General features: G+C 41.1%; 14 protein-coding genes, 2 long non-coding RNA genes and 2 pseudogenes across 22 annotated transcripts; 7 read left to right on the top strand and 11 right to left on the bottom strand.

Annotated features, from left to right (window-relative positions):
• The first annotated feature begins 8704 nt into the window (after positions 1 to 8704).
• On the top strand, positions 8705 to 12016 carry LOC115749563. The gene is made up of 8 exons (XM_030686434.2): positions 8705 to 9407; positions 9861 to 10066; positions 10560 to 10640; positions 10758 to 10844; positions 10950 to 11082; positions 11163 to 11234; positions 11333 to 11482; positions 11628 to 12016. Exons 2-8 carry the CDS (start codon positions 9872 to 9874, stop codon positions 11732 to 11734), a joined length of 825 nt encoding a protein of 274 aa, XP_030542294.1. The 5' UTR covers positions 8705 to 9407; positions 9861 to 9871; the 3' UTR covers positions 11735 to 12016.
• A 1718-nt stretch (positions 12017 to 13734) lies between these two features.
• LOC115749562 lies at positions 13735 to 15079 on the bottom strand. Its single transcript, XM_030686433.2, has 2 exons — positions 14912 to 15079; positions 13735 to 14786 (listed from the first exon to the last, which is right to left on the bottom strand). The coding sequence occupies exon 2, from the start codon at positions 14735 to 14737 to the stop codon at positions 13781 to 13783; it is 957 nt and encodes a 318-aa protein (XP_030542293.1). The 5' UTR covers positions 14738 to 14786; positions 14912 to 15079; the 3' UTR covers positions 13735 to 13780.
• A 4969-nt stretch (positions 15080 to 20048) lies between these two features.
• Positions 20049 to 22376, top strand: LOC115749506 (elongation factor Tu, chloroplastic). Its single transcript, XM_030686338.2, has 2 exons — positions 20049 to 20603; positions 21125 to 22376. The coding sequence occupies exons 1-2, from the start codon at positions 20204 to 20206 to the stop codon at positions 22174 to 22176; spliced, it is 1452 nt and encodes a 483-aa protein (XP_030542198.1). The 5' UTR covers positions 20049 to 20203; the 3' UTR covers positions 22177 to 22376.
• A 186-nt stretch (positions 22377 to 22562) lies between these two features.
• Positions 22563 to 26210, bottom strand: LOC115749507 (protein DEHYDRATION-INDUCED 19 homolog 6-like). Of its 3 annotated transcripts, XM_030686339.2 has the most exons (6): positions 25792 to 26210; positions 24746 to 24888; positions 24458 to 24535; positions 24103 to 24344; positions 23302 to 23380; positions 22563 to 23263 (listed from the first exon to the last, which is right to left on the bottom strand). In XM_030686339.2, the coding sequence occupies exons 1-6, from the start codon at positions 26156 to 26158 to the stop codon at positions 23183 to 23185; spliced, it is 990 nt and encodes a 329-aa protein (XP_030542199.2). In that variant the 5' UTR covers positions 26159 to 26210; the 3' UTR covers positions 22563 to 23182. The 3 variants fall into 3 exon arrangements, with proteins under 3 accessions (XP_030542199.2, XP_030542200.2, XP_030542201.2); XM_030686340.2 differs by having other exon boundaries at positions 22563 to 23380; positions 25792 to 26204; XM_030686341.2 differs by lacking the exons at positions 22563 to 23263; positions 23302 to 23380 and adding an exon at positions 23387 to 23595.
• An 8748-nt stretch (positions 26211 to 34958) lies between these two features.
• LOC115749566 (pentatricopeptide repeat-containing protein At3g48250, chloroplastic) lies at positions 34959 to 36927 on the top strand. The gene has a single exon (XM_030686441.2). The coding sequence runs from the start codon at positions 35022 to 35024 to the stop codon at positions 36867 to 36869; it is 1848 nt and encodes a 615-aa protein (XP_030542301.1). The 5' UTR covers positions 34959 to 35021; the 3' UTR covers positions 36870 to 36927.
• A 1569-nt stretch (positions 36928 to 38496) lies between these two features.
• Positions 38497 to 41910, bottom strand: LOC125316011 (annotated as a pseudogene).
• Positions 41911 to 43413: 1503 nt separating this feature from the next.
• LOC125316010 lies at positions 43414 to 44481 on the bottom strand (annotated as a pseudogene).
• A 2335-nt stretch (positions 44482 to 46816) lies between these two features.
• Positions 46817 to 51208, bottom strand: LOC115749567 (beta-hexosaminidase 2). The gene is made up of 3 exons (XM_030686442.2): positions 50819 to 51208; positions 49470 to 50333; positions 46817 to 47904 (listed from the first exon to the last, which is right to left on the bottom strand). The coding sequence occupies exons 2-3, from the start codon at positions 50308 to 50310 to the stop codon at positions 46952 to 46954; spliced, it is 1794 nt and encodes a 597-aa protein (XP_030542302.1). The 5' UTR covers positions 50311 to 50333; positions 50819 to 51208; the 3' UTR covers positions 46817 to 46951.
• Positions 51209 to 53567: 2359 nt separating this feature from the next.
• LOC125315909 lies at positions 53568 to 58524 on the bottom strand. Its single transcript, XR_007199188.1, has 3 exons — positions 58391 to 58524; positions 57576 to 57637; positions 53568 to 54326 (listed from the first exon to the last, which is right to left on the bottom strand). It is a non-coding gene; the product is annotated as an uncharacterized LOC125315909 (long non-coding RNA).
• A 1821-nt stretch (positions 58525 to 60345) lies between these two features.
• Positions 60346 to 64981, bottom strand: LOC115749565 (protein NBR1 homolog). The gene is made up of 7 exons (XM_030686440.2): positions 64634 to 64981; positions 62303 to 63792; positions 62071 to 62203; positions 61727 to 61981; positions 61397 to 61546; positions 60737 to 61315; positions 60346 to 60646 (listed from the first exon to the last, which is right to left on the bottom strand). Exons 1-7 carry the CDS (start codon positions 64655 to 64657, stop codon positions 60548 to 60550), a joined length of 2730 nt encoding a protein of 909 aa, XP_030542300.1. The 5' UTR covers positions 64658 to 64981; the 3' UTR covers positions 60346 to 60547.
• A 9847-nt stretch (positions 64982 to 74828) lies between these two features.
• Positions 74829 to 93184, bottom strand: LOC115749527 (ferric reduction oxidase 8, mitochondrial). 3 transcript variants are annotated; one of them, XR_007199186.1, is made up of 10 exons: positions 92635 to 93184; positions 92305 to 92398; positions 92027 to 92215; positions 91711 to 91948; positions 91284 to 91611; positions 90926 to 91184; positions 90117 to 90823; positions 89707 to 89985; positions 75028 to 75030; positions 74829 to 74845 (listed from the first exon to the last, which is right to left on the bottom strand). XR_007199186.1 is itself a non-coding variant. In XM_030686382.2 (8 exons), the coding sequence occupies exons 1-8, from the start codon at positions 92798 to 92800 to the stop codon at positions 89813 to 89815; spliced, it is 2154 nt and encodes a 717-aa protein (XP_030542242.1). In that variant the 5' UTR covers positions 92801 to 93184; the 3' UTR covers positions 89654 to 89812. The 3 variants fall into 3 exon arrangements, 2 of the variants coding, with proteins under 2 accessions (XP_030542242.1, XP_048138174.1); XM_030686382.2 differs by lacking the exons at positions 74829 to 74845; positions 75028 to 75030 and having other exon boundaries at positions 89654 to 89985; XM_048282217.1 differs by lacking the exons at positions 74829 to 74845; positions 75028 to 75030 and having other exon boundaries at positions 89654 to 89985; positions 92027 to 92212.
• LOC115749530 lies at positions 76037 to 78478 on the top strand. The gene is made up of 3 exons (XM_030686385.2): positions 76037 to 76315; positions 77807 to 77958; positions 78094 to 78478. Exons 1-3 carry the CDS (start codon positions 76172 to 76174, stop codon positions 78107 to 78109), a joined length of 312 nt encoding a protein of 103 aa, XP_030542245.1. The 5' UTR covers positions 76037 to 76171; the 3' UTR covers positions 78110 to 78478.
• LOC115749531 lies at positions 77839 to 93732 on the bottom strand. Its single transcript, XR_007199187.1, has 3 exons — positions 93719 to 93732; positions 83357 to 83369; positions 77839 to 77977 (listed from the first exon to the last, which is right to left on the bottom strand). It is a non-coding gene; the product is annotated as an uncharacterized LOC115749531 (long non-coding RNA).
• LOC115749528 lies at positions 85875 to 86828 on the bottom strand. Its single transcript, XM_030686384.2, has 2 exons — positions 86558 to 86828; positions 85875 to 86442 (listed from the first exon to the last, which is right to left on the bottom strand). The coding sequence occupies exons 1-2, from the start codon at positions 86715 to 86717 to the stop codon at positions 86030 to 86032; spliced, it is 573 nt and encodes a 190-aa protein (XP_030542244.1). The 5' UTR covers positions 86718 to 86828; the 3' UTR covers positions 85875 to 86029.
• Positions 93733 to 100922: 7190 nt separating the features above from the next.
• On the top strand, positions 100923 to 103953 carry LOC115749551 (U-box domain-containing protein 52-like). 3 transcript variants are annotated; one of them, XM_048283057.1, is made up of 6 exons: positions 100923 to 101433; positions 102206 to 102324; positions 102415 to 102533; positions 102650 to 102837; positions 103190 to 103254; positions 103336 to 103953. In XM_048283057.1, the coding sequence occupies exons 1-6, from the start codon at positions 101169 to 101171 to the stop codon at positions 103531 to 103533; spliced, it is 954 nt and encodes a 317-aa protein (XP_048139014.1). In that variant the 5' UTR covers positions 100923 to 101168; the 3' UTR covers positions 103534 to 103953. The 3 variants fall into 3 exon arrangements, with proteins under 3 accessions (XP_048139014.1, XP_030542276.1, XP_048139015.1); XM_030686416.2 differs by lacking the exon at positions 103190 to 103254 and having other exon boundaries at positions 100926 to 101433; XM_048283058.1 differs by lacking the exon at positions 103336 to 103953 and having other exon boundaries at positions 100927 to 101433; positions 103144 to 103252.
• Positions 103954 to 104447: 494 nt separating this feature from the next.
• On the top strand, positions 104448 to 105185 carry LOC115749573 (60S ribosomal protein L27a-3). Its single transcript, XM_030686450.2, has one exon. It carries the CDS (start codon positions 104526 to 104528, stop codon positions 104964 to 104966), a length of 441 nt encoding a protein of 146 aa, XP_030542310.1. The 5' UTR covers positions 104448 to 104525; the 3' UTR covers positions 104967 to 105185.
• Positions 105186 to 108933: 3748 nt separating this feature from the next.
• On the bottom strand, positions 108934 to 110532 carry LOC115749615 (transcription factor MYB53-like). The gene is made up of 3 exons (XM_030686506.2): positions 110261 to 110532; positions 110042 to 110171; positions 108934 to 109949 (listed from the first exon to the last, which is right to left on the bottom strand). The coding sequence occupies exons 1-3, from the start codon at positions 110385 to 110387 to the stop codon at positions 109142 to 109144; spliced, it is 1065 nt and encodes a 354-aa protein (XP_030542366.1). The 5' UTR covers positions 110388 to 110532; the 3' UTR covers positions 108934 to 109141.
• A 9750-nt stretch (positions 110533 to 120282) lies between these two features.
• LOC125316077 (small cysteine and glycine repeat-containing protein 2-like) lies at positions 120283 to 125366 on the top strand. Its single transcript, XM_048283117.1, has 2 exons — positions 120283 to 120350; positions 125050 to 125366. Exons 1-2 carry the CDS (start codon positions 120329 to 120331, stop codon positions 125322 to 125324), a joined length of 297 nt encoding a protein of 98 aa, XP_048139074.1. The 5' UTR covers positions 120283 to 120328; the 3' UTR covers positions 125325 to 125366.
• The last annotated feature ends 14822 nt before the right edge of the window (positions 125367 to 140188 follow it).

Genomic DNA, 140188 nt, shown 5'->3' with positions numbered 1-140188 from the left:
TCATCGCTAATGTTAATTTTTTCTTTGTTATTTTTATTCATAGTGCTGATTTTGGATGAAATTTGAATTTCGTCGCTAATATTTTAAAAAACAATTTGCGACAAAAAAAGAGTTTTGTCTCTAATTAGCGATGAAATGTTTCTCTTCGTCGCTAATTGGCCACGATATAGATTTTCGTCGCAAAGGATATAGCGACAAATGACATTTTCATGGCTGTTTGCGTTGCTAATTAGCAACAAATTATTTGTGGACATTTTCGTCGGAAATTAGCCACGAAATACTGTTTTGTGGCTATTTGCGTTGCAAATTGGCGACGAAAATTGTTTCGTGGCTAGATTTGTCGCTAATTAGTGACGAAATGAGTTTCCGTAGCTATATTCATCACTAATTAGCGACGAATTATGTTGTCGGTAATTTCGTTGCAAATAGTGATGAATGTTTGTTTTGTAGCTATTTTTGTCGGAAATTTGCGACGAATTTTTTTCGTCGCAAATTTTTCGTGGCTAAATCCTTGTTTTTTCGTAGTGGAATGTGCTTGAAGGGACCATACTTGCCCAAACTATTACTTGATAGTAGTTCCAAAAGTGTTACAAATAATATAGTCATCAAGAGATGAGTCTTTGATTGTGTAGTAATTTAGCTCAATTAGTAGAAGATTGCAGGCATTTCATGGAAGAGGGAAATGAAGAAGTTTGTTCAATTTATTAACTTAATATTGATTTACTTCAAATCCACCTAACAAATTTGAAATTGTCAATCAAAGTTTTGACTTGTATCTTATCTGGTATATGAGTTTAGAATCTATCCACTTAAGATGAACTTCCTCGTCGCTAATAGCAAAATCCCACGATTGGACAACCTAGCTAGTCGAATTCATCTAGGACGTCCATGTGGTACACTTAAAAGGGTATTTGGTGTAATTTCTTTGCAGCAGCCGTCGCCGTGAGAAAATTGGAAAACGCCTCAAATTATGCAGCACCCCTCAACTGTAAACACACAGAAAGAAATTTCCACAGCCGAAAGCGAAAATTAAGTCCATATGGGAGGAATTAGCAAGATCATGACGGGCAGCTTCTTCTTGCTAGGGCTATTCCTCGTAGTCCCGGGAACTGCTGCACAAACCAACACCACAAACGCGACCTGCACCACAGTGCCTGCCAACTTATCCGCCTGTGACGCTCTCTTCGGTGTCAGGGGTATGCCACCCAGAGGTTGCTGCCGCAGCCTGCAGCAGATCGAAGCCATCCAGAGGCCGAGCTTGGGGGCCTGCCGACTTGCCGATGCCTCCAAGGGAGCGAAATCTTCAGCAATCCTCTGAACATCAGAGTCAATGTAGCGATCCTGGAAGGTCTCCTAGCTAGTAGCGCTGTTGTGGTGGGTGCCAATATCTCTATCGATCTCAGCTGTCTTCACAACTGAAGAAGAGGAGCCATCCATATAGCTGAATATATATAGACACACACACCACAATAATGCAAGCATCGTAATATCTTGTTTTCAGGAGTAAATAAAAGAGAATGATACAGCTGGTTTGGATGATGCAAACCAACCGGCTGCAGAACGCATGAAATGATGCTTGAAACGTAACAATCGCATACGATATATAAGAAGGATAATTGGGTGCTCTTGAGGATGTTTGGTTTAAGTCGCGTACTTTCGTGTTGATCAGCTCACGCCCTGTCTGCTTGAAGAGCTCTATATAATCAGAACATAATTGTTACGATACTTCCTCAATAAAGATGAAGAAATGGTTTTCCTGGTTTATTTGGCTCGACAGCTTGATACAGCCTTCCTACAATATAGAGAAGACAGCAAATTAGAAGCGAATTACTCAATATCGAGGTTGTTCATTACTGAACTATTCTTGCAAGTTCTAAACTAGTTTTATTTAAATAATGAATTCCCTAAGCTAAACTTGAAGCAATTTTGGTGGGACGCTATGTAATGTATCATGATCTTTCACGTATGGAAAATTACCATAACAGTCCTAAACCTATTGTAATTGTGTCGATTCAGTCATGAACTTTTTTTTTTGGCCAATTGAGTCCTAAACATTTTGTACTTGTGCCGGTTTAGTCCATTAGGCTAATTTTGATTGAAAATCTTTGAAGAGGCTTGAAATTTTTTAATAATATTTTAATATTTTTTCGATTCTTATTAAATTTTTTCTCTTTTCCTTCTTTCTTTTTTATTTTTTATTTTGTGGAGATATGGCCAGCAAGGGTCGCTAGAGCTCGCTAGCCGTGGGTGAAGGCAGCCTAGCTTGTGGCTGGCGAGGCCATGGCCGTCATGCCTGCGACCAACGAGGCCCCGGCGAGGCCATGGCCTTGCCACCGCGGGCTAGGCCCCTTCGCTCGCGGCCGGTGAGGCCATGGCGAGGTTGTCCTCCCCCACGGTCGAGATGGCCTCGCCCACTTTTAGGCGAGCCCATGCAAGGGTTTTGCGGCCCATGCCTAGTCGTCAGCATGCTTTTGCGACCCTCATCAGCCACATTCTCTCCACAAAAAAAAAAAAAAAAAGGAAGGTAAGGACAAAAAAAGGAAAAATAATAGATTATTTTAATTTGTCCATGTTTGCGCCTGCCGTACTACGTTATCGATTTTCGGTTTGGATGGACTAAATTGGCATAAGCACAAAATGTTTGTGACTCAATTTACAACCCAAAAAAAAAAAAAGATTCATGAATGAATTGTCACAATTGCAATATGTTTATGACTTTTTTGATGATTTTCCCCTTTCATATATAGTCAGCAATAAAAATTGAGGGTCAAGGGTCCCCTCTACGTACCCCTATTTATGTGTGATGCCAAATAACGTGCGATTCTTTGAAAAGTTTTCATAATCCAGCTCCTAAGCCTAAGCTACAACATACTCGAAATGTCCATACTTTTTTTTTTGGGTCGAAGAAAGGTCCATACTTGCCCTAACTATTAATTGATAGTAAAATGAAGTCATCAAGCGATGAGTCTTTAATAGTTATTCCGAGATTTTCTCCATTTATTGACTCTTAAATCGGGTGAAAGTATTTGAAAATGAAGGAAGTTGAGTCATAATGTAAAACGTGCCTTATTTTCACAATCTTTTAGTAATTCAAAACACATGAATACAAATCATTCATGTAATTAAATCAAATTGGCTCGAACTGATCGGGAAAAGTTCCAAAAAAGTCCTAAACGTATTGCATTGGTACTAATTTAGTCTCAATCCTTTCAATTGGATCAATTGAGTCCTAAATATTTTCACTTTGTTACCAATTTTGTCAACCCAGCCAATTTTAGCCGAAAATCGCTAATGTGGATGTCGACCGTCCTATGTGGACTTTTAAATATTTTTTTTATCATTTCTTATAATTTATCTCTATTTTTTCATTTTTTTCCTTCCCCATTTTATTTTTTTACCGTGACTGGTAAAAAGGAAAAGGGGAAGACAAAATGAAAAAAAAAAAAGGAAAAAAAAAAAAAATATCAAATGATATTAAGAAAATGTCCATGTTAGCACCAACCGTGCCATTTAGGGCAGCTGACGTCCATGTCAATATTTCCGGCTAAAATTGGTTTGATAGATTGAATCGATACCAATTTTAAAAAGTTTAAGACTATATTGATTCAATTGAAAGGCTTATGGCAATTGGTACGAATTGACTCCATCGACTGATTTTGTGACTTAAGGAATGATGTGTTTATGGAGTGATTGCCCCATATAAGCTGTCACACATATTTTTTTTAGTACAACTAGATTGATTTCTCTGGGACGTCCATGTCGTACACTTAAAAGGGTACTTGGCATAAGTTCTTTGCAATAGCCATAGCCGTCAGAAAGTTTGGAAAACATCTCAAATCATATAACACCATCGTGATTACAACGCCCTGCGGTTACATTTGGGAAGTCGTTGCACTAAGTTCTAAGATGCTGAAACTATAAGTTGTCTGATATCGACACTCATACGTACAATAACAAATCATACTATGTGATTCGTTAATATGTACAATATAATTGCAAACGTAACGAATCTACATTCGAGCAATGCTAGATATACTAATTGTCAATTTACAACAATCTCCCCCTCATACATCGAGCCTTGGATCGGAGGCAGCGACAACCCAGACTTGTTGGTAACCTGTCTTTGATAGAAGTGTTAGGTGGTCTTAAACCTCTCTCATCCCAAAAGCTAGCTCAAATGATAAAGCTTTCCCTCACACTTATAAACTGACCACCATCCCCTTTCATAACCGATGTGGGATAACCCCAATGATTGGAATACATGAAATTAATCATGTTCAATGATGGACCCTTGAAATGTAAGAGTCGCATACGGCATGTACGAGAATAATGAGGTGCTCTTGAGGATGTTTGATTTAAGTCACGTATTTTCGTCTTCATCAGCTCATGCCGTGTCTGCTTGAAGACGGCGAGTGCATGCATGCATGCGTCTGTTCGAACGTTCGCCGATACTTGAATTCTTAGTGAAATGGTTTTCCTGGTTTGCTTGGTCGATACAGGCTTCATACAATACAAAGAAGAACTGTAATTAGAAGCGGATTACTCAATATCGAGGTTGATCATGGAAGAGTATTGCGCAACTAAACCATTCTTGAAAGTGAAATTATTTAACAGCTAAACAAAACATGCATTGAAATGGCCCTATCAAAACTCACTCGGTGCAAACTTGCACGAGAACTAATTTAAACAACTTTTCGTGTGAACTTTCCATTGTAATTGGTGCGAACATTCTAAAAAACCAATTAACAAAGCTTTTGGTGCGAACTTTTTCAAGTGCCTATAAAAAACCACTTGGCGCAAACTTGCACTAGAACTAATTTAAACAACTTTTCGTGTGAACTTTTCCTTGCAATTGGTGCGAACATTCCAAAAGACCAATTCACGAAGCTTTTGGGGGAGCTTTGTGCGAACTTTCCTAAGTACCTATAAAAAATACTTGGTGCAAACTTGCATGAGAATTGATTCAAACAACTTTTCATGCGAACATTCCAAATATGAAGAAAATATGACTTTGTAAAAAAAATTTAAATTAACGTGGGTAACTAATTCAAATAAACACACACAAAAAGCAGATAATAGAATCGAAAAAAGGGACGTAAAGTTTGTAAGCGGCTCAAATGAGGGCTAGTGACCCAAAACTAGCTGCTTGGTACCTTGATTTGAGAAAAGTTAGTAAGTCACACAAAAAGGGTTGTTTATTTTATAAAATAGTTGGTGACGTTACGACATTGATAAACGAAAAGATAACTAAAACCCGGTAAATAAGAGAATTTCTTTATTAGAGATAACAAAAGCAATAATCTAGAAAAGGAGGAGAAAGTACCCAAAAGTCCTAAATCTATTTCTTGTGTCAATTCTGTCCTATACCTTTTAATTTGGCAAATTTAGTCCTAAACTTTTTTTACGATTTTTCAATACAGTTCATCCGGACAACTTTGGCCGGAAATAGCTTATGTGAAAATTCTTAGCAATTTTTTTTAACAAGGAAAGCAAAACACGCTAAAAGAATTGAATGGATCCGCACCCAAAAATAATTGGAGAGTCGCTGAAATGAAAGTTTGTAAGTTCATATAATAGTTAGCAAATTTAGGGTGTTGATAAGAAAGGTAAATAAAAGTTGGCTAATAATAAATAAAAATATGGTTTTTTTTTGTATCAGAGATAGGAGAAATTGTTAATTTGAAAGGAAAAAAAAAACGACATCAGCATTGGTAATAAACTCAACCAGTAGTTAATAACACAAAATTTGTGGATAAATTAATCATAAAAAGGATTGGTAAGTTAGTGAGCAATTCAAATGAAGGTCGGTAAATAACATAGCTAGCCAGTAACATAGTCAAACAAAAATAGTTAGTCACATATAAAAAGGTTGTTAACTTCGTAAATTAATTGGAAATATTAATGCATTGATAGAAAAAGATAATTAGAAGTTGGCAAAATAATATAAGTTTCTTTGTTAGAGATAAGAAATCTTGATAATTGAAAAAAAAAAAAAACAGAGGTAAATGGACGTCGGCAACTGGTTCACTAAGAGTTGGTGACGCAAAACTAGTTGTTAACTTAATCGAAGAAAAATTGATAATTACTCTTATTGAAGTTGGCTATTTCCAATAAGGGTTGGCAAATTAATAAAGCTGGTAAAAAGAAAGGCAAATGAAAACAATGGTAACTCAATAAAAAGTTAGTAAATTTAAAAGGAAAAAAAAGTTTGGTAAGTAACTGAAATGAGAGTTGGTAACTTGAATAGATAACTTAATCGGAGAAAAGCTAGTAAATCACGCAAGTGAAGTTCGGTAATTCATACGATAGTAGAAAAATCAAAGCCGTGTTAAGTTGGTAACTAAAATGTGCTAAACGATAAAAAGAAGTTCCCCTCTTCTTGTGCCATAGACAAAGAAGTTGATGGTTTGAAAACAGAAATCAAATGAATATTGATAATTAACTAAAATAAGAGTTGATAACGCAAAAATCAGTTGGTAATTTACTCAAAAGAAATGTCAGTAATCACCTTAATCAAGAATAATAAACTTTTACGGAGAAAAGTAGGTGATTAAACAATAACACAAATAGTTTCTCACTCGAAAGTACATTCCCCATGTGAGACACGCATGCATAATTTGCTATTAGAATACGTCTAAATGTTAAATATTACTATAAATTGCTGCAACAAAACAGCTGATATCAACTATTCAAAACTGAAGGACTGTACAAGTGCCCTCCGTGTACATCCACGAGGAGACGCCGTCCCTAAATCTAAAACGAGCCGGCCATTATTGTGTTTCACTACGCGGTCTCTTCCCTCTGTTCTGTCCTTTGCTTGATATTACCAATGTCCCATGTCCCTTAAGCCGCATTACCCTCTCGTGTCCTCAGCCAGAACACAATCTCTCTCTCTCTCTCTCTCTGGGTTTGCGTTTGTCTGCGAAGTCCTTTTCTTGATCATGATGGAGAGAAGAGTAACGAGCAGAGAGTTTGCAAGAGATCAGAACAAACTAAGCTCCTCCTTGATCCTGCAAAAGAAACTGACTGACAGCAGGCGACCAGCTGCGATCGCCAAGCCTGAGCCAGCCCCCGACCTCACGGACTTCATGAATGACATGTTCTACGGCACTGTCAGCACCGAGAGGAAGGCGTATAATCTGAGTGGGAACCTGGGGAAGGATCGAGATTACGAGGAGGATGATTTCGACAGCAGCACCAGGAGCAACAGCAGCAGGTTGACGCAGGCATGGCTAGAAGAGGCCAGGCAGATGGTAGCTACTTCCCCGGGGAGGAGTGAGTCGCCCTCTCGGCTCGTGGGGTCGCCGAGGTTTGCAGCGGCGGCTCAGGGCAGGCTCTCTTTGTCTTCCAAGATTGAAACAAGAGACCCCCTCTCTAGATCTGCTAGGAGGTAGGTGTGTTTGAAACTTCGAAAAATGACGAACCCTCCATGTTCCAGTTTTCATGCATGGTCATACTCAAACCATGAAATTTACATCATCTACGAGCCTATAAACTATAAAGTAAAATAGAAGTCAACACTCTCAAGGCCATTTGATCAATGATCGTTAGGTATAAATATTAAGATCTTCTGTTGAAATCTACCGACAAAGAATCAATGTGATCAGTGTCCATTTGGCATGGGAACATGTGAGACCTCTGCAGAATAAGCTTCTTAGTTTGGACATCCAATTGACTTTCTCAAAATTTGATTGTGATTATCTTAACTTTTAATAGTACTCAATTTATACATAATTCGTGCAAACATGATGGGTTGGCAATTGTAATTTGTTACTGTACATCCAAGGGTAAATAGCCGGGCCAATCTCCAAAAAACAGATTCAGTAAAAACAATTCTAAATTATTTATAAAACGATTCCATAGACTTATGTTTACATTTTAAAATGAACAATATTATATATGATGCAAATCAGTATATAATATTAGTTTGCGCGTTATTAATTTAGTGGATGACGCAATGTGATTTCATTGGATGGATATTTTAAGGCAATAATTTAGTGGTAGGAGATTACATCTGAAACATGTTACAGTACTAGAATTTAACCAAAAAAGAAAAAAAAAAAACCAAAGAATTGCTCTTGACAAGTATAGTACATTGAATTGACATTTTCAAGTTATTTATAGATCGAACATGCTACCACAAAAATGAAAGTTTTTTCCATATGTGATCTTTTAAAATGTACTAAATGAGCAGCAGAATGGTTATAAAATGTCAATATGATATATAGAACCATTTTTATTCTTTTAGCTAATCGAATCATTATCGATATTCGAATTGTGTGGTTTTTAAAAAAAAAGAGTACATGCGGTATATGTTCTCGTCACCTAATTACTTTTAAAAAGAAGATAAAAATATAAAGTTGCCGCAAAAAAAAAAAGAAATAATTATAGCATTTATTTCTAATTAAATCAAACCGCGTGGTAGCCGTGCAGTCTTCATTTGTGGTAGAAATGTTTAGTTTAGTGTGGAAAATCATAATTTTTGACAAAAATATGTTGAACTTACTCTTTGCATATAGAGTTTTGCTAAGCTTGAAATATGTAAATAGAATTTGTTGTAATTGTAAGGCGTAAACTCTATTTGAATATTAATTTTTTTTATTAGACTGTCACGAGGTCGCATGTTTCAGTAGTTCTTACGTGACCCCGGGGGGGGCGGTTAACTGTCAACTGTAAACACACGACGGACAGTGAGTCCGACTGATCCTCGCTCTTCTCCGCGAGCAGGCACAGAGCCGTGGACAGCTTCAGCGGCGAAATTCTCTCCAAATCCGTCAGGCACGGCCGTAATCGATCGGAGACGCTTGATACTCCGCCGGACTCTCCGACGGAGCCATCCTCTTCCGCTGAATCCGTCCACAAGTGGTTCTCCAACATCGTCAAACAACCCCCCAACGCGGATGACGATTCATCTCAATTGCGACTCTCCATCAGCTCCGAACAACCGCCTCAGCTTCTTCCGCCGAGGCAGTCGACGCACCGGAGGTCCAGATTCCATAACGACGCCTCTGCGACCCAGGCACAGGTGATTCCCGCTCCTCCTCGGCGCTTTCGAGCCCCAGTGCCGTCGCAGGACACGCAGCTGCTGTCTCCGCCGGAGAACTTGGTCGAGTCTGCTCACCGGAGGTCGATTTCTTCCTCGACGTGCTCTGCGCTGGATGATCGGGTCCTTTCGCCTCCAAGGAGCCTAGTGGAGTCGGCTCACCGGAGGTCAGTGTCATCGTCCACTTGTTCCCTCGATAAGATCGCGCCAAAGGTGACCAGTAACGGGTGGTTGAAGGAAGGCAATGGAGCGAGGGAAGTTGGGGTTAATGGATTTCTCAAAGAGCAGAGAAGCAAGATTGGGAAGATCTTGAGTGGCGAGCTCAATGCCAGGGCGAAGATTGTTCTCTCAGGACCTTCAAACAGTTAAGTACCTTTCTCTGCCTTTTCTATTTTTATTTTTATGGCATTTTTCCCCTATAGTTCCATGACCGATAGTTTTCCTGGACAATGATTTTTCTTGTGAATAGCGTTTTCATGGCATTACTTTTCTTAATCCGATTGTAGAATTCACTGATCTATATAGGAAGTTACATTTACAGATACGAGATCACAATGCAAATTGACTAACACTAATGCTAACAGTCCACTCGAGAATAGCTAGAGGTTAACAACACATCGCATACACTAAGCACTCGGGTGATGTGATACTACTTATTACACCCACGGGACAGTTCGAAAGCATCGACGGACTGTGGGAGCATGACAAGATCGATTGATGGTCTTTGGTTCCTTCACTCCTGGCCTGACTAGGATTTTCATTTTGGAACTTCGCTTAGATTCGAATTGTGTTAATCTGAAATTCTTTGGGGCTGCAGGTACAAGTTCTATGATAGCTGCAATATGTTCTGCATGGCTGTTGGAGAGTAGGATGAACAAGAACAAGGGAGAAGGCAATGGAGGAGGGTCCATTGCGGTGCCCGTGATGAACGTCAGGAGAGCGAGGATGTGGAAGCAACGCCAGGCTGCTTGGCTCTTTCACCATGTTGGTCTTGATGCCACCTCCTTACTATTTGCCGATGAGGTAAATGCTTTTCTATTGCACCACATGTTTGCTTCAAATGAAAAAAGAAAAAGAAAAAAAGGGTCTCGTTACCAGAGGAACATTAGTGTTTACAGTAAATCCTTTCCCAGAGTTTGGTGCTTGCTCAGATGCTTTCTTGGGGGTGACTCTTCTTTTTGATCCGGCACCCAAGCACACTGCTAGATAGACAAAACAGAGAACAGATAGATAACAGAAAACTTTTACTAGCCCAATACAAGCAATGTGGTTGGAGATGAGATGATTTCTCTTTCAAGTGGAGAAGTTGGTTACTGTGTACAAGCGGTTCTAGTTATCGCCAAATTTTTTCTAGTATTTTTGTCTTTAGATGTGATGACTTTGCTTGGAATTTTGACACGGTCAATTATGATAATTCTGCATCCAACCTGTATGCTCGATATCCATTGTATACCATTCCATCTGCTTTGTGGATTGCTTAAACAAAGAAAGAGTTTGTTTCTTCCACTTGGTTTAGGTGGATTTGGAAAGTCTAATGATGGCTGGAAAATTAAGCATTCTTGTGGTTGGGCAAGATGTCCTCAAAACAAATGGTGAGGTCAGTGCATATCAATCACTGTGAATCATCATTAGGCACCGAATAATTGCCATATTCATTAAGTGCACAGCAGAAGATGAAGATTTTTACTCACTCTCGAAGTCATTGAATGTCTAGGTTGGATCTCAATGCACAGTTCTTACAGATAATTACTGTGAAGAAGCTTATGATCTGCTCGAAACTAAAGTGCTCAACAGACTTTTGGTGAGTAAACTTTTGCCCGTTTCTGTAGAAACCTGTCTAGTCATTGCACAAGAGTCACGGGTTAAAGCTTTTCTCCAGAATTCTTACCGTCTTCCCATGTTACAGCTGGCGGGAGTACTGCTAGACACTCAAAACCTAACTGCAACTGGTAAATTGTCTACCGCAAGAGATGCTGAAGCTGTACAGCTGCTATTAGTTGGGTCAGCCCCCAGTTACAGAACTACTCTCTTTGATCAACGTAAGCCAAATGTACTATCGGATCTTTTGAGCTTGTATATGAAATGTGTTCTCATACTTGGTTTCGTGGCTCCTCATTAGTGATGCAGGATCCACAAGATGACACCTTTACTGAGGCCTTGCAGCAAAATTATGGGAAGCCTCCAAATGACAGTAAGGAATATATGCGTCTTTGTACTGATATGGTGGTAAATGGACTTTCGCACGAAATTAGCACCAACATTCTTTGCTTTCGTGGTAAAACACCACAGGTGGTTCCATTGCTGGATCTAGGATGGACCAAAGGGTTCCTGAAAGAAAGTCTACCTCTGTCCATTCCAAAGAAAGCATTAAGAAAGGTCCCGAGACAAATCAGCATGATACTAAAACTGCAAAAACCGACAGGGTTTCCCCAAAACCAGGTGAGACTTTTCATAATTTTTTTTTTCACATCATGAAAGAGCGAAATTTCTGTTGGAATCTCGTAATTTTCGGCTGTCTGTGGTCCTCATATTGTACCAGTCCATTACTCCAAAGGTTTTGATAGGTGTCATCCCATTCGTGCAGATAAGCAAAGTTCAAATCCTGTACAACCTCCAAAAAAAGAATCCGATGCTGGTCGAGGAAAGAATACGTTCTTCCTGGCCAGGTGGTTTGGTTTTGGTTCAAAATGAAGACTGAATACTGGGATGGCCTGTGAAGTACTCTGACTGAATTGGAACCCAAGATCGATCTCCCAGATTGCTGATGAGCAAAATGGGGAATAAAGTTGGTCCCTCCAACATATTCCATTATTCTTGCTTTAGGTGTCATTATGGCATGAAAGCGTACTTACATAAGCGATTGAAGCAGTGGTAAAGGAGTTTTTTCGCAGACTAAAGATTGCTGTGGTATGCCATCATCTGTAACATCAGTTATTCCTCCTATTGTAGCGATTTTCAGTTTGCCACTGGAAACAAAACTTGTCTTTTGTGGCTGTTGCTTTGTCTTCACTCTTTGAGTAGCTTCAGTTGATCTCAGTTCATTGTTATGTTCTTGTCTGTGGAAGAGGAGATCGTACCAGATGAACTTTTGTTTGCAAATCAACTGCCATAATTCCCGAGAAATGTGTTGACATCCGGTGCATCGCCTTGCTGTCTGTTGCTACAGAACGGGAAGATGTATATTTACAGAGGATACCTTTATCAATTTCTTTAAAACACATGAAAATGCATTGGTGTAGCTTTTTAATTTTTTTAAATAATAGGTGTTTGTTTCATTTCCAACGGTGGTTTTCATTTTTTATTCTTTGCTGCGCACATGTTACTGGGAAAAAATTGCATCTTTTCTGCCTTCTTCAATTATCTTTGTTCATCCCGTCACAGCAGGCTATAGGAAACCCATCATGCCATTGACATTTACTGATATTTACTTAGTTAAGTTATAGCTACTCACCAGTCTTCATTCCATCTAGGCATTCTTATACTGAAAGTGACTTCCATCTTTAACTGTTAAAATAAGCAGCTGATCCTCTCGGAGCTTGGATAAGGTAGTGACTGCTCTTTTTTATTCTGATTTAGGAGAAGACTTAAAAGGCTTCGACGTGATGCCGGTCAAAAAGTTCAAGCCGAGATCATTACAAGTACCAATCATTATGGCGGTCAATGTTGCGTACAGGGCTTCGCCAATTAAGTTGGCACTATTGACAGGGCCAAAGGAAATTCAACAAAAAGACTAAGACAAACAAAATATAACAGTGAATTTTTTCATGGATGAAGATGGGGTCGAGTTTGTGTTGGCCGTGGGGTGGTTTGCCATGTTAAAAGTCATATTCGCCTATTGCTCCTGGTTATCTTTTTTGGGACCGGCTAGGACTTAATGTTCCATTTGGAGTAGATTTCTCCACATGTTCTGTCCTTGAATGCTTACCAGATGTACCAGCTTCCGTGTTGTTTAATCAACAAAAGAAAGCAGAAGTAGTTGCCTTGGGCCCTCTTATATTCCTAATCCTAACCAGTAAAACTTAATATGCTGAGAAGACCGAACCAAGAAATTAGACAGATCCTATACAGATGCGGGTGGATGGCCTCAGCAGAGTGCAAAAAACAGGGGATTAAATGAAAGATGCGACACCGCATAGGAAGAGCACATGCGCATGCATGCTCTTTGCAACGTTTTAGGCTGCTTCGCCATCATCCAGAGGAGAGAAGCAGCTTGCTTTGCCCAGTCACATGCACTAGCATTGTTTTCCAGATAGGGACATTCAGTAAGTTATTGAACCTATTTCCAAATCTTGTGTATAGAAAAAAAAAATATATATATGGTTACAGGAGGGCATACCCATATTGGGAGACAGAATCTTTTGGAACCCAAAAAGAAGAAAAGGAAATATTTGCTCGCTTATCAAGATCAGATCAAAGAGTAGAAAGAGAGGGAGACAGGCTCCTCTAGCTGGGGCATTATTGGGGATGTAATTGATCCAATCTTTCTTGTCCAATTATGCCCACTTGTTCCTTCCCAGCTGTAAGTAACCTCCAAGCTCTCTTCTCTGGGCCCCCTCCACACCTAATCCTCTCTCTCTCTCTCTCTCTCTCTCTCTCTCTCTCTGAATCCGATCTGTATTCTCACCACTCCATGTTGTTGGCCCATAACATGCCTGAAGACCCATACAAATTCTTGGCAATCTAGCTTTTTCCTAGGGATCTTGACAATACACTCAAGTTTGGCCTAATATGATCCCTCTACTCAAACTTCCAAGCATAGAGAAACAAGCAAAACTCTGTGGACCCACTTGCGGAAATCCCATCCACAGAACCGGAGCTCTCCGTCTGCGATGACAATGGCGTTGATGCGTACGGCGAAGATGCCGAGGAGACGGATATTGATGACAAAATCGGCTTGAATATGAACAATGCATGCCTTAGGCCAGGACTAAAAAGCCAGTCATGGACATCCCAATAGACTTCCACTCTAAGCTTGTTAACATAGATGGACTCATTACCTCTGAATTTCCACTGGAGGTGTTTCACATGGATTGCCAATTGCCCGTCGATCCTTATCTCCATTTCTGGTTCGATCCCGTTTAGCGAACTGCCATTGCCGATGCTCCCACTGCTGAAATTCCTGTTCTTACATTCGATCGATATCTCGTGGCATCCGTCCTTCTCGTAAAACTTAGCCCTTGTGGAGAACTTCTTTTTACTGAATATATGCTCTTTCTTCGAAACTAAAATTGGATCGATAAGAGCCGGCCTACAACCAGTCTTCCTATAAGCATCCTTCTTCAGATCCCCAACAAGCAGAACAACTTCCTCGTCGCAGACGACGGCAACATAGTACTCAGAGTTCGGCTCAGTTTCGCCGTTAAATTTCGCCGCTTTGAGGTCCCAGAAAATGTCGACAACTTTACCCTCAACCGTGAAGTGCTTAGACCCTTGTTTCCTCCAAAAGTACCACGGTTTGAGCTCCACTTTGCAGTTGTACTGGTTCTCTCCTTGGGGGCCTTCGACAGACACCGAGAGGCCACGAAGCATCAAATTCTTGCACCATGTGATGGTGATCAATCTGCACTGATCGGCAATCTTCGTACGGTAAATGGACATGAAAACGCTCTGGCCGGACCTCATCACAGCAGCCTGATCATCGCTCAGCTTCTCACCGGATGAAAAGCAAGCCGGAATCCCAATCTGGTCTTGCATTCTTTTGCTTGAATCTTGATTGATCAACTTGATTTTGGACAAAGTTCGGCTAAAATCAAGAAGCAGCAGCTCAAGAGATGAGAAAATGATATGGGTGCGAGAGGCAGGATGAATGGCCTATGAATATCAGCATAGAGAGAGAGAGAGAGAGAGAGAGAGAGAGAGAGATCTTACTTGCTAAAATATATTCAATCAGAGATGCTGCCAGAGGAGTACTTCTTGGCAGCATTTACTTCACAGAAAAGAAAAAAGATTATTGCTGTCCAAAACTGTCATAGAGATGGCAGTGACTGAGAGTTGGTGAAGACGCTCTTTTTATATGCTTCAATGATCTGTTGCCTTGCCTAATTTCCTCTTTAACTGTACTTTATAGCTCTCCGATTTAATTGATTTTCTTTCTCGAACCACTTAAGCTAGAGACAGCTTTTGTAAAACCAAGGTGTTTTCTTTTGCTTCTGTTGCACTTAAATTACTCTTTCCCGTGCATGGTGAGAAAGCAGAGACGCCATTCTTTCACCGGATTTAAGAACCAATACAACTCTGCTATGCATGCCAGGCACATGACATGTTTAGAAAGAGAAAATAAGAAATATGACCAGTCATCACCTATTCATATATTAAAAAAATTGGATTAGAGGGAAAGGCGGAGAGAAAAACTTTGTCATTTCAACTTGGGTCTTCATGAGTTTCTATGATTTGAGTTGAACACCAACTACAACAACGTGGAAATGCACTTTTAGCCTCTTTTTTTTCCTTCGAAAATGTTGTCTGAGTGAGGAATCTAGGCGCTAGATAAAGAGTAGCAGCAGTTGCAGAAAGTGAGAAGTCATGCTTCTATGGCTGTGCAGGTCATAGATTGGGCCCAATCTCAGTTCTTTCTCTGCATTCTCCCAGCTCAGAGATAAAGATAGGGCAAGTGATCAAAAGGACGAACTCACTACTCCATCTTGAATAATGCAGGTTTGTGAAGGTCCCCATCTGGCAATTATTCAAAAAGTTCCATCGTGGGACTGAACAAACAAAAAAAAAAAAAAGAGGTGGCATCTTTAAAGGGTCTCTGTTTTCTTTTCCTTCTCAGCCAGTTTTCTAGTTTCTGAGATGAGTATTTTCCCAGATGACTTGATCAAGAGCAATTTCCACACAGGAAGTTGCACGCCCTTCTCCATACAAGAGTAAACTCCGCAATCAGAAGCCAATGATTGCTGCTCCAAGACCGGCCATTTCATGCAAATCTTTAATGATGATGTAAGATAGAATCTAATTTCATGCAGAGAATCACAAGAAAAGAGAGAGATGGAGATAAAATGGTATTTGTCGTTATGAGAGAGGGAAGGAGAAGAAGTGGGCATGTTGGATCAATTTATTAACCAGTTGTCATAGATTACCCAACTGAGAAACACTTGTGCTAGATTGGGTGAGAGAAAAGGTGATTTCTTTCACCTTAGTTGATTAGTTTGACATGGAAAGATTTGACTTCATTTATTGCCAAAGTAGAATCCTATGCGACCTTTCTTGGACTTCGGTTGTTACGTGTAAGTCCTATCATGACATTTTTATTAAAAAGGACACAACTTTAATTATCTTTGTGTAATAACAGTTGTTTAAGAAAGACCTTTTCCCTTCCCTATCAAGAAAATCAAGAAATAGAGGAAATTAGGGGGCTTACCAAAAGGAACGAAAACCTTTTGACAATACAAGCGGGTGTTCTCTTGGGCCTCTGAATTTGATGTACTTTTACAGCCTCTCAGGAAAAAGAACAAAAACCTTCGACGTTATTTCAGTTGATTCGTGAGCTGTCTGAAATCCTTCTTTTGGCGGGAACTCTCAAGTGTCGTCCACGAACTTGAGCGGATCAAAAACCACATCGAATTCATCTCTGGTTCTTAATCTTGTCGCCGTCGTTGATCCGGAAAGTTCCTAACTTTGCATGACACTGCAATTCTCCTCTCGCTTGTCATTCAAAGAGTCAAAATTACGTGAACTTCGGCTTCTGAGTTCGAGCCAGGATGTCACCGAGAGTTTGAGGTATGTTCTCAATTCGAAACAGTCGACAGTTTCTGCATGCGTTTTATGTTGTCTTTGGAAGTCTTATTGGCGAAAGCCGCGCAAGATGTTTCAGCTTTCTGCTCTAACTGGAGCAACAATACTTGCCCGGAAGCATGGAAAAGAAAGGAAACTAGCAGCTTGTACTGGAAAGAGTAAAAAAGCTGCATTTTGTTATCAGTTTGGATTGGACCAAGTAGTCTTGCGCGTTTGCTTGATTAGCTGATGTTAACATCGTCATGCATCTCGATGACCAAATTGAACATCTCTGTGATATTAGTTTATCTCCACGGGGATCTTTGTTGGTCCCTAAATAGATATAGATTGTCCGTTGAGCGGCTGAATTGGGATTTATGGTTCGACCAATTGCAGAAACTTTCACCATTCTTTTCCCTGAATTGAATGATCAATTCGGCAAATCATTCTTTGGATGAGAGGACCATATGGGATGGGAAACCCTCAGGTTCTAACTGCAGTAATGCAAATTTTGTAAGGCATCAATGCATGGAAAGGAGGGGACCGAGATAAGTATTTGCGGGACACCATAGCTGTTCTTTCGAGTTGATTCTACTTATTTATCAACTCTATGAAGTTGCTCGTTTGTGTACACTGAGCAGGAATGGCTGAACAGAGAAGAGGAAACGTGATTTTGCGAGCAAGGAGGATAGTGGTAGACACGGGTGTTAGCTAGGTACGTCCTTCAGAAGTAAGGCATGACAATCTTTCCTGATTCCTTGGATCTCACTCCATGTCATTGCTAGGCTCTGCTTATAGTTAGGACAAGCAAGTCCTGTGCTTATAGTTAGGACAAGCAAGTCCTGTGCTGATACATGAAACTCGCAACCTTCCCGAGTCACAGAACGAGGCAAGGTGGAAAATCGACAAGAAGTGCAGACAAAGCTGGCTGCTAGTGGATTTTCCCGGAGAATCCTTTATGATACCAAAATAATTTTAGTGCATTCTTGCCCCCCCTCTTAAACATTGGCATCATCTATTGTACAGCCCCTAGCCGTAGCTCATGATTCTCGGACAGCATAAGCATCAAGAATACTAGCAAAAAGGGAACGGTTTACCATTCTTTTTGTCATGATCGGTGATTGCTACATCAGCTGCTCTTGATTACGCATTACACATGTTTCTCCCTTTTGTGGTGCTTTCTGATGGATTCAGTCTCGTGCTGAAGTTTTCCCAAACGCCAGATTCAGCTAGAATCACTTAGGATGTTTCTCTTCAGCAGGACTCATCGAAGCTGACTTCCATAAAAATTGCAAAGATTTTCAAGTGAATCTCAGTGACCATAGGATTTGACACTTTGTAGGACATAAGTGAATTTTCATTCTGTCATGCATCATATATGTTATTGTAATTGGCTCTAGTAACCTCTGTTTCTTCGCCATGTCCTCCGAAGCACGAAAACAAAATGGAATCCCCAGGTACTCGATTAAGGCCATGTTATAACACACTGAAGCTGATTTGTATGCGATACACAATCAAACGCCCGACGTGTAGTGAAATACTGGGCCACATTCAAGATTTAGAAGGCATTCTTCTTTCAAATTCTGCTGATCCGGTCAATTATGCTACACAATTTGTATCCGTGGTAGTTCACTAGCGGGAAAAACACTCTGAGACTGATTTTATACTTAGATATTGAGATGTTTTGCTCCATCTTCTTCTAAGCATTTGAACCGGGGATTCACTGTAGTGCTAGTCAGGGTGTCTTTAGGATTGTATAATGATAATCTTCCTAAAGAGAAGCTAAACTTACATGGTCATACTCATGTCTGTACTATCTCTAACATTCTGCAAGCTAGGAGCGATATGTCATGGGTGGAGGTAATGCAAAGAACTAAGCTCTTGAATAATATCCAGGCAAGGACATTCCAACTTCAATCTTCTGATCGAGCTGTTACGAAGTCCTATTGATCAACATGATCTTCTTAACGTACTGATCAAGCTGTTGTGATGACTACTTGTTTCAATGGAAGAATTCATTTCTCTCTGCTTTGCAAGTATGATGTCTTTTTGATCTGGCAAATTCTGGGGCTAAAGAAACCCCTCAACAGACACTTCAGGCTAGCATGACACAGCTGAGGTGGGCTTTGAGCCCAACAAGCCATCGTAAGCTACACAAAGTAGTTTTTCTTAGGCTTGCTGTCATCAAGGAGATGATATCCCTCTTCATGTAAGTACATGAACATTCAGCAAAGTCGCGTTCGTGGTTATATGTAAGTATCTCGATCCCTATCAGGTGAATTTTGATCCGGGCATGCTTTGCGGCATCGAATTTGTGTAACTGAGGTCACACACAGAGACCATTCTCGGTGCTTGTTGGTTTGTGTTGCCGAGGAAAACTCGGGGGCATCCAGGGCTTTTGCTGACACGCTGTACAGACATGTCATCCTCTTAAGCCTACACTGGAAGTCAGTCGTTGGTTGGCGATGCTTGAGCTTGAGAAGCATTGTTTCCGCCATCTGCGCATGCCCTTCTTTCACAATCTGCAGAATTCTAATGGCAATCCTTGGCTCTTTGGGCTCCATAATCTTCTGTCCACAAGGCAAACTCCCCTGGAGAGAAAACTTGGTGAGCCTTTGTGATCTCGTGAAGCAAAACATGTGTACCGGAGTCGAATTACGTGGCGCCAATGGAGGAGGGCTCAATCGTTTTTGGGTTGGTGGGGTACCAGCAGACCATCATCAGTCATTTCAATCACCGCAATGATGGTGATCTGTTGCACCACGCGAGCCTCAAAAGTGAAAATGTTCAATTTCATAAGCTAGAGAAAATCAACATTAAAAGATCAGGTTTAACAAAATTTATCTTTGGTTAGATCAGGGGATGAAAATGAGAATGAAAATATACTGTTGAGGAAGGTTTTTTTTTTTTTTTTATCCTTTTTGGTATGATTCACCGTTGCAAATTATTGAATAATTATAATCGAATCGAATCAAACCGATAGGACGAAACTATTTCGATGAGATTTTTTTTTTCTTTTCGAATTTAATAAATCGACTCAAAACACGCAACCAGATCGACAACTATTAATGAGTTGACGTGCAACCTGATCCAATCTAAATGTTCTTTGATAGAAATGAGATGTTGTTCCGAATCCCAGCCGCGGATGTTACCTGTGAAGGGAGAGGAGGGTAAAAGGGCAAGGGGATGTGTACACGTGTCGCATTTTCAGACAAGTTGCACAGAAACTGGGTGCAACTTGTTCCACCCCATACATCCCCCCTCCCCCACCAAAAGAACGAAGAGGAGGAACGGATAGAAGCCAGTCCGCTATCGAGAGGCCCTCTTTGTTCTTGCAGAGATAACCCTTTCACTCTATCCTTCCTTACTCCCTTCTTCTTCTTCTTCAACCCAATTTCAAACTCTCTCTGTCTCTTGCGAAGAGATTTCCAATTCACAGAGCCGAAAATGGCGATTTCTACCTCGGCCTCGTCGAAGCTCATCTACCCATGTCCCGCCTCATCCTCCGCGGCCGGCCCAACTCGCGCTCTCCCCTCCACCACCGCCATCTTCCGCACCAAGCTCACGCCGGCCCAGCTGTCCTCCTCCTTCATCACCCCCTTCGCTCCTACTTCCAACGCCTCCGCCACCGCCCCCGCCCGCCGGCGCCGCGGAGCCTTCACCGTGCGCGCGGCTCGCGGGAAGTTCGAGAGGAAGAAGCCCCACGTCAACATCGGCACCATCGGGCACGTCGACCACGGGAAGACCACGCTCACCGCCGCTCTGACCATGGCCTTGGCGTCCATGGGGGGCAGCGCGCCCAAGAAGTACGACGAAATCGATGCCGCTCCTGAGGAGCGCGCCAGAGGTATCAATCTTTCGTCCTTGTTGTTCCTGTGGCGCTCGTTGTCGGGATTGCCTATTTATGCCGGTCTTTCGGATTAATTCCGAAAATTTGTTCTTACGAATTGCTCCTGTGAGGGTATGAAATTGTTTGGACTTGTCTCTGGTAGTCGAACATTTCGATTCCACTTTTGTAACTATCTTGCGTGCTGTGCATTAGAGCGTGCTTTGGTGCAGAATTGAGCTGTATTGTAATCTGGGACATGGTTTTGAAGAGCTAAATAATCAAAACACATTCAGTTGTAGGTTTAGTTTGAGGGGCACAATTTTAACTGAAGTTGCTTAAGAAAGCTAGGTAAAAATGATTGGGGTCATTGTTTACATAGTGGTCAGTGATGTCAAGCCGCTGTTTAAAAGTGCCTTAGATTGTTTCTTGTTGAAAACTGCAAGTACCCGTACACATCTTTCCTTAACATGCCTATATTACTTGATTATTGACTTTGATCTTCGATAGATGAAAAGGTTGAAACTTTGTCTGTGGAATAGGTATCACCATCAACACAGCCACTGTGGAATACGAGACTGAGAACCGCCACTATGCCCACGTCGACTGCCCCGGACATGCCGACTACGTGAAGAATATGATCACTGGTGCTGCCCAGATGGACGGTGCTATTCTTGTCGTTTCTGGTGCCGATGGCCCAATGCCACAGACCAAGGAGCACATACTGTTGGCTAAGCAAGTTGGTGTGCCTAACATGGTGGTTTTCCTGAACAAGCAGGACCAGGTTGATGATGAGGAGCTTTTGCAGCTTGTAGAGTTGGAAGTCAGGGAGTTGCTCTCTTCCTATGAATTTCCTGGTGATGATATCCCCATCATCTCTGGTTCTGCCTTGTTAGCTTTGGAGGCTTTGATGGCAAATCCCAGCATCAAACGCGGGGAGAACCAATGGGTCGACAAAATCTATGAACTGATGGATTCTGTGGATAGTTACATCCCCATTCCACAAAGGCAAACTGATCTCCCCTTTTTGCTGGCCATTGAAGATGTGTTCTCAATCACTGGTCGTGGTACTGTGGCTACTGGCCGTGTTGAGAGAGGTACTGTCAGAGTCGGAGAAACGGTGGACCTTGTTGGTTTGAGAGAGACGAGGAATACAACAGTTACTGGAGTAGAAATGTTCCAGAAGACGCTTGACGAGGCAATGGCAGGGGATAACGTGGGTTTGTTGCTCAGAGGTATTCAGAAGATCGATATCCAAAGAGGGATGGTTTTGGCCAAGCCCGGAACTATTACCCCGCACACTAAGTTTGAGGCCATCGTGTACGTGTTGAAAAAGGAGGAGGGGGGTAGGCACTCGCCGTTCTTCGCCGGCTACCGTCCCCAATTCTACATGAGGACTACTGATGTCACCGGAAGGGTGACTTCAATCATGAATGATAAAGATGAGGAGTCCAAGATGGTTATGCCCGGCGACCGTGTTAAGATGGTGGTCGAGCTAATTATGCCCGTGGCTTGTGAGCAGGGAATGAGGTTTGCTATCAGAGAAGGTGGAAAGACAGTGGGAGCGGGTGTTATTCAGTCCATCATTGAGTGACAGTGGAGTATGCTTTGGCTTCGCCGCTTGGTTCTCGACTCTCTGAGTTGATTCAATCATTATACCGTCAAGTTGTGGAACCAGTCAGAATTTACATGTCATATATTTTGCGGTTTTGCCTCGTCTTTGCTTTTTGAGGAGGTTTAGTGTAGTTGGACAATTAGTTTTCTGATAATCCAGAACTTTAATGCTTTCTGCTGTGTCTGTCATCTTAGCTGCTGCCGATTTTCTTCAGCCATTCCGAAATATTCCCTTGTTTATGGAGTAGATCCGTACCGTTTCAGCTCAGCCCATTATTGTTATCAGTTGGTACTATCCTTGCCTTGTTAGCTGAAGAAACCCGGTGACGATTGTTCACCTTACATTTTTTTTTTTTTTTTTTTGGGGGGTTGAATGTTCACCATACATTTGAATGCCTATGCTCATTGGTTCTGGTGCATCATGCATTTTGATGGGGGATAGAGATCCTTCTGTCTGTTATCTTAGCAACTTCAAGCTCTTATAAAATTAGTGCCTTGGATGCTTGGTTCTACGTGTTCGGGACGAGGAATTCTCAGTATTGCTGTTACAAGGATGTGCTCTTGCTACAAGGAATATATTGACCTTAAGCTCTCATACATATAACATTCTTATGTTCAAGGTGAAACCCACAGGTTCCTCTGTAATTTGCTTAATTTTTGTTGAATCGTTTGAGAGCAAATGTTATACACATACTTCAATCACTGATTGTTATGTGGAGAAGTGACTAATCTAGTATTTGGTTAGAGTCGTACCTGGCACTGGAGAAAGTTCCTCCACAGCACGACAAAGGTTAAAACTTTTAACTGGAGAATGGCTATTTAGTTTAGAATAGTTTTGGAGCTGGACAAGTTTTCTAAGAGGCTTTTCACACGAATGAAATCTATGTACTTGCCTTTTGCTGAAGAAATAGTTACTAACGTGTGCCATTGCCAATTAGCACGAGTAGATGTCATGTGATACATAATTGATAAGTTACTTTCAACTATCAAGCACCAGGATCAGCACCCACAGCTCGTCTGCTTGGTAAAGGATGCACAAATGCTAGCACCTGACAATAAGTGGGGGAAAAACCCACGAGAAGAATAAGTCTTAGAAAATGGTCGAGGCCATCAACTCTTGAACAAATGCTGCTCTCTGCATTCTTGTTCCATAGTCTTGTCCCTCACCCTCGTCCAATGAAGCGCTGCACGGAGAGCATCAGTTAGTCACTTTGGTCTTATTCCGGGCAATGCAGATGGAATACATAATCCTTAACGGCACTATTGTCAGTCTCTGCTCAGATTATCCTTGTCAGCCAATGATCTCTTACTAAAGATTTGGCGGGAACAAGATGACAGACTCAGTCATTAGTTCGTCCGGGAAATTCTTTATTTACACCATACCAACGCTTCCACAATACTAGGGATGGAGCAACAATGGCAAGGAAGTTTCAGTTAACCATCAAAAAGAAAAGGATGCATCAGATGGTCTACGGCACCGACGACTGCAATTGTGCTAAAAAATCAACTTAAAGAGATTTGCCTTGTGGAGTTATGCCTATTTCTCTTAAGCTTCCACTTCCCCGTTCTAACTATACAGAGGCTGCAAATTACCAATTCACGAGAACTTCTGTTCATATGCACATTTAAATTCCCGCGCTTCTTAGTTAAATGCGTCCTACAATCATCGCGCAAGTACACGTCCAGCAAGTCCAATTAATTGTCATACACCAAAACTGATACACAAGCACCATTTCTGCGTTCTGGTAATTTGAAAATGCCGATTCTATGATATCAATTTTTATTATGAAGAAAGGTTTAACAAAACTTTTAACTCCGTGATTAGGTTCTTTTACTCCGTAACGAGTGTTTTCATCATATCCCCATGCAGAACAGACAGTTCACACTATTCTGTGGAAAACCGTACCTTTTTCCATCAGAAGTTGCTGGTGAATCCGTAGAGGAAGCATCCTCAACTTCCTCTTGTTGAGCTTGATCGGGATCTAAGAATGGAAAATTGTGTAGGAAAGGTGTGAGGAGCGGCTCAGGTGTCGTCTCAGATACATTTCCCTTAACATGCGCTGAAGACCCAAGAAACGAGCTAAGCTCCCTGCTGAGAGATGCTGAGCTAGCAGTCCAGAATCCAGACTTATTGGATCGTTTCCTCCTCTGCAGAGTCCACGACAATATGTTACTTGATAAAACTTAAAGAGGATCAGAGCACTTAATTACCTAGTGCATGTACTGAATACCATAATAAGAAGACGTGCAGAAGATGATACCTTAAACGAACTAGTATGGTGTTCTATGAAATGCCTGGTGGCATCTTTTCCTAAATTTGCGGCACAGAGAGGGCAGACCTGAAATAGCAGGCATCGAAGCAATGTGTCAAAATGCAAATTCTACATACACTTGGACTGCATTAAGCACCATGACATGATGAGTTTCTGTGTAGCTACTTCAGAACTGCCAAGTTTGCGTGTATGTATCGTTTAAAACAAAGGTAAGATGAATGAAGTACGCATATGGCAGGCCCACAAATCCAGAGTAGCAAAAAAAAGAGGAATTACCGCATTTTTCAAGTCGAAGCAGTGTTCATTCTGCAAGTGTTTGCAGAGAATATTTACATCGATTTCCATGTAACAGAAGGGGCAGGGAAAAAAAGCCCTGAAGTCATCATCTCCTTCTGAATCATCTAATACTATGTGATTATCTGTCACAAAAAGATGAACAGGAAAACAAGAAAACAATGCTACACGAATTAAGTATGGAAGGCAGACACAAATGGATCGACAAAACAGAGGAATTCATGAGGATGCTGAAAGACAGGATGAAGATATATCATAACTTGGAACAGGATTGCTGTATTTAATGCAAATGAGGGGCAAATCGATTCCTCGTGATGGTTTATCATAAATTAGATTCTCATGTTTCTCATCTGTCACCCAAGATTCGAGACCAAGATTTCGAAGAGAGTGCCTAACCAAGTAATTTTACGAGCTTTCAAGACCTCCAACAACCTCAGATAAAGACCTTGCTTTACAAGGGCTAATCATAGTCAATAATGACCTTGCTTTACAAGAATGGGATAAACAGGTACTCTGAAGTCTTTCAAAGACTCTCAAGTGCCCATGAGGAGGAATTAATATTAGACTTCCAATCAAGGGCAGCTGATGCAAAGTTAAAGCATACAAGAGCACTTGCATTAGACTAATTAGACCAAGCCAACTTGGCTCAGAACCCACGGTCGAGCAGGCCAAGCGAGAACACATTCCCTATCTTAAAACGGTTCCAAAACCATCCAATTGAAGCAATATCTCCACTAATCCAAACCTTTTCACGACATTACAAAGCAACTTCTAGATTGTGCTCTCTCGAAGGATCTTACTATCTGCAAATTGAATACATCCAAACAATTCCCAAGAGCTCTACATTCACCGAACAACTAAACTACAAGACAAAGTAAAACCTTCTTGAAGAAGCAAAAGAAGAAATGGAACCAGCACAAACCCTGGAAGTTCTTGCTTTGTCCTTTCTTTTTCTTCCCTTCTGTTTTTAGGAACATATGAAGGAAACCCAGAAGGTAGATAGACAATCGAGTTTAGCGAAGAAGTACCATAATGAAGCCCGAGAGCTTGGATGGCAGAGAGGCGCCTGGAGGAGTGAACGCGCGAAGACCGGAAGTCAACGTCCATATCTACAGCTCTCCCACGAATGCTGTCACGCTTGGTCTCGCCGGGAAACGTCGGGTTCCGGAGAAGCAGGAAAGGGGTCTTCGGTGATCTGGGGAGAGGAGGAAGGAGAGAAGAGAAAGGGGCTATCTTTCTATATTGATCAGCTGAGGAACAAGGGTGTGTGCGGTGGTATCCCTCCCTCGTTATATACTGCTCACTCTCCTTTCTGCAAGTGGGAGGAAGGCTTCTTCTCTGAAGCACACAAGCTGAATAGGAAGCCGACAAGTGGCACAGCTGCAAAACGCGCATTTTTTTGGGTAAATCTTGTCCCCTGGATCGATGAAGTTCTAGCTGTCTAACCAAGTTTGTCTTCTTCTTCTTCTTCTTCTACTACTACTACTCCAGTACTACTTCATCTCCATGGCCAAGTCAAGCAAATGCCCAAGTTAATTGCTTGGGGATTTCTTTGCATAGTTTAAAATACCTTTTATTATGGTTCATGGGAAAGTTGATAGCCGAAAGCTTCTGATTAAGTATGCAAAACTGCAACTTTTTTTAAACTTTGAAAGAGCTTAAAAGGTGGATTTTTGCTCCTTACCCCCCCCCACCCAAAAAAAGGTGGATTTTTGCTGATTCTGAATTGCATTTTGACCGGTGGGAACTTTGGCCAGCGGATGCGAATCGGCAACTGTTCTTGTTTTTTTATGCAGCTTTTGATGAGAGAGAGAGAGAGAGAGAGAGATATCTTCTCGACGAAGTTCTCTTGGGTCTCTTTCCACCAAATTTTTCTCGAGAGAAAAAGGCAGAAAACAGTAAGAAAGTCATCCGCCATGAAGGCAAAAGGCACGACTTTTTGTCACATGGGCATTGCGTTGTGTCAATCCTTTCGGAGGTTTTGCATAGGAATTAGGATGGCCAAATGGAATTACATTCGCTGTTGCTTTATTTTAGTGCATTTCTGGCAGAGATTGCGCTTATCAGCAATGCCAAGATTGATTTAGTAATATATCAGATGATGGTGCAACCACGTTTAAATAGTAATTTACATTCGAGACTCGATAAGGATTTGCCATATCGCCCGATGAACCGATCCTGTAAATCGGGCTTTGTAAACTTAGCATTTCTCATTGACAAAAAATAATAATAAGAAAAATTAGAAATTCTTGACATTTTAACAAGCATGTCGAAAGTGTGTGTATATATGTAGGTTGTTGGATTGGATGGCGATTCGATAGTTTAAACTTTAAGCCCACTTAATTGGATAACTCTGATACAGGAAAAGCGGTGATACAATGCATCCAATACAATGAATTTATAGATGGTGATAATGCACATGTCATGGATGATATTCTATAGTTTCTCTAGCATGAGTGAAAAACGCTTGAAATGGATTTCGCACCATAGAGAAATCATTTGGAACTTTAGCATAGCGAAGCAATTTTCTTACATTTTTCTTTTTCCTTTCTGGTTAAAAGTTTTAATCGATTTGGAACTTGTGGTGAAGGACCTAGGACCTAATCTTATGTTTGGTTCACCATTAGAAAGATGGAAGGGGCATTGCTTCCACTAAAGTAATGGCCAGTCCTTTCCAATTAATATTCAATGGCAACGATTAATTGCAATTTTATGATTTATTTTTTTATTTAAAGCATGCTTATAGTTGTGGCTATTGTTGGTCATTTCTTTATTTTTATATAATCTTCTCTTTAAATTTATCTTACAAAACATAATTAGTAAGATAATTGATAAAGCCATAGCTATAAAATTAAAATTGATCGAAACCTCCATTTCGTTTCGTTTCTTTCATTTCTCAATCAAAAACGAACGACTAGTTATTCCATTTCATTCTTACTTAGATCAAACGGAGGAACTAAGGTCCGCATTCCTGTCGTTCTATTCCTTTTCTATTCCATCTTCTCATTCCATTCAATGGTAGACTAAGAAATCGAGATCAGGACAGGTGCGACAAACATTTTTCATGCAATCGTTATACACAAAAATTTTTTATATAATTTTTGGAGCCAGTGGGCAGGAGCCACCATTAGCCCCTTCTAATGTTCCGTACAGAAAATAGCCTGAAAAGGTCAAGTGGGCATTTGTAAAGGAGTTGAAATACAACATGAAGAAAACAAAAGAGGGAAGGAAGGAAGAAAGGAATAAAGAGGTTGACAAAAGAGAGAACCCAATCGAGAGAAAAAGGGATGCGGTTGACACGTTGGACAAAAAGTTGCCTTATATATTAACAATGATCAAACATGGTGGTGACTCGTGAATTGATTATTACATAAAAATGGTGCATCACACCTAGCAAAGTACCAAACAAACGTGATATGTCATTTGATTATCATTATTATAACCACGGTCATATCTGCAAAGACCCAAATAAGACAACATCGTGATGGGACAACACTTTATCTTCAATAATCAACAATAATTAATTAAAAAATAATTAATTTTTTTTGCCATAAAGATACTTGTAACATGTTAGGCAAAAACGGATCAAACGAGTCATATTGAGGTGGCCATATTAAAGAGAGAACTTTTGACGAAACAGGGAGACAATATGGCGGTGACACACTAAATGTACCTTTCAGCTAGAAATTGACATGTCCATTTTTTTTCTAGATCGAGAAGAGAGACAACTGTGATCCACCCTTTACATGTAAGTTGTCCACTATAATGTCAATTAGAGTTGTTAAGATTGTTTGGAAATCAAGTGGGCCTCTACCAAATAGATTGAGCCCAGTGATTGGATAAGCTTGAAAAGGCCCATTTTTGGAAGGCACGGGCATAGCTCCATCCCATTTTGAGGAAGCCTTTCCTTTCATCGGCCCAAAACCAAAGCCCCAACATTAAGAAGGCAATGACCCAAATCAGGTTATAGTTATACCAATAAAGTTAACCCGTAAAATGAACTCAATAGAATGTCCAATAAGTTCATCGATCATTAAAATTCATAATAGTGCGATTGGTCCACAAAAACCATCGATGGAATGTCCGAAGAACTCATCGATCATGAGTTTTCAAAGGGCAGAAGCTTAGGTAAAGTCCATGACGGGTGGCAATGACCAATTAACTCAAACATTGTCAACGTTAGTTGCTCTAACTTCTCTCGCTCTCTCAAAAGCTGTTCGAGTCGATCTTTTAAAATCACATGATACCTATGACAACAGTGGCCTCTGCAGAGGAATTTCCAGTTCTTGTTCTCAGTAAAAGTTGTGTGTAAAGTTAGGAGCAAGCTCAAGTTTGTTGTCCACGATAAAGGAAACAGCTTCAGTTTAAAGTATGACAACATATATGTTTTGTTCTTTCCTTGATATAAAGCAAAGAACAAAGATTTTCCACGAGCTTCTTTGATGTATGTAATAAAGGAAACAGCAGCCTTTATAGTCAGGTCATCATGTTTTCTAGTTTGGAAAATCCGCATGCTTTTCTACAAATTCTTGTCCAATTTACTTTTTAACTAGTTTGGTGTCCGGAGAGAGATAAACTTGTATTCTGCTCTCTGGTATTGTGTAGCAAGATGCATCCAATATCAAATCTTTCTCAATCTTTCTTGACTTGTAATGGACAGATGTTGCACTGTAATGTCCTAATATCACCTTTTTAATATCGAAAGGGGTGGTATCTATACATCACAGTAAAGAGAACCAGAAACTCGCAATTATACAATCCGACAGAACCTTGATTATTGAAATCCAGGAAACCAAAATGCGACAACCTGCTCGAGATTGGCAACATCATACAAAAAAACCAATTAGGGATATAGTTTAGCTTATTATTCGATAAAGTTTGATAGTTTAAAATCTGCTGATCATTGAGGCACAAACTAAGAGCTCATAAAATTCCGCTTCACCCTCTACATATCACTATTCATTGAGAATTCGGCGGTTTCAAGTAGAAAGCACTACTTACATATGTTGAGTTTCAATCCTCAGGCAGCTACTGAACTTCCATAACTTGCTGCATGCTCACTGTCCTATATCAAATCATTATGGTACTGGGGTAACTACTCTACCCAGAAATCACTCTTCATCTCTTCTTAAGCTAATCCTTCCAAAATAAGGCAAAAAAAAAATAAAAGAAAGCAGAAAACAGAAGGAGAAAAGGGTAAACAAAGTGGAAACTACAAAAACCAACACATCGTAGTACTAGTGGGATCGGACCAGGAAAGCTCAATTCCCCTTTTTGCATGGATTGATTACCATCTCCAAGCACGTTTCATGACAATTCTTGGAGTCTCGGGATGACTGCCATCTCTGAGATCATCGAACGATAGCTCCAACCTCGGTACTCCTCGAGAAGGCGACCTCCAGCAGCCAAAACTGCGGTGGTGACAGCAACAGAAGGAACAACATCGTCATGACTGTCGTCCATCTGCATCTCCATATATGAAGTCGTTTCTGCTGGGGCAAGAACAGAAGATGCAAGTAAGCGTTTTTATAGAGGGAGTTAGACACAGATATGTGGAGTTGGTGCAGAAAGTTCCAATGTGGGGAAGGAGTTAACTGTTGCATTGTAGTGCACGCATACTGTACAAGTAAAGAGACCGAATCTTGACTCCCGCATGCAAAAATACTACCTCTTTAATGGAGAGGGCACGTTTCCAAAGGAGGAAAAAAAGGTTTGGAGGAAGGAAAGTGGTGGGGTGTGTGTTTGTTTTCTTGAAGGCAAAAGCATGTTTGCCCTAAAGCCGAGCCTCCCCTTTCCAAAGGCTACCCCAATTTCTTACAGAAGAGTCCTTTTACATATGTTGTGCGTTTGTTTGAATGTGTCTTGCTTTTTTGATTTGATTTATCTTTTGGTCGGTTTTTCTTGCCAAAGTAACTTTTATCTCTACATATTAGGGTTTTGCTTGCATAGGGTTTCTTCTTTTGATTGTAAAAGATTATTCCTTTCTCTTAGGGGCTGCTCTTTTGCTCATTCAAAGAAAGGTACGTTCATATGGTATTCTCGTGACGGTAGTAATATATTCTCTATTCGGTGGAAATTATCTTAATGTACAAAATAGTTGATAAGTATTAGAGACTTCAATTGTTGAGGCACTAACTTGTCGAAATAGAATGGTCATGATCATAGAGGAACTTCAAGCTCGAACGATGTCTTGCATGCTTATTATTAACCATTTATCCGAACATCTATACTCTTCGAATCATATATTCGCATGTATGCTTGTATGCGCGTGCACCCGAGAGATGGGAACTGTATTAAATAAGGCGGATGTCATCCTAATTATGTCCATACGGTTCTAAGAGAATTAATTTTTGATCCATGAGATGTTCGGGTAATGGTGCCATGCGTGTCGTTATTTGTTTTCTTCGAAAATCAAGAAATCTTTAGTTAATCACAAAACACATTTCGACGTACGGAACAAACCGGCATAGAAACTCCAATAAAAACATGGCTTAATTTTCTAAGAAAATCCCTAACATTAGGGCTCCGTTTGTTTCACGGAAAATATTTTTCAGGAAAACATTTTCCTCAATTTCCGGTGTTTAGGGGGCGGAAAATGAGTGGTCAATGAAAAATATTTTCCGGTCAACAGAAAAGACCTTCTAAAATTAAGGAAAATGATTTCCTCATTTTGAAAAGAGGAAAACATTTTCCTCATATTTTCTTCCTCCTTTCTTTCACACTTCTTTTCTTTAAAATTGTATTTTATTATTTAATTATTCTTTTTTTAGTCAGAAATTTAATTATTCTTTAAATTTCAATTTTTATTTTTATTTTTTAATCTTTTTATTTTCTTTTTTCTTCTTTTCTTTTTCTCTTTTCTCCTTCTTCCTCCTTCCTCTTCCTCCGCCTACAGCTGCTCCTTCCTTCGCTTGCTTCCTCCAACGATGCCAAACCTCGGCGACGGCGGCCACCTAGCGAGGCGAGCTCGAGGCTCGGCGACATGAGCCTTGGCATCGTCGGCCTCGAAGGAGGCCAAGCTCGCCGAATTTGGTTCGGCCGGGCTCGGCCTCAAGCGAGCGAGGCAATAGAGTCTTGGCGTCGCCGGAGGCGGGCGAGGCAAGCCTCGATGTCGCCCTAGGTTGGCGAGGCGAGCCTCGGCGTTGCCAACCTCGAGGGAGGCCTCGCCTCGCCAAATCTTGCTCAGCCTCGAAGGAGTGAGGCTCGCCTTACCAGATCCGGCGAAGCTCTGTCTCGCTCAAGGCCAACGAGGCTCGGCCTGAGATCACCGACCTTACGTGAGGTGACGCCAAGGCCGAGCCCGGCCTTTGGCCGGTCGCCAACCGGCGACAGGCTAAGAAAATTTACAAAAGGAAGAAGAAAAAAAAAAGGGAGAAAAAAAATTAAAGAAAGTAATTAGAAAATAAAATAACTACAAATAAAAATATTTTTTATTCGAAAAAGTAAATATTTTTTTTTGGGAAAATCATTTTCTTGACAAACGGCGGAAATCATTTTCCAGTTCTTTTTTAAGTATGAGCCAAAAACCGGAAAATATTATTATTTCTTGGAAAATGACTTTCCGAAAAATATTTTCCGAAAATATCACATTTTCCGTGACACAAATGGAGCCTAGATGTAGTCAAATTCTACTTGAACTTTTTTTGTTTCAGAAAAAAAAAACCCCTGAATTTTAGGTCCAATCCCAAACTTTAGGTTTAGTCCCAAATCTACATTGAGTTTTGTTTATCTATAAGAAAATCACTAAATTTTAGTTATCAAATCTTCTCCCGTGACCCAGTCCCAACTTGACATGACATTTCAACTCCTATAAAAAAATCCCCATCCACAATGTGACATGGAAAATTATATTTAAACGGCAAGCGTTCTAGGATATAAAAATTAGGGACCACTAACAACGACTTTTAGATAAAGGGTTGATGGGGACAGACTTGAGACTAGTGTAAAAAATTGGTGGTTCCCTTCTCTGACAAAAAAGTCTGGATAAATTTGGGATTAGATCTAAAGTTGAGATCTTTTAAAACATAGAAAAGTTCGAGGTAGATTTGGACGGGACTTAAAGTTTAGTTGTTGGTTTTTTTTTTTTCAAAACTAAATAAAAGTTCGGGGCAGAATTAAGACTAAATCTAAATTTGAAATTTTTTTAGGGAATTAGATCTAACATAGTCACCAAAACAATTTATTTCTCTGTGTCAGAAAAGTTTATCGGTATATAAAGAAGCACGACGACATAAAAACATATTTATATAATTGTCAAATGATGGTAATCTTTCTAAGTTGTTCATTCAACAATGGTTTGGATTTATATAATTGTCAAATGATGGTGCCTTTTGTGTCAAATAAATGTGCGACATCCTTCGGGCTTTTGGTGGGCCCGCGAGTGGGCCCAACGAGACAGCCAGAAAAAATCGACATCTTTTGTCTTTTACTGCCGTGCTTTCGAGAGAAAGTTGTGGGACCGTCGGATCAGGGACCATCGGTAGAATATGGACCGTTGGATCTAGGGTTTGGTGGGGGACCGAATGCAGACACTGTCGAGTGTCGACCACGCCGGATGAGGTGGGGGAGGAGGGCGCTTGTGTGGTACCCTTCCGATCGCTGGCCCCCTCTTTTTGAAAAGGTTGAAAGAGAGACTTCGCGTGGACGACAATCAAAGATTTGGGCCCACATTCTCTTTCGAAATGACGACAAATCACAAAATCAACGTCTCGAGCTATGACGTGGATTGGACATAACTCGCTAATATCATGCGAATCTTAGTACTCTTTACCTCGTAACTCTACCTTTTTTCCAAACAGAACAATGTCGTTCCCCGCTCTTTCATTAAGCTCCGCCAGCATTTTCGAATACACAAACTCAAACGCTTCGCATAATTAGTAAGAACGTATCTACGTACAGCGTATTCTGTGTCCTTTAGCTATACAAAATCCACAAGCAAGCTGGTAACTTGCGCGAGGAAGTATGGAGATACTCGCCACTTCTCATGCGGTCATCGGGGTTTTAGAATACATGTCGCGATTCAAAAGGATATAGATGAATTTGCTGCACATGAGCTCGGTGCATGTAACGATCCTTGCTTGGCGACCACCGTGAGTGGTGACTTAGTGTTCTCTTTTTATCCAACTGGCGGTGGTGGACCGCCCCGTGATGAATGCTGAAAACGCAGGAAGGAACAGCGCATGTGATGATGCCTTTGCCTTTTTGCTTGTTGCTCCAGATATTGAAATCGCATTGCGGCACCACTCGCCACCCCACCAGTAGTGAGCCCCCTCTCATTTCGCGAGATGCGATCAGTGTTGTCTCTACATTTTCTCAAGTCTAGGTCCGTCAAGCCAAACGGATAGGTCGGATAGGATTTTGGGTCGAGTCAGAAACGGTTCGACCTAAATAGGCACATTTAACTCATTTATAATTCCTTTATTGCAATTGCAAATTCGGTGACCCATGCCCGAATCGACCCTTATTCCTAAACACATTCATATTTAATCTAATTTAGGAAGTTCATTACCCAAACCGATGTGAAAGTGCGGAGTGAGCAACCGTTAGATCGAATGAGGAAGAGAGAGAATTATAAAGACATGTTGATTCTAAAGAAGTTATAAACCCATTTATGATCTATTTATGACTTATTTATAATAGTAGTAACAACTCATATTATGTTTAAACCTATTTATAACACTTTTATAGAATACAACTAATCCATATCACAACTCAACACATCATATAGGTGGTTAGAAAATGAGTTTATTACCTATTTTGACGAGTCCAGTCATGACCTAATCGTATTCTCTACCCATTGCTAAACCATGCTTTTTGCCGTGTCCAACTCGATTTTAGTCGGGCTTTGTGTCGACCGAGCCCATTAACGGATTGGACCGCATTGTGTGCCTGCGCTGGTCGTTCAGTAGAAATTCATCCAAATAAAAAGTACATCTTATTCTTTGTTGTTTGGTTAAGATATGAATATGACATTCTTCACAGTCCCTAATACAAGCGAAAGGGCCAGATGGGTCGCCCCGGAACGATTGGGTCGGGCCATGCTGGCCTCGAGCAATGCCTACACTGCTCAGCTCGGCCCATCGTCGTCACTTCGAATTGAACTCACGTCGAAACGGGTTGACCCACATCCATAGGGAGATCCGGCCCAACAAAAATTATCTTCGTCGTCGCTCGCTGAACCAGCAAACCGCCGAGTCCCGATGCTTAAACCCTCCCAGTCGCGAGATTCCGTCTACAGAGCTGCGAGCAGGCGAAGGCGATGATGTCTCGAGCCAGGGCAGTCCTCGCCTCCATCCGACTCGCCAACTCGCTGCGGCCCGGGACTCGGGCGCTGTTGACTCAGGTCAGTCGGTCATCTCCTTCCCCAGCTCTCCCATCAGCCCATCCTCACGCTTTCCTCTTCAATCTCTACGAAAGATTTCGCTTCTCGACCAAACCCGACTCAATCTTGGATCTGGTTGCGGCCAACCGCTGGTCTGCTGAGCTGGAGAACCAGCTCGGAGATATCAACCCGGTGTTGAACCATGAGACGGTAGTTTATGTTCTGAAGAAACTAGACAGAGACCCAGTGAAGGCTTCCAGTTTCTTCCATTGGGCTAGTGGGAGAGATGGTTTCGATCCAAATTCTTCTCTTTATAGCATGTTACTCAGGATTCTGGGCAAGAAGGAGTGGACGAAGCAGTTTTGGTTCACTCTGAAAAAAATGAAAGAGCAGGGGTTTTATCTTGATGAAGAAACGTATGTGACTATTTTAGGGGTGTTCAAGAAAGAGAAGATGGCTAGCAATGCAATGGCTTTGACCCATTTCTATAAGAGGATGATCGAAGAGAATGGTAGGGACAGTGTCGTCAAGAAATTGGTTGAGCTTGTTCTGGGGAAGGCGGGGAGTAGTGAAGCTGTGAAAACTTTGGCAGATATGAACATAGCTTTCTCGGATACCATGGTCATAAGGATCTTGAAGGAGTTGAGGAATTACCCGGCAAAAGCGCGAACTTTTTTTGATTGCGTTGGAAGATGCCCTGACTATAAACACAATACGGTCACGTATAATGCGATCGCGAGAGTCCTTGGACGGGAGGATTCCATTGTGGAGTTTTGGAGTGTTGTCGAGGAGATGAAGAGTCTCGGTCATGAAATGGACCTCGATACATACATAAAAGTTTCGCGGCAATTTCAGAAGAGTAAGATGATGCATGACGCGGTTAAGCTGTACGAGTTCATGATGGATGGTCCTTACAGGCCATCGGTTCAGGACTGCAGCACGCTATTGAGAAGCATCTCTGCAACTGAGAAGCCGGATTTAGACTTGGTGTTTAGAGTTGCGAGAAAATATGAATCCACGGGTAATTGCCTCTCTAAAGCTGCCTATGATGGGATTCATCGGTCTTTGACGAGCGTCGGAGCATTTGATGAGGCAGAAAAGATTTTTCAAGTCATGAGAAATGCAGGGTACGAACCTGACAATATTACACATAGTCAATTAGTTTTTGGACTCTGCAAGGCAAAGAGACTGGATGAAGCATGTGTGGTGCTCGATAAAATGGAAGAACATGGATGTATTCCGGATATCAAAACTTGGACCATCTTGATTCAAGGTCATTGTGCGGCTAATGAAGTCGAGAAAGCGCTATTCTTGTTTGCTAAAATGATGGAGAGAGGGATCGATGCCGATGCTGATCTACTAGACGTTTTGATCAATGGTTTCATCAGTCAGAGCAAGATTGATGGCGCCTACCAACTGTTCTTTGAATTGGTAAATAAGGCTCATATAAGACCATGGCAGGCTACATTCAAGAATTTAATTGACAAGCTTTTAGGAGTAAGGCAGCTTGATGAAGCAATGGAGCTCCTTCGGCTGATGAAGAAACAGAATTACCCAGCATACCCAGAGCCTTTTGTTCGACATATTTCAAGGTTTGGCACTGTGCATGATGCTTCTGAGTTCTTGAAAGCTTTGAGTGTCAAGGACTATCCATCAGTATCGGCTTATGTTTACGTTTTGGAGTCTTTCTTTAAGGAAGGCAGACAATCTGAAGCTAAGGACTTACTTTACAAGTGCCCTCATCATATTCGTCAACATCCTATAGTCAGTGTTCTTTTCAATTGAGCAGAGGTTTGTGGACATATCTCCTCGATCCAATTCATGAAAAATTAATTCGTAGTCATACGATGAATCCATTTTGGAAGTTTTGGACGGATGACTTATTGTCTCTTTTACCCATTCGAAAAATGCTGCTGATACGTGTCCAATTGGAGTTGCTCTGTTGTAGTTTATCATACCAAGTCCTCAAAACAACTCTCAACTCTGAAGGCTTTGTTACCATCTGGTTAATTCTGCCATGTGAGCTGTATGTAAGCAACTTGTCTGGTGGTTTGGTACGTATAGCTTGATTTATATCTCTTCCTTATTCGGAAAGGTTGGACTCATAGATTCATCTGTTCTTCTGTCTGTTGTGTCCTATAAGTTATAGTGCGGTGAGACCACCTTTTTCCTGTACTTGGTTGCTTCATTTGGTGTCTCTACTCAAAATTTTTAGTTCACTACATTTGCTATTCCCTTGCAGGTCGATCTGTTTAAGCTCCAGTTCATAACTTCTCCCCAGTTTGTAGGAAGTTTAATTTGTGATGAATCACATGTTCATCTTTCCTCCAAAAGTAGAATCATCTGTATAGTCTACCTAGACATGATAATAATGAGTGCCAACCAGAAGTTGCTATAAAGCAGGGGGATAGTATCAAAGCCTTATTACAGAGCGACTATAAACTACTATAAAGGAACTATATAACACTCACATCAACACTGTAAATTACTACTACATGGCATGACCAAATTCATTCTTGCATGAACAGTGGTGCGTTGGATGCTGGCTAGAACTGTTTGAAGGTCTTCCATTTGCTCAGCTGAAACTTCCCCTGCTTTTGCTCATCAGCTTCTACCTCAGCCGATCCTCCACGGGCTTCATTCTTTTTATAGTCCTGCTCCGATGCTGCTTCGACCTTCTGTTGAGGAAGGTTATTCTGGTACTGGCCGAGCGGAGCCCCCTTTCGGACCTCGTCGTAGACCGGCTCATTCTTGAAGGCTCTGGACACGTTTGGGTAGTGGGGGACATCAGGATTGACGCTGAGCGTCTTTACCATTCTCGAGATGTGTTGGAGGTAATCATCGGAGGTGGTGTTCCAGCCAGGGATATTCCTGGGAGTATTTTCGGAGCCTCGACGCATGTTTCGCATTTGTGGTGGTAGAGTGAAGGAAGTTCCATTTATATATGGAGGGTCAGATACTTGTGCTATGTTCTTGAAGTGACATTGATGGCATCTGATTCCGTTATCAGATAATCGAATCACAAACCAAGAACATGTGTAGATCCTACCCAGAAATAAGGGGGCATCAAACGCTTCTTGGAGATCTATTCCTTGACAGTACGTCATAAACTTGATGCTTTATCATGTCGAAATGAACTAGATTTTTTGGTGTTGTTGTCGTCTCTAGAAGATGCATCACTTGGTTTCAATGTTCTTTTAATAGCGTCGGCACTATCCTCAATATCGATATCATCAATAAGAAAATCTTGGGGCTTGTTATCCAAGATCTTGTTCGGAAATACTGTGATGAAAGAAACATAGAATTTTATCGCTAGGTATTTGATCAGATAGAATCGTCCAGTCCCTATAAAACCTATTACTAAAATCATGTGGGCCACATGATTGTTATAGTATGTGGCTATTGTGTAAAGTGTAGACTGTCAAGGTTCTGATCTTAGCTTGTGATATTGCATAGGATATGTGATACCGCCACAAAAAAACAAAAATAACCAAATAGAAAATACTTCCCTTGCTCAAAACCCACAAGGAGAATCAATTTGACCCACTAATCAAAAGTTATATAAATCCTTGATTCCTTGAGTATCATCCGCATGGAGACGTTTGGTCGTTCCAAGAGCTAGGGTGAGCACTTGAATCGGATCGAATCGGCCGTCACTTGGCGGTTCTCGATTTTTAAAATTTTGATGTGGTGATAATCTATCTGGTTCTCGGTTTCAAGTGTAGATTGGACCACCCGGACCGGATTGATAATTTGTTTTCTATTCTTATTATCACAAATCATATCTTCGAGTCAAGATTGCAATAATTAATCCAAAGTGTGATTCCGTTTGTGTTCACGATTTATCTTCACCCATATGATTTTGTTTAATCCATAATAGCTTGTTTCAACTGCGACAAATCTAGAGGGTCGTTTCTATTGAGGTTCTAAACTTATTGTTTGTGTAACTTAATTGGAAAAATCATTAAAAAAAAGTCTTAACTTATGGTATTTATGCCAATTCAGTCCTAAATATTTCAATTGCGATAATTTAATCCTAAACATTTTCACATTTTGTTAGTATAATTCCTCCGGCAAATTTTGGCCCGAAATTGCTGATGTGGACACAGTTTATTAGTTTTTGATATTTTTTTGCAAATTTTTCTTTTCTTTCTTTTTTTAGGCTTGGTGATTGGCCAAAGGCAACTTTTGGCAAGGGTCACCATTGCCGAAGGCTAGCGAGGGCCGACCTCGTCGGATCTAGCGAGGGCGAGCCTCGCTTGATTGGCAAGGCCGACTCTCGTTAGGCTTTGGCAAGGGCGAGCCTCGCTTGATTGGCATGGCCACCCCTCAATAGGCTTTGCCAAGGCCGAGCCTCTCCTAAAGTCAGCAAGGTCCCTTCTCGCCAGATTCTAATGAGGGTGATCTCGTCTGTGACGGGTGTGGGCCTATGGCCGGTCTTCGGCTATTGCCGATGCTCGATGACCATTAGAGGAAGAAAGAAAAAGAAAAGAAAAGACAAACGACAAGGAAAAAATATATATTTTTTAAAATAATAAAAAAATAATTGTTTTGTCTATATATCACGTAGGATGGTCGACATCTACGTCAACGATTTTCACAGAATTGGTTAGATGAACTACATTGTCAATTGGCAAAATACAATAGGTTTAGAACTGTTTTATTTTTTTTTCCAAAATTTAACTCCATCCTTTGACCAAAAAAAAAAAAACTCCATCCTAGCATATTGCTGGTAATGCTTGAGTAATAATCGCAATTCTCCGTGCACAAAGCCAAAAGTATGGAAATAAAGTAGAGGAACAATAACAAAATGAAAATAAGACATAATCGTCTCAAACTTTAGACACTTAACGAACGACCACATGTAACTGCCACAAATTAAATAATCCCAAACTTCAGTCATGCCCCTAACTAATCCAAAGTGCAATTACCGAGACGAATTGCGATTATCGAGCTTAACAAACTCGTATCTAATGGACCAAAACAGCTTAATCAGGTATTTGTTTTGTGTGTAACCGTCATCCAACGTCTCCCCGTTCAAAAGTTGTATAAAGCCTTAATTCCTTGAATATCATCCTCGCCGCAGGTATAGACTCGTACATGATGGCCCCCTGAACCTGGCTATGATCTTGCCCAAGGAGGTGCCCGATCTCATGCAACGCCACCGTCTCCAGGTTGTGCGCGCCTGAACCGGGGGCCGGACCCACCGCCCACTGCTCGTCCGCGTCGTAGTGGAACAACCCTGCGGTCGGTGCAGCTGCGTGGGCTAGGATTCCACCGGGCCCATCGAAGCTGTTTTGTACACCACCTCCATGGTTTCCTCTCGCAAACGCTATTTTTATGTCGGCGCTCGCGTAGTCCTCAACGTAAGAGAAGGTGAATTATGTCAGCTACGTACTTCGCCTGCTCGAAACTGGTTTGATTTCTTAACTCGATCGACTTCTTTTTAGCTTAGCCAGGTCTGTTGTAACTGCAAGTTTATTTGAGCATGTCCCGCCTAATGTGCTGCATTATGTAGACCATTCCGTACTCGTTGAAGATGGGGCCGTTGGGCGCGTAGTCCTTCTCCCGGCCAGTTGCGAACCTTAGGATCAATTATTATGTAAATTTATTTATTTATTTGTACAATCATAAAAATGATCATTTAACATGTATATATAAAAATAATATTTAATATACAGCGTATCTCGGTGTGTCGGAATTATCTATTTTTTGAAAAATCGCATGTAAGCGTGTCGTGTCGTGTCCCGTGTCCCGTGTCGTGTCGGTGCAACATAGGATTTATGCTAGGGACGAGCAATGAAGCTCAATGAAAGGGTCGAAAAAGCTGAAAGGTTCTACAAGACCATGACCATAACTAAGGTCGTCGAAACAGACGTATAAGGATCGGGAAGCGGATAATTTTGTAATTTTGATGGGCGTTCAAATTTGCGGTGTGTATATCTTGGTAAGACTTAGAAAAATTGACCTAATATGTGTTGAAATCAAGCAATGTGTCAAGGAGAAGCTGTGGGAAGTTCCATAAGACAAGCGTAGCGTGTTCTTAAGAGGAGAAATACCAAGAAATCAAATTATAATTGTGTCTATTCAGTCATAAATTTTTTAATTTTGTGCTCACAATCCGGCCAATTTTAGTTGAAAAATAGTCGACAAAGACGTCGGTCGTCGTATGTGGCACGGCCAGCGACAACGTGAATAATTTTTAATAATATTTTAATACATTTTTAGAATTTTTTGTTTTTCTCATTTTTCTTCCCTTCTTCCACCTAACTCTCTAGCTGGTCTTCGGACCTCGGCGACCCGTCGGAGGCGATGTCGGCCTTGCTTGCCCCTAGCAAGGCTCGACCTCCCCTCGCTAGGAGAGGTCTGCCTCACCAAGTGGGGATGGTTGGCCTAATCGGCCCTCGCCTCTAGCCGATCACCGCGGTTTGGCAACTAGCTAGAGAAAGAAAGAAGAAGCAACAAAAAGGCAAAAAAAAAAAAAAAAAGCCAAAAAAATATTTAAAATATTATTAAAAATTATCCATGTCAAGATCGATCCCATCACGTTAGCGATTTTCAACCAAAATTGGCCGGATGACTTGAATTAGTAGAAATGCAAAAAGTTTAGGACTTGATTGGCAAAAAAATAGAAGAATTAAGATTGAATTGATGTTATTGCAATAGATTTACGGTTTTTTTGACTAATTTTTTTTTTCATTTTTAGAAGATTTCTTACGACCTTGACGATAGGACAATAGTAGGCTAGGAATGGCGAAAGAAGAAAATGCGTTATTATCTTCATTGGTTCAAAAGTATTCTGAACCGCGTTCGGCAAAATGGTCATCCGGCCTTTCTAATTTTATAACTCCCTCGTATTCATTTCATTTTTTTTTTTACACAATTTCGGTACTTTTTGTAATCTCGGGGTAACTTGCTTCTTAATTGTCTTAAATGATCACAATTGTGGTGCGTAATCATCATTTAGAGGAGAACATCTACGACAAATCGATTTCGGGAACCACTCCCACGTAAAAGCCGCAACATATTTCCCTCTCATCATCTATCCTTAAACATCTTATTCCAATAAATTTAGGGTTCTATACTTTTGGATTAAGGTGAAAACTTCATATCATTTGACGGGTAAACAAAACCTATATTTAGAGTAAAAGAATAATTACCAAAAAATTCATAAACCTAATGTAATTATGCCAGTTCAGTCCAAACATCAATATAGTATAGACAGTAAATTAATTAATTACGAATAACTGTGAAAGCTTTATGTTGGTTGCCTAGGTAATGTATGTTCCAAAGAGAACCTTTCTACTCCGACGACCCGAAAGCAAAAAATGTGTTGATGGAAATTTGGGGGAAATTATCAAAAATGTTTTAAATATTTTATATTTGTGTCAATTTATGCTAAACCTTTTAATGTATCAATTGAATCCCAAACATTTCACATTTTGTCAATTGATTACGTCCGGCCAATTTTGATAGGAACTTGCTTACGTGGGTCCGATCATCTTATGTAGCGTGACGACTACGACGTGGACATTTTAAATAATTTTTTGGTTTCTTTTTTCTTTTCTTCTCTTTACCTTTGTTTGTGTGTGTGTTGCGGGGGGGGGGGGGGGTGGGTTTAAGGGCTTACAAGAGTTGCCGACCGTCCCTTGCCGGGTCCAGTCGAGAGTCGCGACGCCCTCGCCTAGCCCAAATTTGGCAAAGGGCCGCGTGCCCTTGCTTTGGCCAGCGAGAGTGTCGCGGTCCTTGCCCAGGCCCTCATCGGCAATAGCAACGGCATCGGGCACTAGCCCAGAGTGCCACGCCCTTGCCTAGCAGCTGACGAGGGTCATCCAACGACCCTTGTTTGCCCTTAGCCCCCAAATAAAGTAAAGAGAAGAAAACAAAAAAGAACAAAACCAAAAAAAAATTACAAAAAATTGAAAAAATAATGAAAATATTATTAAAACATATTCGCATTAGCTTCGGTCGCGCCACGTAAGATGGTTGTCATTCATGTCAATAATTTCAAGTCAAAATTTGTCGGATAGTCTCAATTCACAAAACGTAAAAATGTTTAGGACTAAATTGGCGCAATTAAAAGATTTAGGACTTAATTTGTACAAGTATAATATGTTTAGGACTTTTTGTGGAAATAGTCCCCGCAAATTTGTCATGAAACCAAAATGCATCATTTGACATTAATCTTTGAATAATGAACTTGAGGACAAGTATCCAGATGTATTGGCAGACGCAATTGTGATTAATTATCAAGTTGACAACCTCGTATTGGCCTAAACAGTACTCATGACTTAGCTAAGTTAGTAACGTTCACCCTAACATCCTTCACTTAATATGGTCCCGTGAAAGGCTGCATATACACTAACCTAATCAAACCCCCGTACAAGGTTTTGATTCCTTGAACATCATCCACATGCAAGCCCTTGCTGACACCAGGACTTTTGGTGGGATACACTATAGCTCCCACGACGAAGCTATGCCCCAACCCAAGACACGGTATCCGTGTCGTACGAACCGCGGACTGGACCCACGGACCATAGCTCATCCACGTCACGGTGGAACATTCCGATGGGCTATGGCTCCATTGGGCCCATTGAACGGTGCGGTATCACGGTGGTGCCTCCTCGCAAACGCAATTTTGATGTCTGCGGACCCAGAATTTTGGACCTGAGAGGTTGCCGAGGCCCACGTCTTCAAAGCCCGTGAGTTGGGGCCCACCACGTCTTCAAAGCCCATAAGAGTTCTTAAAAAAAAAAAAAACAAAACAAAAGGAGGTATCCTACTTTTTAAATACAAGGGAAAAAGCCACCAAAAATCCTAAACTATGCCTACTGTGACACATTTACCCCAAACTTTTTGTTGTGACACAAAAAACCCTAAATTTGTACGCATGTGACACATTTATCTCAAACTTGTGCTCGTGTAACACATTTACCCCAAACTTTTTGTTGTGACACTAAAAACTCTAAACTTATATTCGTGTGACACATTTACCTCAAAATTTTGAGGTAAATGTGTCACACGAATATAAGTTTAGGATTTTTTATGTCACAAAAAATATTTTAGGGTAAATATATCACACGGGTATAAATTTAGGGTTTTCAATGTCACAAGAAAAAGTTTGGGGTAAATATGTCACATGAGTAAAAGTTTGGGATCTTTGGTGTCACAAAAAAAGTTTAGGATAAATGTGTCACGGTTGGTATAGCTTAAGATTTGGAACATTCCGATGGGCTATGGCTCCATTGGGCCCATTGAACGGTGCGGTATCACGGTGGTGCCTCCTCGCAAACGCAATTTTGATGTCTGCGGACCCAGAATTTTGGACCCGAGAGGTTGCCGAGGCCCACGTCTTCAAAGCCCGTGAGTTGGGGCCCACCACGTCTTCAAAGCCCATAAGAGTTCTTAAAAAAAAAAAAAAACAAAACAAAAGGAGGTATCCTACTTTTTAAATACAAGGGAAAAAGCCACCAAAAACCCTAAACTATGCCTCTTGTGACACATTTACCCCAAACTTTTTGTTGTGACACAAAAAACCCTAAATTTGTACGCATGTGACACATTTATCTCAAACTTGTGCTCGTGTAACACATTTACCCCAAACTTTTTGTTGTGACACTAAAAACTCTAAACTTATATTCGTGTGACACATTTACCTCAAAATTTTGAGGTAAATGTGTCACACGAATATAAGTTTAGGATTTTTTATGTCACAAAAAATATTTTAGGGTAAATATGTCACACGGGTATAAATTTAGGGTTTTCAATGTCACAAGAAAAAGTTTGGGGTAAATATGTCACATGAGTAAAAGTTTGGGATCTTTGGTGTCACAAAAAAAGTTTAGGATAAATGTGTCACAGTTGGTATAGCTTAAGATTTTTGGTGGTTTTTTTCCCTAAATACAATGCTGACTTACTCTCTACAAATTTTCCTGTACGTTGCAGACATTCAGGAATTCCCGAAGGAAACCTAGAAATTTTTAATCCTTAGCATGACAGGAAATAGCCCAAAGGATGAAAGGTACTGAAACGGGCAGAAAAGACGTACGGGCTTCACACAGAGGAAGCGGAAAGTGTCCGACTTCGGTTAGATATACCATTGACAAAAATATAGATATCCCAACAGCAATACAGATAAAATCGCATTGAATCATTCTCTAAAATAGCAGTACATGCAAATCGAGTTCAAAAAACATGTTCATGGAATTCCCTGTATTTTCAAATGATTGTTCATGTCAAAGTGATAGATCATGTAATCATATGAGAAACTCGTATTCAGTACATTCATTGCAACTCCTTCGGCCCCAACCCAACTGTTAATGAATTTACTTGATTATGACATCACGCAGAATTCGATATGCAAGTGGAAAAAATAGTTGCTTTGTCCATTCATCAATGTTAATACTCAAGGTCAAGGAGCTGTTCAACAGGATGAATGGGATTGAGGGAGGGGTTTCTTCAACAGTCGAGTTTCCTCAAAACCCGGATTTAACCTAGTTGAGGAGCAAACTAGCGACCCGGTTCAACCTGTTGTTTATCTTTTGGAAAAGCGAATTGATTGCTGGCAGTGGGTTTTGAACCCATTCCCTCTAAATAAAAAGAGCAAAAGCTCCACACGACTCAAAACATTGAATCATCAACGCCATTTTGATTTTATAAAATTGTGTCCAATACAAAAAAAAAACTCTTAATTTTAACATTTGTTCCAATTATATTCATAACTTTTTTCGTCTCATAAAAAACCCTCAACTTTTTACTTTTGTCCCAATTCTACCGGCCTAACAAAAAAAAAAAAAAATCCCAACTTTTACTTTTGTCCCAAATCTGCCGGCCTAATACCAAAAGAAAAATCTCAACTTTAGCCTTTGTCCCAATTACATCGAACCATTTCTTTTTTGTCTTATAAAAAATCTCAAACTTTTACTCTTGTCCCAATTCTACCATCGTTAGCCTTCCATCCATAATCGATATTAGTTAATCCCACGTTGTTAATGAATTACACCTCAGTACGGCTGACGTGAAAAAAAAAACCCCCCTTAACTTCTCTTCTTATGTTGTCTGCTTCATCTTCCCATTACTGAGAGATACGAAACCACTCAAGATGACGCGATTCGAATTGTTCCCCGCAACTCAATAGCTCAAAGAACTACTAGACGTGGAGATCTGATTTCTTGGACGAACGATCTCAAATCTCATCGTTCGTGAAACTTGATGTTTTCGAATTTCGAAGATTCATTGATAAGTTCGGCAAGAAAATTTGAGCCACGTAAGATTAATTAATAGTGATTATGAAGAGAAAGTTAACGATGGTAGAATGGTGACAAAAGTAAAAGTTGTGAACTTCTTATGAAACACCAAAAAAAAAAAAAAGAAGATGTAATTGAGACAAATACTAAAGTTGAGGGATTTTTTTGTATTAGACCGGTAGAAATGGGATAAAAGTAAAAGTTACAGTTTTTTGCGAGAAAAAAAATATTTTGGATGTAATTAGGACATGTGCTAAAGTTGAGCACTTTTTTGGGTATTGAGCTTATAAAATTGTATCTACAAGGTTTCTTTTTCTTTTTCTTTTTCTAAAGTCAGCTTCTGAAAGAGTAAAATACAAGTAAGAAAATTCAAACCTAGGGCGCACGTCGACCATCCTCATTTGAGGTCGAGTTTAATATTGGCAAATTCAATATATAAGTTGATGAAAAGCTTGATTAGCGATCGGTCCAACCAGGGCCAGGGGGTCAACTGACCGGACCACGTTTAACAGGACTCGTACAAGGATGAACAGATGGACATTGTCTCACCTTTTTCATTTGGATGAGGTCAGATTACAGGGAACAACTCCCATTTTCATTTTCTTGTGGTAACAATAGCAACTAAACAAGTGTGTTCACGGTGTTGCACATTCCTGGGTTCCTTATGCACCAAAGTGGCTGAAGGGGCTCAGCACCAATCCCTCTGCTGACCATTCTACTCCTCCATTCATTCAACCGATCAGTTGCTTCTGCATATCGCTTCATGCCTTCCTTGTCCCGATTCCCTGACCACATGCTCTCCGCCATTGCTGAAGCTCTAGGCCAGATACGCGCGTCTAGGACAGTTGGGTCCGCCTGCTCTGACCACAGTGCAACCTCTCCACCAAGCACCATTGTTGCTTCCTCCTCAGTTAAACCATACGTTATATCATAGTTGTAGATAGTTTGCCACGTTTTGAAAGGTCCACACCATGAACCACCGTCCCCTTGATTACTTCCCGGCAGCAGGTCATATTGACTATCGTTTCCAAGAAAGTCGCCATGCCCACAATCCAAGTAGTAGAAATCCGATGATGACACGATGGCCCGATATCCAGAAGAGACGATCCTTTTTGTGTTATTGGGACCATTGTTCCATGTCTGCAAGATGGTGTGCTCTGGGGGAAGAAATGATTTGTCCACCTTGATATTCGGATCTAACAAGACATCTTCCCAGTAGACAACGGTCCTATTAAGAGATAATAAATGAGGCAAGGTGGAGTTGACAAACGTATCAAGTAGCTGACTCAGCGTGCCACCCTTTGCCAGGAATGCTTGAATTGTTGGATCGGCTTTCCAACAGCCAGGTATGATCTCGTCAGCTCCAGCATGGTAGAATTGATCTGGAAATAATGTCACCAGATCGGAAATGACGTTCTTGAGAACTTCATAGGTCTTTGGGTTCAATGGGTTAAGATGACCCGTTCCCGGTTCTGATGCTAGCCGGTCTGCCCATGCACTTCCTGCTGGCCACCAAAACATGTTTGCGCAGGTTACAATTTCTGGATAAGCTTCAGCCCATGATCCTGTATGACCTGATGACCAGTAGAAAAATGCCCAGAACAGAATCAGACGGATGTTGTGCTACATTTGAAAATGGTACCAATCTCTCATGAATCTTGAAAAATCAATTTCGCCAAGAAGTTGACGCTTTATTGATTATGGAGTGTTCGTCAAACAATATCAACGATCAGAGAACTGCAATCGAAATGCTCCTTGTTTAATCTAATTGCTAGCGACTCTTTACACAAGAGCATGTAATACGACAGTCCCACATTCTTCCCCTCTTTCTATTTCCCTTTTCAGCAATATGCCGAATTTTCTTGTTCCTGCAGTGAGGGCACTCGCAGTATCAAGACATATGAATTCTCACGTGATGTTTAAACTTGTTTCTTCAGACGAAACGGATCTAATGCATGTCTTTAGTCCCTGAGTTTCTCATCAAATAATCGGTAAAACTCATTCTACATATCTGACATCCTTCTCTTCTTGAATACACAAGCGTCAGAATTTGATTTTTAGCCACTAGTTCACTCCTAAGGTCAACATTTCTCATACTCTTGAACTACCACTCAACAAGTTCCCCTCAGCATGCTTTAGTAGTTTAATAAGGCGATTAGGTGAAGTCTATTGGCTCCCTGAAGTAAGAATATTATCAGATCGACATTACACTTGAGTTTTTTTTTTTTTTTATGACCGAGGTTCCGCGCGGCCGGCGAGCTTTGCTCAACACAGCCGTGGAGCACGACTAGTCCTCGGGAGGGGCTAGCGCAGGAGCCCACCACCACGACCCCCCACTTAAGACACCGGCGCCGAGGAGTTTTGAACCCGGGACCTCTCGTGAAAGGAACCGAACTCAAACCAACTCGGCCACCGATCGGTGGGTATCACTTGAGTTGGTAAATGGTAATAACTAACTTTCTGGTTCATCATCCTATCTCAACGCATGTCTACTTGCGCTTTTAATACTTGACTCCTGACACCCACATTGTGCTATACTTTTGCATTTTTTTTCTTTCCTTACTTCCCCCTTCAAGCCTTAAGTGCAAATGGGTACACAAGAATGACAAGTCATGAGTTCTTTGTGTGGCAAATTATATAAGGTTTGGGACTTCAATATTCAAACATCATCCAGAGCGATGTAGTCACAGATACGGATCCTATCAGACAATTTCGTAATTTAGATTCATAATATCGACCAACTGCACGAAATGTGAATATACGTGTATATTCAATCAGATTGATCAGCATATCACAATGCTTAAAACAAACTCCTGCAAGGGAGAATTGAACTGTTTGAAAGAGGAACTTGTAAATTTAATTAAATAGCAATCCTAGAGAACCCCGAAAGTCAAAATGATAGTTTTTACCACAAAACGTGAATACTGTTGAATCTAGGCAGTGCGTTGGTTTTGAAACACATTTTAGCATCGAATTCATTTGAAAGAAAGTTAATAATAGGTCAAGATCTGGAAAACAAAGGATAAGGAAAACAGATGAACTAACATGGGAATACACTAATTTATGCTCCGCAGATGCTAATTATGACCAAAAGAAGAAAGAGAAATAGTCAATGAAGAAAAAATATAAATCCACTCACCAGGCATGTCTAGTTCTGGCACTACACGAACCCCATGTTCCAGGCCGAATTCAACGATTTGCCTGACATCAGCTGGTGAGTATTGCATGTCAGACCCATAGGATCCCTTAACTGCTAGATCGGGTTCCGAAGGCAACAACAAAGGGAATGAGTGTGAGTCAGTTATGTGCCAATGAAAAACATTGAGCTTGTTGTCACTCATTGCTCCAATAGTCCTTAGGATGTCTTCAACTTCATAGTAGTTTCTCGAGGTATCCAGCATTATCCCCCTATAAGAAAAGATTGGCCAATCCCGCACCTCCACTCCAACAGCCACCCATGAGGGCATACCCCACACAAGCTGGGAGAATGTCTCAAGACCCCTCATTGCACCCCATGCTGTCTCTGCAATCAGGCTTGCTTTATCACCTGATGTGGGGATGCTAAGGCTGTAGGATTCGTTCACACCGTGGCTGAGAGGAGCAGCTAGGTCATTGACCAGTACAACCAGCGTTTGCAAAGCGGGACCATTCGTCAGGTTGGCATGCGGATTGGAAAGAGGATGGAAATGCTCGGAGAGGATGAGATGAAGATAGCGCTCAATGGAAGTTGAGAGGTATTGGTGATGGGGAGATTCGATGGTAAAGGAAGGAGACAGTAAGGTTGCCTGTTGAGTTGGCCACGAAAATTCTCTTGGTTTTGGCCATACACTGATTGAAGCACACTCAACTGATAAGATGGGAGAGCATACTAAAAAGGTGATGGTGATGAAAGTGATCAAAATTGGAGTGCCCTTACTCCACTTAGGAGCAGGGCCATTACTGTGCTCGTCCATATTAGTCTCTTGGTCAAACCGAATCATCTAGCGGTAGCAAATGACAGCAGCTGCAAGAAAGACACGAGTTTAACTACTGAAGGTAGCATCCTTATGCTTACTAAGATAAGTGAAGAAACTGCAATTCCAGTAATGATATATCAAAAAGTGATTAATTCAGAATTTGAATTGGACGATCACCATATCTCGCAGATTCAAAATAACCAGAAGCAAAAGACACCGAGGCAAGTAAACCGAAAGCATAGAGAACAATGGACCAATGCCCATTTCTGCAAATCTCAAGTACCAATATAGGCCACCCACATAGAGAACAAAGGACCACAAATTCACAGGAGCAAAACATAGCATTCGAAACAGAACTCCCACTTCTCAATACTAGGAAAAAGAAGGAAAAAAGATATCACACCAGCATCAACAAGAACTGATACGGCAAGTACGAATCAAGAACACAGAATTCAATTGAAGATGCAAGAAGAAACGAAGCACAAGATCTTGAAGTGAAAAAAAAAAAGGAATGAAAAGGTTGAGACTTTACCTTCCACAAGTGCTCGGACACGCCGATGCAAGCAGAAAACAGCCTCCTTTATAAGAAACCCGCAAGAGGGAAAATGATTTCAGTGCATAAAACAAAAGGAATCTATTGACGGGCCGGCTAGAGATTGTCACGCCATCTGTCTGGGACCAAGAGCTCTTTCCGCGTCCCTTACAACCAAAATAAACTATGCTTCCTTAAGTGTCTTGGCCCTCTTGGACTTTTCTCCGTGCAGCTTCTCCTCCGCAGCGGTCGCCGGTCGAATTCTTTGGGCGAATTCGCCCGCGCCTCCTCTCTGAAATTGACGCCAAACTGTCTCTTCCCCTTGTCCTATGCCTCGCGCTTTGTTCTGCTCAAAATGCGGACTCTGGAGAGAGAGAGAGCGAGCGAGCGAGCGACAGTGATGACGACTCGCGCCGGAAATATACGTTACCGGGAGGGCAGTTATCAAGACCTGGACTTTCCAACAAAGGCGTGGTACCGTATTCGCGTGGTCTATCATAAAGAAAACGATAAATTATTACGAAAAATATGCAATTTATGAGTTTCCCTTGGGCCCGTCTGAATTCATCTTCACTGTAATTGGCGATGCACTTTGACTTTTTCTCTATTTAAAAGTTGTTAATAATTCTGTTTTTAATAATGCCGCAAGTGTAAGGCACAATCAAAGGCACGTTTGCCATCGGCCAATCACAGACGAAACTGCTGTAAGCAGTAAAGGCGAAGCAACCCTGTAACAGGGGATGGAGGTGGCCTCCCACAAACCTTTTTTCACCCAGGCAAATCTTGAACATGGACACTTCGTCGGGTCGGGTTCATCGCTGACCTCGGGACGGCCATTCAGAAAATAGAAAGTGCTGCTTGCATTGTCTTTCCCAGCGGGAGCAGCCGAATAGCGTAAGTAAATCATCAGCTGCCGGGCAGGTCGTTGTGTCCGGCCTTAGCGCTTACAAGAAGTGCACTTGGTGCAGAGTGCGGAGGGCAACACGGGATTCAGCGAAACCCTGAAACGCAAGAGACAGATACTTGAATTTTTGCATTTAACTTAGCAAGTTGCTATGAATGATGCTATGAATGACGAACAAACCGGGGAATGAAGAAAGAATTTTCGTCTGTGGTCGATTATAACAACCATTCCCAAGGATAAACGCTGAAAGTTCTGTATGTCTTTTTGCTTTTGGATCTCAATACAATAAGCTTTCCAATTCAAGAAGCAACCCATCTGTCCTCACCCAATTCTGTCAATGTCAATACAACACCTAACAACAAAAGGCTTAGAAGAAAACCTCGGGACTGGCCTTGGAATATTACTTAAAATTTCAATCCTGAAAGGAACAGAATTGTAAACTCGAAAGGGAAATTGTAAACTAACTGAGCACCTATTAAACAAGATTCCACGAATTAGAGAATAAGAGATCAACCGGGTTTCTTCCACCTAAATCGGTCTAGGACCGGTGCTAGAACAGGCAACATGAATTGGCTCTTTTTTGAATCATTTTAAAACTGTATGACGAAAATATGTCGAGCAAACTATGATTGCTTAAGTATATAATAGGAAACTAGTCAGATCAGAAGAAGAAATCCTTAGAGCATATCCCGAATTCTAGATTCGGAGTTTGTCCTGAGTTTACCACCTACAGCAAAAGGGCGGGGAATCCTCTGCTCTCAGAATTCTTTTGACCAGTCTGCGCTTAGATATTAATACTGGTGAATAATCTACTGACTTGTCTAAGAACAATGTAAAGAAAACAAGAAGCAACTGAAGTATTCGATAGCTAAGTGCCCAAGCCAACATCAATATTGTCCTTCAAGTTAGAACTCCGAACTTTCTCCCATAATATACTGCAAACACTTTATTGAAAATGATATGCAAGACTAAGCACGAGTATATAAACAAGTGAAAGTCGTCAAATACAGGAGCAAGTAATAGAGAGTTTGCTCGATCGATTTATAGTGGTTCGGCCCAAACTCGGTGCCTACATCCACTCCCCGAGCCTCACCGGGAGTTTAAATCCACTATCTCATAAAACTTTTACAGTTGAAGAGCCAAATACTCCAGCACAACTTGAATTCATCATTCAAGTGAGTGCCTCTCTTTGACCAAAAAAAAAAGGAGTGAGGGCCTCTCAATGGACAATAGCAAGCCATTTGCACAGCTGCTTTAACAATCTCCAACAGAACACAATTGTCCTGCCCACTTAAAGAAACTCAAGAAAAGCCTCACTATCTGTGGACATAATCTAAACAAAAGCTAACCATTACAGCTTCAAAATCAGGTTGCTTGAAATGGGGTTAGTCAACTGGCCCAATGAACATGGTAGCCAGGTAGATTGTTTCCATAGTCTGTCTGGTCCAAATGATCACTCCAATATGACAAGGCATCCGATCATGACTTGATCTGATCTCCTTCATTAATCCAAGGTTGACTTCAGCTCAAGTTGTTCCAATTCTTGGTCAGTCCTTCACAGCGGGGTTTCCATCCAGAACCACCTCTTGGTTGACTATGTGGCTGCCATATACGTTGAATGCGTCGGGTACCGGGTACCTCACTAGCTCTCCCTCTGGTTCAGCAGCTCACTATGCATTTGGGAATAAAAAATGCAGCACACAGAAATAATTCGAGCCACCTTGACTCGTGGAAGAACTTACGTAACAAACTTCTGAGTAATGCTTATATGATCCTATCAACAAAATGAAACAGCAATACAATGTGAGGTAGGTAGTCAACCGGCCCAACGAACATGGTAGCCAGGTAGATTGTTTCCATAGTCTGTCTGGTCCAAATGATCACTCCAATATGACAAGGCATCCGATCATGACTTGATCTGATCTCCTTCATTAATCCAAGGTTGACTTCAGCTCAAGTTGTTCCAATTCTTGGTCAGTCCTTCACAGCGGGGTTTCCATCTAGAACCACCTCTTGGCTGACTATGTAGCTGCCATATACGTTGAACGCATTGGGTACCGGGTACCTCACTAGCTCTCCCTCTGGTTCAGCGGCTCACTATGCATTTGGGAATAAAAAATGCAGCACACAGAAATAGTTCGAGCCACCTTGACTTGTGGAAGAACTTACGTAACAAACTTCTGAGTAATGCTTATATGATCCTATCAACAAAATGAAACAGCAATACAATGTGCTTGTTCTACATGATTAGATGACCAGTGCTCAGGAATCACAACACTAGTGTTTGCTCGCTCGAAACATTGATTTACATGCAGATGCAAGCAGCTTGTGACCAATTCAATCAGAATTATCAGCACGTCCTCAAAAGACAACAGGTTTTGGTGCTATATGCAAGACAAAATAAAAGTCGTCTCATAAAGAATAGGACGTGAAAGAAGATTCTACCAGCAGAGCATTGTATATGATTTTGGGATATTCCACCCAGTGAGACTTGCAGGACTCAAAAGGCATGAGGGGATGAAAAATCCTATTCTGATGGATAACTGGCGATCCTCCTACTAAAGTTGCTGCTCTTGGAATGTTCCATTTCCACGCATCCCAATCCTCCATCGGTAACGTCCCCGAACACAATAAGGCCCTCTTGATTCATTCGTCAACGAATAAATGTCGACCGCTTTGACAAACCTTCCTAATTCTACGTACAAGAATCAGATCAACACGCCAGACAACTTAATTGAGGCGAAAAGAGATGATAGTTTGAGCAGATGAAGGCAAAGAAAAGCATCACGATGTTTTCCTCAACCAGCATCAAGAAAGTGGAGTGGCCAAGAATCTCTGATGAAAGACTGTTTTCTTGGACGACATCGGGACCAAAAAGATGTCAACGAGAAATATCCAGTGAAAATTACCATGCCCGCACGATATTTACTGAGAATATGATCCTAAAGGAAACAGATGATTACATAAAGCATGGCCCTGTCATGATCTTGAACTCGTCACGGGATGATAGACACGAACCAGATGGACTTGATTCTTTTGGCCCCAATTATCAGCACCCATTGAATTGACGATGAATGCCGACAAAAGAAAAACTTTATGGAGCAGTCCGTAGGGATATGAACACTACCGAAGTGGAAGAGAATGAGGAAGGAGAAGGTTAAAACGTTAAGAATTCCAACTACAATCTCGGATAAGAGAGTCAAAGACTTACAGGGTTCTTGCTTCGCGATGATGGGGGAGGAGATGGAGTGACAGAGGAATGTGAAGGGTAAAGCGAAAGAGTGTGCTTAAATAGGGAGAAAATGGCGGTGAGATTTGAAAGATCCTCCCGAGACCGTTAAAATGGAAGGTGGTTGGTAGTTGGCACTCCAAAATTATGATTCTTAATTTTATTGGAAAACAATTACGTGCGACGGATTATTTGACCACAAGATTAACTGTAGAGCAGAAAAGAATGCGAATTCTTTAGCTTTTTTCTGTAAGTTGAGGCAAAGTAACGGAGGACGAGGTGGCCTCCCGTTAACTTTTTCACCCGGCCAAGTCTTGAATATCAACCAGATGCAGCGCCGGAATCATCGCCCGTCAAGTCAGCCTCGAGCCAGCGACTTTGGAAATAGAAGTGCATCGTCTTTTCCAGCGGAAGCAGCAGAAGAGTGTAGATCGCCGGCTGCCTGGGAACGCCATAGTGTGTGACAATAGTGCTTACGAATGTGCAGTTAGTGCAAAGAACGCATGGGAGGCAAGGCAGCAGGGACTTAACAAACCCGGAAACACAAGAAAAGTTTTGCATGCCTGTTACTTTTGGATCTTAAGACAATAAGCTTTCCATCTCAAGAAGTAGCCATCTGTCCTCAAAGCCAAATCCTGCCAATGTAAATACTAGAACTAACCATAAAAAGGCTTAAAAATAAACCTCAGAACTGGCTCATGAATATTACCTAACTTCAAATCCTGAATGGAACTGATATAACATACTACACCCCAACATTACTGGCAAAACGAAAATTTTAATCTAACTGAGCGCCTATTAACAAGATTTGACCGGTTAGAGAAAAAGAGATCAACCGGGATTCTTCCATCGAGGACTCTCGGTAGATCTTGCAACATGAATCGGCTCTTTTTTGAACCATTCTGACGAATATGTGTCAAACAAACTATGATAACTTATGTGTAAAGGAAACTAGCCAGATCAGAAGAAGAAATCACTATAACATTTCCCAAATTCTAGATTTGGAGCTTGTCCTGAGTTTACCACCTGCAGCAAAAGGGCAAGGAATCCTCTGCTCTCATAATTCTTTTAACCAGTCTGCTCTTTGATATTTATACTGGGAACAAGCTACTGACTTGTCCGAGAATGGTGTAAAGAAAACAAGAAGCAACTGAACTATTGGATAGCCAAGCGCCTAAGCCAACATCAGTATTGTCCTTCTAGCAAGAACTCCAAACTTTCTCCCACTAATAAACAACAAACACTAGATTAAATTACTTCTTACCTTACCCAAAAAAAAAACACTAGATTAAATTTGCTTAAATGTGATATACAAGACTAAACACAAGTATATAAACGAGTGAAGTAGATCAAAATATAGGAGCAAGGAAAAGAGAATTTGCTCGATCGATTATAGTGGTTCAGCCCCGCCAGGAGTTTAAATCCACTATTTCAAAAAACTTTTACAGTTAAGGAGCCAAATAATCCGGCAGCCGGGAGTTTAAATCCACTATTTAAAAAAAAATTTACAGTTAAGGAGCTAAATACTCCGGCACAACTTGAACTCATAACTTGTGCAAGTGAGTGACTATCGATGGGCAGTAGCCAGCCATTGGCCCAACTATTTTGACAATCTCCATCAGAATACAAGTGTCCTGCCCACTTAAAGAAACCCAAGAAAAGCCTCACCATGTACCAACATAATCTAAACAAAAGCTAGCCTTTACAGCTTCAAAATCAATTTGCTTGAAACAGGGTCATTCAACCGGCCCGATGACCATGGTAACCAGGTAAATTTTTCCAGTCTGTCTGGTCCAAATGGAAACTCCAATATGACAAGGCATCTGATCATGACTTGATCTGATCTCCTTCATTAATCCAAGATTGACTTCAGCTCAAGTTGTTCCAATTCTTGGTTGGTCCTTCACGACAGCGTTACTGTCCAGAGCCACCTCTTGGCTGCCTATGTAGCTGCTATGTACATTGAATGCGTCGGGTACCAGGTACCTCACCAGCTCTCCATCTGTTTCAGCAGCTCACTATGTATTAGGAAATGGAACACCTTGAACTGCAGCATAGAAAAATAGTTCAACCTGCCTTGACTTGTCATGAAGATCTTTCATAAAAACTTCTGAGTAATGCTTATATGATCCTATCAACAATATGAAACAGCAATACAATGTGCTTGTTCTACATGATTAGATAACCACTGCTCAGGAATGACAACGCTAGTGTTCGCTCACTCCAAATATTCATTTGCGTGCAGATGCAAGCGGCTTGTGACAAACTAAATCAGAATTATCAGCACGTCCTCATAAAACAACAAGTTTTGGTGCTATATGCAAGTCAAAATAAAAGTCATCTCATAAAGAACAGGACATGAAAGAAGATTCTACCTGCAGAGCATCGTACATGATTTTGGGACATTCCACCCAGTGAGACTCGCAGGACTCAAAACGCATGAGGAGATGAAAAATCCTTTTGTCATGTATAACTGGTGATCTTCTTACTATAGTTGCTGCACTAGGAATGTTCCATTTCCACGCATCCCAAGCCTAATCTGATGAAATCTGAAGAAATCCATAATAAGCAAAAAAATTCAGTAGCTAGAGGAATCTCTAGAATGAGGCATATCATTGGCCTACATCACTAAAGTCGCCGAACACATTGGTATCTGCATCTTCAGTGCATCCCCAGCAGCAAGAACCTACAATAAGGCCCTCTTGATTCACTAGTCAACGAATAAATGTTGACTGCTTTGACAAACCTTCCAATTCTACCTATAAAAATCAGATCAACACAACGACAACTTAATTGAGGTGAAAAATGATAATTTGAGCAGATGAAGGCTAAGAAAAGCATCACGATGTTTCCTCAACCAGCATCAAGAAAGTAGCATGGCCAAGAATCTCTGATAAAAGACTGTTGCCGTCGGGTACTGGTTACCTGATTATGTGGCTGCTGTATACATTGAATGCGTCAGGTACCGGGTACCTCACTAGCTCTCCATTTGGTTCAGCGGCTCACTATGCATTTGAGAAGAAAACATCTTGAAATGCAGCATATCAAAACAGTTCAAGCCACCTTGACTTGTGGAAGAACTTTCATAAAAACTTCTGAGCAATGACACTCCGTCTGGTTCTGCGTGATTTGATAACCACTGTTCGGGAATCACAACTCTACTGTTCGCTCCAAATATTCATTTGCATGGAGATGCAAGCAGCTTGTGACAAGTTCTTAAAAGACGAGAAGTTTTAGTGCTATATGGAAGACAAAATATGAGTCGTCCATAAAGAATAAGACGTGAAAGAAGATTCTACCTGCAGAGCATTGTATATGGTGCTGGGATATTTCACCACGTGAGACTTGCAGGATGCAAAAGGCATGAGGAGATGAAAAATCTTTCTATGCTGTATAACCGGCGGTCTTCCAACTATAGTTGCTGCCCAGCAGGTAGAACATACAATAAGGCCCTATTGATTCAGTCATCGACAAATAAATGTTCACCGCTTTGACAAACCTTTCAATCCTACAGAAAAGAATCGATCAATACCCAACAACTTAATTGTGGCGAAAAGAGATGACAATCTGAGCAGATGAAGGTTTAAGAAAAGCATCAAGAAAGTGGCATTGCCAAGGATCTCTGATAAAAGACGTTTTCTTGAACGACGTCTGGACCAAAAACATACGAACAAGAAATATTCAGTGAAAATTACCATATTCACCCGATATTTCAGAGTTCAAATGAACGAGACTCAGAATATTATACGGAAGGAAATAGACGATTACATACAGCATGGCCCTGTCATGATCTTCAACTCGACGCCGAACGACAATGATGAACACGAAGGGGGACTTGATTCTTTTGGCCCCAATTATCAACACCCATTGAATCGAGGACGAATACCCAGAAAAGGAAAATGTGATGCAGCAATCTGCAGGGATTTGAACATTACAGGAGTCGAAGAGGACGAGGAGGAAAAGGTTAAAACGTTACGAATTCCAACTACTATCTTAGATAAGAGCGTCAAAAACTTGCAGGGGTCTCGACTGATGGGGGTGGAGAGAGCGATTGACTGAAATGGAGCGACGGGGGGACGTGAAGAATGGAGGGAAGAAGAGTGCTTCAATAAATAGGGAGAAAATGGCGGTGAGATTTGACAGATGACCTTGGGTCAACGCTCCCAAAGCAGTTAAATGGCGGTTAGTTGGCAGTTGGCACTCAAAAATTACGGTTTTTATTTTCATGGGAAAGATTGCTTTTCTGACTCACCTTATTTGTACAATTTGGTGCTTTGAATCGTGTTATTTGTTCAATCAGCAAAAGATCTTCGGTTGACCTAATTAAGCCGCTAAACTGCTCCTTCTAATATCCGGACCTCGAGATCCCTCAAAATATAAAACACATGAAGGGTATTTCCCACCATTAAGAAAAAAAAAAGAAAGATATGATCTACTACAAGAAGTGGAGGACGTGCGAGCATCGACATGTTAAATAAGGAAAGCATAAGTGGAGTCCTTGTATATCGAACAAACAGGCCATGGAGGCCTGTAAGAGGTGAATTAACATTGTTAATATAATAATGGTGTCCCGATGTAGATGTGACAGTTTTTGTTATTAGAAACTAATAAACCGAAAATTTTTGGTGCAGAATTAAGTAATCTTTAATTTGCAAAAAAGCAGGAAATTGAAAATATAGAAAAGAAGGGTTAAGAGGGATGAATAACTAGGTGGAAAATGGAAAGGCGTGGTGCCACTCAACGCACGATGAAGATGCAAGCAGAGGGATGAGAACATGGCATTTGTTCTGCAGATAAGGCTCTACAAAAAGACTCATTTGTTATTGATTCATTCAAAGAACTGTGAGCGGAACTTCTGAACAAGTACCTTTATAGCACGTATTATTAAGAAAAGATTGATTTGAAATTGTGTTTTTTATTTTTATTTTTTTGGCTAAACGTCGATGTCATGTAATGATATGAAACATTGCGGAAGTGTCGACTGCAAAATTGATATAGTATAATTAACACAAAGTAGTTCACTAGGAAAAACCACTATTGAAACTATTTCTTAGTAGTTCATAACTCGAACAACATCGACAGCTCAAGAGGAAAAACCACTATTGAAACAACTAACGAGGCATGGACGAACTCTGGTGGGTTCATCTAAAAGAGTATCCATCGCCTAATTTCAAAATCCTTCCGGCGAGTCTGAACTCCGGTGGGTTCATCTAAGCACCCAAAAATTTGTTTGAACGAACTCCTTTCTCATGTTCCAGAAGAACATGGAAATCAGAACCTTTGAGCTGAATCAAAAGCCTCGCTTTCCAAATGAGGACTCCCTATTGATTGTTTGCAAGTGATGTGCATCAGAGATTCAGAGTTAACAACCAGCAATAAGCATAACTACCATACCATACATAATATAGACAACGAAACTGGTTCATGGTTCATACATTCTCATCATACCATATGGTTCAGCTCCAGCTTCCAACTTACTAAGGACTTAGAACTAAACAACATCCCAGAAGCAAACATCATAGGTCCATCATAACCTTTATTTATTTAATAACATTATGGGAATGATGACATAACCAGCTCAGATCATTGACTCTTATCAAGCCTTCTCCCCAGTAAGAAGATCCATGACTACGCGCTTGATGCTCCCATTGTTCTTCTTCAGCAGCTTCTTGTTCATCTCCTTGTCACAGAAACCCTGCATTTTCAAGCATTGACAAATCAACTACCTGAACTTGAATGAAATTAAGCTAAGGGACCAAATTGAGTAAAATAAGAGTTCGCATACCATCTCCTGCAACTCTCCGAGTATAGGATCCCATTCAGCAACATCGCACAGATCATCCACTGATTGCTCCAAGTTGTAAGCGTTCATCCTCAGTATCTCCTTGTTCAAGTCCACCTGCTTGAAGCCCATCTCCTCCAGCTCCTTCAGAAGCGACTTTTCCACAGCCTCTGTGTCGCTGCCAACGGCTAGGGATGGTGCAGAAGAAGAAGCAATGACAGGAGCAGGCACAACTGCAGCAGTTGCAGCAGGAATTGCTTCAGGTGGCTCGACTTCCACTACAGGATACGAAATGGGTCCAGAGTCCTCGGGAGGAGCAGAGGCTGCTACCCTTTGGCCAACCAGCAAATTGTCATTTATGGGAAAATTGAGCTCCTGCTCCTCGTTGTGCTGCTCAACCATCGGCTGAACTGGTTCAGTGACTGTGTTGGAGTTGTCGTTTCCAAAGAAGTCAGAAACTACAGCAGGCGGAACATTCATGTCTAAGATTTCAGAGCGTTTAGACTCATCACTTTCCGCAGGCAGATTCAGGTTCAAGCCCTTGAGGCTATCACACAATGCATCCTTCAGGGAATCATCAACCTACACGACAAAATGAAAATGGGTTGGTATGCCAATGAAAAGTCATAGCAAAGAAGAAAATGCAACCAGAAGCTGCTTAACCTGAATCAAAACCCAAACACGCTGGCCAAACTTATGTCCTGAAGAAGATGCCATCCTCCAGTAGGAAATGTACCGACCAGCTGAAACTGGAGCTGTAAAATCAATAGCAATGTCCAGCTCCCCATCTACTGGCACACCTTGAGCAGGAACCTGGCAATTTTTTTTTTTTTGGGGTGGGGGGGAGAGAGCGGGGAACAAAAGCAGGAAAGATATGAAAAGTTCACTATGTAGCACTATCAAGATATATGGTTTAATGCTTTAACAGATCGTGAAAAACACAAATTAGAGATCTTCAAATGCCTACAATAAAGAAAAAGAAAACATGCTTACCTCGATTTCCACTGAATTAGTGTCATTGAATTTGTCTCCTCCAATCCAGACCAATTGTGTTCCCCGAGGCCAATCAAAATTTCCAGTATTGCGCATACGCCATATCTTAGTGAAGGGGGTCGATGGTGCCATCAAAGTGCCATCCATCACAGTGACATCCGAGACGAACCGACTGTCCAGCTTAGGCTTACCAGACTTCCCTCCGCAACCTCTTAGTGGATGGGGGATTGGTGAAGGAGCTGCATCCCAAGGATGCTGCATCCAAGTAGACGACGCAAGTTAAATTGGTTTCACATCAAAAAGTTGTGTAGAAGTTAGCAGAGAGAACTCCTAAGAAAACATACAAGATCATAAAATGCTTTGAAGGGCCTTGGCAGTCTATAGGCTCCATACAAGACTGGCCGGTCTATCCGGATATAGTCAGCCACATTACCCATTCCAGAGAAGCAGATGCTGCAAAGGTCATAATCTTCCTTCCTAAAAAAAGATAAATAGAATTCGAATAAATCCAAATAAACATCAATTGAAAAATCCCATTTCTATAGTTACAGAGCAAAAATAAGAGGTCCTGCTTACACTTTTGATTTGAACCGAGGTCCAGTAATTGGATGAACACCACAGCCATCACAGCGAATACCCTTGTGGAATATCCCGCCCATGGAATCAGCGTAGTTGGAGCTTCTCTTAAATGGATGCGGACGTCGGGAAGCACCATGCCCAGAAGACCAGTCCTCAGCAAGAGACAATCCACTAAATGGTTCAACAACAGCGGGCTTTGGCATTCCTGTGGTGTTGGCCACAGTTGGGGATGCTCCAGGGTCGACACTGCGAATGGAACCATTGGCATTTTTCTGAAGTTCCATCTGGACTTCAGCCTGTGTCTTCCCAACCGAGACGTTCTGGACTTCCACCTTTGTATTTAGACCCTGTGTGACAGGCGTGCTATTTACAAAAGGGTGCAATGGTTGAAAGGTGCTGACTGTATACCCGGGGATGCACAAAGGATGAGGATTAGGATATCCTGGATTGTCTACCGTGCTTGTGGATGCTTCAAAGGCAGCGGACTGGCGGCTAACTTGATCTTTGATATGGTCATTTAATTTTTTATTCATTGCCTTCAAGAATTTCACATGCCCCTTCCCACCTGAAGTTTTCTCCAATGCCACCTTTGTTTTCCCACTGGATTGGCAGCTAATCTGATCACTGATTTGATCATTCAGTTTCTTCTCGAATTCCTTCAGGACCTCAACCAGTGCCTTTCCATCTGAAATTTTATGGCCTTCCACCTTTGTCTCTCCACCTGAAATGTTTGACTCCCCAGGGAGGTCGGCATTAAGATCAACAGGTACATGGACTGGAGCAGCAGACACAACCCCACCTTCGCTAACACCTCCATCATCCATAACCTTGCATTCCTTAGATGATGAGTGTCCAAAATTAGAGTTTGGCATCACATCGTGCATGCTTTCATCCTTCGCAGCATCAGTATCAGCTGCCATGGATGTGGCCCCATTACTTGCAGAGGCACCATTAACACCACCCACGTTCCCACCAACCTGAGGCTGAAAACCTGTATTCAGGTAAGATTGACCCAACTTCGTAAAACTGTCGATCAAGTCCGAAATTGTTGGACTAGAGGAGGAAGCTTTAGAAGCCAGGTCCAGCGATAGTTTTGAAATTGCTTCACGAATTGGTTCTGGCACAGTTTTTAGAGCTTCAGAAACAATGGCACTGACATCAGGCAATGGTTGCTGGCCCCGAGGGGATCTTAGTGGGGTAGAACTTCCACTCGACCTAGCATACGATCTGCCACTTTTCTCACCATTCACAGATACATTAATTCTAAGAAATTTCAGATGTTGCCTCATTACATCACGCAGATCATTATCATCGACGAGAGTCACTACATCACCATCCTCGTCGACATAGGTCAGGGTCAGATCAGCATCAGAAGGGAAACTGAACAGACTGAGGATCTTGGCCTTCAGGCCAACCATGTCGAGATCCAGGTTTTCATTTTCATCCACGCGTGCATTGAAGCGCCTCAGAGTACTTCCGTATTTAACCTACAACCATGTACCACAGTTCAGTGCGACATGCATCCTCGAAAATTATAACAGGGAAAAAAAAAAAGCAACCGGCTCTTAAGAAGCCCATGTTCAAATTAACCAACTACCCTGAAAATAAGAAATGCACAAAGGAAAAATGAAAAACAGGTATCATTGTGTTCTTTGTAGAATATAGTCATATGATTACTGCTTGGTTTGAAGGCACACATAAACAACGCAATTAAGCATGAGAACATGTAGCACTGAATCATGACAGAGAGCGAAAAAGAAAGAAGCTGGTTCATCAGAAAGGCCGAAATTCTTGGCCTTGGCCTCAATTTTTATGGATCAGAGATAATCAAGCATTTCATAGCTAAGGAAACTGCCGGTGACACTGAAATTGGAACCGACTATGACACAAACCATTCAGTCGCGAAGCAACATGCCCAGACTACGAAAGCTACACAAGCCCCAAAGTACGGTACACACAAAAGAGTGAGAATTTCCTCTTCCGAATCCGGATCGATTAAAAAGCAGGTTCAATCCACCACAGTCAAAAGTCAAAACTAGAGTGGCACGATGATTAAGAGCTCAGCCGTGAACCGAGCGAAACTTCGTCTTTCAAAACCCTTACACAGCTGTGCACATGGCGAGCCCTAATCATCATTCTCCCCCCCCCAACCCTAACCAATACAAAAAGAAACAAAAAAACAGAGAATTCACAGAGCAACCCACGCAAAACCACAGCAAACGGCAACTCCATCGTTATCATCGACCAAACGGGAAGAAACCGGGAGCATGCAGGGGGCAAGCGCAACAACAGTCAACACAAACGAGCGAAGGGGGGAAATCGACGGACCTTGATCACGAGAGTAGACTCCATATTCACAGTCGCGAGCGAGCGAACTCGAGCGTCCCAGTGATCCGCAAGAGCAAGCGAAGAAACCAAACCAAACCAAACCAAACAAAACAAAACAAAACCGAAAACCCCACCGAAACCCGGGCTACGAACACGCACCGGACGAAATCTTCACAAAACCGACGAAATCGGCCGCGATCAGGAATTGCGGAAATCGTTACCGCCGATCGCAGCACAACCGCACTCCCCCTAAAGCGTACCCGTAATCCGCTTCTCTCTCTCTCTCCCTCCCTCCCTCTTTCTCTCTCTCTCTCTCTCTCTCTAAAAGTACGATGCTGCCATGTCCATATCGCGCATTGCGTGCCTTTTATTTATATTCTCGCCCTGTGATTTTTTTTAGCCTTTCTTTTCCAATTTTTTTTTTATTTGGGTTTTGCTTGGGGAAGAAGAAGGTTTTATTTATTGACTTTTTGCGTTCTGGGGTCTATCTTCTTCGCTAAGGAAAATCGAACGAAATCAACTAATTGGATTCAAAAAAAAAAAAAAATGGGGGTATCAAAAAAGTTGCCGGGCGGGCGGGCGGCCCCCAGTAAGGATCCCCACCCAAGTAGCATCGACGAGACACGATACGCAACCCATCATTTCTCAAAAATGAAAAATTCCGACACGGTGTATATTAAATATGTATTTTTGTATATAAATGATACATCATCATACATATATAAAAATATCAGCAATAAGTTTCTTCTTCTTCTTCTTCGATTAAAAAGTCATGATTAGGTTTTTATTGGATTGGATAGGTATATAAATTTTGGGATTACTGTATATATGACTTAAGTATATAAATTTCTGATAAATTTATATTTTGACATCTAATTTATTAAAAGTACTTAAAACTAATCTCATGAGTGTTGAAATGGCATGTCGGCATGTTGGACTCGCGTGTCACCGGCGTATCTAGAGTACCGATCACGTGTCCATCACATGTAGGAGAGTGTCGAAGTGTCGAACATGACATGCCGATCCTAGAAAGTATCGGAGTGTTGGTGATTCCTAGACCCTCACGACGTCCATGCCGGTCGGAAGTTGTGGGGCTTAATACCTAAAAGACTTTTAACTTTAACTTTTATTTCAATTCTGTCTTTTGTCTACTAAAAAATAGGAAAATTTTCAAAAAAAAGGCCTCAAGTGTCATCGTTTTCTCAAATAAGGGCTTGAAGTAAACTTTGTTTCAAATAAGAGCCCGAAATGCCGTCATTATCTCAAAAAATGGCCTAAAGTGATTATGGTTGTTTCAAATAATGACTTGACCTCGCTGGCCGGCCAAATTTTCCAACAAGTCGAGGGTATTTTTGTAAAATAAAAATTTAATCTCATTTTTTATTAAATTAAATTAAACATAAAATCAAAAACATAAAATAAAAAAAAAACAAAACAAAGAACACAAGCGAGAGGACCGACCTCCCACATGTAGCTGTCGCCCCACCACCGGTGGGGTGGTGGCTATGGTCGTCGGGGTCACCGACAACCCCGCCGACCAACGGCGAGGGCCTGTTGGCCCTCGCTTGAGCCGGGAGAGGGCCCCGACCAGGCCCTCTGCCGAGACCCTACTAGGGTGGGTCAAAGAGCGCCGTCTACCCCCTAGCCGGTCTCGGCCATGGCCGAGGCACCGGCGACCCCAATGGCCAAAAACCTCCCGCCTGTGTTCTTCTTCTTTTTAAAAAAAATTTGTTTTTTTTCAAAATTTCTTCAAAAATATAAAAAGGATAACATAAAATAATAAATGACCAAAATGTCCCTAACTAAAATGACTCGAGCCCTTTTTTTATATTGATATAATAATTTGAGGTTCTTATTTGAAATAATGTCCACTTCAAGCATTTCTTTAACGCAATCGGGGCTCTTCGTGCCATTTTTTGAAACAATGTCCATTTTAGACCCTTATTTGAGAAAATGATGGCACTTGGTGCTCTTTTTTGAAATTTTCCCTAAAAAACATTCAACTTTAGGTATAGTCCAATTCTACCTTAAAATTTGACCAAAAAAAATTCTACCTTAAGCATTTTTTGTTCCATAAAAAATCCTCAATTTTAGGCATAATGTCAATTCTACCATGAAATTTTTTTTTCAAATAAAATATCTTGACTATGGGTCTAGTTTCAATTTTACTCTTTTTTTTTTTTTGCCTCATAAAACATCATCAATTTTTACTTGAGTCCTAAATCTGCCTCCATTAACCCTCAATCTTTAGTAATTATGCGCTCGATTTTCAATCCCTCATGTTTGGGAATGTTCTATCTGTCGAGATTAGAAAGCTCACGCTCGAGACACTCGTATAACTCGTGCTTGGGAGTTTTCCATTTCGCAATTGTCGAGGAGAAATTTTGGACGGGGGTTAATGGAGACAAATTTATAACTTAAGTAATAATTTGTATTTTTTATGTGACTTTAAAAATGTTAGAATAAAATTGGGACATGACCTAAAAAATTAGGATTGGACATAAAGTTTCAAATTTTTTGAGACAAAAGAGTATAATTGGAATGAAATTTTAAAGGTTTTTTAGGGTATTAGGTCAAATTACGAGGCTATTAGGGGCTCTGATGTGTGGGAAACATCGACGAGAGAGAGGAGTAGCTTTGCTTCTTGAGGAAACGGCCATCAGATGAGGATGATTGACGATGGCGATTCCGAGATGGAGATGCAGCGTCCTCCCCCGCTTCTTTCGAGAAAACATTAGGTAGTCCTTTCTTGGCAAATCATCTCTAACCCACTCTACTAATTGATCGACGCGTGTCATATATGGAGATCACATTTCAGATTTTTCAGAATTTCTCTTTTCACTCACCTTTTCCTTTCCCTAAACATCTCCACGGCCCGAACGTGGCCATTCGGAACCGGGGGCCCGGAACCGGCCCGTTGATCGGGTCCACAATTCCGACCCGGAACCGAAACCGGCCCTCAAGGGCCGGTTCCGGTTTCACAATTGTCGGAACCAGCCCGGAACCGCCGGTTCCGACCCATAAAAAAAAAATTAAAAGGCAGGGGGGAAGAGCCGCCCCCCAACGGCTCTTTGGGCCGTTTCAATTGCAACTCGCCAAATTTAAACCCCTCCAATTTTTTTTAAGTTAAATAACCATCCCCTTTTCTATAAATACCTATCATCCCCCTTTCATTTTTCTCACAAATCCTTTCAACAATTCTCTCAAATTTTCTCAATCCCGCCTCAATTTTCTCAATCAGATTTCCGATCAATTCTCTCAAAAATGGCAAGTGGAAGCAAAAATACTGGAAAGGCCAAGATGGCGATGGGAAATTCCGAGTATCCTATTCTTGGATATGATCCTCATGAGTATACATATTGTGAAAACGACGACGATAATATTAACATTGTTCTCATTCCGAACGTCGAGCACGTCACAACACAAGAAAGTCTTCATCCTCCTACCGGTGTCGAAGAAACGTCGACGGCAAATGAGCCGGAATGAAAGGGCCGAGAAAATACATCCGACTTGTGGCTGCACTTCGACAAGGTATATGATGAAAACGAAGGTAAGTATAATATAAATTGTAAATATTGTTAGCAAACATACAAATTTATCAAAGGAGACGGCTATGGAACATTCTGTCGGCATCCGACGAAAAAACATCCAACGCAAGCGGGGATCGACACTAGGCAACAACAAATTTACGGGTACGCCAATCCTAATACTCATCTTTTATTCCGTTACAATGATACACTTTATAAACAAAATGTAGCTGAATATGTTGCCCTTGATCATGCTGCGTTTACTACCGGTGAAAATTTTAATTTGAAATATTTGATAAATACTGCGATGGTTCCGCAAGCATCAACTATTCCGAAAACTACTCTTAAACGCGAACTTTTATATCTTTGTAAAAAACAAAAAAAATCTTTGGCAATTTTTTTTGCAGAATTCAATGGACGTGTGCATTTAGGTAGCGATATTTGGAGTGATCCTTGACAAATTCATTCTTATATAGGTGTCACTTTTCATTGGATAGGTGACGAATGGACCATTCAAAAAAGACTTATTGCATTTCGAGTTTTTGATTAAAAACATTCGGCTCATAATATTTATAGAATGATTAGGCAAGTTTTAGAAGAATATAATTTGATAAATAAAGTATTTTCAATTAGTTTTGATAATGCCACCGTAAATACCGCTTGCATTCCCGATTTAGAAAATATTTGTAAACCCTCTTTTGGCGGACAATTTTTTCACATTAAATGTGATTGTCATGTTTTAAATTTATGTGTACAAAATGGTTTACGAACTCTTGAGACTTCTCTCGCCCCAATAAATGGTGCAATTTAATTTTTATAGAGTCATGTCCATTTTATGAAAGCATGGGGAAATTTTTGCAAACAACACGGGAGAAGGGCGAAAAAGTTTCCAAAAGATATTTCGACTCATTGGAATTCTACCTACGAGTTACTTCATCAAACTTTTAATTACAAAGATTTATTATGTATGTTTATTTCGCAAAATATTCCCGAAATTACTTTACTTCTGCAACATTGGGACGTTTGCAAAAAAAAAATTAGAATTTTTGAAATTTTTTAATGATACTACTAATACTTTATCTAGTATTTATTAGCCTACTACGTATTTATTTTTAATAGAGTGTGTTAATATTGGTGGTGTTTTTAGTGAATATGAAAAAAATACTGAATTAGCTCGGACTATTTTAGTAATGCGAGAAAAATGGTTGCATTATTATTTCAAAATTCCTCATGTCTATTTAGTTGGTATTGTTTTTTTATCCACGTATTAAATTAGATAGTTTACTAGATTATCTGAATGTGTATTATTATGATTGTTTATATTTGGAAGATGCAATAAATATTTCAAATATACAAGGAGAGGTTAAAGAATCTATAGTACTATTATATGAAGAATTTTGTAGTAGATATGGTTTAAGTGATTGTGAATCTTTACAATCTATTGCCTCATGAAGCAAAGCTGGTGGTTCACTTAGTAGATGGTATAATATGCTCAAGAGTAGAAAAAAAAAATGGGGCAACAAGTAGTATTTCTGAATTAGAAAAATATTTAACCACTCAATTTGAGTTTCGTGATGCCGAACACAGTATAGATTTCCAAATTCTGGAGTGGTGGAAGAGTCATTCAATCAATTACCCAGTTCTCGCCCTCATCGCTCGCCAAATATTAGCAACCCATTCTTCAATAGTTGCAGTTGAACAAGCATTTAGCGTTGGATGATTAGTTTTGGACTCTCGCCGTTCAAGATTAAGTCCGGAGTCCGTGGAAGCTCAAGCTTGTATCGACGATTGGACGAAGGCTAGATTTCGACACCAAGAGCTGGATTGAGAACAAGAATTCTTTAGTGAGGATTGTGGAGATACCACCGGTTCGGGTACCACAAAGGGTAGCGACGATTGACGATGAGGTAAGTTGGGGTTATCAAGGATAAAAGAACTACATGGGCTTTGATTTTTCTATCCCAATAAGATATGTAGGCGCTTAATAATAATTCATTAAGTTCAAGCCTATTCCTCCTCTCTCTTTTTTTTCCCCAAATTTTATTGCAATGTACAATTTGATTATAATTTATAATTTATTATGTTTATTTCATTATTAATTATTTTAAAAATTAAATTTAAAAAACGGAACCGGAACCGATCCGGAACTTCCGATTCCACCTTTTGTAGGAACCGGAACCGACCACGTCTACCACGGCCCACCTAATTTCTGCAAAATCTCTCCTCCGTTACTTGGCCTCGCCGCCCGGATCTCTCTTCTAATCTCTGTTCTATTCTTCTTGTCTTCCTCCTCCATGGACCCTTCCTAACCCTCTTATTTTCCTTTTCCTCTCCACTCACAATCATTACTAGGTCACAATCTCTCGAAGGCGCCGTCTCCTTCATCCCCGCCGCTCTCTACTCCCTTTGATTACGTGTCGAAAGTGGGTTGAGATTTCAAGTACTTGGCCTCGCCGCTCACGATCTCGGCGGCTCAGCCCATGGCTCCCTCTCCACCGGCCATAGCCGTGGGCGCCGGGCCGTTTTCAGCAGCGATGAGCGGCGATTTCAAACGCAAAGTTTTGCCCTCAACCAGACCTTGACCCCCGCTTCGGCCTCGCCGCCCCGTGATCTCGGCGGCTCACCTCGGCTCCCCCACCACCGGCCGCAGATGAGCGCGAGGCCACTTCACCTGCGACTCCGATATGGCGGCTTTGTTGAGCATGTGAAAGATGAAGGTGAGGGATGTTCAGGGAAAAGAAAAGGTGAGGGGTGTTTAGGTAATTTTCTCTTTTTGTAATCCGCGGTGTTTGAAATTGAAGCTTTATCTCGATCGTCCCTATTTTTTTTTTTTTTTTTTGAGGATTTGGTCACGTATTAAATAGATTATCGTTTTCAACAACTATTTTTCTCGTAAATTTAATAAATTTAACAAAAATCGAAGAATTTACTTGTTAAATATGATTAACAAATATTCCGGACTAATTTACATATCTCAAAGCAAACTCAGAAATTGCTTTTAACGTTTTATTCCTCTTAAAAAGAGCAACAACTTTTGACTTCAAACTTTTCATCAAATAATTGACAACATGATTAGATCTTCCATCTCAAAACTTTAAGGAATTCCGGCCCGTTTATTTCGCAAAAAGTGAATAATTGAAAAATGACCGTTTTTTTCTTTTGAAATAATTAGGGGATGAAATTTTTTTCACTATCGACAACAATTTTTATTATAAATGTTTTTCATAGACAATGAAAAAACTTTTCGTTCACTCATTTTTGTAAGAGATAAAAGCAATCGTTCATAGGAGAATATTTTCTAAATTATTGATTTTTCATGAAACAAATGAAACCTGTGGAAATCCTAAGGAAGGATAAAATTGTCAATTTCTCAAATGTCTATGGTGACTAAGGAAATTGTCTAAAAAGTCATAAATATATTGCAGTTTTGTCAATTTAGTCCTAATTTTTTTTAATTTTGTCAAGTCAATCCTAAACATTTTCACGTTTTGTCAATTGAGTCCATTCGGCCAACTTTGACCGGAATCGCTAACATGGACGAGGTCATGCCACGTAGATAGTCGGCGTCATGGCCGACATTTACATCAGCAATTTTTCAGCCAAAATTAGTATGATGGACTCAATTGGCACCTAAAAATGTTTAGAACTTAATAGATTAAAAAGTTTATGATTAAATTGACAAACGTGAATATATTTGGGACATTTTGGGCAATTATCCTAAGAAAATTCCAAATAAGAGTCTAAAGTGTCCTCATTTTCTCAAATAAGAGCTTGAAATAAGTATTGTTTCAATTAAAAGGCCTAAAATACCATCATTTTCTCCGAAAAGAACCTGAAGTTGACATTTTTTCAAATAAAAATATGAAGTGAATATTATTTCAAATAAGGATCTAAAATGTTCATATTAGTCTCAAAGAAAGGCTTGACCTCGTCAACCAAAGAGCATTTTCATCCTTTAATTTTTTTTCTCTTTTTCTATTTTTTCTTTTCCTTTCATTTCTTTTTCTTTTTCCCTCTTCCCTCCGCCGACCGTAGCCGAGCTTCATCAATGGCTGACGGAGGTCGCGAGACTCAGGCGAGGGCCTCCCTCACCGAATTTTGGCGAGGGCCACCCTCGCCCGATGCCGACTCTGGGCCTCGTCAAAAAGCCAAAATAAATTAATTTTAATCCTTATAAAAAGAAAAACCGTTTCTTAAATCCCTTGCACTTACATTATTTTGTTCTATTTAGGATTAGGAATAAGCATAATCGAACCCCTTTTTTAGGGATTGGCGACTTACCCTTACAGTGACTTTGGCCCGGGACGTTCCCATTCCTCGACGCATTTGTTTAGACAAAAACTCTGTTTTTTCTTGGCTGCAGTTAGATGTCTACGATTGGCCACTGTAGATCTCACTGGTGGGAATATTCACGCGCTCCTCGATAATTTGGCCACTACAAACTCCAATTTGAGACGATTTGATCGTTTAACCCCGGGGGGGGGGGAAGGTAAGGTGCAACTTTGCATGGGTCTACATTTGGCAACACCTAATTTACCCCCATGGACATGTGGAGCATAAGCTGACGACTCATGAGTTAAGGGAATGATTATTCTTGTTTAGGTGTCATATTAGCATGAAGCTTTGCTTAAAAAGGAGACACATGGATTTTACCCAGAGAGCAAAACTTGCCCCTTTGGCCACGATGGAACACCTTTACCATAAGAAGAAGACACCTATTCATTCCTCCATGCAAAATTGTTGACACCTAAATTTTGACTAAAATTTTCAATCATTAATTAGCATAAAAATTAGGAATTATTTTTAGTTCCTACAAAAATTAGCTCATCATTCGTATTTAAGTTTGTCGTTCATGCATATCATTTGCATTTTAATTTGGACTGGCGGTGGACAGGTTTAAGTGATAGAGGTTCCGGGTTTAATTTGGTAAATTAAAACCCATACATTGGATGTACGGTCAAGTCCTTTGATCATTTATATGGTCAAAATTGTGTACGTGGGTTTTTGAACTTAAACAGATTATGGGAATCAACTAGCCAATAATACTAAGATTTTTTTAGTTATTATTTGGTATGACTCCTTGCGATTTTTAAGGAAGAAATCCAAGACCGTGGGATATCAAAAATGATCTGAACAAAAAAAAATTGTTGAATCCCTACGATCAAGGGATTTCACGGTTGCATAAAAATCGTGGGAGATTTCTCCTGGGTCTATAAAAGAGGGGAGCTTGGTTGAAAAGGGGGAAGCCTTCGTCCAGTTAAAAAAAAAGGGGACTTGACAACAGTAGCGCAGAGAGTGGGAGGCGGCCATTCTTTCAGAAAAAGGGAGCAGTGGAAAGGTGAGAAATAAAAAAGGACGAGAGGAGAGGAGGATGTCCACGGAAAGTCAAAAAAGAAAGTGATCCAATTCTCTGACATCTCCACCACGTCCAAGCTACGTAGATCAATCCCTCCGCGACGTGGGAGAGTTCTTTTTTTCGTAGATTTTCCAACGCGGCCCCGGATCGCGTCACTGTCCTTGTCCTTGCATCTCCAGCCGCCTCCTCCGTACACGACGGACCTCATCATCCGGTATTGTTCTCCATCGTCCAGCAACCTCCTCTTCGGCGCTACTGATCCAGCACTAATCTCTTAAAGTTTAGACTCAATTCGAGCCTGAACGGTGGCTGTTTTGGGACGCGAATCTGTCAAAGGTGTGCTGCTGGGAGTCTGCTAAAAAAAAAGGTGAGTTTTCTTGACTTTTAATCACTGATCTATATTTGTTTAGCTGATAGCATGTGCATACGTGCATGATCTTGATTGAAGGAATGTTGATTGGTGATAAAAAAATCAGAGAAGTTCGTTTTCATGCTCAAAACCATAAATTAATGTTTCACCGTTGAAAGTTCAGACCTCGTTCTTTTTAATCATGGAGTTGCTTGAATAATTTTTGAGAATTGATGTGGAAAACCCTTTTCTCAAAAAGCTAAATTATTCGGCGGTTTTAAATGGTTCACTTAAAAAAGGGACAAGGTCTGACTTACTTTTGGTAAACTAAAAGTGGAATTTTTGGCACACATGCAACCTACTTGGCCAAATCATGTCGTGGATAATAACCATGAAAATTGGACTAGATGAAAAGAAATCAAAGTTTGTGAGCATGATGAGGTTTCAGTACATATGTTCACGGCCAAAATTTGACATGCGGATGAGATTCGTTGTAATAATTATCTCTTGATATACTGTGTTCATCCGATTGTTTGTTTGATATTGTCTCAAATATTGCATATTCACTTGCCTAGTCCAAAAATTTTACGTCTTAGGATGCCCATGAAATATTTTTGTGATATTGCCTATCCTAGAAAGTTTCATGACTGCATTGCATGAAAGTGGATATTTTAAAAAAAAAAATTCAAGTTGATTGGGAATCTTTTCCTAATCCGCAACTTGCCACGAGCAAGGATTTGAATGCAATCGTTAACCGTAAGATTACGGATTAAAGATTGGGTTCAGATATTTGCGAAATATTTTCAAAAATCGGTTGAGATATCCACTTTCTTGATTAATTTGATTGGCATAATATCTTTAGAATGAATATTCTCTTGCGTGATATTTAAAATTTTAAAAGATATTGCATTGCATTTTTAGATAAATTTGCATCCTTAAATTAAAACTTGCACGTTAATTTACTTTTCAGAACAAGTTAACTTAGATTTGCATTCTAGGATAGAATATGCATATTAGCATTGATTTTCATGTCTAAAATAATTTATCTTTAATATGTTAGGGATTAGGCAAACCCGAACCCTAAAATATGTAAGATAATTGTCTTTAGGCATATTTTTATTTAGGGTCATTCATTAATCCGAAAATACAGAAAAAATAAAACAAGCTTGCCATGTCATTTGCATGCTAGGTTTAGATCATATAGAATTTGCATGTTTAGGTCTTCGATTAATTCATAAGTCATGTAGTCTTTAATTAGACCGTAACATCATTTGTACATTAGTTTCATTTAATTGCATGTCATCTAGGTTAGTCATGTAGTTAGATTAACTTCATGTGCATGCTTAGGATTTCCTTGCATTTAATTTAATTCATTTGCATCTTAAATTAAATTCATGCATTGCATATAGGTTAGTCTTTATCCCATTAAAAAGCAAAAATTCAAAAGTGAGAACAATTTGTCTTGGCGTATGCTTCCCGCAATTACCTTAACTTCTGGATGTTCAATTAATTGATTGTGCAATTGCATGATAACCTTTGTTAGTGACTTAGGTTAAAATCAATTAATGTTGCCCGACAAAAGTTTTTCATGAAATAAATGGTACCGAAAGGGCGTTAGAGTAATCTAGCGTAATCAAGTCCCGGACTTAGAATCTCCGGTTCGTAGAAGTAATTTAGTTCTCCCGCTAATTTACTTAGGTTTCTAATCGACCTACCAAAAATGATTAGTGGCGACTCCAATTCAAATATTTTTGCATGTTAAGTTGCGATTTGGTATGGACTTGGGAGAGTCCGAGTTAGGTTGGTTGAATAATTAACCTAACAATCCATTAGCCTATAAACCCGATTTTTAGGTCGCGACAAAAATGATGGAAAATATGCGTTTTGCTTAATGAAACAATGTAATTAAAAGAATTAACAACAAAGATGTAAAACGAATATTAGCTTTATCTATAAATAATACCGAACGTTAGGATAATTCGATTTTAAAAATCTTAATGCTAGAAAAAAAATCAATGAACGCATCGTTCGAGGAAATGTCGGATCCACATCTTCTTCATAGCCGGAGCCTTGGCCCTTCGAGGAATGTGAACATGGCGTGGCCCATTTAAAATTGTAAATCTTCACTGGCCCGTAGAATAAGCCTTTTGAATCTTCGCCCTGCGTTCCAGTTTCAAGCGACGCCAGTTCGCATTGCGCTTCTTTCTTTCATCTAGGGAGAGAACTGGAAGAAACTTTTTTCAAAATTTTCCCTTTGTTTTTTTTCCAATCGAGCGTGACAATCAAGACTTGTGTCCGTCCGGACCATGTTGCAGTTTCCGGGGTTCATGACGCAGTTCCCGGAGTCGACGAGGATGATTCCGTCGTCGTTTCTGTTGCCGTCTCAGTGGCCTCAGCCCCAGAACGAGGAGCTCTTGCTCGCCCTGGAGGAGTCCGAATTAGATGAAAAGGTGACTCTTTTCTTGTCTCGATGCTGTCATTTTCGTTCTTGCCTTTTTTTTCCCCCCTTTTTATGGGAATCGAGAGTTCTTCGAGACCCTTTTTGTCCGGTGGTGATTCTCTTTGTCATTCTGATGGGATACCATGTTGGTTTGGTATTATCGATGAAGAAGCAAATTAAAGTTGTTGACAGAGAGGAGAAGCTCGAGGCAGGGCACAGCTCTAGGTTGTTCTCTGCGATGCTACTAGTGTTGAGTTCTTTATCAGGAGCACGTTTTAATCTCTGTTTGATGACTGAATAGCTAGAGCTGTGCCAGGATTCGAGCTGCTCTGTGCGCTGATCTAATTTGCTTCTCAATTGTTTTGTCCTGCATGATCCCATGTGATCAAGGATCGAAATGCGTATCGGTATTCGCCGCAACAAAGACTTGTAATGAGAATTATGCCTTTGGGTTGTTCTACTTGAGTGGAAAAACTAATGCTCTATACAGAACTAGTGACATAATAATTGGTTATGAGGAGAAATATGCAAAGTGATCATGTTCTCGGCAATTCCGTAGAGTTTGAACCGTATGTTGAAATCTGTCACTTCGCTTTGTGCTATGCCATGTCAGATGGATGGTTCTGTCTTTCGTGTGCCTAAGTTGTAGGACTATGTAAATATTGAAATGCCCACGGAGGTATATGAAATTATGGACAGAGGCATGGCAAAAGAGAACCGTTTTCTTTGGTGGTAATACTCAGATACATGTTTCTGCATTAGGTGAGGAGAGAGAAGAATATGTTCTTCTTAGCTTCTTTGTTCTAGGAACTTCCTTATTTAATTGTTGAGTGAAAAATTTCAGATGGTTTTTCTGGCAGCCGCTTTAGATTGCTATTTTGCTTGTTTTCCAAATTGAATGTAAAGTATGAAAGGGTTAAGAGTTTAAGAACTTCAGGAGTGCTTAATGATTTCTTTAGCTGTGTTTAGTTATCTCCATCTTCTAGGAAAAACTAGAGTTAAGAGAAGAATGTTGTGGACATGTATGAATATACATATTGGAGCGTGCTAGTTCGGATGATGAAAAGTAAAAGAAGAGTACGTATTATTATAACTCTCTCATCACTTTTGAGATCTAGTAATTGGTCCATTCTTGGTTTAGGTAAAGTCCCATCTTGATGCTACTCTTTGTTCTCTCCTACTTTGCAGGTGGGATTCCCTCTCTTAGTAAAGGAATAGGATGTGTTGAAAAGGCATTGAGTTTCCTCTCTAGGCTCTGTATGCTTGTTTTTAATTCTTGCCATTAGACTTGTGTTCCACTAAGTACAACTGAGGTTACAGTTCTGGCCTATAAGGACATGCGATGTGGCAATGCACCATTATTGAATATTTTAGTCCCAAGTAACATGCTTGCTCGTGGTTCTTGCCGCTGACTGTTTTACAAGGACACATGATTAATGTTTTGGATTTTGTCATTTTTCTTTCTTATCCGTAATTTCAATTGTGTGTATATCGTGAACAGTATAACGAAATCAGAAAGTTGGATAGCAACATTGTTGTGATTGGGAAAAGTGCAGCTGAGAACGATAAAGATGCAGACGAGGAAGACGCCGATGATGATGACCCGGACAATGCTGAGGAGTCTGAAGGTGATGAATTTGAACAGGAAACTGTGTGAGATTTCTCTCTCTATCTCTTTTGTGTGTGTGTGTGTTTTTCCCTTCCTCACTACGTCAAGAAGAATTTGAGAACTAATGTCAGCTGTGAGTTTACAATGTCCATACTTTGATTCTGTAATTTTAAGTCCAGAGAGACACTGACGTGATTTTGAAGGAAGGGAAGTGGGAAGTTGTATCCTGGATATCAGTTGAGATTGTTATCTTCTCCTCTCTGAACTGGAGGGACTAGAAATATTAGCTGTGGCGGCATCTACCATCCATTTCTTCTTGTCATTTCTCCTCTCTCGGTTGCGCTAAGCCAGGTTATGTCTTCTTCTACATATCTCGATGAAGAAATCTGGGCCTTTTCCGATATTCATGTTATTCTACTATTGGTTCTGGTAGTCGGGTGAAGTCCATATGTTCTCATTTGTTCGCAAAGTGAGAGCGCACAGAATTTGATAGCTTGATTTGTAACTGGTCAAGTGACCCTCTCTCTCCTCGTGATTGAATGGATGAATCCCGTGCTGCTGCTATCTCGTCTTGCAAGTTCAAATCGCCACTTGTTGCTGACAGACTTACGATTCTATAGATAGCTGCTGCGTATTCTTTCATCTGGTTTGGTTGATGGTTTGGATCCCCTCTCGTATGAATATGAACTTGGTTGTTCTTGTTTCGTTAGACTTGGTTAGAAGTACCTTATCGCACCTGGCAGTATCATATAGTTGAATCCTGGCTATTCACTGATTCAGACTATTCGGTCACATCGATAAAGTGGTGCGGTGAGGATGATATTTTGGTTGCTGGATATCGTGGTTCTGTCTTTTGATCGTTGGACAATACCCAGTTTTAACATGTTTTTTGTGTTCACAACCACATAGTCGTTGTCTGTTTCTTACAATCTCAGTACAAGATCGTGGAAACATTTTCTTCTTTACACTATTCATCTTGTGAAGCATGCGAATAAAGAGATTGAACAATGTGTATGATTCGGGAAAAATTTCATGATGAGGAGGAATACTTTTTCAGAAATCTTTTTTCACGAAAATATATTTTTTCCTTTTCAAATTGGGGAATTCATTTTCCTCACTTTAAGTATAAGCATAAGTTCTTTGACTCGTATGTAGTTTTCGGACTGATCATTTTCGGTGAAACAATAAAATTAATTTACTAATTTTTTTTTCACTCAAACAAACATATCTCGAGAGTTAATTATCTTTTTTCAGATCTTGTGTCCACTATCTAGGGCTTGCCGTGACCTAGGGCGCGCATGGCAACACTTCTACGCAGAAACGGAAGTTGATTTTTCTATTTTTGCTTTAGAAGTTGGTTTCTGATAAAAAAAAGTCATTTGGTAATAGTTAAAAATTTTTACTTTTGAAACATTATTAACATAAATCTTCAATGAAAAATTATTATCAGCTCTTGAAAAATTTCTACTTCATTTTAAAATTTTTAAAATTTCTTTAAAAAATAATTTATATTATAAAAATATTATTTCCCTTCTAAAAATAATAAATTATTATTTATTTTTTTTTAACTCCGGTGGTCGGAGTCGGCGACTTGGGGCGACGGCCGGCGGAGGTCGGCGATGGTTGGTGGCGAGGGGCAATAGCGGGTGGCGGCTAGTGGAGGTCTATGGTGGGCGACGACAAGTAATGGTCGGTGGTAGGTGGTGATCGCGGGCGGCGAAGATCGGCAGAGGCATGTATGGTTGAAAATAGGGTGAGGGTATAATGAAAAGATGGTAAGGCGAGAAGTACTTCTTGAGTTGAGAAGCAATTTTTTTTTAACTTCTCGAATTGGGGAAAAAATAATTTCAGAAGTGAAAATTTTATTTTAGTAGAAATTTCTTTCAAAAGTAAAATTTTTTATTAAACGGATTTTTACTTCGGAAGTTATATTATCAATTAGCTTTTTACTCTGGAAGCACTTGTGAAGTGGAAATTTACTTTCACAAGTGTTATCATGTGCATCCTTTAGGCCTCGTTTGGTTCAGGATTGGAGATGAGCATTAGGGCTTTAAAGTCGCTTAGCCAAGTGCAAATACTGTTTGGTTCATTTTTTGGCTCACTTTGGCGAGATGCACTTGCATTTGAAATACTCTCCCAAGGGACTTTTGGCCAAAGTAGGTCTTGAGCTACTTTGGAAACTTGCATTCTCGGGATGCAAGTTACATCAATTAATGAAAATTTCTGAGCTTCCCCTTTTACCCTCATTCAACAACCATAATTTATGTTTCGCCCATTTGCCATCAGACACGCTCAAACCCTAAAAAAGACAGGACATACACGTCTCTGGCCCTTTTCCTCACCTTCTCTCACGACTCTTCTCGTCGACCTCTCTTGCCAGACGCCGCTATCCCCGCGGCCTCGAGATGCGGCTTTGTCTTCATTACGCACGTCGTCACGCTCGTATCTCTTCTCGGGTAAGAATTTTTTGTTTCTCTGTTTGTGTTGCCCTCAATTTTTTTGCTCGGCCATAAGATCGACGACGGATCCCCCTCTCTCTGAACTCCGGTATCTAAAGATGGGTGTTTGTCTGCTCGTGTGGCTCGCGGCGGTGATTCTTAGTTTTATAAGACTTGCCTATGTTGGTCGAGCTCAATTTGCTGTCTTGCTGTGTCATTAATGGATAAATAGCGTGGCTTTGTTGAAATGCTTTTAAATTGGTCGGTGCTTGAGTCAACGAATGTGTAATTGCGGATTGAGCTTCTTGCGCCCAAAATTCGTGTCGATACGTGCTTCACTTAGCTACTCTCTATGTCACTAGAGGAAAAGATCGTCTTTCGTTTCTTCATGTGCGATTTTTTTTTGGTTGAATTCGTGGGTTTTAAGTGGTTCGCTCGGTGGAGTCTAGGTTCTTGCTGGGTAGTGATTTCAAATGCTCCTTCTAATATTTGCTTCTTCTTGGCTTTTGATCGTTTGCCAATTGCAATCTCTAGTTTCCTTTCCACTTCTGTAATCCTACAGTAGTTGTTTCTTTAGGTTAGGTAGAAAGTCCTAGTTGAAAGCTCGGGCCTTCGTTTCAGCAAATTGAAATGGCGATGATCTTGTTCATTGGTATTTGTAAGGAGGGAATGGAAGAATTTTTCTTTGTCAAGAAATTTTGGAAACTGGGAATAGGGAAAATGTGCATTTTGAGTTATATGAATGGGGAATGGAAGTATTTTTCTTTGTTTGGTGTCCTCCTCCCACCTAATCAACTAGCTTCAGTGTATCTCCTTTGGGGACGTGCTTCATTACTCTCTCCTTACTAATTATGGGTTATCATGTAAGAGTCAGAATTTCGATATTTAGAATCATATTCAATTTATCTAAGTAAAGCTTGAAATTTGTTTGAATGAGCCACATCTCATCTAATTTTGCGAATTGTAGTAGTGTCTTTTTTTTAAGTGAAACAATCACTTGTTTATGTTCATATTATTACGGGATGGCGAGTTCATCAAAGGAAAATGCAATTTGACTTGCCGAAGATGTGAAAATATTTTGTAAGTTGTGTATTGAGAAAATTGAAAAAGACAACCGTCTTGCAACCAACAAAGAGATGGATGGGCAGTCATAATTAACAAGTTCGAAGAATTAACGGGCGAAAAGTATGACAAAATTCAAAGGAAGAGTAAGTGGGATAATCTCAAGGAAGAATGGAAAAGATGGAGGGCACCGATTTTAAGTGAAATAGGATTGGGATGGGATGACAAGAAGAAAACCATTATTGCGATTAATAAATGGTAGGATGATAAAATTAAGATTCATATTACTTCCTCTTTTATTTTTTTGTTAAATTGAAGGTCATTGATATAACTTATTGAAATACTCTTATCATTATAACATGCTGATAATAAGTTTAAGCCTTTTAGGACGAAAGACATACATCCCGATCTTGATATGCTGTTGACTAGAATGTTCAGTAGTACACCGGAGGAATCACATGGAATCCTGGACAAGGTTTGCATATTGAGGAGGATGTTGATGCCACACAACCTAATATCGCTGATGTTGATATATTTGCTGATGATATTTTGGAGTCCGAAGGTGGTGAAAATATTGTTGAACAAAATGCAACTCAAACCCGCAAAAGAGTGACGCGGACTTCAATGAGGCAAGCTCGAGGAAAGAAAGAAAAGAGAATGACGCCACAACAACAACTTGAAAACCAAATTGAAAGGATGGTTTCCGCTAGGGGTGAGCGGTTCTCGATTTGGTCCGGCTCCCATCAATAATCGGGAATCGCGGACCGGTGGTCCCGGTTCCCACTTTTCCGAACGACAGACCGGACCGGCCTAGCCACCCTCGGAACCCGGAATCGGATCGGGCCGTCGGTCCGGTCCGATTCCCGGGCGATTCTAAGGGTTTCCGGTTCGCGGTTTCGAAAAGTAGATGCACACTTTGATAGAAGACGCGATCGAGCTCGAGGTCAAGGAAACAAGGGTCGGTGTATCACGAGCTCGGCGGAGTCAAAGCCTCTTCAATTGACAGCTCTGGATCGAACCTTGAATGACCTAAACCTAAATAACAAGTAAACGTTAGGTTTATTTTTTTAAAAAAAAATTTAAAAAAGGATCGGTTCGGTCCGAGTGGTCCTGTCTGGTCTTGGGCCCTGGCCTGGGAACCGGACCGCCCTGGTCACCGGTTCCAATTTTAAGAACCGAAAATCGGACCAGATCCCCCTAAAATCGGGAACCGGGCCATCGGTCCCCGTCCGATCCGAGCGGTCTTTTTTGCTCGCCTCTAGTTTCCGCTATTGAAAGTAGGAGCAATGCCACATCTCAAGCGGATTACGGACTTGGTCCTTGCAAGGACTTCATGTAATTGGTGGATTCCATACCCGAGATTGTGCAAGATGAAAAGTTATACTTTTTCCCAATCAAACATTTTAAGGAAAAGAAAGACAATTGACAAGTCTTCATGAGCTTGAATAGTGATGCACTAAGAGTGAAGTATCTCAAAGTTTGAGTTGGATGAGCTTAGTCATAGCTAGGATATTGTAGTATCTTGTTTGTATTCTTCACTATGTTATTTTATTTTCTTGTGAGATTTTTATTTGGTTTATGTGTGAACCCAATTTTTATTATTTGTTTTTGATGTAAGAACTGTTTCCAATATCTATTCATTAAGTGGTATTGATTTTATCCCTATTCCATTCTATGGAGGTATGTGGTTTAATTTCTACATTGTTATTCGTATGATAGAAGAATATTCTTGGTTGAAAGTTATAAATTTTTATTGGAGGATATGATGTTGGTATTTGGTGATATTTAGCTGGTCTAAACATTATTATGTTGCAATAATCATAAATATGCATCGGTCACTCATCTGTTCACCATCCAAACAAAGCAAAACTACTGCGTCTCATAAAAGTTTGCTTGCCATCTCTGTTCAAACATCATTTAATTGGTGGGTTTTGAGTTTGACCCCTCTCTCTCTACTTAGCAGAAAATTGAGATTGCACACCACCCACTTGCATTTAAAGCTATCTTATATACCAGGTTTGACAATTCTCTACTCTTGGCCATAATAACAAGACAGTTCATTTTTGTCCTCCTCCTTCATTTAGGGGTACAAAACATCCTCTCCCACTTTCAATTTTAGAAAAAGTCTCCTTGATATTTACTCTGCTTTTCTGTTCTCTCGCTCTCTTATTTTTACACTTGTTCTTCCGCTTGTTTGCTGATGGTGGGAATGAAACTTTTTCCGTGGGTAAGCAAATATCCCATCCCCTCTCCCTCTACTCTTCCTCTGCTGATGTGGCGGATAAACCGGCGGACTTTTAGTACAAATCCAGAGAAAAAAAAAAACTCAGGCAATTCGAAGGGAGATCTCACTCTTTCTTGGGTACATCTTATCTTTTCTCATGCTTGTGTAAAGTTCCTTTTTTTTTTTTTTTTGTGGCCACTAAAAGCAAGAAGATCCCTGGAGAGGTGTTACGGAGTATTTTATTTCCAGCATTTCCTGTTGCGTTGCAGACTTTATTGCAATTACCCTTCTTTTCTAGTTCTATGTTATAAGAAATGGTAACTTTATCTACTTACTTGTTTCAATTATGCGGTTATCTTTGTAATTTTTGGAGGAAAATTCAATGACTTATGTAATCATATTTATTAGAAAGATCTTTTGATTGTACACGTCATATTTTGACTTTTTTAACTTATAAATTTGTTAATGTGTCTTTTACGTTACTCTCAATGAGAAAATATAAAAATTGCAGTCTTTTTTTTTCCTCATTTTAAAAAAATTAAAGTTAAAAAATATTAAATTGGGACATCAAAGGACTTTTCAAATTTAAAAGTTTACCAAATAGCATTTTCTCCAAAGTTACATCCAAATGCATTTTTCAATTACAGTTTACCAAACAGTATTTACATTTCATCAAATCCCTTTAGCTCAAAAATATTTGCATTTCGTCAAACCTCTTTTGCCGAAAGCTGAACCAAACGGGGGCCTTAGAGTCCCTGATGGCATTTTGTCAAATTATGTCTCCACCATAACACTTTTTTTTTTCTGCACAAACCAATCTGGACCAAAGTCCGAGTTAGAATATTCCTTTTTTTGAAAGTGCAGGAAGGTTTCTAGACGAACCATTTTGGACAAAGGTCCAAGTTAGACTATTCATTTTCTCGAACGTGTTTCTAACTGAATTCCCTAAGTCCATATTCGCTGGCCATTACTTTTAAATTCTGGCGTGATGCCATTTACGAGTTTTTCACGTAGGATAGGAGGATCAGGAGGACATTAGGTTCCACGTTTATTGTATGAGCATGCGTAGAAGTCACTGGTTTTCGCCCGACAGACACAGGAAAAGTCTCAACTCTTTAATAGTTTGAACCCAAGATCTGTCTTTCCCTCCTATTCAGTTTGGTAGAGTCAATATTTTAATTTTGTTTTTGTTTTTTATTTTCTCTTCTCTCTGTATAGCGGTCAAGGTGATGTCTCGGGCAACTTTGAACGCTCCCCATATTGATCCGGTGCATTCGAAACTAGTTTCGGATCGAGTCTTGGAATCACGTCGGGTTCAATCAAAGCTATTTCCAACCTCCACCTGAAAGGGTTCGAATTGGCTCCCGGTGGCCGGCCTATTGAATTTCCCCAGCTGTGGAGGGTCCCTTGGTCCGCATGGGTTGTTAATTTCCAAATACTCGACCCCTTTTCCCCCCAACCTAAAAGCAAGGAAGACCGCGTCAAAGGGCAATGGTCTAAGTTGCCAACCTGTCGTGTCCTCACGACCAGCTCTCGATAGCCCAAATCTACTTTTGGCGCGTCCCCCATTCTTTATTTCCTTGTCTTTCCTTAGGGCAAGATCGCGCTGCCTTCACGACTCCTTCCACCTGTCCGGGGGAATCATCAAATCATATAGATTAATTAAGGCTAATTCGAGTCGATTAAGGCATATTCCGTCCTTGTCTTAATCAAATTGGCTGTTGCGGTTTGACCACGCATCGCCCTCCCACTTGCTTTCGAACAAAGTAATCGTCGGCACCAGAAATTTCGGGTCCAAATGCCTCCTCCTCCACTAGCATCCACCACTCTTCCATTCCGCACCTCCCGGGCACTATTCTCTTTTCCTTCGATGACCTGCAACACCCACATCAAAAAGAAGAGTTAACCCCAAATCAATCAACGATACAGAAAATCACTTAAATAGATTGGCATAGAAAAACAAACAAACGACTAATTACGCACATTTCAATGACGGTAAATGAATACGCAGTTTCGAAATTAATGAAGGGAATAAGAATGCGTGAACTGCCAAATCAAGTGCGACCAGACCCAGAGGATTCACGCATCACGCAATGTTCAAAATAGCTGTACACAGTGGATTTGGTCGTGTAACGTCGGATGCAGAGGACTCGTTTTCTTTTCATCCATGTCGCGTGAAAAAATTTGGGGGGCGAAAACGCATGTCCGAAGTCCCCTCAGCCAAAACAAAATTGTTGGAAGGAATTCTTTGGGAACGAATACTGTACAGGCTCTAATCCAATCACACTTGTCATTCCCGATTGTAATTCTAAATTCGTTTTTAAATCTGTGTAAATCACTCTATCTTTATCCTCCTCGTCTCGATTCTTCTCGATTTTTCCCGTTTCCGTTTCAGTGGCAGTACTTGCAGCAGTGACCGCCTACCCAAACCTTCCTCGGCTCAACGTAGAAGGGGTAGCAACGTAATTTCCCCGCTCTGACCTGGGAATGAACCGGCGGCGACCGGCTCCCGGTACGCCACGGGTCACCGGTCGCGTGCGTTGGGGAGTTGCGGGCGGAGAGGTCGATGCTGGATGTGGAGGACGCAGCCGGAGACACGACCTTCAGCGATTCCGGCGGAGACAGAACGGCTCTGATCTTCTTGGGAGAAGCCGACGTCAGGGAAGCTCTGTCGTATTCCGCGATCAAGTTGGCCAGGTCCTCGTCGGACTTCACCGAGATCAGCGTCTCCAAGTCGCCGTCCGGCAGCATACACCTCAACGCGACGGAGAACCCGCAGAACTCCATAAGCTTCACCATCAGCTCTGCAACCAAAGAAACGCAAAACACGACATGTCAACACCAATCCTCCAGAACCGAAACCGATCGGAGCCTCTCCGCGACAGGACACTTGATCGAAATAAGAAACGACGGACGAACCTGCGTAGGATATGGAGCGGTCGACCGACAGGATCCTGGTGAAGCCGCCGACGTAGCGCAGCTCGCCGTCGGACTTGCGGAGCACGATTTTACCGCCGTAGCTGCAGAGAAACTTCAGAGCGCTCGACATCTTGCTCGAATCTACAGGTTCTCTCACCATCTTGTGTACTGTCAATGTAAGAAGGCGGTGGAGGAGGAAGACGACTTGGACTCGGACTCGGATCGCTGGGGATGGCGAGTTTTGAACTCGGAGTAGGGCTTCAAAACAGAGGGACGAGTCGAGTAGGGTATTTATAGTCGGGGGGGGGGGGTTGGGGTTTTTGCTTCGGGGGATAGGTTCGGATTCGGGTGCGGTGCCACGCGGGTTCAACCGACGAAACGGAACGGACTTTCCTTTTTTTGTCGTTCACGCCAGGTGGGGCGATATTCGGATATTCGGAGTTTTGGTCGAATGTTAGGAAAGGGATGGCCAGAGGGCGGGCCCCACCGGGACCCACGTGGCCAAGTGGCACAGGATCCTCGATGCCAAGAATTGGTTCGGTGGCGCTTTCTGGTGCGGCCGACTCTTCGGTTCACACATATTTTCGCATACTAGAAAAAAGAAAAGAAAATTTTGCTGCTTACGTGTCTTTTCTTCTCCATAATCTCTCATTATTGCATCGAAACAAAGAGGCGCGCAAAAAATAAAATATAGGAGTTGGCCAAAAATCCCTCTAAACACGGTCGTCAATAGAGTTCTAATTTGTTGACCCATTGTCGAGCAACCCACGGTAGGAACGGTACGTGAAATTTGACTAATTAGGATAAACATATCGGGGACGGGTAGATTTGATTGTGGAATTTGCTCGTGCGGCGTCCGGCGAGCCGAGAACGCCAGGCCGTTCTTCCCTTCTCGTGTTATCCCATAGAATAGTAAGGCGAATAGCTTTCATGTATCGGATCTTACCATGCCCAGCTAAGCTCGGTCATTCAGTATGAGTAGAACACTTTATGCATCATGAGTGATTTCCGCCTATCATGGCTTCATCAAGAGAACAACATAAGCTTTTGACAAGTTTGTACACGGGAGGCCAATCCCGCTTCAGAGCTCCTAATGGTATATTCATTCTGACTTAGAACTCCTAATATAGACCACTCCCGACGCCACTCCGACGAACTAGTTGCATCTTCCCTTCTGCATCGCTCACTCACTATGATAACACCATCGAGCTTCGCTCAAAAGTAGGTAAGGAAGGATCCCATCCACTGGGTCACAAAACTTTTGATCCGTAACAAAAGCACATGCGTAAAGGAGATAACATCGATTCCGTTATCAAATTGAAAAATCTAACCCAAAAATTTAAGCGAATAGATAGAGGGAGATCGCTAAATGTGAAGAGTACATAAGAAATGTTGTCGACCATGTTGTCGGACGATAATTTAACACGTCTCGGATAGGACAAGATTCGCCGATGATAGAATATAAAGCATATTCTAATTCTCAAAGTTTCAGTCCACATCTCCCGAAGACGAGGAAAGGGAACATACGAGTGAGAATGGGGTTTCCTGGAAAAGCAATCGCGTGGGATATTTTTGAATTTTCCCATTGGAAATTAACACGTTACAGCCTTTATAAGCATATCATGAAAAGTGATTTATGCTTCCTAAAATCGTTGGAATCGCCTAATTTGAGAGAAAAGTTCCAAAATAAAAATCGTTAGCTTACCAATTCAGTCCTAAACTTTTAATGGACCAATTTAATTATAATCATTTGGTGTTTAAATATCCCATCCGGCTAATTTTGACCAGAAATCGCCGACATGAATGTTATGTGGCACTACTGGCGACCCTTGCCTAGGTCATTACCGGTTGTGGGAGAAGCCTGGCAGGATATTTTTTGTTCATGTTAGCGCAAATTGTGCCACGTAGAACGGCCGAGCGATTTCTCGCCAAAATTGACCGGATGAACTGAATTGACACATATAAAAAAAAAATTTAAAATTAAGTTGGTCCAATTGAAGATTTTATGATTGAATTGATATCAATGCAATAGATTTATAAATTTTTTTTTATACTTTCTTTCCTAATTTGATGGTAATGTTCAGTCGGTTTCAGTGACTTGGTCAATAATTCTAACTTCGTACGGGGCAGTGAAAGCCCTTGGGCACGAGAACTGATGGGCGTGAGGATGCCACAGGAGCAAGGCATTTGCAAAGACTGTTTACTTTTTGGTTTGACTTGGAGGTCTTCTTCATCCCTTCGTCGTATTTTCCCTTTCCGGAAAGCTCTCGTCGACGAAGTCTTCTTCCAAGTCTCGAAGCACATGCTTCGCCGAAACGTTCGACCTCAGCCGACCGGGTTCATGTACCTCAAGCCGATCCAACGGACGAGTCGGGGCCGACATGCGGGGCACGGATCCGGGTTTCGGTTCAATCATGTAACGCGCCATGCCCCCGCCCGGAATTTTTCGGGGCGCGTACGTGGACACGAATGAAGGGGGGGGGTATGGGGGACACGTGGAGGCCTGTCCGGGCATCAGTTGGACCGTAGCTGAGATTCTATTTCTTGGTTCAGTGTACATCGAGCTTAGAACTAAAAATATATAGGATCAATGAGCGCCATCCCGTGCACTGGCTTGTTCAGAATCCAAATCTGATGTCTCTTTCTTTTACCGAGAAACAGACGATAACAGGGCAGATTCCTCACGTATGGCCCAGGTTGAGGACGATGGAGATGACGGGATTGGCGATGTCGTCCATTGGAACGACATGGACAAGAATCCGTCGATATTCGATGCTCCGGTCCGTGCTAGTGGATTCAAATGGAGTGGAAACGGGTGGTCCCCGTTCGCTCGCGACGCATTTTCTGGCCCTGGTGGATCCTCCCTTGGCTCCCCACGCTTATGGGTGATCAGATGATGATAGGATTCTTGACAGAGCTTACCAAGAAATTGTAATGATTAACGCTTAATCCAATCCGTCAGCCAAGAGATGTGTTTCGACATGAGATCTGATCCTGACCGGGGCTTCCTAATGAGGCCGCGCAGTGCAGAAAGAGCCAGAGTCAATCGGTTCTTGATTAGTATTCAGGGAATTTAAGATTCGAAAGGCCGATAGATGGAAATGAACTTGAGAAGTTGGCTCTTCTCTTATGCACTCATACGATTTAACATCATATCAATACGCCTGTACAAGCTGGAATACTAAGCTGGATCCCTACACTTGCATTACACTTCTCATATGAGCTGAAAATATCACAATTTGTTCGAACTCCTGATTAGAGTGTGAAGTTGAGGGAATGGAAAGTGAATTTGGATCTCCTCTTAGCGCTGCCACCTTGACCCATTCGCTGCAATGATTTGGCTACCGACTCTTTCATCGATTCGGGACCACACACCAGGACTCCGATATCGGATCCTCCGGTTTCGTCTCGAAACTTGGTGAAGATATCTGTTGAAGTTCATGATGTCCAGGGTTAAGGCACTTAGTCCTTTTCCGAGTTTAAGGTCCTTATTCAAATGGGGAAACAGGTCCGTTATCAAGAAGTAAGGAGATTCGAGTGCATGAAACTGAAAAATTACCTTGGAAATTAGGCCTGCCTCCATAATGAACTTCATGCTCCTGAAAAGGGTCATGTGGCTCCATCGAACTTGGCTCCGTGAAACCGCCTGCTTTTTCCGGAGACGTCGGAGGAACTGCTTTCTTAATTCGTTTCCGTCTCAGCATAAGCGCCACGGTCATGCTGACTATAACGGATATGACGAAACAAGAAACGAGAATAAGATCAACCACCCAAGATGGGACTTTAGTTTTGCTGTCTGCACCCTTAGGCTTGAGGGTGCCGGCTTTCTTTTCCGATGGTACAAGAATGTGGTTGAAACATATGAGAAGAACGAAGAACAGAACCGATGCAATCCCAAGTATTGCAGCTGTTACAGTTGGCTTATCGAACCCGTGGATTGCATAACTTGTACCTTCTGCATCAAAATGTACAATTTGCCCTTGAGATAGCGCATCTTGGAGGACTCTTGCAACTGCATCTGGCTGCTCCTCTCGGGTCACGTAAACCTTCAGTTTCAGATGCAATTTCCCCAAGCACTTATCGAGAAGTATATGCGAAATCGAGCTCAACAGGGACATGTCCTGGGATCTCTTTACAGCGTGAATTAGATGAATCTTTTCAGGGAATCTGTGTCGGCTGCTTCCTTTGGCTGACACAATCTCCTGCAAAATGCTCAGAAACGGCGTTATCCCGATTCCCCCGGCTATCAGGAGCATACTGTCATATCTGCAGAAAGTACGTTTCGCTTTAAGTACGCTGGGAAACTCGTAAGCATATAGTTAGCAGTTAGCCCATAAGAAAGATCGCTGCCAAGGCTTCGGAGCCAACCTGAGGAAATCAACCGTGGAAGGCCCGTATGGACCTTCAATTGCCACCTGTATACACTTCGTTCGATGAGTATCTGAATTTAGCTCCTCGGTTATCATACGACAGATGGTATTTGTCCACCATCCTTCGCATTTGATCATCAACGACATCGTGTCCTCCTGAACATTGGAGCTGGAAGTTATGCTGAAGGCATGCCACTGAAGTTCAGAAATTCTCGGAACTTTCATAAAAACCACACTCGTCGGAGAGTATTTCAGTTCTGCAAGTAATAGTAAGTTAATAACCTGCTTTGAAGAAACTTAAACTGTGATAATGTGAAAATATTCGGAGTGCCAAACAAGAGGAAAGTCAGATTTACTCGGGTCTTTTGGCAGGGTAAGCTCAATAGCTTCACAAGGCAACACTTTTGCCGAAAGAACGTTCGTGTACGGTCTTGATTGTATGATCCTGAGCAGCTTGTCCAGGCCAAATAAAAAGACTCCAGGAAATATCATGTAGAAATGTCTATCCCCAGCATGAAACAAGTAAAACAATATGAACAGTATGTACAAATGGTGCGTGTAATAGAAGATTTCGAATTGTTTTCTCCTGATAAAAGGAAGAGATGTGATCCAAATAACAAGCCCCAGCACCAGAGCAATCTCTCCGGCGAGGTATATGCGGCCCGTCTTTTGCCATTTCCATACCTGCTTGTTAGAAAAGAGTGAGTGCGGTCGAATTCCAATTGTTTTTGTCCGGCATAGTGCGGTTACTTCAACTGAGTCGAAAGAAAAATTAGAGATCACCTCATCCTGGATCACATGGCTGACCCCCCAGATGAACAAGGTGCTTGCACCGTGAAAAGTAGCGAAAACTATCATGGCGGTGCCGAGCCACGTATGGTACCTCACAGAAGCTTCGAACTGGATGCCTAGCAAGCGAAGCACAGGCATGACCCGCAAAATTGGCAAGAGAAGAAGTGCCAAGCAGGCTTCTGCTAGTAGCCCGAACCGAGTTGCTACTTTCATGTACTTCAGTTGCCATCTGCAATAAACGTATTACTAGTTAGCGCCTATTTAAGCACATAACTACTTGGTTTAAGACGCGATCGCTTGCACTCACACGCTCAGTTTAAGTGATTTAATTGGCATCAGCTTCTCGAAGTCATTAGAGATGCGGCAGTAGAAAGTCCATGCCAGGAAAATCACGAACGCGAGAATGCCCAGGATCTCTATTACCGATATGATTCCCACAAGGCTGTTCGCTATGATTGGATAGGAGAGAGCCGATACCGAAGACTTCCTTTGCCTACTGCCAATATTAGCACGAAAAGAGAAAGGTTCGACACTCCAGACAGTGAAAACATATTAATTAACCGTTCAACTTAAGCTTTTTACCGCCTGCTTATCGCGCTGCGGGCTGTTTCAGTCAGGTACAGGGATCCAACAATGGCAAGAGCAATGATAGGAAATGTGTAGACAGCCAAATTGAGACCTGAAAATAGAGGGAACACAAAATTACTCTTCCTACAATAATTCGTGTGCGTCATCAATACCACTCGCTCTTTGTTTGTGTTTCTGCTGATAAGAAAATGATAGATGCAGCTTCAATTTTCAAACCAAGTACCATTAATCGAACCCTACGAACTATAGTGTTAAAGTGGAAGAGGCTGCTTTCAGCCATACGACTCTAGCTTCTAGTTTAGATTTAAAAGCCAATAGGGCAAATACCATGATAGCCAAAAACCGTGCCGCGAGCACTGTCCTCGGCTCCCTTCCATTTCCTCGTCCACATTTCTGTGGGCTTGAGGATCCAGAGGGTGACCCAACCGGCAAACACCGAGATCATCAGAGTCTTTAGGAGAGTGAGAACCGTTGCTCTTGCCATCATGCCCATCTTCCGAGTGGCTTACTCTGTTTGCTCGAGGCACGGTGCGGTGGCTGTCTCTTTATAGCGAAAATCTAACAGAGACGTCCTTCATGGGATGACACAGATATAAGGATTTGTCGCTGAGCCAGCTCAAGAGTGGCCTATCACTTCCAGAGCCACTTCCACTTAGTTGGAAAAATGAACCATGAACTTCAATCCTAAGTGCTGAGATATGTATCATATAGTAACGCCTGAATCATAGTAGAATATTCTCGCCCTTCATCATTTCCGCATCGATCCAATACGGAGAAAAAGCAGGCGGGCCAGTTCTCCCGTTGAGGATGATGATTGAGAAAACTTTCCTGTTTTCCTAGACACGAAAGTTGGGTTTGCGTCAATTCCGTCTATTGAGCGATCAGTTCAGCGACATTGTACATGCCTTCTGCCCTCTGCCTTAATATGGTCCAATGCTTATTTAGTGGGCTAAATGGTCCACCACCCACTACTCCTTCCCGTATCTTTCTTATTTCTCCTCGTGATTTTAACTCTTCTCTTTGGGTTGGGACTAAAGTGGGAACCTAGGAATTTAGGTACAACTGGTACACAGATTTCCAATGAACAGATGATTAGATTGAAGTTATTTACTTTTGCTGTTGATATCAAGATGGCCAACCAAATACACAGATCACATTGAGAAACTTGTTCATTTTCTCTAGAAATACAAACGTTGACAATGGAAATTGTTTGGCCACAGCAGAAGAGAAGGGCTTCAGTTCATCTATCCGAAGGCAAGAACCGATTTCTAAGAGAGAGAGAGAGAGAGAGAGAGAGAGAGAGAGAGAGAGAGTAAAACAAATAGATTGCTGTGCTGTGAACCATTCTCATTCTCTCAAAAGAGTGATGATGGCACCGGATCAAGTTGCATCCTTTTGCTTTGGAGTGTACTCTCTGCTCTCTCATCAGAGGAAAACTTATTTTTTCTGGGCACAAAACTGAATTCCCAAGTGTCGTGTGGGGCAAGAACAGGAATGCAACCATGTGGATTCTTAGGAGTTAGCACTTTGTGAGACAAACTGGATGAGTGACCATGTCTCATGATGCAACCAGATGGTTCCAAGAACCAAATCTTCAAGGTTAAGCTTTGACCAGATAGCAGAAAGGAGAAAAAGATATGAAGTTCAGTGCATTCCTGCTGGAAACGCACTCGTATCAGCCGAGAGAGGTTGATGAAAATTGGAATCCACGAACAGAGAACTCCCAAAAAAGTAATTTCTCCAACTCCTATTGAACTTGAAACAACCAGAATCCATCAGATGGATTCGATACAATATCCTTCAAATATACCTCAGATTGTAGAATACTAGCTAGCTATCGGAATTGCAATCTCCATATCTTTGCTACTAATAACGGGGTGGTCGAGGCTCTTTGAACACCCAACTAATCTTCATCGAAGGCGACAGTCTCCCACCTCACATATATATACACCTGATAATTACGGACATACAGGGCTATGCTCCTCAGGCGGCCCCACGTCGTGACTGCAACCTGATAAGTTGTAGCTACAAGTCCGTACCAATGATCTGTTGTGCATCTCTCTTTCCAGTTACATCCTACATCAATTAGGACCATGTAGATGTGGCCAAATGGAACCGTGGGCCCGGAACTGGCTCGGCGGTTCCAGGCCGGTTCTGACCCGTTTAATAATTGAAAAAAGGAGAGGGATGGGGAAAGAGCCCAACGACTCTTTGGGCCGTTGAGTTGCTTCAACCAAAAAAAAAATGATTTTTTTTAAAGTTAAATAACCCTCCTTTTTCCTATAAATACTTATCATCCTCCTTTCATTTATCTCACAAATCCTCTCAACAATTCTCTCAATTCTCTTAAATTCTATCAATCTGCTCAATTCTCTCAATCTCGCCTCAATTTTCTGAATCGGATTTCCAATCAATTCTCTAAAAAATGGCAAGTGGAAGCGAAATACTTGGAAAGGCCAAGATGGCGATGGGAGATTCCGAGTATCCTATTCCTAGATATGATCCTCCAAAGTATACATATTGGAAAGATGACGACGATAATATCAACGTTGTTCCCATTCTGAACGTCGAGCACTTCCCAACACAAGAAAGTCTTCATTGTCTACGGGTGTCGAAAAAACGTCGACGGCAAATGAATCGGAATGGAAGGGCCGAGAGAGTACATCCGACTTGTGGCTGCATTTCGACAATGTATATAATAAAAGCGAAGGTAAGTATAATATAAATTGTAAATATTGTTCGCAAACATACAAATTTATGAAAGGAGACGGTTACGGAACATTTCGTCGGCATCCGACGAAAAAACATCCAACGCAAGCGGGGATCGACATTATGCAACAACAAATTTCCGGGTACGCCAATCCTATTACTCATCCTTTATTCCGTTACACTGATACACTTTATAAACAAACATTAGCTGAATATGTTGCACTTGATCATGCACCGTTTACTAATGGTAAAAATTTTAATTTGAAATATTTGATAAATACTGCGTTGGTTCCGCAAGCACCAACTATTCCGAAAACTACTCTTAAACGCGAACTTTTGCATCTTTATAAAAAATAAAAAAATTCTTTGGCAAATTTTTTTGCAGAATTCAATGAACATGTGCATTTAGATAGCGATATTTGGAGTGATCCTTGGCAAATTTATTCTTATATGGGTGTCACGTGTCATTGGATAGGTGATGACTGGACAATTCAAAAAAAACTTATTGCATTTCGAGTTTTTGATTAAAAACATTAGGCTCATAATATTTATAGAATAATTATGCAAGTTTTAGAAGAATATAATTTGATAAATAAAGTATTTTCAATTGGTTTTGATAATGCCGCCGCAAATACTGCTTTCATTCCCGAATTAGAAAATTTTTGTAAACTCTCTTTTGACAGACAATTTTTTCACATTAGATGTATTTGCCATGTTTTAAATTTATGTGTACAAGATGGTTTACAAACTCTTGAGACTTCTCTCGCCCCAATAAAGGGTACAATTAAATTTTTATGGAGTCGTGCCCATTTTATGAAAGTATGGGGAAAATTTTGTAAACAATATGGGAGAAGGGCAAAAAGGTTTCCAAAAGATATTTCGACTCGTTGGAATTCTACCTATAAGTTGCTTCGTCAAACTTTTGATTACAAAGATTTATTATGTATGTTTATTTCGCAAAATATTCCCGAAATTACTTTACTTCCGCAACATTGAGACTTTTGCTAAAATTTTTTAGAATTTTTGAAATTTTTTAATGATGCTACTAATACTTTATTTGGTATTTATTATTCTACTAAGCATTTATTTTTAATAGAGTGTGTTAATATTGGTGGTGTTTTTAGTGAATATGAAAAAGATACTGAATTAGCTCGGACTATTTTAGTAATGTGAGAAAAATGGTTGCATTATTATTTCAAAATTCCTCTTGTCTATTTAGTTGGTATTGTTTTTTATCCACGTATTAAATTAGATGGTTTACTAGATTATTTGAATGTGTATTATTATGATTGTTTACATTTGGAAGATGCAATAGATATTTCAAATATACAAGGAGAGATTAAAAAATCTATAGTAGTATTATATGGAGAATTTTGTAATACATATGGTTTAAGTGATTGTGGATCTTTACAATCTACACGCCTCGGAAACGAAGTTGGTGGTTCACTTAGTAGAGGATACAATATGTTCAAGAGTAGACACAAAAAAAAAAAAATGGCAACATGTAGTATTTTTGAATTAGAAAATATTTAACCACTCAATTTGAGTTTCGTGATGCCGAACGCAGTACAAATTTCCAAATCCTGGAATGATGGAAGAGTCATTCAATTGATTACTCAGTTTTCACCCTCATCGCTCGCTAGGTATTAGCAACCCATTTTACAACAGTTGCGGTTGAACAAGTATGTAGCGTTGGAGGATTAGTTTTGGACTCTCGCCGTTCAAGATTAAGTCCAGAGTCTTTTGAAGCTCAAGCTTGTGTCGACAATTGGACGAATGCTAGATTTCAACACTAAGAGCTGGATCGAGAACACGAATTCTTTAATGAGGATTGTGGAGATATCACCGTCACGGGTACCACAACGGGTAACGACGATTGACGATGAGGTAAGTTGGGGTTATCAAAGGTAAAATAATTACATAGGCTTTGATTCTTCTATCCCCAAGAAGATATGTAGGCGCTTAATGATAATTCATTAAGTTCAAGCCCATTCCTCTTATCTCTTTTTTTTCCCCAAATTTTATTACAATGTATAATTTGATTATAATTTATAATTTATTATGTTTATTTTATTATTTATTATTTTAAAAATTAAATTTAAAAAACGGAACCGGAATCGTAACCGGCTTGGGAACCGGCCCGGAACCGGCGGTTCCACCTTTTCTTGGAATTGGAATCGGCAGTTCCTTTGAACTGGCCACGTCTAGGACCAAGTGCCCAAAGGGAGGATGCAAAACTAAAGGCCTGAACCAAATTGGGCGATGCCATTTGCTACACACGAAGAAAATTGGCGCATCATATGACCCAATTCCAAATTGGTCCAGGTTGGTCCAGCCACTTCTGTCTGTTCCAATTCATTAAATTGCAACCGAGTAATTAGGGCAAATTGCATACAGCCCCCAAGTTTTTAGGGCTGCTGCACATTTTCCCCGGAAATTTCAATTTTTGCAATGTACCCCTAGTTCTGGAAGTCAGTTGCAATGTGTCCCCTAGAGGTGACTGCGAGCAAATTTTTCTTGGTGATCTTGAGATCAAACCTATGACTAGGGATGAACGGTTTTAGGGTAGGTCGATTCCCACCTTGGAATCGGGATTCGGACCGGCAAAGATCAATTTCCAGGTTGGACTGAGACCGACTTTTTTTTCTTTGGTTTTGCTTTCATTTAGTGAGTCACAATAGACAAACTCACAATCAGACAAACATGAATTCTCCACCATTATAAAATTGGTAGACTCAACCAAAAATAAACCAAAAATCAACAATTAAGGAAGAGGTACAACAATCAATAAAAAATTCGATACTCGACAAGAGATTGAACCACAGTAAATTCCAAGTAGAGTAACGTTAGTGTCTTACTTCAATTAAGGGAGATGAATTGAAGATTAAAGAGTGGATTTCAAGCCCAAAATTCTACTTCATGGTAGTTTGTTCCTTCAGCAGAACCAGGAACCCGTTCGGTTCCCGCCGCCTATTCCAAATTTTGGGAATCGACCGATCGGTCCGAATCCCAAGTTGAACTGGGATTGGCACTCACCCGTATATATGACAACATATGACTAATTACCTGTGGCAGTTTAAATTCATCATATATGTATATATATAGTAGCATAGAAAAAACTTTTGAACATATATTGCATGTGAGAGCATGTGACTAAAGTTTTGGCTAGAGCATGACCGGAGTCAATACCAAATACATATCGATATATAGTTCTAGAAGATATTTTTTAGTGCTCCTTGTATTGTTCACATGTATATAGATGTTATGTGATCAATTTGCCTTCCACAATCATTTGCGTGCGGTCCCGCAGTCAGATAAGTGTCAAAAAAATTGGTCTGTGTCCACCTATTTCACAAAGTCAAGGGGCAAATTGCAAAAGTTGAAAAATTAGAGGGCGACTTGCCACAATCCCAAAAAAGATTGGGGGTGAATTTAGCTCTCCTTGCATGATTAGCAAGGCATAAATCTCTCCATCGAGATTATATTCTTTAATCTGGATAATATTCGAGAAGTATATATAATGCTTTCAAGTTCTCAGAAAAAAGCAAATAATAAAAAGCAAATAACAAAGCATATATTTTAACTAAAGACATACTGTCATCCTCCAAAAATAGATCTGTCATCATATAATTTTGGCGGCCGATTACCATATACAGTGATGAGTATATACCAAGAACTCCCACATCAAATGCAGCGACTTGCGGTGCGTATTTAGGTTCGACATACTCATCATCATCTCCGAGCAGTAATCCAACATCAATCTGTTGGCAGAGCACGGATCAAATACCTATAGACAACTTCCAGATCTATGTCTAGATCTAGTTTGGAAGATTAAAATTCCTAACTCTAGACTTAAATCTAAATCGGGAGGAGAGAACGGCATAATCTTGAAAAGTTTATGGAGCTACGTTACGAATATTCTCATTGGTAGCTGTTGATTGGATGAATGGCTGAACTGGTCTCCACATTCACCTAGCATCAGCCGTAGAAAATTATTCCAAGCTCCCAAAACATAATGGGAGAGAAAAGGAAAGATAATCCAAGCAAAGAAAAAAACTTGAAAATCAAGATCAGCAAAAATAGGAACGGGTGTAGGGGGTTGCGGCGGCAGGAACCCTAGAGCGGGGGAGGAGAAGGGGGAGAGGAAAAAGAGGGGCGTTGTGGAACCGTTTGAGACTGCCACTTCGCCATAACATTTTTTTTTTAAGGTAATTTCACACTGAGTCTCAACCCATTGTGTCGTCCCATTAGGATTCCATCCGTCAAAGTTTAACCTTCAACTTTTGGCGATGAGTTCATCATGTCTTTGGTTCTTTTAGTGACTTCCTCTTTTGTTTCATCATGCACATTCCTATTTCCTCAATGAAATTTCATTTTCATTAACACCACATATATCGAATTAAACACTCGAAAAGAATACAAATAGTATAGTAGTGCCTTCTCTATACCCATGTATGTAGATGGTATTGGGCGCCCGTCAAATTAATGTGTTGCCTTTTGACTTGGGAGTGCCTTGCATAAAGATCTCTTTGATGAGGCTGGGGAAACATAGTAGTCAAAGCAGCTCAACATCGTTAACTGAGGTAGAGTGTGGAACATGAGGTGCCATCTTTATTCCCCATCAGAAAATACATGTGCATGTGCCTAACTATAGGGTCATTCAATACCATGCCTTCTTTTTTAAAAGCACGTTAATGATCGATAGACATTAGACTTTCCTCGATCGATGGCTTGGGATCCGATAGATGTAAGATTAGGCTTCGCACATGCTCGCATATTCTGTATCATTCGATATGTCGGGTAGATCCTTTGTGTATTTCGAGTGATCGAGTGCAACATATTTGCTTCTTCTTCTTCTTCTTCTTCTTTTCCAATTCACTATTGTCTTATTTAATTTCTGAACTTTTCACAGGTGAAAAAATTGAAGAAAAATTTATTAGCTAAATTGTCGGGTGAGGATTTTGGTGGCCAGAAAAAAATATAAGAAGCATTATAAAAAAAAAAGGAAGGGAGATAGAAGAAGTAAAGCTTCTAAGGGGGAAATATTGCCCGGTTGCATGTTAGTGCACTCAGCCCGAAGAAACAAAGAAATAAGACTCAAACCATATGAATTTTCAATTAGTAGAGAAGGCTTCGGACAAAGAAAAAACATTTAAGGAAAAATTCCGAACAAGAATCCGAAGTGCCATCATTTTTTCAAATAAGGACGTGAAGTGGCATGATAATTTTAAATAAAATAAGGGTCTCACCTCACCGGCTAGGTGACCGGCTAAATATTTCGGTCGATCAAAGGCCTTTTTGTCAAAAGATGAGTTTAACATAATTTTTAGTTAAATTAAATTAAAATTTTAAAATATTAAAGTAAAAAAAAAAAAGAAATACAGCCTCCCGCTGGTGGCCACTGCCCCACCGTTGGTGGGGCTTCGACAATGGCTGTGGGGTCGCCGAGGCACTAGCAAGGCCCCGTTGGCTCTTGTTGCTCTCTCGCGTGTATTTATTTTCTATTTTTTTTATTTAACTTTGAGTTTTTTAAATTTTTGAAAAAAATAAAACGAAAAAAAGAGAAAAAATTAAAAAAAGATAAAAAGAAGGAAATGCTCTTAATCAACGAGTGAGGTCAGAATTTTTTTTAAGATTGATATGGTTACTTTAAAATTTTATTTGAAATAATATTTGCTTCAAATTTATATTTGATAAAATAATAATATTTCGAATTTTTATTTAAAATTAGATTCATTTCAAATTTTTATTTAAAAAAATGAGGAAGTTTCATGCCTTGTTTGAAAATTTCCTAAAGAGGACAAAGAAAACATAAAGTATCTCGACTTTGGCCAGGTCTATTCTAGAGCTAAACGGGTGTATGGCTCTGTGCACTATCCTTCTTATCATTTAGCATGAATCCAAAAGCCTGCAAAAACTAGACAAAAGAGAATCTGACCATCTCTCTCTGGGTCTCTCTCCCCCCACCTTTCGTGCGCATTGAGAGCAACGACTCTCGCCTTGGATGACTGCAATCCGCTAAAGTCCACTCTCTTTAATTGTTATCCACGCCCTCACGTTTCATTACTTCGACCCCTTCTTCTGCTTTACCCTTTTCTCTGGTGTCCATCCATTACTCCAATCTTGGAGAGAGAGAGAGAGAGAGAGAGAGAATGGAGATAGAAGATGATCGCTTGCAGGGTGAGACGGTGCAATACTGCACCGCAAGAACAATGGCGTCCCCAGAAATAGTGGAGATTGGCGAGGAGAGCAGGAGCGTGGACGTGGGCATCAACGATGTGTACGTGGCTGTTGGGAAAGACGACATGGATGTCGTCAAATGGGCTCTTGATCACCACGTTGTCTCGTCGGCCCCTCATCGTGCTCGTGTCTTTCTTGTTCATATCTTCCCTCCCATCACTTACATTCCCACACCAGGTAACATCTGATTCACATTACACTGATTCTGGGATTTTCAGTCTTTCCCGCGATGTGTTGTGTTCGAAGCATTGATGGGTCGTCATTTTTCTTTCTTAAAGTTGAATCTTTTTTTTGGTACCACCCCGACAAGTTGAATCTTTTCATCGAGGGCATCCTTCAAAGCATATGAAAATTTGCTCAAAGTTCCGTGGTCTTTATGACCTTTCTCCCTGTCCTCTGTCTCCAGAGAATTTAGGCACTTGAAGAAATGATACATAAGTGATACTTCTGGTTGCTTCTCTACATAAAAGTTAGTTTGATTTTCTCGTTTATGTGTCGTTTAGGTGAAGTAATCGTTTTTAAAGAAGGGAAAGTTCTTAACAAGAAAATAAGTTGCTTCTCTTGGTCCCTTTGAGTTCATCACATAGGTTTTACCATATGCGTATTGGTTGTCCGGAAACAATTTTGTCTCTCCCAAGTCGTTCTGATTTAAGGGCAATCAAAGATCTGCATTGTGGAGTTTGTGCCATCAGGGGAAGCAAAAGCATATTCCAATTCGACCAACAAACAGTTGGATTGACACTTAGACAGTTGGAATGTTTCTGTACTTTTCTCAACTCATTAAAGGGTTCATGCGAAACAACTTCCGTCTGTCCAATTCTAAATGCTTGCTGTTTTTGGATATACGGTTCAATTCGATGTTAGGCAGCAATTTTTTCTTCTCGAGTTCACATTAATTTACTTCCCCTGCTCAAGTTCTTTCCTTTGAATTGTCTAAACTCAACTTCAGTTGGAAGATTATCCAGGAGCCAACTGAGCCAAGACCAGGTGAGAGTTTACATCAATGAAGAGAGTAACAGGAGAAGGAACATTCTGCAGAAGTACATTCGCCTGTGCGCCGACGCCAAGGTGTATCTCCAAACTCTTATTGTCGTCTCATCCCACCAGCGCTATCACATTGCAAAGTCCTAACTACTGAATTTAGATTGCACATTACAGGTAACTGTGGACACTATGCTTATTGAGCATGAGAACATTGCAAACGCTATTCTCGATCTGATCCCTGTTATTAATATCACCAAGCTAGTTATCGGAACCAAACGTTCGCCTTACTCAAGGTAAGATCATTGCTGATTTCCCGAGAATCTGAGAAGGGATTTTGATTATGGTTCATTTTTTAATTCACTACAACTGCAATCAAAGAGTTAATTGCCCTGACTTTTTCCATCTTAAGGCGACTAACAAAGAAATTGGCAAAAGGAGAGTTTTTGAAGAAGCATGCCCCAGATTATTGTGAGGTTACTGTTGTCTACAATGGCCAGAAGGTCTCAGACAACGAGAGAGCGAGAGAGCCGAATCCTCTGGGAAAAGAAGCTGCTCGCCACTCTGAAAGGAAATTCTTTGAGTGCGGGTGCTTTTCAGGCAAGTTCAACTGACCAACATAGTTGCGTTAACTATAGACGACGACATGCATATTTGATCTAGCCTCCACATTTTGTGGGGAACGCTGATGTTGTAAGCTGTTCATGGTTAGAAAACCTTTTGGACCTTTTCAGCTTGTAAGTAACTGAGTACCCACCCATACTCAAATGGTCTTTTTAGGAGTTTTGAGCTACTGTTTTTCTGAATTACAAAAAAACTTAACCATATCTAAGCTCCAGAACGGCTGATACTTTATCTCGGCGTGGCTTATCAGTGTTCTCTGTCGGTGTTTTGTCTGTTATTCAGAAAGTTCCATTCAAAAACTTCATTATGTAGGATAGGAAGTATGTAGGGTTATCTAGATGTGTAATACTAAGAAAGCAAAGCAGGCCAATTGAAATTAGGCAGACTCAGCATGTAAGCGTGAACCCATCTGGAGTATTGAAAATCTTGGGACGTTGGCCACTGAACTAGAAGTTTACGCAGATTTGCATGCAGCATGTAGGCGGAAAGTCGAAGAACTTCAAGCATGTGTCAGACCTAGGAAGGATCGCCATAAGAACGCAGCAAAACAGAAATAGCATTACAGAGGTCATCTATCCGAGTAAGAGGGGTCGAGAAAATGGCCTTGAAGCCGAGGGATGGACACTCCTACGCACATGTTTTCACACAATAACTGATCGGTTCGGCACATGAGACGGGGGAATGCAGATGAACCACAATAATATGATGCCGCAAACGTAGTCGACTTCTCATGACAGAAGCAGAAACGAATCTCAGATACGTGTGCCCAATGCGATATCAGAGGAAATCTGTAATGGCACAGCCTCTAGTTTTGAGTAGAAGAGGCTGTCTAGAATCAACTATTCCGTCTGAAGAAAAAGTTCATTAGAATGTAATGTTCAGCATCAGGCTGAAGTAGACAAATGCACGAGGCAGGACAAGCCCTTTTTCCTTTTGGCCTTTTTCATTTTTGTGAGAGAGACAGAGAGAGGTTTTGGATGAGAGGCAGAGGAAGAAAAACAGTTTACAGCCCTTGAAATTGCCTTTCCTTGTCATCTCCAAAAGTTTACTCTGAAAGCTACTTGAAAGAACCTCATTTCCAGCCTTTTTTCATGAACCACTTTCGCCATTTCTCGAGCCCTTCTTTTTTATGTGGGTTCATCCGAAGTTCCACAAGTAACTCTCATGGTAAAACATGCAAGATCAATAACACTTATTTTGCGAGATAGACCGTAATTAACTGGATAATCTTGAAATCAAGTACATATTAGGCACCTCGTTGCCATAAAAAACCAGTCATACTCAATGAACGAGCACTCATGATCAAATAACAGCCTCAACTTTTTGATTATGTGGATCGTGTCATCATCGGTGTAATTTGATTTTTTTTTTTTTTTTTGTGGTCGAAATCGGTGTAATTTGATTATGTTGAGAAAAAATTAGCATAAAATATGGGCCAACGTAAGATAAATCAACCTATTGGAGAAATTCCACAAGCCCAATATCATCATGCAAGGCCCATCATTCTTTCAAGGGCAAAACAGTAAATTGGGACCCACTCCAACAATCCTCATCCTCAGACTCCTCAAAAACCCTAGCTCCCGTCTCTTGTTTCTCGCTTCTCGCGCACATCGGCACACACCCACGCCGTCGCTCTCGTCCTCAACCTTTGTTCTCAGAGGAAAATGACGACCCGATTCAAGAAGAACCGGAAGAAGCGCGGCCACGTGAGCGCCGGTCACGGCCGCATCGGGAAGCACCGGAAGCACCCCGGCGGCCGCGGGAATGCCGGAGGGATGCACCATCATCGCATCCTCTTCGACAAGTACCACCCGGGCTACTTCGGCAAGGTCGGCATGCGATACTTCCATAAGCTCCGCAACAAGTTCTACTGCCCCATCGTCAACGTCGAGAAGCTCTGGTCTCTCGTTCCTCAGGACGTGAAGGACAAGGCCTCGAAGGACAAGGTGCCCGTGATCGACGTGACCCAGTACGGTTACTTCAAGGTTTTGGGCAAGGGAGTGTTGCTGGAGAAGCAGCCGGTCGTGGTGAAGGCGAAGCTGGTCTCGAAGATCGCGGAGAAGAAGATTAAGGAGGCTGGTGGTGCCGTTGTGCTCACTGCTTAGGTGAATCAAGTTTGTTCCTTTTCTTCTTTGTAGTGCTAATTTTGTTGGTTTTGTTTACTGAAGTTGTGTCATTTTTTTTGGGGGGGAATAGTTGTATCAGATGAGAATGGAGCGTTATTGTCACGTTGCTTGTCGAATGCTGATAAATGTTGAGCAGGGTGTCTTTCTTGGTCAGTGGTTTGATCTGTTTTGTGGAGGCAAATAGTAACTTTTTCGTTTCGTTGGTGTTCCAAGTTTTGCTCCATTGTTATTGTCTGTCTTTTGAGGAATCATTAGGACAATCCGGGGTCGCAGCTCAGCTCCTCATCTCGCTTGTCGTGCGAACTTCACTTGTGTGAAATCCGCCATCATATCTGAGAAAAGCCTGAGCTTAAGACTGAAGTAATTTGAGCATTTTATGAAAATTGTGGGTGATTAATCGTTTGGAAGTTGGTAACTGTTGTTGCATTGGACGAATTGCAACTGCTGGCCACTAGCTTGCGAGTTACCCTGGTTAGCAAAGTCAGGGTGATCATTCCCGCGTGATGCTTCCTCAATGTAAATAGTTCAGACAGATTTGGTCAAAAGATGTTCTTATGGAAATACTTTCCTGTATCGCACAAATCCCGTGTTGTACTTGCTGTGAAATACCAGGTAAAACTTATGGTATGTGTTTGTTAGAGAGTACCTAGAAATGCCAATCCTCACATGCTCATCGTGACATTGTCGAGTTGCAAAGGGCGCTGCACTCGCTATGGCACATGCTTCTCCTATGACTTGAACGGTTAGGCAAAGCTTAGTTAGAATGATAAACGCCTGGATCGTGGAGGAGTTGAGCGCTAAGGCCAAGTCTATGCAAAAGAGACCAATCAGCTGAGAACTCTGGAGCTATATCGTGTGTTCTGGTATCGTGTGCTTCCATGTCGATCATCGACAGCTACACGCCTTTACTTTCGCACTGAACTCCACAACCAACTTCTTTAGGTATTTTCGTCTAGAGTTACCTCATGTGCGTTAGTTGATTCTTCGACCGACACGCACTTTTTCGAAGTTTTTCTGTATGTGCCACTGTCTGTTTGTCATCCAACAATAGCTAATGGCTTTGACGAACCTCTACAGGTCCTCCTCATGTTAATCAGCCCCTCCTCCTGGTTCCTAGAGTTCCTTTGGTTTTTAGTTTTACCAAACTTGCCAGCATCTTTCATAATTCCTTGGCGACACCATTGAGATTTATATACGCTGGCTTGGAAACTTTTTTGCCACGAAGTCTCTACAATATGAAAGGACACTGACTAATCTCTCTATGGCTGCGTTTGGAAAGGCTTTTGGAGAAAGCCTTTGAGAAAATGCAAATACCTTTGGTCCGAAAGGATTTGGTGAAATACAAAAGCTGTTTGGTAAACTGTAATTAAAAAGTGCATAAATTCACAAATGCCATTGGCAGAGTATTTTAATATTTTTTTTTTATGATTTTTGTATAATTTTTATTTTTTTTCTTTTTCTTTTTCCTTCCCCAACCCCTCCCCTACCTCCAGCCCGTCCGGCGATCACCCGGAGGAGCGGTTGGCGAGGTCGAGCCTTGTCCGGCCATGGCGGGGCTCGACCTTGCCGCCGCTTGGTCGACCTCACAAGCCCCGATCCTCGCCTACCGGATAAAAGTGAGGATAAATTCTTCGACCGTTGAGAGAAAAAGCCATCGACTAAAACAAAAGGTGGTGGAATCTACCTTCTGTTATGAGAACCAATGTTGACACAGCAAGAAGATGATATTATGCGCGCCCGCCGCATTAGGCACCCTAGTTCAAAGATTGTTAACCTCAACCCAATAAGAAGCCAAAACATGAACATCGTGGTTCCATTAATAGGGCGAAGTGCAGAACGCATGGTGATCAGAAGGGGAGGGGATGATGAAGTTCCACTTCATTTGTAGGACTTGATGAAGAATCGCCAATTTCCAGTCCTCCTAATCGAAACCTCCACAGTTCTTCTTATCTTCAATTCACCATGCATAACAAGATTCAAGAAAGGAAGGAACAACTCTATGACTCGGGTCACGAAAACAAGAAACGGAATCGCCAATTACTCGGAAGAATCCGCCACTCGAAAGCTCCATCAACCCCTTCTCGCGGCAGTAAAAAGAAGGGAAAGAAGAGGAAAATGGGAACTTCATGAGCAAAGAAGCATCATAATCGAAGCAATTCGGTCTTCAGGAGACCTTGAAATCAACATCCAACAGGAAAATTTCAAAACCGAACGCAACATTCTCTTCGCTTCATTATCTAGACAGCAAAAAATCTCAAAGAACCAAATCGCTCAAAATCGGTATCACAAAGGCGAAAAAGGCAAAGACTTTCTCACTTGTCCCGTGGCGCCAATCACGGGGTCCCTCATCAATTCCTTGGAGATCGGACACCAGTACTCCTCGATGCACGCCATCGTTGTCGGGGAGAAGGACGACCTCCTCCGCCTCGCCCTCGGCTCGTATCCCGAGCAAGGCCTCCCGGGCGTGGTCGATGGACTTGACGCTGCAGTCCTCGTCGTCGGCCATGACCCCGACCGGCCTTTGCGGTTCCTTCGGCTTGGTGGACCTTGCGGCCCTCGTCGCCGTGTTGCCATCGAACACCTCGGACTTCGCCATTGCCGACTTGGCACGATCAGAAGGTGATGTGGTAAATTCGTTGATGATTTGTCAATGTAACATTTTCAACTAATTTTGGCCGAAAATTTCCCCGTTTCAACGCCAACTTGGCACGACTGGAAGGTGATGTGGACAAACTAAATCAAAATGAGTCATTTTGATTTCTTCTATCCTTTCCTTGGTTTTTTCCTTTGTGTTCGCGGTTCATCATCTTCCTTGACCCAGTCTCGCGCTTTCCCTTCAATCTCTCCGAAAAGTTTCGCTTCTGGATTAAATCGGACTCAATGTTGGATCTGCCAAACCAGAAAATGCGGACTTCTTGCTCGTAGATAAGCCAAACAGTGCTTTGCGTCAAACTGCCAAGCATAAAAGTGCTATTGAAAATTCAAAAAAATCACTAATCCTTGGTGCTGTTGCTTGCCGAGAATGCTGAAAAAAAAAGGTAGCCATGAAGTTACCTTAGGCTTTCAGCCTTTTGAAGGCTCACTTTGGGCCAAGGCTGCTTAAAAAAAAATTGCCAAACACCAAAAATTTCGTCCAAGGGGCTTTGGACACCCAAAGCCCATTAGGAAGGTGATTTCCAAACGCAGCCATATGTTAGGGCATGTGTTTTTGAGTCATATCGTTGGGGAAGTTCATTCGAAGGAAGGTGATTTGGAGTGAATGTGAGGCTGCTCTAGTTTTACATGATTACTTTAAGCTTGAAATCCTTGTCAGTATAATTAAATTTTCCCTTTCGATGGGGTTCGTTGGCTTGATTACTGGAGAAACTCCGGCATATGTCCCAATCTGTACAGATGGTAAGGTTTTCTTGGAGATCACTGAAAGGTTGTGTCAACTTTTGAGGAGATCAGTACATCAGAGTCTTAACATTTGTGAACATTCTTATTGAGCATTACTTCTTTCAATCGATGCAATAAATCTCAACCCCTGTCGAAAGGGCAATGGCATTTCAAGTTAGTACAACAAAGCTTCGTTCGACGACTGCTGCGTATGCTGCTGCGTATGCGATTTCGACACACTAAAGACGCGGTCCTATGCCCAAAGGATGTTGTTACACTTAATGAAAATGATTTGGAGCTCTATTTTACAAATTGAATGGCTTAGGACTCGAACGCATTTTATGCGTAAAGTGCAAGATTTTGGATGAGAACCTTCCCATTTTTAAGCTTTCATTGGTTCAGGGGTATGCGTCGGCAGATAATATTCTTATGGAAAGTCCTGAATAGTGAAACTGTAGTGAAAAATCATGATTCGGAATATCATCATGGAAGTTGCCCTGGCATGATGAAAGTTGATTGCCAGACAAGTTCGAAAGCAACCACCATGACAATAGCACCCTAACCGTTAGATGCCTCACGTAAGTGCAGAAAGGTAAAGACCTGAAAGTTACACTCATCAAAGAAATTAGCGAGGAAGGAACAGAGAAAATACTATGGCAACTCCGTCGCGATTTAGGGGCACGACATATATCTCACAATGCTTGGAAAAAACGACACATCATCTAGAATGCTACAGTATAGGAAGAATACCCTGTAGCGGACATGAACTGACGTGTTCATATCGGCTCTTGGAAGTTATCGAAATGTGCCTGTATAATTTGATCATCGGACAGTGACATTGAGGGGTGATCGGCGCTATGGAAATCTACTGCAGAGTGAGCAACAAGGCATTCCTCTGGCCATGAAATTGACGTGAGTTCTTCAGACCCTGTCACGTTTGCCTGAAACTGATGCAGAGGGTCCAACTCCCTGTCATCGGCCCAGGGTAAATCTTCGTTCTTCACCACAGTGTTCAGCCGAGACTCGGTGTCGTTGCTGATGTTGTTTGAGCTGTTGCTGCAATATTTCTTTGCTTCGTGGAAGAACAAACAGCTTATTCTAGAAACCAGGTTGTCAGCTGTGTTCTTGTTCCCGTGATCAAATTCCATTGGGTTCGACACTGATGAGAACGGAGCGGCATTCATCCCAAAGTATCCTGGATCGACCGATCTCGATTTGACACTGTAGCGAACGGGGTTGATAGCAGTATGGAATTCTAAGGAGGATGATGGATCAAAGAGTGCCCTGTTCTGGCAGACCTCTCCAATTGATGATTCCATTGGTCCACCATGCATCCCATCCATAGGAAATGCTGGTTCTTTTGCTATTAGGCTAGATATACCTAGACTTCCCTCGAACTCCTGCAGTGCTTGCGTGGCCTCATTCTCTACGCAATTCTCAGGCTTGCCTTTTAATTCTCTAAGTGGCTTGTGGGTAACCGGGTCAATACCTTGTTTCATCAGCTTCTTCCTCACATACGAGTTCCAGAAATTCTTTATCTCGTTATCGGTTCGTCCAGGCAATTGTGTGGCAATTTGAGCCCACCTGTATATAATGAAGGGGTTCAAATATGAAAGTGGCAATTGTACATTGTCTTCTTCTTGTGCTGAAGAATTGTAACTTGCCAGTGTCGGTACCTGTTTCCTAGAACTGCATGAAGAGTGATGATGAGATCCTCCTCTTGCTGTGAAAACATGCCTCTCTTCAGGTCAGGCCTTAAATAGTTGATCCACCTCAATCTGCAACTCTTCCCACATCTCTGCAAACCTGCAAAAGGATAAAACAGTTGCATTTTCAGCATTCAAGTGTTCGTCAGAAGATCACAGATGCCCAAGAGTTCGAAGGTGGAGTTTCACCGGCTAGTTTCGGAACCGAACTCCAGCAACCCACCCCGTGTCTGGCTATGTAACTGAACAGCTTCTCGTCTTCATCAGGCGACCATAACCCTTTCCTCAGTTTGTTATTACACGAGGTACGTGCCATTTGAATTGAGAGTGCCTGAGGAATATGAGAGAAAGGGGAAGATGGGGGTGGTCAGTGGGTGGGAAGTGAAGTTTTCTGATGGGGATTTAAAGTGAACAGTTGCTAATCATGCTCATACCTCAAGTTGGTGTTTGTGTGTGTGGGGAGAGAGAGAGAGCCAAGCAATTTGGTGAAGGCAATCAAGTGAGTTTTACGCAAATCTGATACTTCTTTTGCATTGAGAATGGATTAGTTTTGAAGACATCTCTGTTCCTGAGAGAGAGAGAGAGACAGAGACAGAGACAGAGAGCGTGAAACATGTGAGACAACTACATAAGAGTGAGTACTTGCTGCTTAGTACTTGATTACGAGTAGGAGGACAGGTTTTGTCCCATGAATGCTGGAGAGAAGTAGCAGAGAGGTGGGGATTGGCTTCTGCTGCTAAGATTGGTTCCTTATCAGAAAGCAACGTGGGCTCTTTCGAAGCAATTCTTTTGGTCCACTTATGAATCACAAACTACTCAACAGCTACCACTTAAAAGAGTTAATGTCTACCTCATCCTTCATTGAAGCATTAGTTTCTGCAGCTCTTGTGCATTCACATCGCAAAGATACCTCGATCTTGACTTTTCTATAGGTAGCGATAATCGCGTCATGAAGAGCCAAACCATCCTACTATGTGCGACGACACAAGTCATGAATAGGTCAATTGCCTGTAATTGTTTTAGAGACGAACGTGTTCAATAAGATTTGATCGGGAAGGTGATCTTAATTATGTATGCAAAATTTGACCCGAGATGCCAATCAAATAAATCGAATACAAGATAATAAAATTTTTTCTTGGTTTGATTTTTTTTTTTCCTTGTACGTTGCTTTGATTTTCCTTAATTGGGGTGTGCATACCGCATGTGGAAGCAACCCACCAGTGTAATCATTTGGAACCTTACCCCTATTCTGCAAATTGCTCTTGACAAAAGCCTCATCTTTATTGGGTCAATCCTCTCTCCCCTTTTCTGAGAGCTTTCTAAAAGTAGCATCATCTTTCAAATCTTTGCCTTGCAGCAATAACTGTACGAAGTGCATGAACTTTGGCACCAATATTTTCCAGAGATAGTTTCACAAAAAAGTTCCTGAATTCCTAATCCAATGGTACATTAGTATTCTAATTTTCTTTTTGTCTGTCCAATACCCTAAACTTGCTTGCAGCGTTGACGCAAAAAATACATTCCGTTCGACTTCCATCCATAAATAATGGCCGTGTAAAGAGAGTTGGCTCAATTGTAAACTAACCCTCTTACGAGGATTCGATCGAGTATGGTGGATTAGGCATAACTTCCGAATGGTCTCGGCTAGTGGAGTAGGCAACAAATCGGAGCCGATCAACTATAAATCGCTGAATCATTTCTCTATCCCTATCACGTGCCCGAATAGTTTGCCTAACTCATATTGGTACATAAGTACTAGTATTTTGGTGCATATACTACAGGGTTTGGGACAACAGCAGATGTCAAGCCTCGAGGAGCAGATTGAGGATAGCATTGCTCATTCATCATTTTCTTGTACAGGAATTTACCAATCAGAGCAAACATCTCAAGACGCTACAACAATTCTTCGCGGGGAGCGAGCTCCAGCGACATCTTCCTCGGAAGGGAGATGATCAGATCGTTTGGCGAGAGTTTCGGCCGAAGAGCGAGGCTCGGGCCTCGGCCGGTCTGTGGAACTAAGGAACAGGGTTATGCGCGTGGGAAGACAACAGGATATGGGCGGGGGCTGTTCAGGCCATTAAAGAGGAAGAGGAAGAGGAAAAGCTTGGAAGACTGTAAAGCCATTGAAGGGAATAGAGAGGAAGACACCGTTTGCATCAGTTCTAGCTCATCAAAGGTAGTAAATTGTCTGCATCATTGATTATTGGGTCCGGAAGTGAGATATGAACTCGAAATGGGGTATCCACGAATGTACCTTGTACAATCGCCATAGAATAGTCGGAACACGTGCTTCAAATTTAATCCAATTCTTAGGCGTGGTTGCTCGTTCAAGTGATTGCGTAACTTTTCTACAATGTTGGAGGATGAAATCCATCTGGCCCTTTAATGTCATTTTCTGAAAGTCTTTAAAAGATGCTGCCAACTTTTTGTTTTTTCCGTTAATACCATAAAAAATCTCGATTTGGTACATCCGTGATATATATGTGTCCTAAATTAATTTTTATGTCACGAAGGCTCCCACACTGGTACATTAGTATCACTTTTATCTCAAATTGGTGCACCCTCACCACATTTTCCCTAAATTTATTTTTTACGTCACAAAAACTACGGAATTGGTACATTCGTGCCACATTTATCCCAAACCGATACATTCTTGCCATATTTACCCTCCAAAGAATACTAGATTTACCATAATATGGGATATATGTGATGCGGCACCGATAAACTGGCTGAGAGTTTTTGTGACATCGCCAGAGAGAAGGCAACCTACTATGTATATAACCTCGGGGGCGCCTCACAAGAGCTCTTTAATTTGGTTTAAGTGTGGATGGGTATACCAATTTGAGATTATTGATAGTGTAAACCTTTTTCAATTCACAGATTTCATGTACATAATATGAGTAATGTTACAAGTAGGTACCCTCTTTGGAAAATGACATGAGTAATGTCTCCAACATGGGATTAGTGGTCCAAAGTTGATGGATGGGACGTTTCGTATTTTCAATTTTAATTGTTGATCGTTGATGCAGATGTCGGTGCTCCAATGATAGGGAAAATTGTCAAAAAAAAGTTCTAAACCTATTGCACTTTTACTAATTCAATCTTAAACCTTTTATATTTATGCTAATTCAATTCCAAACTTTTAAATTTTACCGATTTAATCCTAAACATTTTGCATTTATGCCAATTTAGTCCTAAACCCCTTTTTTTGTGCTCTGATCAAGTTTGGCCGATTGGCACTTATGTGAATGCCGATCGGAGTTGATGTGAATAATTTTTAATAATTTTTTAAGATTTTTTGAATTATTTTTTAGTTTTATTTTTTTTCCTTTCTCTTTCCTTTTTTTTTCATTTTTCTTCTACCTCTAACCGGTCGCGGGAGGGATCGACCCGGAGATTGAGGCTCGCCCTTGTCGGCGCTGGGCGAGTCGTGACGTAGCCCCGATTCTAGCCTAGGTGAGGCTCGCCCTCGCTAGGGGCGGGCGAGGGCGAACCTCGCCTAGCCATGGTAAGGCACGACCTCGCCTTGCGCCGGCGAGGCTCGCCCTCACCATCGGCCAGCGAGGCCAAGCCTCGCTTAAGGGCGATGAGGCTTGCCCTTGCTAGTGGCTAGTGGAGACGAGCCTCGCTTGAGGCCGGCGAGGTCAACCTTGTTAGCCTCAAGATCCGGCCGATTGCTAGCTACCGACTGGAGGTAGAAGAAAGGAAAAAGAAAGAAAAGAAAAAAATTCAAAAAAATATTAAAATATTACTAAAGATTATCTACTTTAGCGTCGGTTGTCCAAAGTTGACCGGATGGATTGAATTGGTACAAACGCAATAGGTTTCTGATTGAATTGACACAAAAAAAATGTTTAGGATTGAATTGTCACAAATGTAAAAAGGTTTATGACTGAATTGGAAAAATTAAAAAGTTTATGACAGAATTGGCAAAAGTGTAATAGGTTTAGGACTTTTTTGACAATTTTTCCTTTCAATGATGTGTAGGCAAATAGTAGATGTCATGATATTGTCTGAAGACAGCGTGCCTTTTGGCAAAGAACATGTAATTGGTCACGTTTACCAGGGGCACATGATTAAGGAAAATGATAATGCAAAGTTGTGTCCTTGTCTTTTTCTTTACGACCAAAAAAAGAAAGGGGAAAGAAAAAGAAAAGAATAGCAAGTAAAACTGTAAAAATTGATGAATTCCGAAGTATGATAACAACGGCATTTGCTTCGTCTTGTGTAGCAGGATGTGTTAACCCTATGAACTCAATAAGATTGAGCCGGAGTCCGAGACAGTGGCCTGCATATATAAGGTTGTTCTCTCAGATTATTGTCCCCGGTCAACATATCCTCATGATCAAAGTCAAACGCACTTCCCCATACCCCGTTATTCTCTTGTGAAAATGTCGTTGATTTTCCTAATTATCAGTTAAATTGCAGAGATTATGATGGATTTAATTCGTCTCAATCCGTCTTAAATGTGAGTTTGGTTGGAGATGTGCTTCGAGATTCCTTGGTCCCCCATGAACTCATGTCCCGACACCAAATCAACCCCTATCATCAGCTCTCTTTTTCAAGTCAAAAGTGGCAATTAGGGTGCCTTGAGAAGAAGAACCCTCAATCGTAAAAGATGATAAAGCAGGGTAGAGGATTATCTCATGTCTCCAAATTGATGTTAACAATATGATTTGACACCACCACCGTGTAGCCCTAATTCAAGGGAAACGTCTTTGTTTAATTTAGCCTCCAGATACTAAACTTTCGCTTTGCATCACATCCGTGGAAAGGCAATAATACGGCGCAAAATTATCCCGCAGCTATGTATCATCCGGCTTATGAGTATAACGAAGCAATCTATGTTTACAGAGAAACCTATCCTCTTGATTAGAGAAAAAAAACGTCCTTGTTTAATTTAGTTTTCAAGTTCTTATCTCGATGAGTGTTGTAGGGGAACGTGATAATATGATGCGAAACTACGAATGGACATTGATTGTTGTGTCTTACAGTCATATAGCGAAGTTATAGTTATTATTTTGACGAGACCCATGAATGAAGTTGTCGTGAGTTTATATCGTCAATTTTTGAATTTAATTAAGAAATCAAGATAATGTCGTTCATAATTTTTTATTAATCATATTTGAGTGGTTCCCGTATAAGAAACTTGGTCAAGAAAAGCAATATTGGAATGGATCTAGTAATTAAAGTGGCTTGGGCTTGCGGTTGAAAATTTACAAAAGGCCCACGTTTATGCTCAGGCGACGTATTTAGAGACACGTACTGCTATGTTGTGATTTTTAGTCTTTGGACTCGGAGTCTCTATAATGGGTTGGTTTGTCGCCAGCCCATCAACATTTCCTTCTTGATCGTGTGCGCGGTTGGAATCTTCGACTCATAATCTCCTAGAATGATGGAGTGAATGGAGTCTGCCAAAGCGGAGAAAAAAAAAGATCTTTACTGCTACTAATAGCACACATGTAATTTTTCATCCTACTTGTGTATGCCCTAGACTCATGCTACATACTAGGGTGATATCTTTTGTAGTTGTAAACCCTGAAACTTGTACCTCCGATACTACTAGTGAAGAGATTGCCTAGTGGGGAACCGTGAGTTTTCCCTTTCTGATTTTGGAAAGGATTTTCCACGTAAAAATTCGTGTTTTCTTCTCTGTTTTTCTCTTCAAAGATCTGCGTTCCTCACAATTAGCATCGGTGCTTGATTCGGCTAAATAGTGGGATCAACGTGCATGGATGAAGGGAAGGTGAAGATTGATCGGCTCGATGGTAAAGAATTTGGTTTCTGGAAGATATAGATCAGAAATCTGCTGTATTAGAAGAATTCGCATCGGCTTCTGTCGGGAGAGAAACCATATCCAATCAAGCAAGGAGACCGAGAATTGTTAGATCGGCAAAGCTTTGGGTGTGATTGGTCTCACGTTGGCATGGAGCGTTGCCTTTAACATTGCCAATGAGAGGATAACGTCAAACATGATGAGGGCATTATCCAACATATACGAGAAGCCTTCTGCATCAAACAAGGTTTATCCGATGTGTCGTCTTTTCAATCTGAAGATGGACGAATGTGCTTCTGTGACGCATCACATCAATAAATTTAATGCGATTACAGCTTAGTTGAGTTCAATGAAAATCAGATCTTGGGTAAAGCTTTAATTTTGTTATGTTCTCTACTTTGAGAGTTGAGTGCGGTTGTGACAATGAGCAATTCGTCTAGTAAAAAAGTGCTGAAGTTTCAACAAATGAGAGTTTTGATTCTTAGCAAGGATATTGACAAAAGAAAGTCAATTCAATCTTTGAGCGTTGTCTTATATACTGAAGGTAAAGGGAGAAGCAATCAATAAGGACAGAACCAATACATTGATAGATTGAAATCTAGAGAGAGAAGCAAATCGATACCTCATGGTTAAATAATTTGCTGGAATTGCAAAAAGAAATGCCATTTGAGATGAGATTGCAGAGCCCCAAAGAAGAAATTCAATATCGAGATTGAAAACAAGAAGAAGAAAAATTGGTGAATGCAACTCTTGAAGAGATGCTTGACAATGACAATGATGCCTTAATTTTGAGCTAACAGTCCAATGAGTCTTGGAATCTAGAATCAAGTGCATCTTTTCACTCTACTTTGTGTTGAGAAATAATGCACAATTTTGTTACTAAAAGTTTGTAATAGTTTCATATTGCTAATGATGAACATTGAATATTATGAGAAAGGGTGATGTTCACATAAAGATTGCCAACGGGTATAAATGAAAGCTGTAAGATGTCAGTTTGTAAGAGAAATCTGATCTCTATAGGTCAATAAGACAACATTGGATACAAAACTAATTTTGGAGATTCCTCTTGGAAGATTGTTAAAGGTGCAATGGTTGTAGCATAAGGAATAAAGCCACAAACACTCCACATGACTAAAAGTAGGAGAGAAACAACATCAGTTGCTTAGTCCAATTCTTATACGTGTTGCTCATTCATAGAGGACGAAACTCATTTCGCCATTTTCCGAAAATATTTACAAGATGTGACTAACTTTTTTTTAAGTTAATACCATATAGAATTCCAAACTGGTATATCCGTGCAATATTTATCCTAAGTTAATTTTTTTTTTTTTTTGGTAAGGTAAGTATGTATTGATCTTCCAAAAGCTAGATACAAAAGAAACCGGTCACAAAAACCATGAACTTAACATGACACATAGTGTGACATGGAGAGTTCACTGGTGAACCGGTCGCAAAATACACCTAGAGAAAAAAGTAGTAGATCCGCTAACAAGCTAGTGGATGAAGGCCAAACAAGCGGCCAAACACCTAAAGCTAACAGATAACTAAAGGACAAGGGTGGGAGGAGGAGAAAAGGCGCCTCCCGGACGAACGAGCAATGGATCGGCAGCAACAGAGAAGGAGAGTCCCATGATTGACTTGAGAAGCAAACTGCAACAACATAAAATCCACGCAAGTTGCAGCTAGCGCGAGGAAGGAGCAGCATCCGTGAAGGCCACCCGAAGAATAGCAAGAGACCCGCAAAGGCACAGCACCCGGAAGTCAGTAGAGGACTCAATGGAGAGATGCAACGTGTGAGACCGGAGAGTACAGCACAAACACGGGTCCGAGAACACCCAAAGCCGGGAAAAAAGGGGGCAACCGAGCCCTGAAAAAACCCCAAAACAGAGGGGGGGGCAAATGTACAGACCAACCAGCAAGAAGAAAAATAAAAATATAGACAAAGAAGAACAAGGGAGATCAAGAAGATCCAATAAGTAGCGTGGCTGGACACGGGATGGCGCAGAAGAAGTCCAGCGGGTGAAAGAGGAACCAAGGCGAATCAGAAAGAGCATCTGATAAACAGCAGCAGAGCAAATTGGAGGACCACCCGGTGTAGATAATGAGCCAAGGCGCCAGCCTAGCAAAACCAAACACCAGCGGGAGCGAGGATGGATACAAGCAAAAGGAAACAAGAAAAAGTAAAAGAGACCAAAAGAAGGCCAAAAGGGAAGCAAGACAGCAGAAGCACCACCATAACGGGGGTGGGGAAGCCTAGAAAAACAAACAGGGAAGCAAAAAGAAAACAAGAGGGGGAGAGGGGGAGGGAAGGTAAACAAAAAGACGAAAAAAAGCAACAAGAACAGCCCCAAGAACTAGGACCCCACAGGGCAGCATCGACTACACAGGGGGGCAAAGCGGAGTCCAAGGAAGCAGCAACAGTGGATATAGTACCAAAACCCAGCAGCACAAGTAACCAACAATAAAACCCAGCAGCAACAAGTAAGCAGAACGCCAACAGCAGAGTTCAACAAGGCAGCAATCGGGTGCTAGAAGTAGGGTACAGCGATCGGTAGCATTGATGCAGCGGTGAGAAGTTTGTTAAGGGGGCATTTGAAAAATAGCAGAAGATAGCCCCCGGTTATTCGAAATACGTCCGTTGCGCGGATGATCTCGAATGCATCCCAAAGATAACGCTTTATCCTTGACAAGTTTAATTAGGTGGAAGATCATTGCCGGAAGAAAGAGTTGCTTATTCCGGAAAAGAATATCATTTCTCGTGGTCCAGATAATATGACAGAGGCCACCAAGAGCAAACCTTGCAATCGTGTGAGCAAAAGAGGGGCCACCGAGAGGTGTCTTTGCCCATCTCATAAAATCATGCCATGGTCGGTTACGCCAATGTAGTAAACAATTAGACGCCCAAGTAGAAGCCGGTTGAGAAGTGATAGAGTCCTAAGTTAATTTTTGTATTACAAAAATTCCGTAAATACAATGATTGTGCCACATTTTTCCCAAATTGGTGTACCCTTGCCACATTTATCAAAACTAATTTTTATCTCACAAAAACTCTCAAACCGGTACATCCGTGCCATAAGAAACTAGTGCACTCATGAGACATTTACATTAAAGAAATCTCAAATTTACCACAATATGGGTTATATGTGACATGAGTTTGAGATAAATGTGGCATAGATGTATCAATTTGAGAATTTTTGTGACACAAAAATTAATTTGAGTTAAATGTGACACGGATGTACCGGTTTGGAGATTTTGATAGTATTAACACTTTTTTCTTTCATGGATTTAATGTATGTAACAAAAATATATAGTGCCAAAAAGACAAAAACACACGCAAGTCTTTTTTGACTCCACAAGTCTCAAGTGGTTAGCCCTCCTTGGACAATAATATGAGTAATGTCTCTAACATGAGATTAGCGGTCAAAAGTGGATGGATGGGACGATTTCTCATTTTCAATTTTGATTGTTGATTGTAGATTATGCAGATGTCGATGCTCCAATGATGTGTAGTGATGACCTTAATGTTGCAGCGATGTAAGATAATTATGTTGATTATACCTTGCGTAACCTCTAATGGGACTATACTACGTTTTGTTGTAATCCTGCTGGGCATAGGGGAAGCTTTTGGCGAGTTTGCTCTGTGTTTTTTTTTTTATTACTTGTGACTGATCCTTGAGGTCCGACGACTAGCTAAAGGAAGAAGGGAAGAAAAAATAAAAAATAAAATAAAAGAAAATAAAGCATGAATATATATTAAAATATTATTGAAAAATTATCAACGTCGGTGTCGGCCGTTCCACGTAAAATAGCTGGCATCCATGTCGGTGATTTCTAGTCAAAATTGACACAAATACAAAATATTTATGATTCGATTAACCAAAAAAAAAAAAGAGTTGTGATTGAATTGACATAATTACAATAGGTTTAACAATTTTTTGGTGATTAATCTAGTTTTAGGGGTAGAATAATTTAAAAGGTGGGGATTTTTTTTATAACCTAAAAGTTGGGATAAATTCGAGAAAATAATAACATCCGGAAATTTTGTTGTTATTATCATTCTTTTTATGGGTAATATTCAAGTTGGATTAATGTGACGCTTACTCTTTTTTTTTTGTTCTTTTTGGGTCTGGAGTTTGACGCCTACTTGGCGCACCCTAATTTTAAAGTTAGGATGGGCCCATTGTGACGGCGGCGGCGGAGCCACGGGCCCACCCACGGTGAGGCGACCATAAAATGAGAAGAAGAATCCGAACTAATCCGTTGACCAAGGATCTTCGATTACTTTTGACTTGGTCAAGTTGGAATAGTTATGGCTTTTCTTAATTCACATTGCTTCGACGGAAGCCTATTGGTTCGTCAACTTTCGGCGAACGCGACGACTATAAAAACATGAATAGAGTTGCGACGGAGCCACGAAGATGCTCGTGCCGCCGTTGTCTTTTTTATTGGCGATTGGAACGACGTGAAATCTGATTATAGTCATGGGCTGTTTTCGCTGTAGAGGTCACGAGAAGACGCAGAGAACGAAGGTACCCGCTCGACGGCAACCCGTTTATCACGGCAGATCTACTGAAAAGAGCTGCGCTGCCGCCGAAAGAGACGGCGACATGGCTGTTCTTGCTGGTGCCGGCATTGCGGTAGCAGCCACTGCTGCTGCGGCTGAGATTATTTACAGTACTGATGGCGGTTCGTGCGGTGGTTCTGGCGGAGGAGCTTGTGGTGGTGGAGGAGGTTGCGGAGGAGGGTGCGGCGGCAGTTGTGGTGGCTGAATCTTTCTGTTCATTGCCGAAACCGGCAGGTGTGGACTTCATGGCATTCCGCTCATCTGGAACCAAGCGACACGCACGGCCTTCAAGATTACACGGTAAAAATCCGTCAAGATGATCCTCGGCGATGGCCTCTGTGTGAAGCCGAACTCCCTTGGGTTTATATAATCAAATCAGAGGGAATATTCTATATATCGCCAGAAGATATCTTAAATATCTTTAACACCTTTGATGATGGTTACGTTAATTTTGTTGTATAACGTAGGATGTAGCATCAACTGAATATATTATTGTCGACTATATATATATAAGGAAAATTGTAAAAAAAAAGTCCTATAGCTATTGTATTTTTTCCAATTCAGTCATAAATCTTTTAATTTTGTCAATTTAATACTAAATTTTTTATATTTGTGCCAACTCAATCCATCTGATTAACTTTGACCGACCGCTGCTAACGGGGAAATTTTAATACTATTTTAGTAAATTTTCAAATTCTTTATTTTTTTTTATTTTTTGCCTTTTCTTTTATTTTTTGTTCATCTTCTTCCTGAATGCCGGCATGCGATCACGAGCAGCGGAATTGGCGAAGCTGCTTGCCCTTGTCGACTTCTGCATGTGCTGGCCGCACCTATTGCAAGTGCTTGGCCATCGCCATCACCGTCACCACCAAAGGTATCGCAGCATTTTGCAGTGGGATGCTTGCCTCGATATCGCAATCACTCGCCCGCAAACTACTCTTGCAGATAAAAAAAATTCCCTCCCTTGGGTGGTGAGACCGAGGGGCCGAATTAGCATAAATATAAAATGTTTAGGATTTTTTGGACAATTTTTTTGACCGGATAGATGGGTTACATATCAATAAATGAAATATAATCAATATCATAGTGTAATTGATGCAAAAGGAGAAATCGATGGCAGCACGGACAATTGAACTGTTTATAATTTTCTAGAACGGGATGGTCTAGAGACTACACAAGCAAAGTTTGGAAAACAGGACACGAAACGGTCCTATTAATCCGTTGACCGAGCAAAAAACAAATGAAAATATCAACTTATGCCCAAACCTGCGGCCAACGTACGCAGGTTTGGTATATATATATATATATATATATCGGAAACGGATTGATTAATAAGGACGTTCTTGATCTGACGGTTGGGATCAATACGAGTTTCCTTCGTAAGGAAGAATTCAACAGTTCAGAGAATCATCATGAGTTTTCACTTGGTCAAGTCGTGCAGATATTGATGAGAAAGTTGGTAATGGAGACAACCCAACATTCTCCCTCAGACTCTTCTTAATGACAAGTAGTTTCCACGAAGTAATTAGTTCGTCAACTTTGGGCGATGCGACGGCTATAAATGGAATCGATCGATCGAGAGAGAGACAGGCCTGAACAGACTCGTGCCATTGGATCATTTTCATTCTAACCTGCAAAAACGACTTGAGATTCATTCAGGTCATGGGCTGTTTTTGCTTTGGAGGTCGTGAGAAGACGAAAGCCAATCAACCCACCGCCACGGCTGCCCGGCCACCCACTCATCAAGGCGGAGTGGCCAGAAAGAGAGGCGGCAGGGATGATGGGATGACTGTTATTGCTGGTGCGGGCGTCGCTGTAGCAGCCACAGCTGCTGTGGCCACTATTTATTCTAGTACCGGCGGTGGCGGCGGCACTTGTGGTGGTGGAGGAACTTGTGGTGGAGGTGGAGGAGCATACGGCGGCGGCGGTGGAGGTTGTGGCGGCGGCGGCGGCGGCGGCGGAGGTTGTGGCGGCGGTGGCGGTTGCTAACCGTTCATAACCCGCATCGTTTTTGCTCTTCACTGTTGTGCAGAATATATTCGTCGTTGTGAAATGTAACTTTTATACTTTCATGGAGGTCGACTATTTAAATAATCTCAAGCGATTGTACATGAATTAAATAACGTAAAAGCAAGTGTAATCATATGAGAGGATTCATCCTTTCAATGCCAGTGGCATCATAAAGTGTAACAATTGCCGCAAGTAAATTTCGAAGCTTGAGATTTAGTTTGAAGCCTTCATTTTGAGCCGAGCACGGCGAGGCTCCGCCATCCCCTCGTCCAGCTCAGGCAAAGCGGACAGCTTCCGTCCTCCGTCCGTGTGTGTATGTGAGAGAGAGAAATAGAGATATGGCAGAGATTACTGTTCCCCAGATCTCAATCCATCTAACGCTAGCAATTTCCATCTTCATCTCATGATATTGCAAATCTAACCTGGACTGCTCATCTAATTTTCCACGTAAAAATTCTAGTCTTCTTCTCTATTTTTCTCTTCAAAGATCCGAGTTCCTAACAACTAGCATCAATGCTTGATTCGGCGAAATAGTGGGATCAACGAACATGAATGAAGGGAAGGTGAAGATTGATCAGCTCGATGGCAAAGAATTTGGTTTTTGGAAAATGTAGAAGAATTTGCATCGGCTTCTGTCGAGAGAGAAACCATATTCAATCAAGCAAGGAGATTGAGAATTGTTAGATCGGCAAGCTTTGGGTGTGATCGGTCTCACGTTGGCATGGAGGGTTGCCCTTAAAATTGCTAATGAGAGGACAACGAAAAACCTGATGAGGGCATTGTCCAACATATATGAGAAGCCTTCTACATCAAACAAGGTTTATTCGATGCGTTGTCTTTTTAATTTGAAGATGAATGAATGTGCTTTTGGGACAGATAATATCAATGAATTCGATGCGATCACAGCTCAGTTAAGTTCAATGAAAATCAAATACTAGGTAAAGCTTTAATTTTGTTATCTTCTCCACTTGAAAGTTGAGTGCAGCTATGACAATAACCAATTAGTCTAGTAAAAAAAGGTTAAAGTTTCAGCAAATCCGAGATCTGATTCTTAGCAAGCTCATTCACAAAAGAAAATTAAGTGAATCTTTGAGCGTTGTATTATATACTGAAGGTAAAGCGAGAATCAATCCATAAGGATAGAACTAGTACATTGATAGATTGAAATCTAGAGGGAGAAGCAAATCGATACCTTGTGGTGAAATAATTTGCTGGGATTGCAAAAAAAAAAAAAAAGGCTAATTGAGATGAGATTGTAGAGCCCCAAAGAAGAAATTCAATATCGAGATTGAAAACAAGAAGAAGAAACATTGGTGCATGCAACTCTTGAAGATGCCTTAATTTTGAGCCGATAGTCTAATGAGTCTTGGAATCTATAAGCAAGTGCATCGTTTTTGTTAAAATTGTGTCTCCAGTATGAGCCCATTTGCGAGACCTAACACACATGGAGTATTTACTACTCAATCCACGCGCATCCTTTCTCTTCACGCGAGATGACAAGCAAAATTAGAAGATTTGTTTTCAGACAGAAAGAATGAAGGGTATGGAAATCGTAACATTAAAGAAGTTCATGCTCAATGAAGATGGGGCTCCATTTGTCTTTTTGCCTTTATGCTCTTGTCTCTTTGCTAGCTTTTTATCACTTGGCCGACAAGAGAAAAGTGAAGGTCAAAGAGTGCACGTCCATTTCTTTTCTTTATTGCTTGTGGGTGCCCATCCACCATCCATCATCATTAGATTCTCCATGGATTATGGTGAACGTGGGAATCGAAAGGTAAGATATCTTCATGAAATTTTTTCAAGAAGAAATCTAATGATGATGTTTTCTTGTCTTCTTTACATATCCCATGAGAAGGAGCAAAGACCTTTGTGAAGATAGGGTAAGAGAACAAGAGCTCAAGAGACGACGAGAGGCTAGAGCTTGCAGAGGTTTGTTCATCGCGTCAAGTCCATCAAGTTGAGTTATTAAATATTGTGGGCATTGGGTAGGCATTGGGTGCATAATCTAGAATTGGGAAACACTTGAACGTAAGTGATTAAAATATAAAGTATTTATGAATCAATTAACAAAAAAAAAATTTATGATTGAATTGACACAATTAAAATAGGTTTAATAGTTTTTTGGTAAATAGTCTAGTTTTGGGGTAGAATAATTTAAAAGGTGGGGATTTTTTTTTTTATAACCTAAATGTGGGAATAAATCACTGATAGCCTAGACAGCCGACCTGTCTATATTTTTCTTCCAAGTCAACCCATCATAGCCCTTGGACCGAAAAAAAAAAAAATCATAGCCCACGGTTTTCGGCGAGTCCAGATTCCTACGCATTTATCAGATCATATGATTGAATGTTTTGCGGATAGGACGCGGAGCATCCGAACTTATCCGTTGACTAATGATCTTCGATGACTTTTGACTTGGTCAAGTTGGAATAGTTATGACTTTTCTTAATTCACATTGCTTCGACGGAAGCCTATTGGTTCGTCAACTTTCGGCGACGCGACGACTATAAAACCATGAATCGAATTTGAGACAGAGCCGTGAAGATACTCGTACCGCCTTGTTCTTTCCATCGGCGAATTGAACGACGCGAGATCTAATTATAGTCATGGGCTGTTTTTTCTGTAGAGGTCGTGAGAAGACGAAGAGAACGATGCTACCCGCTGCGACCCCCAGTCGACGACGACCTATTTATTATGGCGGATCTGCCGGAAAGAGCGGCGCTGCCGACCGCGACGGCGGCATGGCTGTTCTTGCTGGTGCAGGCGTTGCAGTAGCAGCCACTGCTGCTGTGGCCACGATTATTTACAGTACTGATGGAGGCGCTTGCGGTGGTTCCGGCGGAGGAGCTTGTGGTGGTGGAGGAGGCTGCGGTGGTGGGTGCGGCGGCGGTTGTGGTGGCTGAATTTTTCTGTTCGTTGCCGAAATCGGCACGTGTGTTGTATACTCTTTAGTCTTTTTTTTTTGTCAAAATACTCTTTAGTCTTTACGCAGGACGAATATGCATGTAATGGTTGGAGTGTCCAAAAATAAGATCAGAGCAAGTGCAATTCCGTTTTTGGTTCCGGTATACAATATCGTAACACTGACTCTACCATCAGAGGACAATATTTAATCTTTTCTTTAAGGAAAATGCTTTCCTAATAGCTTGATAGTTCTGTTAATTATTTTTAATCGTTAATCTACATACCATTACCGCATGTTTTGTATAAAGCACTTATTAATTGAAAAATCGTGGAGTTAGAAATAATAACAGTACTATCAAACTGTCAAGCTAGCGGCTTCCTTTCTTTAATGCAACGTTTAGCGAGGGACTAGGAGTCCGTTCTCCTACGATACTCAAAATCATCGGCTAACATAGAAACTTTGTACCGGATATTCTTGGAAGGCTCGTCGAGAGAAGGGAAAAATTGGTAGTTGAAGCTCTTAATGTGGCAAAAGCCACATTGCAATTTGGTGGGGCTGACTTATCCGGCCGATGCAAGAGAATAAGCGAGAGCTGAGAGATCAATTCGAGTCGGTTGGTGTATTTTTACTTGATAAATTTAATTAGTAGAATTATTAATTAAATAATTGTCTAAAAAATCTTAAATCTATTAAATGGCCATTAATTCAGTTCTAAAGTTTTTCAGTTTGACAAATTAATCCTAAGCCTTTTAACGGTTTATCAATATAGTCGTTTCAGCCGATTTTGAAAAGTAATCACTATAGGCTGCCTCAAAATTGCGTTCATCGTGAGGTTTCTTCCCTGAGATATTCACTAAATAAAGATACACATTCAGAGCCAGCCACCAATCAACAGTTGACTCCGGTAACAGCTTTACAAACAGGTTTGTTGCTTTCTACAAGAACTTGCTTGCCAAAGGGTGGTGTCTTAACTGTGGAGATGAGAAGGAAATGCCAGGACCTATCGTTGCCATCCAAGATAACGCGGCAGTTGCATCTGGTGGTGCTGGGGATATTATTTGTTCTCCTTGATGATGGTTAGGTTAATTTTGTTATGTAACATAGGTTGTAGCATCAGCTGAATGCATTCTTGTTGACTAAAATCACACATAGGGAATATAAGTTATGGTTGGGGAAAGTGTCCAAAAAAGTCCCAACCCTTTTGCATAGTTACCAATTTAGTCATAAACCTTTCAATTGTGTTGATTTAGTCCTAAAACTTTTACATTTGTACTAATTGAGTCCATCCGACCAATTTTGATAAAAAATTGCTGACGTAGACGCCGGTCGTCGTATGTGGTCTTTGGCGCCGACATGTACATTTTTAAATATTTTTAAAACTTTCATTGATATTTTTTAAAAATGTTTTTTGATTTTTCTTTACTTTTTTTTTTTTTTCTGTTTTTTGGATAGAGGGCCGCAATGGGCTTCCCTACTCTACGCGAGGGCCGCATGCCCTTGTCGGTGATGCCACATAGGATGGTCGATGTGTACGTCGGTTATTTCTAGTCAAGATTGGCCGGATGGACTCAATTGACACAAGTCCAAAAGTTTTAGGATCAAATTGACATAAATGAAAGGTTTAGGAGCGAATTAGTACCAATGCAAAAAGTTTAGGATTTTTTGGACACTTTTCCCTATTTTGGCTGGATACATCAATAAATGAAATATAATTGATATTGTTGTGTAATTGATGGCAAAAGAAAAAAAATGGTAATTGACGTGGATAGCCCGGAAAATTCATAATTTTCTGGAATGGGGTGGTCTAGAGACTACATTAAGCAAAGTTTGGAAAATAGGACAGCCCAAACTTACGTACCCATTAAAGCTGGAATATTCCATGGATGTATGTCACAGATGACAGAAAAGCACAACTCCTCCGGAGATGCAAGAACACAGTTTTCTTGCTCAATCAACGGATTAATGAGGGCAATCTTGATCCGACTGTTTAGATCCATACGAGTATTTAAGTTCCTTCGTAAGGATTCATCAGTTCAGAGAATCTTCACGAGTTTTCACTTAGTCAAGTTGTGCAAATATTCCGACCAAAAAAAAAAAAAAAAAGTTGTGCAAATATTAATCATTGGGGGATTGCCCCCATAGCCGCTCTTTTCATTTGAGAAGAAGGAGGTGGAGGGTTGGAATCCCCACCTTCGAGGAAAGTGAGGTGCGGACGCGTGAAGAGATGGCAGGGTTTCGTAATCTGCATGGCGCATGTAGTGCGTAGAACTAGATTAAAAAAAAATCGTAATTTGCACACGGCATATAGTGCGTGGAATCAGACAAAAATGAAAAAGTCATATTTATGACCAAGTTGGTACGTAGCGCGTTGAACCAGACCGGAAAAAAAAAATAATCGTGCAGATATTTATGATGAAGTTGGTGATGGAAACAACCCAAACATTCTCCCTCTACTCTTCTTAACGACGAGTTGTTTCCACGAAAGAAATTAGTTCGTCCCACTTTGGGGGACGCGACGGCTATAAATGGGAGAGAGAGAGAGAGAGAGAGAGAGAGCCATGAACCGATTCGTGCTATTGTATCAGTTTCAATGTAACCCGCCAAAACGACTTGAGATCCAGGTCATGGGCAGTTTTTGCTGTGGAGGTCCTAAGACGAATCAACCCACCGCGACGGCTGCCCGGCCACCCACTTATGAAGCCGGAGCTACCATGAAGAGCGGTGGCAGGGATGATGGGACGGCTTTTGTTGCGGGGGCCGTCGTAGGCACAGCTGTTGTGGCCACTATTTATTCTAGTACCTGCGGCGGTGGCGCTTGTGGTGGAGGTGGTGGTGGAGGTGGTGGTGGAGGTGCATGTGGTGGTGGCGGCTGCGGCGGTTGCTAACCGTTCATGTGCCGAATCGTTTTTGCTCTTCACGAGGGAGTTCACTGTTGTGCACAATATTTGTTGTAGCGAAATGTGAGTTTTCTACTTTCATGCAGGGCGAGTATTTAAATAATTTCCTCGATTGTACACGAGAAAAATAACATGAGAGGATTTTTCCTTTTAATGCTAGTGGCATCATAAGGTGAAACAATTGTAACAAGCAAATTTCCAAGCTTGAGATTTAGTTTGAAGCCTTCAGATTAAGCCGAGCAGGGTGAGGCCCCGCCATCCCTCGTCGAGCTCAAGCAAAGTGAATATGTGGGTCAGGTTATGGTCTCCCAAATCTCAAATCCGCGATGCAACTAGGTTGCCACCGCCATCGCAGTGGCCGTCGCCAATGCGATGTCACGGCAATGCCGCCGCTGCGGAGGGTCACAACCCTGGCCAAATCACTTGCCGATCTTTTTAGACAGGCTGAGCACATCAAAGTTCAAACTGTAAATAGAAGCATCTCTGGAGTGCAAAACATTACAGCAAGTTCTTCGTCATTTCGTCTTGGAAGCCCACAAAAATGATTGCTGAAGCTCAATCCATCTGACAATGACAATTTCCATGCATCTTCATCCCATGTTGCCGCAACTCTAACCTGGACTGCTCATCTAATTGTTAATATGTAAGGTCCGTGTTCAATAAACTTGATCCGCTGATTACAGATATAAAACTCCTCATTACATATTGTTTATAAGACATGATGGGACGACAGAGATTGATGCACGATAAGCAAACAATAATCAGATCAACCTCGTCCTCGTAAAAGTTAATGTCATTCAGAAATCTTGTGTCTAAAAAACCATTTTTTTTTGTCATATTTCACCATCATTCTGATGCACTAGATGTGAAGAAACAAATGTCCCTCTCCGTTGGCTTCATTTTGAGTTGCTCGTTCAAAGACATTTGATTACAAAAGAAGATGCATAATCTTCCCTTCTTTTCTTTGTCAATGATATAATGTTTTTCGAATGTCATTTCTTTTCTTGGGCTATCACAAGTGTCAAAGGATATCAAATCTGAAATCTAATATTCAGTAGATCTCTGGCAATCATTTTCGATATTTAGCGATCGCTCCCGATATTCAGCGAATCTCTTGCAATCACTCTTTGATTTTTCTGATTTATTGTTGATTTGTTTATATCCTTAACTTCTTATAAATAGAAGCTGTAAAGAGGGATAAATATGTACAAAACATTCATCTAAAATACAATACCGTGTTAAGTTTTTACAACAAGAACTCCTAACGAGGTTTTAGCCTTCAATACCAATTCCGAATGGCACATTACCACCCACAAGGCACTAATTGGCCAATAATAAGCTTTTAATATCCGAGAATTGAGGTTGCTTCAATCCTGATGCCCCGACCTAGCCTTGGGCGACACCAGCTCTGAAGCTGCTTGTGGCTGGTGAGGCCTCGATCTCCTCCCCGAGGACAGGAGGGGTCGTGGGGTCATGACCCTCCTGCTTTCGTTGCCTTAGTCTAGCGGGGCCGGGCCTGGGCTATCGCTAGTCCTAGGCTTGGTGATGTATCTGGCATCGCGAGCCTAGCTCGACCCCATATCGGTAGTTGTAGAGAGGGGGCAACAAAGGGAAAGAAGCCGTCAAATTTACTTGATGTCAATATTTAGATCTTAAAGTAGTAATACTATCTCTATTAAGAGAAAATTAACTTTAGAGCATCCCAATTCTTATAATAAATCAAATTGACCCTTTTTTGAACGAATTTTAAAGTTCAGCAACCACTCACATATGTCTGTCTTAATCTGGTAATGGTACCTCCATCTTAAACTCGATTTTTATTATAAACATCCTCCGTACAACTTAGGTCGTAAGATCCAGCCAGCATTCACTACGTGGCCATAAACTCGGAATATTAGACTTCGAGACCCCATCTTCGGACTTTTTAAACAGAAGAATATTCAAATTTCACATACGTTGATTGAACTTCTTTTAGGGTTCAAAATGCAGGACTTGGGCAAACCAGAACGTGACATTTGAACCGACATCAGAGCAACGACCTTTCCTTTTCCAGCGAGAATCAGTCAGAGGAAATATGTCGACTTGTCTCGGTCCGAACTTGATCCATACGCGTCCGCGAGGACTAGACAAAGCCCATACGTGTTATTACGATGAATCTCAGGGGCATAAGCATAACATTCCATGAACTTTCTAGTCTGATTATCCATGACAAAGACCATTTCGGAGAAATTTGATTATTCCTCATCTTTTATAGCAGGCGTCGCCATATATATATATGGCATTAGCTTGGAGAAACTCATGTCGAAACACAAAAATAGGCAATAGGGTTTTTTGCTTTGGGCGACGGTCGAAACTTGCAAGCTGCGACGTTTCTGTGTAACTCGATAAATCATGGGGTGCTTCTGCTTTGGAGGTGGCAAGAAGCAGGGAACCAAGCGTCCGACGTGGGGATCTTCTGCTGCAACAACGGCTGTCATCGCATCTGCTAGTGCCGCCTCCGGAGGTGGCGGCGGAGGAGGCGGAGGCGGCGGCGGCTGTTAGAAGTTGTTAGTGGTATGCTTATGCTGCTCGCGAAACAATGTTACTTTGCTAAATAACTAGACCTATATACTTTTGTGTGTGTATGTGGGTGCGTGCGTTTGACGGTGTAATTCTTACTGTTTGTATTGATCGTATCAGACTGATGCCATGTGTCTAAATTTTGAAATTCTTATGAAGACAATGTTCCTGATTGTAATAACCAAAGATTATATATAGCATGTGTGCGCAGATGCATCCACTCACCCTTGATCGATTCAATTAGCTAAATGTTTTGCATCTATGATTCGATTGGAACCCCATTATCGAAGTGGGTCAAAAGCCAATCTAGCCAAAAACTACGTCAATCGAATTGCATACGGGTATATCATAAACTCAGTTCTTCATTTTCAGTAGAAATGATAGAAAAACAGTAAATTGATGAGGAAATAAAACTAACGAATTTCTCAAAAACCAAAAAAATAACAACCGGTCACGTCACATACTACGGCCGACATCCACATTAGCGATTTCCAGTAAATATTGGCACGATGGACTTGGCAAATTGTTAAAATATTTAAGACTCAATTAATACAATTACAAATTTTAGGATTGAATTGACATACAATAAGTTTATTACTTTCTTGGAACTTTTCTTTCCGATACGAGGCCGTCGACCATTGCAATCGGCCGCATATCTAAGAATTTTCAACAAATACGTGGGCTTTTAGGCCAAAATTTGTTCTTTTTGGGCCTTAATCTGTTTTTTGGTCGAAGGCCTTCATCTGTTGACCCACCGTTTTCATGGGCTTTTGTATCGGCTTCAGACTAACCGATGACTTCTCGGGGCGGGCACTCGAGCCGACTCGTCGCCTCTGCTTCTTGCTCTCCCTCTCTTCTGCGAACGGCGACCGCCGCCTAAGCCAACCAAGCCTCCGCGCCATCGCCGGAAGGTGAGAGCCTCTGTCGCTTCTGCTTCTGGTTCGAGCCGGATTTCGGCTTTTTCTTTGTACGGCTTGACCTGCTTGTTTCGTTCGGTGAAATGAGATTACCAACTCATATTGAGGCCTTCCACCTCTAATCCAAGGTCTTTTTCTTGTAGTCGGAACATCTACTCCAAAGATGTTTCAACCTCTGATGCCTTCCACCTCCAATCCAAGGATGAAGGTCGAACGATTGAAGTGGCCATGTGAGCAAATAGTCGCGGGAACATGAGTTCGAAAATTTGCATTTCGTCCATTTAAATCCTAAAACTTATCATTATCTTAATTTTTCCATTCGTCGTCAATTTTCGCTGGTAGAGATGGCAAAATGGATCCGAAACTCATAAATGTGTTGCTTTAAATGGTTAAGTGGGTCTTAAACGAGTTTTCTAACAACTTAATATACCTTAAATGGGTCATAAATAGATCACCTAACAAGCTTTAGTGGATAATAAACATGTCTTTTTCTAAATTGTTTTAATTCTCATTTTTTAAAATATTTTTTTTTCTTTCTTTCTTTCTTTTCATTTTCAGTTTTTATCAATCCGACGAGGGTCGCAGCTCTAGCTCAAATACAACTGTCCCAACTACTAGCCACTAGGCACCGCGACCATCTCCCAAGATTGGCGAGGGACGGGACTCCGCCCTCATCGTCGGACTTAGAAAAAAATTGGAAAATAAAAAAGAAAAATAGAGAAAAAATAAAATTCATAACTTTCCATAATGTTTTAGCAATACAATTTTGCTAGAAAATTTATAGGAAGTAAGTTTTCCTAAACTGGGTTTCATATAGAAGTATTCTAGCAACATAGAGATGGTTGAGTATATGTTCGGTATTGATTGGGTCGAGTATGGGTCACCAAATTAGTATTATCGGGAACGGGTCATAAACTTGTTAAATGGGTCTATTTGGGTAGAACTATTTATGACTCAATCCAACTCACCCATTTGACATGTTTGTTTACTGGTACCAATCCTCCTTTGTACCATCTTCGTCTGGACGATCCTTCTATCTATATTTTTTTTTCTAGTAGGCTTTTTGTCTAGGAGCCGCGTCAACTCCGATCGTGGGAAAAATGGAGGGAATTTTCCAAAAAAACACAACCCACATTCTCCTTCCAACAAAAGCGTACCCTAAAAGAACCAATGCAGTCACATATGGACGAGAGAAACTTACAATAAAAAGCAAAGATTTGAGCAAGACAAAACAGGCCCTTTCCGTAGAAAACTCAAAAGGGACAGATGGAAGCTGCAGCCCATTTCAAACTCGGGTTTCATCTTAGCCGTCCCGCAGAGGCTCCATCGCACTTGTCAAGCCATCTCTCGTTTAATGAATAAGGACGACGGCCTGTCGTTGTTACGCTTGAAGAATTCAATCTGACTATTCAAAAATACTTTGAACAGACGAGTGAAAAAGCAATTCCTTATCACTTCTTTGTGAATGTAGGGCCCAAAACCTATAAATGCCTGTGAAAATTGAGCTTGGACGATTCAGAGAGGGATAGGGTACGCCCTTGGAACTTGGGTGATTGCACTGCATCGTAACTAGTCATGGGTTGCTTGTGCTTTGGAGGTCGGAAAAAGAAGGATAAGCCGGGATCTGCCGCTAATGCTGCTGCCGCAAAGACGACGACCACCGTTTCTGCTAATGTTGGCAGTGCAGTCACTTCAACTTCTGGTGGGGCCGGTGGAGTTGTCATTTGCTAAAGCATTAGCGAACGATTTGGATTGCCACTCGTCTAGTTCCTATCAAGTGCTAGCAAGTTGCAAAATTGAAGTCTTTAGTCTATGTACCCTTAGGCTACACCACCACATAGTTGATAGGTTGTAAATTCGAAAAAGCATTTCTATATTTACCGCTTAATATATTCGAAGTATTAAATTGTATTTAGCATTTTTTTTCACATGCAATGGATATGTGGGAAAATGTTTATGCTAAAATTCAGCTTATCTCTATCATCGTAGAAAAGTGTGGATGTCCTGCGTGTCTTCTCCACAGACGCACCTCTCTCTCTTTCGTTTTTGCACTCTTTAACGTGGCTGAATAGTGGTCCTTTGCATGTCGAGGTCAGTTGGATTGTGATGATTGAGCAGAGACTTCACGAAGCATCATCATTGGAATTGTCAGCAGTCAAATAGGGTTAGAAATCAATGATAAACTGTGGCCTTGTGAGGCCTGTTGGGTGTAAAAAGAATGCCCGACCCAATCCGAACCGAAAATTTAGAATATTTATGGGTCAGATTCTTTTTCATATCCGAATAACATGTATCAAAATCGTTTTTGCTCTTCACGAGAAAGTTCACTGTTGTGCACAATACTTGTCGTTGCGAAACGTAAATTCTGCACTTTCATGCAGAGCGAGTATTTAAATAATTTCCGCGATTATCGTAACCGCAAGTGTGATAATATGAGAGGATTCTTCCTTTTAATGCCAGTGGCATCATAAAGTGCAACCAAGTAAATTTCGAAACTTGAGATTTAGTTTGAAGCCTTCATTTTGAGCAGAGCACGGCGAGGCTCCACCATCCCCTGATCGAGCTCAGGCAAAGTGAATTTGTGGGTCAGGTTATGGTCCCCCAGATCTCAAATCCGCGATGCAACTAGGGTTGCCACCGTCATCGTAGTGGCGGTCGCCAATGCAATGTCACGGCAATATCGCTGCTGTAGAAGGTCACAACCCCGGCCAAATCGCTTGCCGATATTTTTAGACAGGGCAAGCACATCAAACTGTAAAAAGAAGCATCTCTGGAGAGCAAACTTTACTGCAAGTTTTTTTTCATTTCGTCTTGGAATCCCATAAAAAATGATTGCTGAAGCTCAATCCATCTGACAATGACAATTTCCATCTTCATCTCATGTTACCGCAACTCTAACCTGGACTGCTCATCTAATTGTTAATACGTAAGGTCCCTCTTCAATAAACTTGATCCGCTGATTACAGATACAAAACTCCCCAAAAAGTGGGGGAAAAAAACCAAAAGAACAAGGACTGATCTCATTACATAATGTATATAAGACATGATGGGATGACAGAGATTGATGCATGATAAGCAAATAATCAGATCCACTTCGTCCTTCTCGTAGAAGCTAATGTCATTTAGAAATCTTGTGTCTCGAAAACTTTTTTTTTTTTTTGTCTCATTTCGCCATCATTCTGATGCACTAGATGTGAAGAAACAAATGTCTCTCTCTGTTGGCTTCATTTTGAGTTGCTCGGTCAAAGACATTCGATTACAAAAGAAGATGCATAATCTTCCCTTCCTTTCTTTGTCAATGATTTAACGTTTTTTGAATGTCATTTCTTTTCTTTGGCTAATCACAAGAACTCATAACGAGGTTTTAACCTTCAATACCAAACCCGAATAGCAGATTACCACACACAAGGCACTAATAAGCCAATAATAAGCTTTTGATATCCCGAGATTCGAGGTTGCCGCTTTCCCGGTGTCCAGACCTAGCCTCGGGCGACACTAGCTCCGGAGCCTCTTGTGACTGGTGAGGCCTCGATCTCCTCCTCCCTTGAGGATTAGGGGGGGTGTTTCACGACCCTCCTGCTTTCGTTGCCTGAGGCTAGCGGAGCCGGGCCTAGGCTATCGCTAGTCCTAGGCTCGGTGACGTCAAATCTGGCATTGCGAACCTAGCTTGACCTCATATTGGTAGTTGTAGAGAGGGGGCAACAAAGGGAAGAAGCCGTCAAATTTGCTTGGTGTCTATTGAGAGAAAATTAACTTTATAGCATCGCAATTCTTATAATAAATCACAGTGACCCGTTTTTGGCCGAATTTTAAAGTTCAGCAACCACTTACATATGTCTGTCTTAATCTGCTAATGGGACTTCCGTCTTAAACTTGGATTTTATTATAAACATCCCCAATTCACTACGTTCGCGTACGATTTAGGGCGTAAGATCCAACCACTGTTCACCACGTGGTCATAAACTCGGAATATTAGACTTCCAATCCCCATCTTCGGACTTTTAAAACAGAAGAATGTTCAAATTCCATATAAGTTTATTGACCTTTTCTTGGGGGTCAAAATTCAGGACATGGACAAACCAAAACGTGACATTTGAACCTGTTAGTTTTTGGGGAAGCGTGAATTGATATTTGGTGAGGGTGTATTGTTTTGGCTATTCACGGCAAGGAGGGAAGATCAGTAGACAAGGAAACAACTTTTATTGAGTGGAAAATAATTACAAGACTTTTGGGTGTTTGACTAGTTCTTTTCTCTTTTTCTTCTCTACTTACAAGAGCACTAACAAGCCTATTTATAGACAGATTCCACCGCCATTACAATCAACATATGGTGAATACATGGCCCACGTGTCTTTATTGCTAACCATGTACACTTTGACTTGTCAACCAAGATTTTTCTACACACTCTAGACTATTCTATACTACTCCTCTGCCGTATGAGGACTAGATATTTGAGGATTTTTCTGGATTTTTCTGGTAAATGGATCAATTCTTAACACTCCTCCTTGATCCATTTACTTGATACTCCAAGCATACTTCGCGGGGCCTCGAACCTTGCTGGCGGTAGTGCTTTAGTAAATATGTCCGCAACTTGATCTTCGGTCTTACAATATTTGATCTCGATTTCTCCGTTATTTTGCACTTCTCGTATGAAGTGATATTTGACGTCAATATGTTTGGTTCTTCCATGGAAGACAGGATTCTTGGACGTAGCGATCACAGACTTATTGTCACACAATATTGGAGTCGATTCTATCTGTTTTTCTCCAATGTCTTCTAGAATTCTTCGAATCCATATTGCTTGACTTGTAGTTGTAGTAGCGGCGACGTATTCAGCTTCTGCAGTAGACTGTGCCACGTAGTCTTGTTTTTTGGATGCCCATGAAAATATTCCAAAGCCCAATGTAAATGCATAACCAGTAGTGCTTCTCCTATCATCAGCTGATCCAGCCCAATCGCTATCGGTGTATCCTATGAGCTTAGTTGTTGCACTTGACCGATACCAAATGCCATAATCCGTAGTTCCTCGTAAGTATCTTAGAATTCTTTTGGCAGCTCTAAAGTGAATCTGACTTGGATCCTTGGGTCTTGATGTAGAGAGTTGGTTCGCTCATGCTCCTCCCGAATCCTTGCTTGGTAAAATATTCATCGATTACGCTATACCACGCTCGTGGTGCTTGCTTTAACCCGTAGAGAGCCTTTTTGAGCTTCAAAACTTTTTCTTCTTGGTCTTTAACGACAAAGCCTTGTGGTTGCTCCACATAAATCTCTTCTTGAAGATATCCATTTAGGAATGCTGATTTCACATCTAATTGATGGATCTTCCATTCTTTTTGTGCTGCTAGTGCGATAAGAGCACGAATAGTATCAAGACGAGCAACGGGAGCGAAAGTTTCAGTATAGTCGATACCTGGTTGTTGCAAAAATCCTTTCGCCACGAGCCTTGCCTTATGCTTCGGGATTGATCCATCCGCATTGAGCTTCGTCTTGTAGACCCACTTGACGCCAATGATTTCTTTGTCTTCGGGGCGATCGACGAGCTCCCAAGTTTTGTTTTTCTCGATCATTTTGATCTCTTCCTCCATGGCTTTTATCCAAACTTCTTCTTTGGATGCCTCTTTATAGTTTTCTGGTTCTAAGGCAGCAAAGTTACATGTGTCATAGATTTTTCTAAGGGTTTTTACCCTTAGTATTGGAGACTCTGGAGTAGATTTTCCTTCATTTGCTCTCGGAGAGGATGGGGGTGTTACGCCATGAGTAGTGGAGTCCGATGCTTCACCTTCTTCTTGTGCTATTGATTCCTCACGAACAGGTGGTATGTCGGGCGGGGTGACATACTTCTTTTCAATCTTCTCATTCTCCCAATTCCAAGCAGCATTCTCGTCAAACTTGACGTCTCGGCTGATCATGAGTTTCTTAGTTCTTAGGTTGTAGACACGATACCCTTTTGATTGGTCACCGTAGCCGAGGAATATTCCCTTTTTTGTCTTTTCATCTAGCTTGCTCCTTTTTTGAGCAGGGATGTGGACGTAGCATATGCAGCCAAACACTTTAAGATGTTTGGCTGAAGGCTTCCGTCCGCTCCATGCTTCAACTGGAGTTTTGTTTTGAACAGCTCTAGTTGGACATCTATTTAAGATGTATACCGCAAGATAGACCGCTTCTGCCCGAAACGAGTTTGGAAGGCCTTTTTCCTTTAGCATAGACCTTGCCATCTCCATGACAGTTCTATTCTTTCTTTACGCTACTCCATTTTGCTCCGGTGCATAGCCAACAGTTAGTTGACGATGAACTCCTTCATCTTCACGTAACTTGTTGAACTCCCTTGAGTTATATTCCGTGCCTCTGTCGCTCCTTAGGACTTTGATCTTGCGGCTACTTTGATTTTCGACGTGGTTCTTGAATTTCCTAAAAATAGAGAGAACCTCGGATCTTTCTCGAAGAAAATAGACCCACGTCATTCTTGTAAAGTCGTCAATGAATAGGATAAAATATTTATTTTGACTGGCTGTAGGAGTTCTCATTGGACCACAAACGTCCGTATGGACTAGTTCCAATGGCTTTTTAGCTCTCCATACGCCTCTAGATGAAAATGACTGCCTTTGTTGTTTTCCAAGAAGACAGCCTTCACAAACATCTGAAATTTCCGATATTGCTGGAAAATCTCTCATCATATTTTTCTGATGGAGAATTTTCAACCCAGCAAAGTTGAAGTGGCCAAATCTTCGATGCCATAGCCATGATTCATCAAGTTGAGCTTTCATGGCCATATCTCTAACATAGTTCCATCGAATAGGAAAATTTCTATTTTCCATCTTAACAAAAGCAATAATATTTTTATATTTATCGTAGATAATGCAGGCATCTCCATTAAAGTATAGAGAATACCCACATTGTATCATTTGGCCCACGCTAAGTAAATTTTGTGCAAGACTAGGCACCAGATATACATCATGAATATATTTTGGGCCTTTATTTGTTTCAACGGCGATAGTGCCTTTTCCTTTCGCATCGACTAATACGCTGTTGCCCAATTTTATTTGGTTTTTCACCGATGTATCAATATCGGTGAATATAGATTTATCCCCCGTCATATGATTGCTACACCCACTATCGATATACCACGTATCATTTTTCTTGTCATTTGTCGCTTGGCTAGCATAAAATGTGTTGTCTTTTCTTTCCTTTTCTTCAGCATAGTTAGCACGAGAATTTATTTTCAAGCGACAAACTTTTTCTACGTGGCCATATCTTTTACAAAATCGGCATTGTGGTTTATTTTTAAACCAACAATCTTTCTCCAAATGATTATTTTTCTTGCAAATACCACATGGTGGATATTTCTCCTTTTGTGAAATTTCTCCCCCTCTTTTATTTTTCCACGAGCTTTTTCCACCATTTTTAAATTGATGAGACCGTATGTTTATTTTGGACTGAAAGGCACTTTCAACTGAATCTTCATCTTGTGCCATCAGTCTTTTCTCATGTGCCTCTAGAGAGTCAATCAATTCACTTATTGAAAGGGTCGACAAGTCCTTAGTTGCTTCTATTGTTGTGACAATCGGATTGTATTTTTGGGTAAGTGAAACTAATATTTTCTCTACGACCCTCCGATCAGTAATTCCATCTCCATAAGCTCTCATTTGATTAACTAGTTCCTTTAGTTTTCCACAGTATTCTTGAACGGTCTCATTTACTTTCATTTTAGAATTCTCAAAATCTCTCCTAAGAGTCCGAAGCCGAATAGTGCGTACCTTATCCGATCCTTGAAATTCTTCTCGTAGTATCTCCCAAGCTTTCTTTGCCGTATTTGCTCCAATTATTCTTGGAAAAAGTGTTTCCGAGAGCGCTTGTTGAATAACGCATAATGCCCTTGCATCCTTTTGTAGTTGATCCTTCGGAATTGTTGCACCTTCTTGCGGAACCTCGTAGCCTTTCTCCACGATGTCCCATAAATCTTGGGCCATCAGAAACGTAGTCATTTTGATGCTCCAAGAGTCGTAGTTGTTCCCATCAAAAATGGGAATTGGAAATGAGGATGACGCAACATTGGCCATGGGGTGATTTTAGATGAGGGTGATTAGGACAAACGTCCAAAACCAACCGAACCCGGCTCTGATACCACTGTTAGTTTTTGGGGAAGCGTGAATTGATATTTGGTGAGGGTGTATTGTTTTGGCTATTCACGGCAAGGAGGGAAGATCAGTAGACAAGGAAACAACTTTTATTGAGTGGAAAATAATTACAAGACTTTTGGGTGTTTGACTAGTTCTTTTCTCTTTTTCTTCTCTACTTACAAGAGCACTAACAAGCCTATTTATAGACAGATTCCACCGTCATTACAATCAACATATGGTGAATACATGGCCCACGTGTCTTTATTGCTAACCATGTACACTTTGACTTGTCAACCAAGATTTTTCTACACACTCTAGACTATTCTATACTACTCCTCTGCCGTATGAGGACTAGATATTTGAGGATTTTTC

The sequence above is a fragment of the Rhodamnia argentea genome, chromosome 7, assembly GCF_020921035.1.
Source record: "Rhodamnia argentea isolate NSW1041297 chromosome 7, ASM2092103v1, whole genome shotgun sequence".
In the NCBI taxonomy this organism is placed as follows: Eukaryota; Viridiplantae; Streptophyta; class Magnoliopsida; order Myrtales; family Myrtaceae; genus Rhodamnia; species Rhodamnia argentea.
This window is presented reverse-complemented; position numbering and strand designations above follow the sequence as displayed.

Coding starts and splice junctions, on each gene's coding strand:
- LOC115749528 (XM_030686384.2), bottom strand. CDS start 86,717: ATGGTGAGAGAACCTGTAGATTCGAGCAAGATGTCGAGCGCTCTGAAG. Junction 86,443..86,557: donor CCGCTCCATATCCTACGCAG/GTTCGTCCGTCG, acceptor CTTTGGTTGCAG/AGCTGATGGTGAAGCTTATG.
- LOC115749506 (XM_030686338.2), top strand. CDS start 20,204: ATGGCGATTTCTACCTCGGCCTCGTCGAAGCTCATCTACCCATGTCCC. Junction 20,604..21,124: donor TCCTGAGGAGCGCGCCAGAG/GTATCAATCTTT, acceptor TCTGTGGAATAG/GTATCACCATCAACACAGCC.
- LOC115749567 (XM_030686442.2), bottom strand. CDS start 50,310: ATGATTCGGTTTGACCAAGAGACTAATATGGACGAGCACAGTAATGGC. Junction 47,905..49,469: donor GCCAGAACTAGACATGCCTG/GTGAGTGGATTT, acceptor ACTGGTCATCAG/GTCATACAGGATCATGGGCT.
- LOC115749530 (XM_030686385.2), top strand. CDS start 76,172: ATGTTGCAGTTTCCGGGGTTCATGACGCAGTTCCCGGAGTCGACGAGG. Junction 76,316..77,806: donor AGTCCGAATTAGATGAAAAG/GTGACTCTTTTC, acceptor TATCGTGAACAG/TATAACGAAATCAGAAAGTT.
- LOC115749507 (XM_030686339.2), bottom strand. CDS start 26,158: ATGCGCGTTTTGCAGCTGTGCCACTTGTCGGCTTCCTATTCAGCTTGT. Junction 24,345..24,457: donor ACCATACTAGTTCGTTTAAG/GTATCATCTTCT, acceptor TGGACTCTGCAG/AGGAGGAAACGATCCAATAA. Junction 23,381..24,102: donor GCAACTTCTGATGGAAAAAG/GTACGGTTTTCC, acceptor CTCTCCGTGCAG/CGCTTCATTGGACGAGGGTG.
- LOC115749565 (XM_030686440.2), bottom strand. CDS start 64,657: ATGGAGTCTACTCTCGTGATCAAG. Junction 62,204..62,302: donor CCTCGGTTCAAATCAAAAGT/GTAAGCAGGACC, acceptor ATCTTTTTTTAG/GAAGGAAGATTATGACCTTT. Junction 61,547..61,726: donor CTAATTCAGTGGAAATCGAG/GTAAGCATGTTT, acceptor AAAAATTGCCAG/GTTCCTGCTCAAGGTGTGCC.
- LOC115749563 (XM_030686434.2), top strand. CDS start 9,872: ATGATAGCTGCAATATGTTCTGCATGGCTGTTGGAGAGTAGGATGAAC. Junction 10,067..10,559: donor CCTTACTATTTGCCGATGAG/GTAAATGCTTTT, acceptor CACTTGGTTTAG/GTGGATTTGGAAAGTCTAAT. Junction 11,483..11,627: donor CAGGGTTTCCCCAAAACCAG/GTGAGACTTTTC, acceptor CCATTCGTGCAG/ATAAGCAAAGTTCAAATCCT.
- LOC115749573 (XM_030686450.2), top strand. CDS start 104,526: ATGACGACCCGATTCAAGAAGAACCGGAAGAAGCGCGGCCACGTGAGC.
- LOC125316077 (XM_048283117.1), top strand. CDS start 120,329: ATGGGCTGTTTTCGCTGTAGAG. Junction 120,351..125,049: donor GGGCTGTTTTCGCTGTAGAG/GTCACGAGAAGA, acceptor TTTTCTGTAGAG/GTCGTGAGAAGACGAAGAGA.
- LOC115749615 (XM_030686506.2), bottom strand. CDS start 110,387: ATGGCACGTACCTCGTGTAATAACAAACTGAGGAAAGGGTTATGGTCG. Junction 110,172..110,260: donor TTCGGTTCCGAAACTAGCCG/GTGAAACTCCAC, acceptor ATCCTTTTGCAG/GTTTGCAGAGATGTGGGAAG. Junction 109,950..110,041: donor CATGCAGTTCTAGGAAACAG/GTACCGACACTG, acceptor CATTATATACAG/GTGGGCTCAAATTGCCACAC.
- LOC115749566 (XM_030686441.2), top strand. CDS start 35,022: ATGATGTCTCGAGCCAGGGCAGTCCTCGCCTCCATCCGACTCGCCAAC.
- LOC115749562 (XM_030686433.2), bottom strand. CDS start 14,737: ATGCAAGACCAGATTGGGATTCCGGCTTGCTTTTCATCCGGTGAGAAG.
- LOC115749551 (XM_048283057.1), top strand. CDS start 101,169: ATGGAGATAGAAGATGATCGCTTGCAGGGTGAGACGGTGCAATACTGC. Junction 102,534..102,649: donor AAACGTTCGCCTTACTCAAG/GTAAGATCATTG, acceptor TTCCATCTTAAG/GCGACTAACAAAGAAATTGG. Junction 102,838..103,189: donor TGAGTGCGGGTGCTTTTCAG/GCAAGTTCAACT, acceptor GGAAGTATGTAG/GGTTATCTAGATGTGTAATA.
- LOC115749527 (XM_030686382.2), bottom strand. CDS start 92,800: ATGGGCATGATGGCAAGAGCAACGGTTCTCACTCTCCTAAAGACTCTG. Junction 91,949..92,026: donor AAATCACTTAAACTGAGCGT/GTGAGTGCAAGC, acceptor CGTTTATTGCAG/ATGGCAACTGAAGTACATGA. Junction 90,824..90,925: donor TCCACGGTTGATTTCCTCAG/GTTGGCTCCGAA, acceptor TACTTTCTGCAG/ATATGACAGTATGCTCCTGA.